General features: G+C 36.3%; 2 protein-coding genes and 2 long non-coding RNA genes across 5 annotated transcripts; 2 read left to right on the top strand and 2 right to left on the bottom strand.

The window, feature by feature from the left end:
• Positions 1–31974: 31974 nt before the first annotated feature.
• On the top strand, positions 31975–40649 carry LOC121374541 (protein draper-like). Its single transcript, XM_041501645.1, has 12 exons — positions 31975–31993; positions 32638–32784; positions 33302–33442; positions 33939–34082; positions 34727–34870; positions 34974–35108; positions 36029–36119; positions 36753–36847; positions 37266–37528; positions 37797–37884; positions 38674–38750; positions 40323–40649. Exons 1-12 carry the CDS (start codon positions 31975–31977, stop codon positions 40383–40385), a joined length of 1407 nt encoding a protein of 468 aa, XP_041357579.1. The 3' UTR covers positions 40386–40649.
• A 1199-nt stretch (positions 40650–41848) lies between these two features.
• LOC121374540 (receptor-type tyrosine-protein phosphatase epsilon-like) lies at positions 41849–51688 on the top strand. The gene is made up of 10 exons (XM_041501644.1): positions 41849–42787; positions 43275–43410; positions 43886–44032; positions 44893–44926; positions 45474–45538; positions 45967–46083; positions 46692–46817; positions 49100–49257; positions 49613–49751; positions 50116–51688. Exons 1-10 carry the CDS (start codon positions 42729–42731, stop codon positions 50200–50202), a joined length of 1068 nt encoding a protein of 355 aa, XP_041357578.1. The 5' UTR covers positions 41849–42728; the 3' UTR covers positions 50203–51688.
• Positions 51689–64654: 12966 nt separating this feature from the next.
• LOC121374460 lies at positions 64655–79764 on the bottom strand. Of its 2 annotated transcripts, XR_005958234.1 has the most exons (5): positions 79633–79764; positions 75836–75988; positions 74912–75058; positions 73550–73693; positions 64655–65407 (listed from the first exon to the last, which is right to left on the bottom strand). It is a non-coding gene; the product is annotated as an uncharacterized LOC121374460 (long non-coding RNA). The 2 variants fall into 2 exon arrangements; XR_005958233.1 differs by lacking the exon at positions 64655–65407 and having other exon boundaries at positions 73146–73693.
• Positions 79765–91994: 12230 nt separating this feature from the next.
• On the bottom strand, positions 91995–98498 carry LOC121374463. The gene is made up of 3 exons (XR_005958238.1): positions 98345–98498; positions 92902–93054; positions 91995–92128 (listed from the first exon to the last, which is right to left on the bottom strand). It is a non-coding gene; the product is annotated as an uncharacterized LOC121374463 (long non-coding RNA).
• Positions 98499–106500: the final 8002 nt, after the last annotated feature.

The raw sequence follows: 106500 nt of genomic DNA, 5'->3' as shown, positions 1-106500 counted from the left end.
AAGAGGATTGGAAGAAGAAGAAGAAGGAAGAAGAAGCGTGCGTCAGGGGCGGCTCAGGGCGGGGGGGGGGGGGAACAAAGCTGGCGGCTACTCCGCAGAAGAGGACACGACAGCCAACGGCTCCAGAGTGCCCCAACGGGACGTACTCGCAGCTTGATCCAGGAATGTGCCAAGCACCGAGTAAGGTTCCACCGACTTCCACTCCCAAGGCGCCGACTCCGGTGAAGCGGTTAACTTTACCTACCGCTCCCGTCAAGTCGGCGCCTGTTGTTGTTGCGGCTGCCAAGCGAAAGGCAACTTGACCAGCAGCCGAGCTGCAAGAGGAAAAACAACCGCCACCCCCTGTCGGCAAGCATGAAACATGGCACTTAGCTATTGGCAAGATCAAGAGCCAGTACAGACAGCTGGTTCAGGGGGACGCCACCGACCCGGCGTGGTTGGCGGGGTGTGTGGGGGGTGGGGGCGTTCCAACCAGGACTGGAAGCCACTTCCAGATGGAAATGACTACGAGCTCCACTCACTCAGGATCAAGAACAACTGATAGTGACGCACCGGCGCCAAGGAGTCTTCCGTCAAGCAATCCTGCTCGTCGAAATGGATAGTCACACTATACACAGGATTCTGTGGCGCCGAGTACCACGTCGTCATCGCAGACTTGTTGATCAAGAAGAATCAAGTCCCGAACCTGAGTGCCAGCCCACCCCTGAACTCGCCGTAGAAAGTCAACCTTACCTAGGACAGGTATCCTCCTTTTTGGGCACGTTGGACTTTAAAAATTTATAATTTAAAAAGTGGTGGGTTTTTTGGTAAGCAGTCCAACACACTTTAATTTGATTTCCCGTCAAAATCGCCTTAAAACCTTTTCGGCCGAATACTCTAATTTAGTTTTGGGTTTAATGTTTTTGTTCCAGACATGAGCAGGTTATGTGAGCTACTTTTGGCTTAGGTCTCAGTACCTACTTCTAAAATTTTTTTTGCAAATTCCGCCCACCTCAAACTTACCCTCCCACCCCCACTCCCACCCCCACCCCCTCCTGGCCCGGACTTAGTCACTGGCGAAAGTCAGAGATTATGCCCGTGACAGGCGTGCGTGACGCCTTCGTGGCATATACGCATGTTAAAACTTAGCCAGCCAGTGTATAACAGTCAACCTCGACATACATACAATATATAGATATTCATACATCAATGCATATATACATGCATACATACATAGATATATTATATACATTGTTGCACGTAATCGGGATCGACCGTGTAGTGTGTAGGTCGTATGTATATGGGTGGCTTAACTAGCATTGTGTTGTTAAGTATGACTCGGTATGTAAGTTGCAGGTGATTCGATGCCACAAGTTTGAGTCCCAGCAATTGTATGAAACAATTTGTGAGGCCATAAAGGATTTAATTATCCTTTGCGCCAGTGCGTTAATATCTCTGTATGTAATAGTACAACCCAACATACATACAGTATATAGATATTCATCCATCCATCCATACATTAGATAACATTTAAACTGGGGGAAGAGGGCGAATACTTTGGTACATGGGTGAGAGTTGGGCGTGTCCACCAGACTCAGTTGGCAAAACAGTCATATAAACGCTTTTCAACTATTTACCCCTGCTGTTTAGTTAATGAACGCATAAGACGATGGTCAGAGTATGCTTGTTCTGTTATAACATTCCCGCTGTCGCTGTAAGGTTTGAGAAACCAGGAACACATTGGATATACTGGTTCACAGATGATAACAACTGGTATGCCCACAAGTGCATTGTCACCTCCGACAGGTTATTCCCACTCAGGTGTGGTTGGGAGGAGGTTGTCGGCATCGGCCTGTATCTTTAGAGGTGAGTTTGCAAATACCCGGGTATCATGAACTGGACCAGGCCAGCCTGTGTTAAATCTCTACTTGTTATCACAGACAGCCTGATTGATGATGGAAGGGGGGGGGGGGGGGGGGGGGGGGGGGGATATGGCTTATTTAACGACGCACAGTTTACTATTACATGGGATATTGTTGCACATATAGGTCCACACACGACATGTACGCAGACACAGACTATGGATCTGTCTATTCCAAACAGGTTACGAATGGTATTGTTGTAACCATGAAATAGACAGCCACTGCAACCCGGTGTTCTGTAGTCAAAGCTTATCTCTCATCTGATGAACTCTGTAGATGGTGATGTAATCGCTGGCAAATTGAAGCAGACACATTTTTGAACATCCTAAAGTTTTCCATTCAATGATGATAACATCAAATGTTTTCAGTGTAATATCTTTCCACTAAGCTCTTCTCCATTCCTTCATCCATAGTCTTCGTTCTCGTAGGAAAGAGTATCCTATGACTAATGTTAGTGTCTGTATGAAACATGCTTTTCGTCTTCTAACATTACGTCTATGCTGGTCTATTTTCAGCACTCAAATGACATAAGGTTACACACCGCCATTAATTATTCCATGCAGTTCAACAGAATTTCAGAATTTTATCTGTAAAAAAATACAAAACTGTCGAGACGGTCATGTGGCTACTAATTTTAGGGAGTGCTCTCAATTTACAAGTACCTTGCCAAAAATCAATACTGGTCAACTTTGAAATGTTTCAGTTAACGGTTATCGTGCGTGACTACAGCATTCTGTTGTTGTTATACAAGCGACACTATACCACATGAACAGTTGCTATCAGTCAATACTTCAAACCAGTGGGTTATTAAATACTACAGAGCTCCTTGTAATTATAAAAGAAAGATTTCAGAATTGTTTTTAGTATTTTTTTCATGAGGAACTATTTTAAGCTGCTACAACAACTAACGACACGACAAATGATGGTGTGTTGCCATATTTTTTGTAAGTTTACTCATGAAGTACCCTAATACCACTATGCATATAAATGATACAATATTTGTCCCTATACACTCGGTGGTATTTATACGCTGGTGGGCAGACATTCCACCGGGGCTAAGCGAATGTATATAAACATGGCTTATGTCGGTGAAAACTGTACCAAATGTGCTCATGACTAATACTTTGAATTATTTTCATCAGAATGTGAAGCTGGTCGCAAATACGGTTCTAACTGCAACAAGTCGTGTGCTGACCGCTACTGCGATTCAAGCATATCCTGCAATGCAACGACTGGGATCTGTACGGGAGGATGTAAACCAGGATGGATGGGAGATGACTGTACACAAAGTATGCAACGTTACAAATGGCTTTAGCCTACTAGACAGTGGTCAGGCTAATGCTATACTAATTCATCCATTCATTCGTTCGTTCGTTCGTTCGTTCGTTCGTTCGTTCGTTCGTTCATTCATTCATTTCAACCTATTTTTTGAGCTTGTATCCAAATATGTCCTGCACAGAAACTTCAGCTATCTGGGCTGTCAGTCCAGCACCCTCTGTTAGTTGTTAGATGGTTTGGTTTTGTTGTTTTGTTTATATATATATATATATATATATATATATATATATATATATATATATATTATACACACACACTGTATATACAGACTATTTACATGTACAAAATGTTCATGTTTAAAACATATACTGCATTCAAAAAACTCTCTCATCCACTCACCTACCCCCCCCCCCCCCACACACCCACACACACACACACATATCCATGTACATCAGTTTTCAAACGTCGGTAATTAGTTTTAATTATTTCTGGGAGCAAGAAAGAAGAGAAAGAAGAAAGGGGAAAAAACTAAATATCAGAAGTGAAAGAAAAGAATAACGGGTTGCAAATTTTATCTCTTAATGTTTGTCTCTAAGCCAGTATGTTAAACTACAGTTGAAAATGTTCATGTAAAATTGTCAATAAATAAATTATACCATTTCTTCCAATATGTTTAAAAATATTCGTATTCACAGTTTTTAAGCAGAATACACCTTTGAATTTCTAATTTGTTTTTAATTGTCCGTTGTAATGATCGTAAGTTCAGTTTTAGTTTTTGCATTTTTATAGAATAAATATAATATTTGATATTAATACTCATGCAATTTACTATTTCCTTTTCGGCATACATTTTGTAGAAAATAGGATTTTTATCTTTTAATATTTTACTGTTGTGCCAAATATTGACACCAACTATGTCGTCTATACTTTCAATGATTTTTTTCACATTGAATTTTTCTCCAGCTTTCAAGGACATCTTTCCAAAAACGATTACTTATATTTTGCATTTTCTTGCTAACAAATTGATCCCCATATATAATTAAATCATGTATCGATACCTTTGTAATAGATGAAACAAGATGTATCCATTTTGAATCATTTGTATGTAGTCTTCTTATCCATGTTGATTTTAAGGCTGTTATATCAATTGAAATATTAATCATTCTTAATCCTCCGTTTTAATAATCTTGAATTATATATAGTTTCACGTTTAATTTTTGTCTGGTTTATTTTCCCATATAAAACTATAAAATCTGTCTTTTAGCTTTTGGACTAATTGTTTAGATGGAGTTGGTAATGAGATTAGTAAATTTATTATTTTGTGTATTATTAATGTTTTTAAAAACGGTGAGTCTGCCTAATAGCGTCAATTTTCGTGCACTCCAGATTTTCATTGTACTTTCCATTTCTAATACTTTTGGTTCAAAGTTATCTTTAACTATATCTTTTAGATTTAAAGAGAAGCGAATTCCCAATTAAGTAAACTTAGTTGAACCCCATTCTAATTTCCATCTAGTATGATGAAAGACTTCATTTGAGAATTTGTTTCTGCCAATCCATATTGTCTTTGATTTAGAATAATTTAGGTTCAAACCTGACATTTTTGCAAAGCAGCCTAGAGTAGTAAGTGTGCCGTACAGTGACTCGGGAGATCCATCCAAAATAAAAGTAGTATCATCTGCATACTGCGAAATAAGATATTCTTCTCCATCAATATAAATTCCCTTAATATTCTTGTTATTGCGTATTAAAATGGCAAGTATTTCTGCACATATTATAAAAATGTAGGGCGATTAGTTGTTAGATGTTAGTAAGAGAGAAGTCAGTGTAGTGGCCTTACACATACCCAATGAGTCGTTAAAACTCGCTCTAGGTGGGAGCCGGTGTAACAGGAAACCAACCTGAAAATCTCCCACAGGGTATAATTATCCTAGGAAATATAACCCTCTCCCATGACTATCCCCATTGTGTCCATGACTGTACAGTGGGATATCTCCTAAGGGTTATATTTCCTAGGATAATTACCTCTAGGGGCGACATTTTCGTAGGGGGAATGTCCAGTTACGCCAGCTCCCATCCAGAGCGCGTTGTAATGACTCTTCGGTTAGGTGTAAGCCCACTATACCGAATTATAGTAAATATACCCCCCACCCCAATATTGTAACGCAACTTTTAAACAAGTAAAATATATTTTAACAATAGTGTGGGGATATATCCCAGTGAGAGGTATATTTCCTAGGATATTGGCCCCCATCCCATATAATATTACACACGTTAAACAATGTTAAGCAAATGCAATATGTTTAAAATATGTAATTTTCTCTGTTAAAGTATGGGGATATATTTCAAGAATATTGGCTCCAATATATATTTCAAGGATATATACTCTCCACATTGTAATGCAAATATGAAACAAGTGATATATTGTTTTTAAGTATATAATTATCACATGATTCTAGTGTTGGGATATATATGTGTGTGTGATATAGCCCCCTCCCCCTCACCTAAGCATGCAGATGTTATACAATGTCAAGCAAGTGGAATATGAATATGAATATGAATATATATATATATATATATATATATATATATATATATATATATATATATATATATATATATATATAGTCTGACTAGTATGTCATTAAGGATACACAATAAACCAGATGTGCTCTAGTGGTGCTGTTAAACAAAACAAACCTTTTTCAGTTTCTTCGTTTTCATTTTTTTTTCCATCAGAATGTGAAGCTGGTCGCAAATACGGTTCTAACTGCAACAAGTTGTGTAATGACCGCTACTGCGATTCGCCGAACAGTTCCTGCAATGTAAAGACTGGGATCTGTACAGCAGGGTGTAAACCAGGATGGATGGGAGATGACTGTACACAAAGTATTCATCGTTACAAATTGTTTACATAACAGTGACCAGGCTAATGTTATACCAATTCATTCATTCATCCATCCATTCGTTCATTCATACATTTATTCACTTATGCATTCATTCATTCACCCACTCACTCATTCATTCATTCTGTGGGGGTGGGGACCAGTATCCTAGCAATTATACCCCCCAATATTGTAACGCAAATTTGAAACAATTTAAATTGTTTTATATATGTAATTTTCTTATGATTGTAGTGTGGGGATATATCCCAGTGGGAGGTATATTTCTAGGATATTGGCCCCCACATCCACATAATCTTACAAATGTTAAAACAATGTCAAGCAAATGCAATATGTTTAAAATATGTAATTTTATTTATGATAAAGTATGGGGTATCCCCATGAGGATATTTTTCAAGAATATATACCCCTCACTTTGTAATGCTGATGCGAAACAAGTGAAATATTATTTTAAGTTTGTAATTATCACATGATTCTAGTGTGGCGATATATATGTGTGGGAATATTGACCCCCTCCCCCATCTAATCGTGCAAATGTTAAACAATGTCAAGCAAGTGGAATATATATATATACAATGTATACTGAACAGCATTGAAAACGCACAACCTAGAAATGTTTGGATTTCGAAAAGAATACCTGAACAATACATTTTTGTTGTTGTGAACAGCAATTGATGGATGATTGATAACGACAATAAACCAAACAGGATGCACAATCAATGGTTAGTTTTAATTCATGTACGTATGAAAGACACGTGGGGTCACAATGAAAAGTCAATAGCGCATATGACCACCATATGCAGCAACACGAGCCATGCAACGTCATCTCATCGACCCGATAAGTCTGCGAATAGTGTTCTGGGGGATAGCATTCCACTCCTGCTGTAGTGCGATTTCCAGTTCTCTAAGGTTATTCAGTTGTGGACGACGTAAGATGCGTTGACCAAGGTAATCCCAAAGTCTCTGTTGGCGATAAATCAGGGGACAATGCTGGCCATTCAAGCAAAGGAACATTATTGTTCTCTAGATACTGTGTTGTAACACGTGCTGTGTGCGGTCGAGCGTTATCTTGCTGAAATGTGTGTATATCCCGATGCTGATGAAAGAAGGGAATGACGTGATTTTACATGACGTTATCTCGGTAGTAAATGACATTCATTCTGCCACGGCGAACAATGAGTGCTGTTCGGTGATGTTAACCCCTCATCGACCTTGAACAGTTGGTGCAGTCCTGGCAGCTGGTAGCGTTCGATCACGAATATGGAGGCGAACAATATGGCGATCCTGTCGTTGGCCTGGACGTGGACGGTCCCTGGTGGTTCCTGTCTGCTGGTATCTCCTGTGGAGTCTAGTTATTGTTGAATGGTGGCATCCAAACCACTGTGCGATGACTCTACTCGAAATGCCGACTTGAAGCATACCTAAGACACGTTCACGTTCCTCAGCTGTCAACCTTGCCATCACTTGTTTAACGTTCCCTCAAAGACTACTCCATAAATGGAAGTGGCTTTTCAGAGACCATCTTTATAGCCCCAATCAGCATGTGTTTCATGGAGTGTTCATGTAATCGTTTTTGTAAGTTATTCGTCTTCATGCATGGTCTGTAAGGTAGTACGGTACTTATTCATTGGAAGTTTTAATGCTGATATACGCCCCATTCACATTCACATTTGTTATCATCAACTGGTGGTGCGTTTTCAATGCTGTTCAATGCTGTATATATATATATATATATATATATATATATATATATATATATATATATATATATATATATATATATATATATATATATATATATATATATATATATATATATATACAAAGAAACAAGTTAAGCACCCCCTGTATTTTTCACAATGACTTGTCTTACGAGGTTTGGCGTTGAAAGCCTGATAACATAACCTCGAAAAAACAAATGTGTTTTGCAAGAATACATCTTTGACAGTAAGAAAACATAACACGTGTATCCAATTTTGAAATTTTAATCATGATTCTGAGAAGAATTGCAATATGCTGTATTTGAACCAAAATCTGAGGCACAATAAGTATGGAGGTGCAGTCAGAAACACAAGTCAGCATCATGATTGATGATGAAAAATGTCATTTGAAGTTCACGGATGACATTTATGACACAACTCATCAATAGCGGGTAAACCCACCACGTGCCCGGATGACAGCTTCCACCCTTTGTCTCATCCCTCCAGTAAGTCGTCTGATCTGCTGCATGGGCAACTGCTGCCATTCTCAATGAAGAGCTGCATCTAATTGTGCCAGAGTCTGTACAGGTGGGGTCAGTGCCTGTACTCAACGCCCCAAGATGTCCCAAACATGCTCTAGTGGGTTTAGGTCAGGACTCATGGCCGGCCAGGGCAGGGTCGTCACAGCTTCAGTTTGGAGTAAAACTGTTACTACTCGGGAACGATGTGGCCTAGCTTTGTCATCCATGTACAGAGGTCTGGTGGGGAATGGGTGGTTGTCAAAATGCGGCACAACAATTGGTTGCAGGACATTACGAATGTACCGATCACCATTGAGGTTGCCTTGGATGGTGACAAGATCCAGCTTACAATCATGTGATAGACAACCCCAAACCAATACTGAACCTCCACCATACAACTGTGACATGGTGCAGGAACCGGCTTTCGTCGGACCAATGGTCTCTTCGCCAGGACCTCTGATTCCATCCTCTCTGGGCCAAACACCATGCTAAACGGCATCTCTCATGATGATCAGCAAGAGAGGGACGCTTGATGACCCTTCTGGCCTTCAATCCTCACTGTTCTGGCTGACATCCGTCTATTGGGTAACCATTGGCTCTTCAGAACAGGAGACGTAGCAAAGGGTTGACGACGTACGAGCCGAAGCACGGCCCTGTCCTCGCGCTGTGACGTCAGACGCGGTCTCCCTGAACGTGGGAGATCCTTTACAGCATTGGTACGACCGTGTTTTCGTATCGGTCTGCTGATTATGGTGTAATGATACCCTAGTTGACGTCCTATACTTTTGAAGGTCATGCCGTTGTCGCATGCATACCAATAATACGCCATCTTTGGGCCTCTAATAACCGTTGACGTGCCATATTCAACGATTAATCTTCAACAATGCAAGACAGTGATGTTAAATGGCAACAATTGCAGTGTATTGATACTGTATTTTGAGCAAAGCATGGGTGGCATGATGGACGTGCATGTCGTTCTGTTGTGGGATGTCGCAGTTGTCATTGTACTATCCTATTATTTCAATGGAACACCATTCTTGACATATTAGTCACGTAATTTGCAGTTTTTACGAATGGGGCGATTTCAGTACTAATTACATCTAGGGGTGCTTGACTTTTTTCTTTGTGTATATATACATATATATATATATGCGTGTGGGGGTGGGGGGAGGGTGGGGTGGGTGGGTGGGTGGTGTGTGTGTGTGTGTGTGTGTGTGTGTGTGTGTGTGCGTGTGTGTGTGTGTGTGTGTGTGTGTGATTGTCCCATGATCGTAGTGTGGAGATATCTGCTGGATATTGGCACATCCCCATAAATTCAAGCAAATGTTAAACAATGTTAAACAAATGAAATATGTATACACACACACACACACACACACACACACACACAAACACTATATATATATATATATATATATATATATATATATATTATATATATATATATATTATATATATATAAATATGTAATTATCTCATCCAAACCTATACGTAGCTCCCTACCTCTTATTTTGTATAACGACCATCAAAATGCGCATACGGGACATACCCTCACATATTGAAGATGTGAAATGTACCCTCCCATATTATAAATATAATTTAAATATTCAAGTAGTAACACGGCCTTAATACCCCCAATGACCTATTTTTTCTGCGACCTTTCCTAGAAGGCAGTGGCGACCTTGGTGTGAGCATGACCTTGACGTGCAGGTGCGAGACCGACTTTCACCTTAGCCTTGTGCAGGGACCAACGCCCGCCCGTGGCCCTGACATAGAGGGACAACGCCCGTGCTATCCTGTCTTTGGGATGGTGCATATAAAATATTCCATGCAACTAATGGAAAAATGTAGTGGGTTTCCTCTGTAAAACAATGTGTTAAAATTATGAAATATTTGGCATCCAATTACCGATGATTAATAAATCAATGTGTTCTAGTGGTGCCGTTAAACAAAACACACTTTTAACCTACCACTTCTAGTGACTCGGCCCGACTCGAGGTAGTGTGTTTAAATTTAACGTGCTGGATCTTAAATGGTTAACTCTTACAGTGTATAACGTTTTGATTTTAGCTGTTGGTGGCTAAATAAAATACTCTGTGGAACTTCTAAAAGTTATATTCTGTAGTCGCAAAGAGATCAAACGTGTGACATAAATATGAAATGATCTAAATATGTGCAAATAGGAATGATCGTCCTATGCTGTTAAATAATCGGCCAGCTTACTTAAGGTCCCTGGTAGCCCTCGAGTCGAGTATTAAAGCGGTAATATAGATGGAAAGAGAGCGCTTCCAGATAGTTTTGTTAAATAAATAATGAATGTTTTCGTGCACTGAACGTGATGTGTATTAGAGATTGTCCATAAATATTGTATAAAAACAAAGTAAAGATCTTTCAAACATTGATCTACTTCAATGTGCATTGTTTAATAAAATCACTCGCATACCAAAACCATATGTACAATGTATGTGTGAACAAGCCTAGCATGCACGGTGGAACCTGGAAATGGCCTCAATCTTGTTGGCACCAACTTCAGAAAATGGTGTTATATTTTCATGAACCCTACACGCCAAAGATTAATATCAACCATAGTCACAAATGTCAACGATCAAGCCATTAATAAATAGGTTAAAAAATTAGGATGATAACAAGCATCCTTCTTTAATAGCACAGTCAACATCGAAGCAGGGTGTACAGCACCAATTTAAACGTACCCAACTCTTTACAATTTTATATAATCGGACAATTGCATTAAACACTCAACCCTTAATGATGGACTCGAGTAACGTCTTCCATTTCGAGTAACACATTTCAGATGGATGTAGTATATGAATATACCACTCCTGACAGGGTGGCGGTACATCTGCATTATAATATTCTCACACGTTAGTATACAGATCGCATCGCTGAAACGTTATAGTGTACAACCAATTGTGTGGTCACAAAAGGACGGAACCCCACGAAACACATTTTATCTGTAGGTCTATGAGATAAAGCTATACATTAAGAAAAGCCCTGAATTTTTTTACTTTCTGTTGTTTTAATATAGTTCAAGGGTCATAACTCTATCAAACATTGGCAAACCCCATGATGTATGCTCCATACCAATTGTATAGCAAATAAAAGTGTATGTATTTATTGTCAATGAATAATAACATTTGCACAAATAATCAATGTCAAATATTACTACAAGCCACAGCTGTTTTTTTCTCCGTGACGGCAAACTTTAACACATAACTTTATTATTGACCCATATATGCAACTTGTAAGCACTTTTGTTTATGAAACTGACGATCAAAAGCAAGTATACTAATTATTTTTTCAAAGTATTAAAAACAGCACAAAACACAAGTTAATGCAAATGTTATATTTTGAAAGTATAATAATTTGGCGATAAATAAACACGAGTATACTCAATAAAACCCATAAAATGATAATATCACAGTTCACAACAGCACTAGGGGTGAAATATGCGATTTCATAAAGGACCACTCATAACGAAGGTGAATAAATTTGACCACAAAGAACATGTTTCAATAGCGTGTATGTCCACTAAGTGCAAGTCGGACAGATTTCCGTCAATGACAATAAGGTCTGTCCGCTGTTGGCCACAGATACCGCCCCAAAGCATCACAGATCCACCACCAAACGGTTCAGTCTCCTGAACACAGCACGGAGCTGTTCTCTCTCCTGCACGTCGGTATATCCGAGTCCTGCTATCAGCTCCGGATAACTGGAACCTCCTCTCATCAGAAAAGAGTACACGTTGCCAGTTCCGATGTTGCTAACGTTGAAACTGACGTCCCCAACGTAAAACGTCGAAGTCGAAGTTGCCTCGTCAATGTCATCCCTCTGAATGGTCGTAGTCGACGACGTACAGTGTGATGACTGATGACATGTCCAAGAACAGTCACTGCAGATGACGTCATAGTGAGGAATCAGTACGTAAGTGTAAGATGCGGAGATGGCGGTCATCGTTGGATGTTGTGACGCGGGGTCTTCCACTTCATGGTCTGTCTGCAGTCCTGCCAGTCACCCTGTAACGCTGTATCAACCTGGTGATATTCAGTTTTGTGCAATTCAGGATTCTTGCCACATGGGCATAACTCGCACCCAACTGCACCATCCCAATAGCTATCTCTCTTGCATCAGCAGTTAGCCTTGCCATGTTCTCTGGTGTTTTACTGTTAACTAAGGCATGTTCTAAGCAATGACACCCTTTTTACACCCTTATGTGCACGAGTATCATGTTTCTCGTGCAGTATACATTTGATGAATAAACTCATTTTGCACGTGCGGCATCGCACAAACGCAGGAATGTGCGACTATTCGTCTTTGCTTGCATTATAACGAACAATGCTGGAACCTATCTAACCTTCCATGAACGTGTATTGTGTTTATTTATAATAAAAATAATTGGTATACTTTCTTTTGATCACAATCATCATTCCTACTGTTCTGATTCATATTAGGGATCCAATATGGACAGCCATAGTTTGTTTAAAAACATTTATTTTTTTAACAAAACGAAATTGTAGAACATTTGAAAGACAAAGGAAGAAAAACAAACTTTAGACGACCTTGCAAACGATTTTCCGTTGAAATGGAAAAATATACTTAATATAACATAAGAATGATGATCACATAAAGAAAACTTAATTTTGGTACATATTAGTAACGCATGTGGATATCATTGTATAAAACAATAATATACTCCTGCCATAGATCTATACTATAGCTATAAGTAACGATAATAATAATTTATAACGTAGACATTCGTAATTATATCGATGCACAATGGGGCGGAACATGGCACAGTGGTAAAGCGCTCACCTGATGCGCGGATTGTCTAGGATCGACGTATTTCTTGTTCTAGCCAGTACACCACGACAGGTGAATCAAAAGGTATGTGCTATTATGTATGTGGGATGGTGCATATATTAAAATGCGTAGCGGATTTCCAAGATCTAAGACTCTATATCAAAATTACAAAATGTTTGACATCCTATATTCGATTATTAATACATCAGTGTGCTCTAGTGGTGCCGTTAAAAAAACTAAGCAAAAGACAAGCGTTGCACAAATCGAGGACCGGTGAGTTGATGTTATACAGTTTGTTAAGTTCAGTGCGTGATAATAAACAGATCATTATTATACAGATAACCTGAAACCCACATTAAGTATTAAAGATCGGTTAAATCTATATCCCATGTGAATTAGTATACATATAATCTACACTACCAATTCATTATTATATAAATAATCTAACCTCTACATTCATTAATCTAACTACACATAATCTAAACACCACATTCATTATTATACATATAACCTACCCTCATCATTCATTATTATACATATAATCTGCGCTCCCTGTTCATTATTATACATACAATCTGCACTCCCCATTCATTATTATTATTCATATAATATACATTCCCAGTAATTGATATACATATAATATGCACTCCCCCTTTATTACTACTAGTATATAAATATAACATACACTCCCCATTCATTAATATACAAATAATTTGTACTATCCACTCATTATTATACATATAAACAACACTATGACTTCATTATGACTCACACCACCTGCACTCACCATTCATTACTATGTGTATGTATTGTGTGTGTGTGTGTGTGTGCGCGCGCGCGAATAAAAACTATTTTTGTGTTGCTGGCACCTCTCCTATAAAGTAGCAAGGGGGCTTGAGATAATATATTTTAAAAAGAAAAAGTCAGAAGCCTCCTTTAAAAGTCATACATCCCTCTTTAATTCAAATTTGCGCTTGTTCACGATTTGTCCTGGAAATCTGTCGACAAAAAGTAAAAATACGCACATAAAAACACTAGCAAAAATAGAGTTAAAGCTGTAACTAAAATAATAAATAATATACGTAAGTTTATATAAGGAAAAGACCTACAAATAAAGTAACGTAAGATAAAACATCAAGCCATAGAGGAGTTAGTAAACTCAGCTAAAAACTGCAGAACAATCTACTGGTCAAAGATTAAAAGTATGGGTGTCTAAACCTACCATATGATTGAGGTAAAAAGAAATATGGGGAGGGGGAGGGGGGGGGGGGGTAAAATAATAATATGCATGTCATTAAGGATAAATAAATGAATGAATGAAACAAATAACAAAATAACAATAAACGAATGGACGAATGGATAAACCAATGGCAAAAACATAAAGGGAATTTAACCGGATAATTTGCAGGTAACAAAGACAAAAGTTACTTAAGTATATGTGTAAAAAGTATAAGAACAAAAAATATGCAATGAAAAAAAACCTTACTAATATTGGGCCTAAAAATAACGTAACTTTAGATAAAATAATTACTAAGCTAGCTCAGCTAATAATAATATATATTTATTTAAATTTAATAAAATAATCATGAAAATATGAATGGAATAAATGAAATGAACCTAATACGAGACAAACGACCACTCTAAAAACAAGCCATGAAGCTACGAATGTATGAGTGAGTAAAATTTAAGTAACACCTGTAAAAACAACAAAGGTCATATAATGGTGATGCAAATAGAGAGGTGCGTATAGTATAGTTTATTAGTTTTAAGCCTTCCAGCTCATAGGCATACATTTTATATACAAATCAATAACATTTCACAAGTGGTACATAAGTGGAGGATGGACAATTAAATATGTTGAAAACATAAACATAATGCATTTTAAAAATAATTACCAATATTACATAATTCTTTTCTGTTTTGAACAGACAATAATTGCACAAGTTTAAACATAGATGGTTTGCACTAGTAATATTTCTTAATATATACTGAACGTAATTGCATGCACAATGGACATTTCAAAATAAAGTGATATTCATGCTCTATATCATTCTGATTACATATCTGACATTTCCGTTGTGACCTTTCAATACCATAATATCTACCTTGTTCAACAAATTAGTGAGAAGAAACACGAAATTGTGTTATAAGAGTAGGGTAACAATCTGGCAATGATATTCTAAGAGAGTACAGCAAGCAAAACGTATCCATTAAATGCTTATATACAATGCATTTAGGAGAGTTTTCTAGCATAGTGTCTCTCTCTTGAATAAAGTTATCAGATGAACGTATTGGTACACGTTTTTAAAAATATACAGTACTATTGACATGCTGATTATACAAAACATCTCCAAAACCTAAAACAAAATATTTTGTTAACATGGTAAATCCAATTAGAATTATTCTGACAGTCTAGCATATCACCATATAGTGATTTCAAAATGAACTATTCTTATTTTTCGAACAATATACAAAGGAAGTCTTCCAATTTCTGTTGGTACTGCTCCATTTGTTGTGCTTCGTTTAACATTCACAATTCTTTTACAGAAATCCATATGAACTTCTTTTTTTTACTTTTATTAAGCGATAACCTATTATATAATCCTAAAATGTGTCACATACATTTTCCACCTTGAGATGCAATTACCCTCTGTGCTTTTGTAAATTTACCATTAAAATTTAATGTTAATCCAAGGTAGTTATGTGCCAAAGCAAAATGAATATATAATAACGTTTTTATTAACGTGGTCGATAGTTTTAACTACCAGTTACGAATGACTCTGATATCTATTTCAAGTCAACGTTATGTCATTGATCTAGAACGGTCCCAGTGTTGTTGATAAAAAAACAAATATACAAAATCTGTCATTGCAAAGGATTTTATTCCAAATGGAGGATGCCATAATAAAGATGTATGTTTCTATATAGCCTTAGTGGCTATAACATTTTTTATTAATGTCAGCAGGCCCGTGGATTTCTGTATGTACCTTTGCCTGCCTGGGAACACATACCCTGAAAAGGACAACTCCTGTTGTCCAGCTATTTCTCCCAGGATATTGGTTTAAACAAACCCACCCTCTAAACCTGGCCGTAGTACACCCATTTTACACAAAAAGCAATACTTTTGCATTGGCCGGAATTACTACAAACAAGTCTTCAATGTCAATAAGTTACACATGTTTACAAACTACATGCTCTCCCCTGTCAACTTCAGTCAAATAGTTGCCACTTCATAGCTGTCTGCCATGAAATAATCACAGTCAAACTACTTGCACGGACAAATTTCCGGACAACCAAATGGGAAGATAACTGTAATCTGAGGCCAAATCTGACACCCATTGCTCTGACTGGTCAGTATTCCACAGAGTACTGTGCATCAAGTTGGCTAAGATTACTATTACTATAGTTTGTACAAATATTGGTACATAAATAACACATGTACATTCATTAACCTGTAGCTGAAATAAAAAATATTTAAATACAGTTTTATTTGATTTATTTTATTTTATAAAAAAGAGAAAAATAATAGACGTTAATTTTGTTTTCTGAACGAAACCTAACCCTATTCTTACATACATATTATATATTTTCCTTCGTTTTTTTAAATTTTTATTTCGTCTACTTTTGAATTGTCTTTGTATAAATTTCATTTCTTTTTTAAAGAAAGTAGAAAGTTACACTCTTGCAATTTTCGGGACCTCACGTAAGCTTTGTAGGCTAACAGATATGAAATAATCGAGACAATTTTACATACTTAGTTAATTTCCATAATGAGTTCATTTGTGTATGCTACAGACACCACTATATAATTGAATTCCATATGAACAGTACAAATGAGTTAGCCTTATCAGACGTAGTGATCTATTACCTTACAAAAGTGGACTGTTTCTAATTGATAATAAATTAAATCGGCAAAGGAGTTCTGATCGGATTTGTACGTCTTCGAAGATGTCTATTAAACCAGTGTTTTCCGATTTGTATAGTAAATATAAGTACCAGTTATATATTAATAGCGTGCATGAACGCTGCTGTTTTCGTCACAATTTTTCTTCTGGTATTATTAAACGGGTCTTTCTATCAGCTACATACGGTAAATAGTGGCAATCAATATACATAATTAGTTTTACGTGCGCTGTTTGTTAAGTGTAACGTACGTTACTTTGTTACACTCGCCAGATTGCGTGCGCTGTGTGAGCGCGATCGCACCCACGCACCTTAAAAGACAAGGGCTGTTATTATACCTATTAATACATGTAATATACACTTCATATTCATTATTATACATATAATCTCCACTCCCCGTTCATTATTACATATATAATCTATACTCCACATTCATTATAATAGATATAACATACACTCTACATTCATTATCATGCATATAACCTACACTACTTATTTATAACTTCACACACCGCATACACTACTCATTAATTTGTATACATATAATACACAATCTCCGTTCATTATTATACACATAATCTTCTCTATGTTCATTATTATTCATATAATATACACTCCACATTAGTTATAACATGTTATATACACTCCACATTCATTATTATGCATATAATATGCAAAATCCATTTATTATTGCATGTGTAATCAACACTCCCCATTCATTATTGTACACATAATTTAGACAACACATCTGGTTGTATATGTAAAGTAATGAATGCACAGTGTAGATCATATATATATCTGTAATCATAATTGTGGAAAGACAGAAGTGTTTTATTTAACGACGCACTCAACACATTTTATTTACGGTTATATGGCGTCAGACATATGGTTAAGAACCACACAGATTTTGAGTGCAAACCCGCTGTTGCCACTACATGGGCTACTCTTCCGATTAGCAGCAAGGGATCTTTTATTTGCGCTTCCCACAGGCAGGATAGCACAAACCATGGCCTTTGTTGAACCAGTTATGGATCACTGGTCGGTGCAAGTGGTTTACACCTACCCACTGAGCCTTGCGGAACACTCACTCAGGGTTTGGAGTCGGTATCTGGATTAAAAATCCCATGCCTCGACTGGGATCCGAACCCAGTACCTACCAGCCTGTAGACCGATGGCCTGCCACGACGCCACCGAGGCCGGTCATAATTGTGGAATGCAGAATACAGTTATATTAACGAATGCAGAATGTAGGTTGTATGTATAATAGAGAAATGTGTGTAAATCATGTGTATAATAAAGCATGTGGAGTGTAGATTATATGTATTATAAATAATGTGAAGTGCATGCTAATGCACCTGTCGAGTAGATTATATTATCCAGTATCTTATGCCAAAATATATTTGAATAGTTCAAAATGTGTAAAAGCATGATAAGTTGCATACTGGTATAATTTTAAATTATCTTTCATTGTTATCTTCCACCGTGCTCCACGCTTGCTGTCATTTGTGCTATCTCTGTATCACCGGAGTCCGGAGTACACGGAACTTGCAGTGCATGCCGGGTAATCATCCCCCAGAAGAATAATCCGTAATCGCACCCGTGAAGTGGGTGAAACTCGGTGTTTGTGACCTTACACCTACCCATTGAGCCTAGCGGTGCACTCACTCTGGGTTGAAGCCGGTACTGGCATGAAAAATCCCCCATTGCCTCAGATGGGATACGAACCCAGTACCTACCAGCTTCAAGTTCGATGGCATAACCACTACACCACCGAGGCCGGTCAATTTAACATAAACGAAGCTTCGAAATACAACTCCCTGTCTAATAGCTTCTCGCATGTGTGACAACCGACTAGGTGGTATAGATTAACGTGTCTCTATCCCCCAAAAAGGTTCAGGCACGTAAAGTAGGGGTCACTGCACCATATTGTATTGTCAATGAGTAATTAGAAATCCTTAGTTCAAAGTTTCAATCACGTTCGAAGGACGCTTGTCTGATACTATTATCGTGACCTAATATATTAATATATAACAACACTCTTCCTGGTACGGACGCAATTAAATGGTCAAAACAATAGGAGTGCAAAGGAATACTTGTTTAGCGATACCTCACTACATTTTAAGGCTATGTCATGTTGAACATGTGGTAATGTAGACACTTGATCACAATCGTAACGTCATAATGTTACGTTGTTGACCGTAACGGTGTTGACAAAATTTAACCAAAACACACATATTCATCTCAGTATTGTTGATTAGCTATGTTACATTGCCAAGTTATCTTCGAACCATCCATAAACATACATAAAACATACACAGTGACCCATCCTTTGTTTTGCCTGATCATGTGTAGAAAACTGAAATTGACGGAACATTTCGTTAATATCATCTGGAAATATTGTGGTTTCTTCTACTTGGAAGTAATCATGTAAAATGTCTTGGTTTATCATTATACATCATAGTCTGTGCTTGCTGACCGGCGTTACAGTGTTGACGCGTTATTTGTAAAATGAATAACAGAGAAGGATAATCTTATAAAATAAACCGTAAATGTAATTTCAGCCTGAGAATAAATCTTTTCCATCTTCAAGTCTTTATTAATTGAGGGCGGCACGTATCCCAGTGGTAAAGCGTTCGCTTGATGCGCCGTCGGTTTGGGATCGATCCCCATCGCTGGGCCCATTGGGCTATTTCACGTTCCAGTCAGTGCTCCACGACTGGTATATCAAAGACCGTGGTATGTGCTATCCTATCTGTTGGATGGTGCATATAAAAAAATCCCCTGCTAGAAATGGGGAAAATGCAGCGAGTTTCCTCTCTAAGACTATATGTCAAAATTACCAAATGTTTGACATCCAATAGCCAATAATTAATAAATAATTGTGCTCAAGTGGTGTCGTTAAATAAAATACATTTCTTATTAATCAACCGGTTGTTATACAATACTGAGTGGAAATCAGTTTTGGGTTATTTTGATTTGTAACATTGCAATTTCAGGCTTTCACCCTATTAAATCAAAGATTTTTTGATAAATTAAGATGCCTTTGTGCTATAAAAATAACCCTGCGAGTTTGTAATTAATATCTAATATTCTAAGTTATTCTTAGTTTTGTCAATTGTAGGGGTGGGTAACACAATATCACTCATTACCATAATGCGTGTGGAGTGCATATTATAATAATTAATAGTACGGAATGTGGAGTGTAGATTATATGTTTAACAAGCATTCTGTGGGTACTACTAAAGCAATACTTGTTCCCTACCGTGCACAACAAATTTGTTTATCTCTTCAGTTCAAGGGCTATAACTGTGTTAAAATGGGAAAATCGCCATGGAGTAAACTTGATCTGTAACAGTGCATGACAAAGTTGTATCAATATCTTAAGGCATTGAAAAAAGTATGTCCTAAGTTCAAGGGTTATAACTATAACTGTAAAAAGGGGTAAATTGCCATGGAAGTCAAACTTGATCTGGAATAGAATATGGTAAAGCTATTCAGCTGAATATATTGAGGCATTGCAAAAACAAAGTCAGGGAAACATATGTTTGTGCCTCCTAAATTCATGGATCATATCTCTGCCAAAAACAAGTAAATCGTCAAGAAAGTGAAACGTGATCTGTAATGGTACACTATAAAGCTGTCACGCAAAATTTCTCCACGGCGGAGCGGGTGTGTATTTGTAGGTGTCAATAATTCTGAATAAAAGCAAAATATATATTATTTGTAGCTTTCCTCGGTTCAGCCAACGAACGTTCTTCCTAACGTTCGCGAACTATTTGACTGGTGTCCGTCGTGCCCATTTTGGTTTAACGTGAAGCGCACAAACCAGTGTAGCGAACGTTTGGTTTTCGCTCGACCTGGCTGAACTCAGCTCTTGGGATAGCCTACATGTCTCTCGGCCCTGAACTGGCATGTGCATTCAAATTGACACGCATTGTTGGTTTGATTTTATTACTTTGGTTCAAAGACTTTACAAAGTTAAAATAACAAGTTACGGATCTTCCAGACATTGAATTACCGTCACATTGCTGTCATACACGTCGAATGCATGCGGTTAAATTAATAACAGTGATTATTAAAATAAACAAAACATCATAACGCCTACGCTGTATTCTGGATTTTCTCGTTACCGGTCACGAGATCGCTATTACGCTAATTGAATATTTGTTATTATTATTATGTTTGAGCTGTCAGATAGATTATGTAACCGTTTGTTCACATCAGAAGATAGAACATGGTTTAGCCAAAATTTTAGCCAATTGCAGATTTTATTAGCCATTTTAGGATATAAATGATTGATTGCTAACAGAACAGAACTCGTAATTTTTAGTATGCCAAGAATACCCAATAATTTACGCGAACGGGCGATTGGCATGCTTGATGGTGGCATGTCGACAGAAGACGTTGCAAGGCATGTCTGGAGTTCTAGTCGAGCGATACGAAATCTTCGCGTAAGATTTCGAACGACAGGAAGCACCAACGACTTGTCACCTCGTGGACATCCGCGTGTTACAACACGTGGTCAAGACCGCTATATCATGAACACGCATTTGCGCAATCGATTCCAAACTGCCACTGCTACTGCTGCTAACACACCTGGGCTTCACAATAACCGAATCAGTGGGCAAACTGTTCGTAACCGTCTGCGGGAGAACGGTTTACATGCACGACGTCCTTACGTCGGATGCATTTTAACGCAACGTCATCGTCTAAATCGTCTTAAGTGGGCACGTGTACACACTCGTTGGATACGGCGACGATGGAATACCGTTCTTTTTTCGGATGAATCCCGATTTTCTTTACAACGTGGTGATGGCAGAGTGCGCGTCTACCGTTGGAGAAATGAACGCTATGGTGACTGTTGTGTTCTTGAACGAGATCGTTTCGGGGGTGGGGGTTCTGTCATGGTCTGGGCAGCCATTGCCCATGGTTATCGTTCACCACTAGTCGTCATTGATGGCAATTTAAATGCTCAACGTTACCGCGATGACATTCTCGCTCATCACGTCATTCCTCTGTTCCATAACAACGCCAACATCTCGATTTTTCAGCATGATAATACCACCTCTCATACAACTAGAGACACTGTACATTTTCTTAGGACAAATAACATTGATTTCATTGATGACTGGCCCACTAAAAGTCCTGATCTCAACCCCATCGAGCATGCCTGGGATAGTCTGGACAGACGATGGAGGCGTCGTCCCAACCCACCCGCTAACGTCAACGAACTTCGTCAAGCGTTCATTCAGGAATGGAACAATATTTCACAAACAGAAATCAACACTTTAGTCAATTCTATGCGCCTACGATGCACTGCAGTGGTCAATTCAAGAGGTGGTCATACCAGTTATTAAGTGGGTGATTTTATTTTTAACCCCTACCACACTTGGTCAAAATTTCTCCCAGTTTCTGTTAACCTATGGCCATGATTTTTGAACCAAACGATGCATCATGGAACACTCTTTAAACGCATATATAACAATATAACAAAAAATGCAAATATCACAGATAGATACAATTAAAATTTAGTATACAAGTCAGTATCACGTAGAAACTGTAAATGATTCCATCATATTTCGTTGCCGAGAGTTTTTTTTAGATTAGTACACTCCACCAAAATGTTGCGAACCGTCAGAGTACACTGACAGTGCTCACACTGAGATGGAGGATCATTCTTCAAGATAAATGAATGGGTCAAGTATGTATGACCGATCCGAGCACGACACAAGACTACCGCATCCTTCCTTTACTGCCTATAGGAGGACTGCCAGTCTTCCAAGACTACCTTGTTAGCATGACGCTTGTCCGCAACCGCACCGTACCAATCATGTTGCCAAGTCGAAAACAATAAATCGGTTGATGTTATGTTTAAAATCGGTATAAGGTATACCAACCCTGGCATGAGGTACATCCAAAGCAGACGTGGCTGGGCACCCAACAAAATACAATATCTTTATTGGCAAGGGATAAAAAGATGCACTTTCGTATCACCATCACAATTAAGGGATGGCCCATCTTCATATTACGTAAAGCTTCAAGACATGAACGTGAGTCGGCAAAAATAATAAATTTGGGTGCAATCGAATCCTTAATTTCTTCTAAGGCTTTAATGAACTTCAGCACTAAAGATTGATGCCGAATCAGGCATGGACGTTATTGTATCTGAAGGAAAAAAAAAACGTAGAAAAAGCCACGGAATTCCCATCCTGTGATCCATCTGTATAAACAGGAATTTAATCAAGGTACCTGTCTTGAATTTCCATGAACAATTGTTTATACACAACAGCATATGTACGATCTTTCTTCAGATGCTCAAGACCAAACACAATTTTACGTGATTTAATACACCAAGGTGGTAAAACAAAATATGAAGGAGTTTCCAAAGTGACAGTTAATTCAATGTTGGAAAGTAATAAACAAAATGCTGAATGTGAAGACGAAATGTACGAATAGCATTTGGCCTTGCATCAAACAATTTCATATATTTGTTATCAAACACCGCATCACGTGTAAGATGATTTAATTTTAGCAGGGTATTGCAGCGAAAGCTTTGCACGTCTAGCACCCAAACAAGGTCCGTGTGCATCAAGGTACAAGCTCTCTACAGGAGATGTTCTAAATGCATCAAGACAAAGCCTAAGTCCTTGGTTGTGTATTGGATCTAGCATCTGCAAGTAAGACTTGCGTGCCGACCCATACACAATGCATTCATAATCAAGTTTTGACCTCACAAGAGATCTATACAGACGGAGCATAACCTTGTTGTCTGCTTTGTTAAAAAGAAATACCGTACTTTTCGGATTACAGTTGAATTTACTTAACAAACGTAATTATGATGACGATGATAATTATGGCGATGCTATTCCAATTTAAGTAAAAATTAAATTTATGTTGTCTAATAATTATTTTGTTTCATTTATGTTAGAATGTCATGATGGTTTCAATTACGGTCCTGGTTGTGTCAAGAACTGTACTCGTCGACACTGTCTTCCAGTCACTCCGTATACTTGTGATATAAAGACCGGATTGTGTATTGGGGGCTGTTTACCAGGGTGGACGACAACGGATTGTACAGAAGGTATACAATTCATAAATAACAATATTTTGTTTGTGATTATTGACTGTGAATACATGAATTAATTTAATAAGTGCCTAATTATTTTGTTCTAGTAATAGAACATATTGAGTTGTTGTAGTGAATATGTTGTAGCTTAATGTATTAACATTTGACAAAAAATAAGAACTATGTTTGGCGACCGCTATTGAGCCACTTTAAACGTATTGAGTCCCTTCTTCACATATGTACGCTACAACCGAATAGCAAAATATGGTATTACAATTGTTGTGGAGCATGACGGTTATTTGTGTATGCTTCGTTAAATATTTGTTTTCCATTTTAGCCTGTAGCTCAGGAACATATGGCTTCGGATGTGCTCAAAACTGTTCAGCTCGACATTGTAATGACAATTCAAGTTGTGAAATGATAGATGGGAAATGTGAACATGGTTGCCAGACTGGTTGGCAAGGTGTCGACTGCAAAAGTAAGGATACTTATATGCATGTACTTGAAACAAAATAAAAATAATAATACCTCATTCAAATGTACCTATTTACCACCACTGCACTTGCATATACGTACATGTGTCAGTTATAAATGTATGTGCAAATTGGTCACGACGAGAACGTAGTTACATATGTGTGCACGGAACACATTTGCAATATGTCGGGAAGTTATGCAAATGTATTTGTCACACATGTAAATAGTGTTATGCGAATTATTAGGACATAATACGCATACACCTTCAGAAGCCAGTTTGGAGTAATATTTTATAATTATTGTCTATTTTAATAATTTTAGTGTGTAAACATGTCCATTCACATTTCAGAAACCGTTTTTGTTTCCTGTAACCGTTGATGACTATATTTAATTCCTCCTCACGTAGTGATACAGGCATACATCAAGTTGATGGGTAGTGACATAACAAACGGTACGAATAGAATCATACCCTATTGTGAATCCAAGCAGCATACCATTCATCAAAACATCCTTGGATTTGCCACCACTAACGATAATATTATTTGCGGTGATTCTGCATTACTTAGTCGAAGTCAGCTAACACAATTAGACATTTTACCCCAGCAGACAGGAACAAACTATACCCAATCATTCACAGGTTCCAAATGGCCATGCAGCTTTTGATCCTATTTCCCTCCATCAGATACCTTATTATCCTACCAAATGGAATCTATATTATATTTTCCAACATAATATATAACGTTAAGACAGCAACATATCCAAAATTGTGTGTCGTAAAATCCGACGCCAGACAGGAAGGCAGTAAGTGCAACGAGTCACATTTGTAACAGTATCTGACTTATGGGCTTAAACCTTTCACTGAAGGTGGCAAATATTCATTGTTACATATAGTAATGGGTATGAAATATGAACTTTATTGTTCTCATATTTGTTATACAATTTCATAGTTAGCAGGGTTTGTTTTGTTTTTGTGTCTGCTTTTTTATTTGTTTTTATTATTATTATTTTATTTTATTAGCCACCCAATATATATCATCATTATTGTCATTGTTAAAAAAGTTAGCATACCTTGCTACACAAGTGACACCCAATATAAGCAGAACTTTCAGTTATCAAATCTTTTGGTTTTACCAGAATTATAACAAAAGATCTATATCACATGAAAATAAAGTATTGTAGCAGATATAATTTCAATCAGTTGTGTGTCATATCGGAAAATAACCTCGGACATAATATTATGCAATGTGTCGGAATATAATAGTTTATGTCTTACATATTCTCGTATCCAGGATTATGAAATATAAAAACATATTTTCTAAATAAAACTAGTATAAGGCGCTTGGATTTCTGCAGTTAATTTGAATGTCATAGATGACAATCTATAGTGTTAATTAATATTATACTTTTTTTTTATGTAAGCGGAGTTCTGCAGTAAATTTGTTTGTTGTAGATGACAATCGGTTGTATTAATTAATATTATACTTTTTATAAACGTCAAAAACATTTAACATAGAGACAAAAACATTTTTGTTTTTGCACATTTCAAACATGGATAATGATGAGATGAATGGTGAAGCCACAGTATTTCCATTTCGGTATGGGCCTACTTGAAAGGGCCGTGCTTCATGCTTTCTATCAGTTGAGCTATCTCAGTATCACCCGAGTCTGGGGTACATGGAACCTGCATAGTATACCGGGTAATCATTCCCCCATGTGGAGTCATACACTCAGGAGACACAACCATAATCGCGCACTTTGAGGGGGTGAAATACGGTGTATGTGGCCTTACACCTACCCATTGGGCCTGGCAGTGCACTCACTATGGTTTGAAGCCGGTTAGTGACATACAAAATCTCCCATTGCCTCAGATGGCATGCGAACCTAGTACCTACCAGCCTCAAATCCGATGGCATAACCACTACACCAACGAGACTGGTCTATATTAGACGTTTTGGATTTGGTGTTTAGGGATCATCATGAAACATGCCATCAGGTATCTTTAAATCAATCGCCATCATGTACGGTACATTGCTGTGTGATACCACAAGTACTACAGTGTTCTGCACAAATCATATAAGTTGCTAATCATATACTAATCATATTGTTGTAGATTGTTTGATATAAATGCAAGAAGCTAGTGCCACACCTTTGCTATTTGAGTGTAACCCTCATGTTATTGGGGTTTTTCATTTTTGTTTGGGTAGCATGCGAGAAGACCGTGACGTATGGTCCTAACTGTAGCAAGAAGTGTGACGAACGACACTGCGACAACATTTCTGCTTCTTGCAAGGTGCATAATGGGTCTTGCGATGGAGGATGTCAAGCAGGCTGGAATGGAACTGACTGTACTCAAGGTACAAACAGTAATAATACAATATAACATTAACACAACCTATTTCTAAACAGAGACAAATGCTAAGCAGTCGTGTTTAAAATATTAATGACGTTTGCTCAGTTATTGGATGGAACTATTCGCTCGATTGATATTGCATACATGCATTTTGATCTTGATACTCAGGACTGTGGGTGCTTTTAAACTATTTTATTACCCCATGTCTTGGTTTAAATAGCCATTTTATTGAGTAGTTCAGTTACTTACAATTTTTTATTTGTTGCTATTTCAACAATATTTAACATATGGGCCTAATCACTTCACTGAAGGTGGCAAATTGCAATATGATAATAGGTGTGAAATATCAAAGGTACAGTCACCACACAGTTAAAATAATTATGTATTCAGTATGGTTATAACATTCGAGATGGGGGTGGGGTGGGGTGGGGGGGGGGGGGGGTGGGGGGGGGGGGGGGGTCTGATATATGTATGTGTATTTATACCTGGAAATGTGTATGTAGTCATAAACAGAAAATAGATAACCTCCTAGAATCATAATACTGTGGTTTGTCATGTTTCTTCTGTGTTGTGCCACGCAAAACAAGACAAATGTCCTGTAAACTAAACAGTATTAAGTAATATAATGAACATAAAACTAGGAGCACTCTAGTAAGAGAGTGTTTATACTACAACTGATATGTGTTTTCTATTTTCCATATACACCTATTTCAATACAGTCGATATATTCAGTGCTGTTCTTTATTATCCAGCATGTTCACAGAGCAACACCTATGGACCTAATTGTAACAAGAACTGCCGAAACCGTCACTGTGCCTCTCCATCTGCACCCTGCAACACAACAGGAGACTGCGGTACTAGTGGTTGTAAAACAGGCTGGAAGGGTGACGATTGTGCACAAGGTATATAGTTAGTGATACATGTGTATCAATTAATGTTTCGATAAAGGTATTGCATTCCACACCCTTTGGTTGGGACAAATGCTCAATTGATTAAGATGAACACATTTCATTTGCGGTTTGTCAAACAGACATGACGTGCAACTGGTGAAGAAACAAATGTTGTTGTATACCTTTTTAAATATGGTTAACTGATAAAGCTGTACATATAAATATTTCCTGAAATTCATATAAATTATTTACTAATCTGGTACGACGCTCGTATAAAAAAAATATAATCGTATATGAATATGTCTATGTGGATGTGTACATTATATAACTCAACACTGTTCTTTCATCTATGTGTTATCGCATATGATTTATTTCGTTCATTGTTTCTTTTCTTCTTTTTTTTCCCGTTTCGCTAGCTTGTGTTAGGAACGCATGGTACGGCACCAACTGTAACAAAGAATGTAAGGATCGCCACTGTGTAAATCAATCTGCATCCTGTGATATACATACTGGATCTTGTGCTGAAGGATGTCAAGCTGGCTGGAATGGAACTGATTGTACACAGGGTATACACTTTGATAATATAATATGACTGGTGTAGTCAACAACATGTTGTCTAGAGGGAAATATTACGTGTGCAATAGTATTGCCTTAAATTGTCGAATGTTTCTGTTATACAAAGAGTACACGAATATCCATTATACACACGGACACATACATGTACAAAGAGTACAATAATATCCATTATACATACGGACACGTTCACTAGAATCATAAATTTGATCAGTATGTTCTGTTGTATTCCTTCATCTCCAGTGTGTACAAAGAACGACAACTATGGTCCAAACTGTATCAACACTTGCAGCACACGTCACTGCGATTCTTCATCTGCACTCTGCAACACACAAACAGGAGACTGTGGAACTGGTGGATGTAAACCAGGCTGGAAGGGAGTCGACTGTAAAGAAGGTATATACTTAGTGATCCATGTGTACTAAATTCATTAATTGATATAGTGATATAGTCAAAAATAGATTACCGAACCATTTTTTATGTGAAATCGCACATATTACCCTTGGTGCTATTTATGAACTTTGAAGTTCACAAATGTATAATTACTGTGTATATAAATTGTATAAAGTTCGCCGAATGATTATGCCTTCTATATATATATATATATATATATATATATATATATATATATATATATATATATTGTAAGCCACCCGGCTAACAACAGGAACAAGTCAGGAATGGTAGAAAACATCAGTTCATATTTATTTACTGCAGCAGATAAGCAGCCAAAATAACACAGTAACATCAATATCATTATCCAGTAGATCCTGGTGGGGTGGGTGGGGGGTGGGGTGTGTGTTTCAAGTGAAGCTGAGCTACGAACAAAAGTACGAGCAAAACTAGTGTAATAGGAATGCAGGCACAATCATAATTTCATTTCGTTTAAATACTTTAAACTGTTTGTAAACAGTGTCAATCTCCATTCCAAATGTCAGGCCTAAATAGTTAACTATTTGTCATAATGGTAATCTTCCATTTTCTTATTATTATTATTTGAGATATCATGACTTTAACAGCGAAATGCAAAGTGATAAACAGACGTTCCTTCGCGCCTGTTATACTTTTCATATGACGTCATCTAACCAATCGCATTGCGTAATTTGGCTGGACGATACACCAGATCTGAATTTTTACAAAGAAAATGCTAAATAACCTAATAAATAACGTGGGGCAGATTCTGCCCCACACGGATCGATAATCTACTAGTACAGAGCATTCATGTGCACTTTACTGCCCCAAAATCAAGCACGTTTTAGCCTCACAATTTATAAAATAAACATTGAGTCGGCCGTTCGACTTGCTTCGAACATTTACGTGTATTGCCACTTGTTTTCTTAGTTTCCATACAGTAAATACGAAGGGGCAAACTCTGCCCCACACGGAATTAGTGGGGCACAGCAATACTTAATATTATACAACAATTCATTTTACAATATAAGTCGACATAAAACCATGCCCCATTATTTTGTGGTAATGTATCCAAAAGCTGTGCTATAAAAATAGACTACCAAGTCCTATGAAAATCACCAGTAAACTCGTACAGCATATCAGAGTAATTCTGAACACATAAAGAAACAGCTTTGTCATTTTGCACCATTCTACAAGGTTTTAAAGTTAACGAAGCAACTTCATTTTAACACGTGTTGTATTTTCGACCATTGTGGCAACAACACCGGTGAAGTCAATATGGCGGGCATCGATGAATTCGTATGCGAATACGCACACACAAAGGAATATTTTAAACTCCAAAATAACTTTAACTAAGTGAAACAATATAATTCTAGGCTATTTAGAGTACAGTGAAATCAGTACCAACATGTATAGAGTAACAAGTTCATCGAAATATCGTCTTATTTCCTAATAATAAGCCTCTCGGCTAAAGTATAAAAATCAGCTGTTTGCCAGTAACGTGTTAATCACGTGATTTCGTACATTACTATAAATACTCATAATAATTAATGGACACACTAGTAGGGTCCATAATAATAATAATAATAATATATAATAATAATATATATATATATATATATATATATATATATATATATATATATATATATATACATATATGCACATACACATGTCATACACTTCATTCATTCATTCAACTAATGATCAAAGGAAATTGATTATATAGAGCATTTTGGTAGTAATACAAATATACCAAGTAAAAGCTGTTGGTCATCACTTCATATTTGGATTTACAATAGGTTGACACCCAGTAGCCAATGCATTTTGTGTTCTTGGGTCTCGTTAGACATCCATCAATTCATTCATTCATTCATTCATTCATTCATTCATTCACTCACTTACTTACTTAACTGTTGCATTTTTATATTGATATTCATCATCTCTTTAATTTTGCATATTTTGTCACCCAATAGCTGATGTATTATTTTATATATCAGCTTTTACTTGGTATCTTTTGTATTATTACCAAAATGCTCTATATAATTAATTTCCTTTCATCATTAGTATATATCATGAATGAATGAATGAATGAATGAATGAATGAATGAATGAATGAATGAATGTTTGAATTGATAGATGTTTAACGATACCCCAGAACACAAAAAATACATTGGCTACTGGGTGACAACCTATTGTAAATCCAAATATGAAGTGATGACCAACAGCAATATACAATTCAACAGTCAAATTAAAACACAGCGTAAAGAACTGTGCAAAGACTAAAAGTATCACATATAGACACAAATTCAAATTTCGAATAAAAGTCAGTATCAAAAAGACACTGCAACAAAAATTCAGGATGGAATAGAAAGGATTCCATCACATTTCGTCATCCAAATATATATTGTCTAATTTCTCTTAGATGCTTACACTCCACCAAATGTGTTATCCTCTTAATGAACACATTTTGTAAGCTAAATCTGATATACTAAATCTGAAGAGCTTAACCTGCTCTGCTAAAAAGCAATTTCAAATTACGATTTGAAATGTTATGCTATAAAGTGAAGTGTCTGCTTCAGAGTATGAATAATAAAAGAGTAATTATCATTATGATAAATTAAATTAAATGAAAGGTACAAAGGCATAAACGTAATCATACTTCAGGTGTAAAAATAGGAATTACTTAAACAATTTTAATCTCTTCTTTTATTTTATTTGTATCAGCATGCAGGCGAGGTATCACATATGGTCCTAACTGTGACATGTTATGCAGAGCGCGACACTGTGTTTCTTCAAAGATGCATTCATGCCATGCAGGTACTGGATCCTGTCTTGGAATATGTCAGCCAGGATGGAAGGGGGTCGATTGCATACAAGGTATCCATCGTATATATCATTAAGCAGCTGCATACAGTGTATGTCTTTGTGTGTGTATATATATATATATATATATATATATATATATATATATATATGTATGTGCATGTGCATGTGCATGTGCATGTGCATGTGCATGTTACACACACACACACACACACACACACACACACACATATATATATATATATATATATAAGTTTCCTTTTGACTTCTGTAAAATCATTTTTATTCGTGGTGGTCTAATCTAATGTTTGTGTAATTCCGTGGACTAGTGCAGTCAATAAAGTTAAAAACGCATCAAAAATGCATGCATACCTACAATGTAAGTGTATGATATTATCTTTTCAATCCACAATTTGAAGTACCTAACGAAATTTGTTTCTTAGCAAAACCACGAGAATGTATGCACATGTAACTAAATGATTTTACAGTACTAAAAAGAAAATATGGGTCATAACTATGCACATGTTAATTAGCTTTGGATATTTAGACCACTATATTACTCACATGTTGTTAACTAAATGGACGGTGAACGTCTACCCACATTAACGTATCGTGAATTACATTTATATCAGTTAATTATTAGTTAATAAGCACACACATAGAACCTACTTGTAATTTACTAGATACCAGCGAGCGTTTTAATGTTCCATAATGACGAGAATGTTAAAGGTATTAGTGGGAAAACACTTCGGGTCATCATATTTGAAATTACTTTAGTCAACCCTGTTTTATTAGTATTATAATACTTTATAATTAAAATGTACTACATCATTATACATGGCGATAAAAAGTTAATTTCAATTAACACACACGTTGATAACGTGGACTAACAATAACAGGAACGAAATACACCTAGTGTTCACAGTTTATTCAACAAGTGCTGATACCATTACCCAAATAGCCAAATATTGCATTCAATAATACCAGTATAATATACTGTATTATCCATTTTCCATATTTCAGCATGTCAGAGAGGAGTGACATATGGTTCTAACTGTAGACATCTATGTGCTGAACGTAACTGTTTGAATAGCCCAACATGTGATGTGACCACAGGGGTGTGCATCGGAGGCTGTCAACCGGGCTGGAGGCGCGCAGACTGTTCTGAAGGTAACTAATAGCTGATTGTCATTACAAATTATACAGTCTGAAATAAAAACAAAGAATTGAATTGTACTAGCTCGACATTTATAAGTTTCGATATACATGTACATCGTTTAACGTATGTGGTTTAAATGTTGCAGAATGATATACATGTATCAGTGTTTTCTCCTGTCAAATGTATCTTAACTATTTAATAAATTTAAAGAAACTGTCCTAAGTTTTCAGTCATTATAAGAAATATACAGTTGACCGATGTATTAAATTGCAAGATATATGCATAATAATACTACGAACCCATAGCACTTGTGAAACATAAAACATCATTTTCATAAATATATTTGGGATTACCTCTGATAGAATTATTTTCAAATAATATATGGTAGATTGAATAAAAATAGTTTCAAATGACATTATTGTAGACAAGGGTCAAACAGGCAGTGATGCATACATAACATAATTTAAGTGAATAAAACATTTCGTTTCAAAATACAAAACATTTTAAAGGAACACATTTTTCTTCCAGTTTGTGCCGAGGGTTGGTATGGTCCCAATTGTTCACTATCATGTTCGAAGCGACACTGCACTGCTCGACAAGATTGTAATCATATTGATGGAAAATGTGAAGATTTTTGTGAAACTGGATGGAAGGGCGTTGACTGTAGAGGTATTTAAATTAATATCCCCTTTGACAGGTGTCTGTAGTTACGAGGGTACAATCATGAATGAAATGTTGTGTCCCCTAATACAGAGTAAGTTTTGGGGTTTATTATTATGAAATATAATCCGGGAAAAAACACACCTTTTGACGTCAATCAAGTAAATACATAAGCACCTGAAGAAAATTTTATTTGTAATCAAAGGAATCCCATATTTGATATCTTGTGTTTTGAAAGTCACACCAACATAAAGACCTAAACCTAAAACCGTCATCTCAGAAAACAATAAAACATCAAAAAGAATAACACACAAACAAAAAGGAAAAAACCTATAGCTTTCTGCATTAGTTTTAGAGATTCATGTGGTCCGTACCTTGTCTATCCATGTCAAATGTTGACGCTTATTTTATTATGATTAAAAGTGTGCATTGCAAAATATATAAATAGTAATTTGTATATTTCAGAAAAAATACATACACCATCATGTTAATTTTGTTATTTCAGAATGTGACAGGACATATGGTGTGAACTGCAGTCTGGATTGTAACCAGCGAAACTGTAAGAACGACAACTCTCCGTGTGATTATCTGACTGGAGAGTGTGTTGGGGGATGTAAAGCTGGATGGAATAGCATAACATGCACTGAAAGTATGATGACGCTATCTTTATAACCTGAAATATGTTTACATCAAAATTTCCTAGGTGCAATTTGTATGGATGCATAATTGATTGACTGTTAGATAGATATCTTTCACACACAATTTATAAATAATGCTTATATATGTTACAGTTAATCTGTGAAACCAGTCATTACGCGTAATGTCTAAACAAATCAGTCATTTCGCGAAGTCCCTGTGACCGCCTTAATACCACACCACTCCTAATGTAACGCTTTAGTTAAACCCTTTCTTTTTCGATTGATAGGTGTATATGAAATATCTCATTTAAAAAAAATATTACAGAAGCCAACACTTTGGTATTTGTTTGATATTAATATTATTGGCATATAATAACATGTCTACATACGGTGAAACAACAATATGCGCTTCTACTCATTTGAGTGTCTTTTGTCTTTAGTTTCAAGTTGTTAGCAGTTTAGGTGTAAGGTGCTCCTATCTGCAGTAACTAGTGGGGATTTCATATTGCGCCAATGATCAGACCGCTATATCCTTACACATAGTCTGTGGTTTTGAGTGTAGGCTGACGTATCCACTGCTTCTGTCTTGTATTTCTTCAGAATTACCTGTGAATACAATTGTTGCTTCTAAAATTTATTATGTAATCCATTGTAGCATGTGGGACTGGTCAATATGGAGATGGATGCAAATATACATGTGACAGTCGACATTGTCATGGTAACACTGAGTGTGCCGTGGAAACAGGACAATGCATGGATGAATGTAAAGCTGGGTGGCATGGACTATCCTGTATCAGTCGTAAGTACATGCATCACTATAACGTTATATTTATTGCATTAATATGTGTCAAACATGTCATTATGTTGGACAATTTCACAGTACATAATTTCATCACTTTTAGCATGCGCCGCTGGACAATACGGCATGGATTGTGATTCTACTTGTGGGAACTGTGCAACAGGAACCTGTGACACGGTGTCTGGAAACTGCACAGGAGGCTGTGCGGATGGGTTTTATGGAAACCTCTGCAAAGAACGTGAGTAGTTTCGTAATATTTAATTTAATCAGTTTGTCCGTTGTTGCTTTGTGTAATAAGTTGATACTGTTGTATTAATAATTCGACTAAATTAAAATGACTACTATAACTGGTCGATTAATGAATTGTCAGGTCATATCATTTATGGCATGGTTTCATTAAAAAAGAAGATCTAAAATCTGTATCTATTGATTTATTTTCACTTGAAAATTAAGAACATTTGTTGTTTTTACGTTGATATTTTATAATTTAGTTTGAAAACATAACATGGTTATGCAATGGTTTAGCATTATTACTAACGGTGTCATGAAATTTACAATGTGCGATATACTTGTTTCTTTATCAGTGCCTAATTCATTTCCTTTGGATCTGACAAGCAGACCTATACTAATAATAGCTTATATACACACAATGCAATATGATGGCGACAACAAATTACATAATTATAATATAATATAAGTGGGCGTGAATATATGAATGGCAATTACGCACACTCTTATACCCATGATGAGGATGCATTGCACGGGCACAACATACAGAATTTCAGACATTGGTGCGCTCTCGCTCGGGCAATACAAAACTCCTGACACTCGTTTCGTAAAATCAGTACGACACACATGCTCGTATAATAATCTCTATGTATTATATACAATATGATTTCGAAAGGAACTAGAGATACATGGAAATAAGCTAAGAAGGACGTGTGCAGTCAAACCATTAGACTCTTTTTCTTTCAAATCAAAACTATGTGTTTATTTAATATATTTTTGGACACAAATGATTTTTTTCTGTTTATTATACAGGTCACTTGGGAGGTAGTTCATCTGTATACAATCAGTTATAAATGAGTTGGTTGTACAGGTAACGATGATTTTGTCTAGCAGACAGACAATTAAGTAGACTTTTATTTCTTTTGTCAGGTTCTGTTTCGTCTGGTCTGGTTACTGGAATAGTTTCAGCCGTCATCATTGTCGTCATTATCGTTATTATATTATTGTCGTTATTCAAGAGGTATTTGTATTGTTGTCAAATTTATGAATTACCTAGATAACCGATTTAAAGGGACTTTCCTGAGTTGCTATCATTGTAACATGTTTTCGACTAACAGAGCCTTTATATACAAAGTGTATATTGTTATACTATTGTTTGGAATAGTCCACGTACGTAAATAATCACGTACATACGAAACGATTTATAAGCGGACGTAAAGTGAAATCGGAGCTACTACAAGCAATAGCATGATCTGAAACATATTCGATATATAGGAATTGATATTCTAAACAATACATTGTATTCAAGATATAACTTTAGTTCTTAAAAAATTATTATTTGGAAATAAGTTGCAATGCTTGAAAACTCAGGATAGTCCCTTTAAAAGTTGTAGATTCAAGGATTTGTGATTATGAAATTTGGTCCATTTAGATCACACACATAAGGCTTTGCAAAATGTCATATTAAAATATGTCATAACATATAATAGTAATAATAACAATAACAATAATAATAATAATAATAATAATAATAATAATAATGTCTGCTTGCATTTGCATATCTTAGTTCCATGTAGTAACACATCAGGAGATCTAAATATCATTTAATTTTTAAAACAATCATTTTTAATAGTTAGGATCTGTCTTGTTTTAGACGAAGAAAGAACAACGACACACGTTCTGACTCTCACACACACAATTACTGGGAAGTTCTGAAGAGAGGTATTAAGATTCCAACTGGAATTAAAAGTGAGATAAATATATGCCTATTTTATTGTGATATGAAATAATGGGTATAACATTAAACCATGTACAGTTTTTCAAATAATATTAAAATAGTGGGAATAATATTGAACTATGTTCAGTTTATGAAATAAGGGGAGAAGTAGAATCTTAAATATAGTAATATAAAAAAAAACTCTACAGAAAGAGTGTTTTTTTTTCAGTCATCTCGCTTATTATCGAAATATGTCAGTAACTGGTCGTCCTTTTAAAGAAGTACAGAAGATTGTATTAGATTTGTATGCCCTTACATGAACCAACTAACGTCACAGTAACCTTAAAACAAATATCCTGTGGATAGACCACGCCTTTGAAATTGTTAGCTAAATCTCAAATGATAAACTTTAATGTATCGCATATCTGCAACTTCTTTGTTCTTTTGTAGAACAAGACAAGAGTTCTGAGAATGATGCTGCTGCCATGTCACAGGACGGTGGCTCGGAAGAAGTTGCCAACCTTGCTATGGAACCGATCGTCCACTCAGGACCAGATCAAGAGGAGATGGGTAAAGATGTAGAGGCAGCGGGATCAGTATATGTCAATATGCCTGACTACAATCGTCCACGTGTTGGTGTCGCAGCTACAGAACTGGCCCGTATTATTGAGACGTTAACAAATCAACCTGGGGGATTTGCAACAGAATTCAAGGTGGGTGTTTTTAATTAAGCTCACAGTACAATGTTAACTGAAGTGTCATCATTGTTTGCACACCTTGCCACTTAAACTGTCATTGTTTCCTTTCCTCATAGTTTGACAGTTTAATAAGTATTGCTTTATATAAATGTTATTGTTTAATATATAAAACTAAATTGCACAACTAATATCCCATATTTGCCCAAGCTATTTTTAATTTGCTATCCTTATAGTACATATAATTTGGCACTTGATTCGTTTGTTTGTTTTGGGTTTTTTTCAGAAACTGCCAAGTCATTTCTTGTTTGCATATGCTGCATCGCAGATTTCCGGGAACAAGGCAAAGAACAGATATGTAGGGTACTACCCGTGTATGTATATTGTATATGTTTTATTACTAAAATATGTAATATTTTATGATTCGTGCCTTTAAACATTGTATATTTATTTCAGAATAAATAGTTAAATTTCACAGAACATTACAGTTTACAGGTTGATCTAACTATACATAGTTATGTAACAAAAATATAATGACACAATGACATATACTATGTGGCAAACGTTAAGCTGCAGTAATGCCAGATAAAATGTAAAATACTTAATTTATGCTATGTATAAATACAGGATTCGTCACGAGTATTTTTAATAAATATCAACCGTGTCTCTATGTTAATAGGTATTTGTCAAGGCTCTGCCGAGACATATACCGATTAACTAGACTAGGTTGATAGTTTACATATTAAAAACACAAGTAGCGAATTCAGTTTATCCTATAATACTTCTAAAAATAACATTTTAATTCGATTTTTAGTAAATCACTTTACTAAAGTCGCCGCCATCGATAACATGACGTCATCGGGATTAGCACAAAGTAGTTTGACGTCACACGTGCTTGAACCTTAATAGGATATAAGCACCAAAATAAGTTGAAATGACGTCACGCATTTTAACTAAATGTTTAAAAAGTTATGCTCATGTACACAGATCTTGTTGGCTTGTGAGCAAATTACCAATCCACAGCAACACATTACCTAGAGACCTTGCAGAGTTGCATAACATTATTAACCAGGTTAATAAACTAAATTACCATATGGGTTTATGACATGGATATCATGGGTAAGTTATAGGATAATTAATACAATTATTTACTTATATTTAAGATGACCAGAACCGCGTGGTTTTGTCAATGCTGTCAGGTGTTCCAAACTCGGATTATATCAACGCCAGTTACATTGACGTACGTATCTTGGTTAGCTTGATTATTGTTGTAATAGTTACCAAGGTCCACGACAGTCACTTTTCGCATCATTGTTTTGGCTTCGTACACAATGAATAGACTATAGCATAGTTTACCGGAATTCCAGTTGAAACCCATATTTCGTAAAAGATTCAGGTGTATTAGTAATGTTCAAAGAAAAAAATGTCAATAGCAATTTTGCATTGGAATTTTTCCAGCATTCTCAAAACGGAAACGTCATGTACCACGCTTATGGTTATTGTAAGGAGATACAAAGTGACGTCATTGGAATACTGACATCTTTAAAATTATTCAAAATTAGCTATATCATTACAAAGCTTCGCCATATTCAAATAAAAACTGGTCTGCTAACCTTGACCCCTGTCAACTTTCTACAACAAGCAGACAAACGTGTTTACCGGTCGGTATTTATTCTTATTTTTTCTTAATTCTGGACAAAATATTAACATTTTAAAATATGAAAGAAAAAAAAAAGTACCTTTTGTCAAATATGTCATATAAAAACATTACCGTTGGATATGTTTTATTTATTGTGTACACAGCCAAAATACGGTTCCGAAAAGTGACTGTTGTCGACCCTAGTTACAGGTTGCACATAAGCGCAGAATAAATAGGGTGGGTGGATTAATTAGTAGTCAGCCTTTAGTAACATGATCAATTAAGTGGTCAACAGTTGCAACCCCTATCCACTTCTAAAGGCGACATCAGACGATCAGAGTAACTTGTGCTAGAATAGCCGATTTGACAACACAAACGTTAAGATTCCATTGGTTGCTAAGCAATCGGTTATCCTCGTGGCTATTCTCGTACGAGGTAGTGGTCGCCTTAAGGCTGGTAGGCTAACTGTAACATTAATACTGGAGTTTTGTTCTAAACATCAGTGGACATGTCGGACGTTATCTCATTGAATAGATGTCTATAATATTGATATGTTTTGTTGTAAAATGTAAACAATGGAGTGAACTTAAGTCATACTGAAGAAAATTAATAATAGTTTACTTTCATGCGGGAATTATGTTTCTGGATGAGAACTTGCCAGGCGCGAATTCGTAGGGATATTGGTGGCTCAACACCCCTACCTCTGCTTCAGAAACCTGTTTTATCCATTTTAAAGTGCCTATATCTCAGCGCCAAACGTTGTTGTTTGTTGGGGGTTTTTGTTGTCGTTTAATTTGTTTTCATGTATAAGTATTGTGCAAAAGAATTAGATCCGTGTCTGCTTGCATTTCCAGACGGAGTCACATTGTGAGTTTAGCAATATGGAGATTCGCTAATCTTTAGCAGCAACATTCCTTTCCCAACCAAATAGGAAAAGCTGTTATTGGTGTAGTTCACATAATATGCAAACTCGGAATCCTGGGTACTGCTTGTTTATCACTGGATTAACTAGAAATTATATTGTATGGCTAAATGTGTTGAAGATTGCAACCAAAAACCATAAATATATGTCACACAATCAAATACAACACAGTAAAGAGAATAGCGATATTATTGGAGCAACAGATATTAAAATACTAATAATTTAAAGTTCTTACAAATTCCTATTTTCAGGGTTGTACAAAGAAGAACCATTACATTGCAGCTCAAGGTATTGTATCGCAGGATATGAAATAAAAATTAAAAGGTTTAATTATCAATGAAGTTATCTCACTAAATTTACACACAATTTACGAACGCATATGTGAAGTCACACACACACACACACACACACACACACACACACACACAACATAGCACATAGCAGTTCACACATGTTTGCGCACGCACTCTGGCACCTCAGACATACACGCTCATATACACATCGTTGTCGTTTTTTTATATCCACTAATGCTGACTGCGTTGCAGATGGAGAGACTGGCGGATGAATAAATCAACGTGAATGACACACACACACACACACACACCAGTATTATAGATGTGTTATTAATTTGTAAAATAACTAAAAATAAATTCTACCAGTTGAACATGTTATTTTGTAGTATATATATATATATATATATATATATATATATATATATATATATATATATATATATAATAAATTGACTATAATACTTTTGTTCACGTACCAGCACCAAACACAGCGACATTGCAGGATTTCTGGAGAATGATGTGGGAGCAGGAGTGTGGACATATTGTTATGTTAACCAATCTTGTCGAATCCAAAAAGGTATTTTTAATGTGAGGTGTTTATTCACATGTTACTATAAATCTGTGTCATTTTTTAAAACATTAGTTTCGCTTATTTTTAAAGATCAGTATATGTTATTTAAGTAACTATCGATATGCACAATTATCTCAAACTAAAGTCGTCCTCATTCGGTATTCCTAGTGTTTTCACTAGCCAGAGAGATAGGGCGTATATACTTCAAGACCTACTGCCAGCGGTTTAATATATCGATATTCTAGGATATGCTCAACCGAAACCATCAATGTGTCATTGAGTTATTTGAATGAAACATATATTTGTTACTAATTGGGAAGCGATATGAATGTCGACGAAATTGTAATGTTTCTCTTATTTAAAAAATTGAGTATACTGTATATATTGTATTGGGAATTAGGGACGAAGAAATAGTTAACCTCTATGTGAGACAAGATACAAATCCAGCAGTGCCGACAAACCCATATTTGTTTATATATCTACATGGAAATAATTATGCTAATGCATCATTATGTTTATATAATTTAACCAAACCAGTAATACCATAAAACATTTTGGCATTGCAGCGATGTCGGTAATAAGGTGCTCATAGTAATATTATTTTTCATTTGTCTAATATTTTCAGCAAAAATGTGAACCATATTGGTCAGACACAGAGCCGATGTCTATCGGATTGTTCACAGTTGTTGTTGCTTCAAAGGAAGAACGACCTGATTTTGTTGTTAGAAAGTTCTGTGTCACAATGAAGGAGGTACGATTTGCCATAATCATATAAGAATAAAATGTAATAAAGGAAGGTATCTATAATTGTATCTTTTTTTTTTTTTTACAAAATGTGATTACTGGAATACAGCTTATTATTGTTGAATGCTACTTAAAAATAGTAAAGATACTACAGGACATTTAAAGAACATCCTTACAAAAATAAGAATATGTTTACACCCATATGGCGACCGTATTGTAATGCTTCCTTCTTAAGTGTAAGAATACATAATGAAAACGAGTCAACATTTTCAAATCAATGTTAATTGTCAAACCAAGTTGTATAGACACTTTCAGACACACACAAACACACCTACACACGCACAAACACACACGCACACACACACACACACACAACACACGCACACATAAACGCGCGCACACACACACACACACACACACACACACACACTCGCACGTCACGCGCGTATACACATCCAATTTCCCGGACTACAATGGATTACAAACAATGCAACCAACAAATAGGCTTATATTGTTTGCCGACAATGAACCTGTCGTAAGCATTTCACAGCAGACGTAATAGTGGCATGGTAACACAAAATGACTTGATGGAAAACTGAAATAGGTCAGCCCAGGTACTTGATCACAGAACTTTATTTTATTGTGGGCCTTTTTGTTGTTCTGTTCAATATTAACTCAGTAGTAGCTGAGTACAAAATTGCAATACACACTTTTTTGGAAGATGAATGGTAGTTAATACAACTAATAGCTTGATACAGAAAGGACAATTATCCCTTGTGTGCCAGGTCGTGAAAAAAATGGATATTTGTTGTGCTACAAGTGCTGATCTCCGCACAGCTGAACATGCCATCTCGTTTCACACATTTAAGACACACATAGACGCATATACATACTCGTATACATCCATGGACGCTCGCTCACATACTCTTATATGCATACATAACTGTTTTGGTTGTTTTCAAGTCTGGTGAAAGGAAGACGTTTCAGCAGTTTCACTTCATTTCGTGGCCCGACCATGGTGTTCCCAAAATACACGATTCATCGAGTCCATGTACAGAGTTCGTCATACGAATCCAATACTTCCCGGTCCAGTGCTGGTACACTGCAGGTAGGATTCGATAATTTACATCGCTATCAAAATAATACAAATTCCAGACAATACCACTATCACATGCTAATTACCTAATTTTTTCATAGTTTGATGACTAACTCGTTAGATTAAAATTAAAATAATACCTCGAGTCTGTGTAGATGTGTGAAATTATCTAAGGCGCAGCAAGTATCTTGGTCATCTGAAATATAACACAAATAATTAAATAATTGACATCACCAATCAGCTGTTTTGATAACCACACTCAAATGTTCTCCAAACAAGTCAACTGTTTGGTGGGGGAGAACTTATATATTAGACTAACATTTCTAACAATATTAAAAACACGTTGGTTTTGTTGTTTTTTGTTTTGTTTGTTGTTGTTTTACTGTTGTTTTTTTTTGTTTTGTTTTTTTTGTGGTTTTTACAAACTTTCAAGTAACTTGCTTTGATATCAGACCCAACTGAAAACAGGTATTAACCCAATGTATTTGTATTTTGATAGTGCTGGTATTGGTCGAACTGGAACATACATTGCCTTAGACATCCTGCTGGATCGGGTGGAAAAAGCTGATCTCATTGATGTTAGCAAGGTTATAATTGACATGCGAAATCAACGGAAAGGAATCGTCCAGACCACGGTTAGATTTCCTCATCGACATTAGTATATAGATTCCAGTTTGAGCTGCAATCTTTATTGTAAAATATGCTTAACTGTTTTAAATATATCATTGTTGTTAATCTGAATTAATTTTTGTACTTTAACTTTACCATCAGAGACCATTAGGTTTGAAAGCTGGTTGATGTATTATCGCCAAGTATCAAACCTCTGTTATAATAATTATGACAGCAGCAGTTGCTCAATGGTGGATTATAAATTGATTCGTTAATCTTTACCTCATGTTTGTTGAAGATGCATTAGTGCCATTGGACAGTGACAGATGGTGGACAGGACATGCAATATGTACATACTTATAGGGACGAATAGTGGGTTAAGGCACACAGTTTAGTGTTGCGGTATGCTTAAATTCTGCTCTTGTTTTATGTGATTTAGTGTAATTTTAAAATGTATTTGTGTGATGATTGTTTTCTGGGTTTTATATTCGTTCACTACAGGAACAATACGAATGCATTTTCCTCACCCTGTTAGAGTTATGTAATCATGGTAAAACCAGTCTCGCCAATGGCGAGTATCTCCAGCAATATGCAGAAAAGAAAGGTTCCACGGTCATGGGAACAAAAACAATTGACGAACTAGCAGAGGTAAATATCTGACACCACAGCATGTTTTGTCTCTCAAACTAATTATATAATAAAATAGCTAGATTTTGTTTTCAAATAAAAGTGTAGTTTAATATTTCATTTTTAAAATTATGACATTACATATAATCAACAAAATTAGGGGCAGGTCCGTAGGAACTTTTGCATGGAAATGTATGTTGTTTGTACTGTATAAATAAATATAAAATGTGGCTTATGCCCCCCTCCTCCACACTAGACAAAGTGGTCCCCACACGAGGTTGTGCCCACCTCACTGCATTTGTTTTTATATGTGTTATATTAGGTTAACGGGTTTGATTAGGTGATATATAAAAGATAATTGTGTATTTTGTGACCAATTATTAAAGCTTTGTAAAACCAGAAACCGAATGTAACACACACAAAGAAACACTAACCCTTAACTAATTTTGTTTTTGACTATATGAAGTTTAAGTAATAAGCACAGTAACACATTTATATGAATACCTGTTCTCCGTGTAAACACACTGTCACTATCAGTGGCGGATCTAAGTGGGATCCCAAGGGCAGGCCCCGACACTAAATGTTTTGACAGTCATATTTCAATTTAACCTTTTTTGATTTTGTACGTTGGTGAATCCGAAGAATCACTAATAAAAAGGTCTGGCATTACGTATTAAATATCATTGCCCTATCCCCAAAAATTGATTTTCTGGATCCGCCATCGATTACAGTAATGATTCTATTCAGGGTTGATCCTTCAAATGGTTGCATCTTACTATATGTTTGTTATGTTGTTTTTGTTATTTATATCGATTTACATTTTATTTTAAATTGCTTTAATGTCATTGTTGCTTAGAGTCGTTGTTGTGTGTTTGTTCCAGGAAGTCGAATCACTGAATAACACTCCTTTCACAGGTTTGTAGATTCTAGTCAATATTTCTAGCAGACAGATTATACTGTGTTGATAATTTGCTTTAAGTTCCAACCCATTGTCCATATATGTGTGATTTATTAAAAAGAAGTCGACCTTTTTTTTGAGAAGCAGACCTTATTTCAGACTGGGGAGGAATGTAGCTTGATAGGGAAATGCTTGTGTGGGACGTGTTGGGTTTCATGTTTTAGTTCCGTGGTGTGCCTGTGAGGATAACATATAAAATATATTTTGCTGTTTGTTCCTGGTTGGAGTAGCGAGTATAAGTCACTATATCTCTGTCTTTGTATGTATGATCTCTCTCTCTCTCTCTCTCTCTCTCTCTCTCTCTCTCTCTCTCTCTCTCTCTCTCTCTCTCTCTCTCTCTCTCTCTCTCTCTCTCTCTCTCTCTCTCTCTCCGTCAGTCATCGATCACGTCTCAAAATAACTATGTGAGAAACCAAATAGCCATTAATAAAAACGTGCAGCTTATTAAAAAGTATTCATATGTTTTTCCTTTAGATCCAGGTATTTTGTTTCTCTAAATTACAGATTCTCCCGACAAGTACAAGGTGTTACCTGGCGGCCAGGATAAAGAGTGTGCAATGCTTCTGCCAGTAAAGATTTATATTAATATATTAAATGCAATTTGATATCCCCAAATGTGTCCAAGTTCTAAATATTGTCTTACCTAGCACAACATATACATATGTTAATGAATCGTTATAGTTATATTTTATATACATACATTCATTTACTCTATTTCTCTAATATTTTCATTTATCTATTGAACAGTGTGTTGAGGTAAATTAATACTGATTAGTGTCCAGAAATGTTAATATATGAAAAAAAAACCACAACCAGAATAGTGATAATATGAGTAATGACATTAGCGGAACAGTTGGACAATTTGTTCCTAATGATTTTTTTAACTATATGCAATCAAACATGTTTCAGTCATTCAAACATGAATAATATATTTAGTTAAATTTGCACGAAAGTGTTCTATAAATAATTAAAACGCATTACTAAATTTATTTTATAGTCTAAACTGGCGAACGGTGGATATCTTCTGATAAAGGATATAAAAGGAGCAGAAAAACGTTTCTGGAAACTCATGACAGAAAATGATTCCTATACGATCATTACTTTGAGTTCTGAGGTGAGTAAATGTGATAAAATTGTATATACATGATTATATCTAAACACACATACATACATCAATACATACATACATACATACCAATTACATACATACATACGTACATACCAATTACATACATACATACATACATACATCAAACGTCAAACCCAACATACATACAATATATAGATATTCATACATCAATACATACTATCCAATGCCAGGTTTGCCCACTGTTTCATGCATGTAAGGGGGTCGACCACGTAGCCCCATGCATATGGTTACGTTAAAGAGCTTCTTGTTTTTTATTGATGCGTTGATAGCTCAGAACATATTGTGGCAAGTCTGCCAGTTGCGGGCAATTCGGTGCCACAGGCATGAGACAATTTGTGAGGCCAAAAAAAATTAATTATCCCCTGCACCAGTGCGTTAATATCTATGTATGTAAACATGAAACCCGACATACATACAATATATAGATATGGCTGTGTATTGTCGTTCAGATCTATATTAATTTATTTTATTCATCTGTCCATATATGCCTGTGTAGTTACTAATGCATTTTTGAAATAATCTTATTAAAAGTACAGAATACATATTATGCATGTCTTATCATTTTAATACAGACTGGTATTAAGTTCATTCCAAAGCTGTCTGGCTCCATGACCCACGGTGGTATAACCATCAGTGCACGTCGACAAACAACACTCTGCCAAGAGTTAACAGAGACGATACTGCAGGTTAAGACAAAGGTAGAAGTATTAACCATTTACCTTACCAGTACAATAATAATGGTGAAATGGTGACTAATGGATACCTTTTTTTAGTAAACACTTTGTAATGGTGATTGATACCTAATGAATACTAGTATGTACTTACAATTACACAGAATAAATATATTAATGACATAAATATTAACAATTTAAAATATAACATATCTGAGTATGCTGACAATATTAATTTCACTTTAGATGGATGTGAAAAGCATTTAGCATAATTATTAATATTTTTTAAAATGTTGTCATCTACTCAGATTTTATTATTAACTTGAATACATGTGTAGCCACATGGATTGGTTCATAAATATATTCAAGTGGTGGACTACGTCCGCATATACCACTGTATTGGTGTAAAGACCCGTTTAAAATACTTGGCATAATATTCGTAAAACTCATAACTTCAAAACTCCCCTTTAAGATCCTTGGCATAATATTCGTAAAACTCATAACTTCAAAAATCCCGTTTAAAATCCTTGGCATAATATTCGTAAAACTCATAACTTCAAAAATCAACTGTGTAAAGCACGGAGAATATTACTTTCATGGTCAAACAGATCCTTGACTATTACTGAAAACATGGGTATAATTAAATCGCTAATTCTTCCACTTTTTACATACCAGATTTGTCTGGAACGGTAGACGATATAAAATCAAAATAAATATGGTAATACGTAACTATAAATAGGGAGGTCTTAAGATGATCGATTCATTAGCCTTCTGTAGATACTTGAAAGTAACTTGGATTAAATGATTGTTAACATCGATGGTTTATGTAAAAAACAACATTCTACTAGATGACTGTCGAAACGTTGTTATATTTAATTTTGAAAAAAAAAGTTATTTAGATTAACAAAACTTTATTTCAAATTTATTTCGGAAACATGTGGTCATTAATTGTGCAATTATTATAAATAACGTCTTTGAATCTGAAAAACATTTTATTAACACACCACTTCTTAATTTTGTTCCTCCGAAAGACAAAACTATTTCCAAATTGGCACAATAAAGGTATTTGCATTGTAAGATACCTACGTCTTTCAAATGATGAAATTAAAACTTTTAAATCATTACAGCTATAATGCTGCGCATGTACTATATTTTAATCAACTAATCAACTATATTCCTATGTTATGACTTCATAAGATAAAGAATCAAAGGCATAATGTGTACACATTACAGATACTATTATTAGAAAAAAATAACATAAGCTGTAAATGTATATATAATATTTATTTAGAATTCAGTCAGTCAAATTTGTCACGAATTAGTTTTAAATGGTCACAGATACGTAATTCCGAAATTATAGAACACTTCTAAATATTTTCAATTAATCTTAGAAATAACAATTGATACTGAAACAAGGCATTTTCAAAAACACTTATGCACCGAATTTTAATAACTTAATACTTATTTCCAAATATCTGGAGACAAATTGTCAATATAATTAAAATTAGCTCCACTATTTCATGTGGATCTAACAACAGCCTGTTGGAGTCCATGTCCAGTTGACCTTTTGACCAATCAAAACCTTACTTGCAAAATCATGCCAGTGATTTGAAAAGTATTTGAAAACGTTCGGGATTATGCCGAGGGTATAAGAAATGATTCGGGTGAATTACGAAGTATGCCGGAAATTAATTTCAATATAACATTTTATATAAACTTCGTTTCAAGACGAAAAAAACCCGTGATGGTATAGCCATAAAATCTGTTCATACTAGTATATAATCCAGAATTTATTACATCACCTTTTCCCCCTGTTTTTTAATGTTGAAAAAGACCAAAAAGTTCGCCTATTGCCAGATATTTTTTATAATTTGTATGCTCCTGAATAACGCTATTAAAGGCGAAGTGTAATTGGTCGATATTTAAATTGTTATTTATAAATGAAATGTCACCTGGACATAGGAGTCCACGCAATGCTGTCAGAGCTACTGGGTAGAGCTAATTTTAATCAGATTGACAATAATATATGTGTACCTTCTGTTTGAAGATCCTTAATAATTAAAACATTTATTTTGTCGATGCCGGTATAATAGTGTATAGTGGCTAACGTTTACGCAATGGTTTGAAACGAAAACTATCAAAACAATTAATATAAACAACTGTACTGTTTTATACGATAACCAAATGAAAGTGTGGTACTAAATCAAATCAATTACTTGTGATAATGCATATACATATACATATATGTATATGTATATGTATATGCATTATCACAAGTATATACATATATACACGGTGATAAATTATAGGGAGAAACAAAATCGAGGGAAATACAACACTACAGGATTAATGGATGGTCTTCTACACTTGACTCCTCAAAACTGATATCCATCCTAACATTACTGACTGAAAAGATACACAAGAAACAGAAGGATGTTGGACAACACCCTGTGGCAATTGTGTACAGGTTGGTAAAGCTTGTCACATCAAAATTTGGTAATTTTATATTGCATACATATTAGCACACTCTGAAAGGTTTTTTTTATCTTGTTTGTATAAATAACATAAACGTGTACAGTATCTGCATCGTGCCCAATATATGTTCATCCTGGTAAAGCGGTTCAGCTGGATAAAATGTGTACACCTAAAACATGGCATTGTACTTATTTGTGTTTAGTTTTGCAAAAAATAATATATTTTGCATAACATTATATTGCTATTATATTGTACTAAAACTCAATTAGTACACGAGATGTCAGAATATATTTTGATTCCAAAGTAATATAATATATTAATACGTCAAGATTAATTTCTGCTTCCAGAGAGTCTGAAGCTAAAAACGCTATCATTCTGTGTATTGCAAACAACATCATGGCAGGCATATGGGTGGACAATGAAGTGGAAATATTCACCAACATTAGAATGTTTCAAGCCATGCTACCGAATGTAACAGTTACACAGGTAAAAATATACTTTCAATGTAACAAGTAGCAGGATTAAGGGTATGTTCATTTGCAGGTAGCTTCAGGCTTAAATATAATATTTCAAATGATCAGTCGCATGCCAAATCAACACTCACTAACTGAACAATGTTTATTATTTTATTAATGGATATTTTCAGAATGTAGACCTATAATAACCTTATAAACTGGGGGGGGGGGGGGGGGGGGGGGGGTCTTCGTTTTAATTGTTAATGCATAGTCATAAAATGAAGTTATATATAAATCATGCACTTTATATTATGGCATGTTCTGAAACATAATTATCTATATAGACTAGAACATGCTAGTAATGTACACTATAGTTCCTTGTTTCATTATTTCAGGAGGATTTTACATTGTTCTGCAAGCTGGCATTTGAAGCATCTTCAACTGCATTTGGCATAGGGAATATGAACATAATACAGAAATAGTTCAATAATGGCGTGCAGAAAGGTGGACACCATTCATCACATAGAACTGACAAAATATGTGCTTGTTATTGTGTTCTTTTATATACATAATTATTTTCACTCTTCCATTTTCTGGGCCTTTATGTCAAGTCTAAATGATTGTATATATTTAGTTGAATCTGCAAAACTGCGTTGTAATGTTTTTACAAAGGACGATAACTGTGTTTCATGCTTGGGCTAGCATTGGTTTAACATGTCTCTGCGTGAAATCAGACAATCCGACCTGTAAACATGTTTTGTTTTCAGTGTTGGTGATTTTTAAAATATTCTATTTCAGCATTTATACTTTGTTATATACGGTTGAGCACTGTTTTTTTATATTGTGGGGACCACTTACAAATATCGACTTAACCAAATATCAACTACATTTTCAGACAAATATGTTAAAAAAAAAACCAAAACAATACAAACAAGAACTGTTTAAATATGATATATACAGATTATTATATGAGCTCGAGTATCGTACAGATTTTACGAAACCAGCGTCAGGATTATTGTATTGTCCGAGCGAGAGTGAGGGTAATACATTCATCCTGACCTTCGTTTCGTATAATCAGTACGAATGTAATAATGTCTTTATTATCCATAGTATTATTGGTATGTTGTTATGCTACTATTTACATGAATAACAAACTAGGTCCATGTCAAATCGTTTCAAACGTAATTAGAAGGAAATGACGAATTTCGATTACAAAGAGCTAACACTGGGGAAACACGTGTCGTACTGGTTATATTTTCCTCTATATCATGAACTATGTGGATATTAACTAAATATATATATATATATATATATATATGGTTTTTGTCGAATCATACATTTAATTTGTTTTATTATTTTAGCCAATGTCATATTGTTATGCAATGAAAATTAAAACAATCAATCAACCAATCATACCGTTGTGCACGAAAAGTAAAACTACAGTGGATGTTACCACAATTTTGTTTTGTTTTACAAACTTGAATTTAGATGAAAATTGTAATACGAATATACAATTACACTAATTGTTTTGTGGAACAACAGATAGAAAACCCAACATTTAATTCGTAAAGGTTAGTAATAATGTCTGTCGCGCATTGGGTCGTATCATAAAAGCTGCAGTGCTAAAAAAAACGTTTACTTCTGGCATCGTCAGCTCTGGTCATTGAACGTGAAGATCGAACGCCTCTTCATTCTCCGTAAACAACCTTAGAATCCGTTCCATATACAACAGAGACACGGGCAGGTAACATCTCTTGACGTCGGCAGATGCGTATTCCACTGAACTCGCACCGTTGGTTAATAGATGTGACATTGTAACAGTTGTTGGGGTCACTTCCATACTCCGAATCTTTTGATTCAAAAAAAGAAATGTTTTATTTAACGACGCACTCAACACATTTTATTTACGGTTATATGGCGTCAGACATATGGTTAAGGACCACACAGATTTTGAGAGGAAACCCGCTGTCGCCACTACATGGGCTACTCTTCCGATTAGCAGCAAGGGATCTTTTATTTGCGCTTCCCACAGGCAGGATATCACAATCCATGGCCTTTATTGAACCAGTTATAGATCACTGGTCGGTGCAAGTGGTTTACACCTACCCAGTGAGCCTTGCGGAGCACTCACTCAGGGTTTGGAGTCGGTATCTGGATTAAAAATACCATGCCTCGCTGGGATCCGAACCCAGTACCTACCAGCCTGTAGACCGATGGCCTGCCACGACGCCACCGAGGCTGGTCTTTTGATTCAGTTACTCGAATAAAGCCAGAATAGTGAAAACACTAAAGAAACGGCGAACTTGCAGCCTTCTGTTTCTATCTGGGGCGTGACGTAGCTGAGTGGTAAAGCGTTCCCTTGATGCTCGGTCGGTTTGGTGTTGATTCCAGTCGGTGGGCCCCTTGGGCTATTTCTTGTTCCAACCTATGTGGTATGTGCTATCATGTCTGTGTGATTCCTTGCTACTAATGGAAAAATGTAACGGATTTTCTCTTTTAGACTATGTCAAAATTAATAAATGTTTTACATCCAATAGCCAATGATTAATAATCACGTGCACTAGTGGTGCCGTTAAACAAAGCAAACTATTTGTTAATTCAGAACTAATTACACCACCATGACAAACTAGTCTACAATTTCTCAAAGCCACATGACTTGTGCATTCTGTAGCAATGGTCGTCTGGTAGCGTTTGATAACATTCGTTGATCTGTCAAATCACAACTGTTTACAGTCAAAAGTCGGCAACTTTTTATGGCTGGATACATGCTCACAATGCCAGTACATCATTGATTTCATATCACGCAATTCATATCTTCCTTTTAAACAATTTTATATATTTTAATACGTAATATTAATACACATATACAGACATTTGTCCATATAAAAAGGCTGAGTTGGAACCCAAAACTATTTCAACACAAACGTAATATGTACTGAATCGTATTGACAAAAACATGATAGTTAATTCACGTGTTGGCAGATCAAGCAAGATCGACACAACTGTGCTCGACTGCACACACACACACACACACACACACACACACACACACACACACAAATACACATAAACACACACACACACTGTCACGGGGATTCTATAATTCCCGTAACCGAATAAAACACGATTATCAAAATGTCTCTCCTACTTTTATATCTATTAGATCTCTCTGTAACAGGCTGTTAAACCCTAATATGGCTCGTCTTTAGGTATGATCAGAGATACGATCTTATATAAAGTATATATTATTATAGCACGTCAGTTCTCTAGAAACACAACAAAAACACAATACACTTTGGAATCTGTATTATCCTACGCTGACAAATGTACAGCCGTAGTAGTAAATTAATAACAGCAATAATAACAACCCAGAATTGATCACTTAATTAGTTAATCTCTAGGTGTCTAGTTACACAATATGCGAATCACTTCACCGTTACACCACACCCACACGTGTGATAATTGAGAAACGCTTACAGGAGAAGTTAATTAATAAAGGAATTACAACACCATTCCTAACTGGTTAATTTTTAATTAACCCTTACTACTCGTTCATTAACGTGTGATAATTGAGAAACGCTTACAGGAGAAGTTAATTAATAAAGGAATTACAACACCATTCCTAACTGGTTAATTTTTAATTAACCCTTACTACTCGTTCAGTAACGTGTGATAATTGAGAAACGCTTCCAGGAGAAGTTAATTAATAAAGGAATTACAACACCATTCCTAACTGGTTAATTTTTAATTAACCCTAACTACTCATTCAGTAACCTTGTAACACAGAATTAATACTTATCACAATAAAGACAATAACCTACAGTTTACCCAGGTCGTCTAGGATGACTGGCTAAGCTTTATATTACCAAATACTCGTATAATGTTAGAACAAAAAGTCTACGATTTACTTCGTCAGATGACCGAAGACACTGTCTAAAGAATATTGGTATAATACAGTACTAAAATATTTAAAGTCACATCAATCACATCAAGGTTATACACAGAGCAGAAATGATATTTACCAAGTCCTAACGGACTACGTTCGTGATCCCCTGGAGCCGTCCTAATTCGTTCTCCTCGATATCTCTAAATCCTAGCTATTTATTCCAAAATCAGAAAACGCCTGGGGTTACAAGGCGGTACCTCCCCCTATCATCTGATATTCACCTCTACTAGAGTCGGTATATTTCTCTCTGATCGTCAGACTTACTGACGCCTTGGTCGCCCAAAATCACGGTTGTAAAACCGCACTCGCAGAGGTATTACGTAACTACTCGCCACATGGCCTCCACAGCGGGACTAAGTGCATATTGGAATGTCCGATCGCGCGAAGTATTACGTAACAAGTTGCCCATCTGGGCTACGGGCAATAACTGTACACGGCCCTCTAACACAATTAAAATCGCCACAGGCGAAACAAATTTAAGAGCATGTTCCGTGACACACACACACACACACACACACACACACACACACACACAAACACAGACACACACACACAAACACAGACAACAAACACACACACGCGCACACACGCACGTACGTACGCACACCCACACACACACCCACATGCACAAACACAAACTCACATATATTGTTTATATCCTAAACACTTCCAAAGTGGAACGTCGGTGAGAAATCTTCGTTTGTATAAACCGGTGTAATTTTTGGACGAAGCCTTTGAGTGGGTAGACATTGCATTGTGTGATATTTTGTAAGAAACGCAGACATCACATATGTTTGCAATGCACTGGTTGGTTTGCAAACCAAGTGGACTGTCGTAGTGCCATTGTCTGTGAAATATATGATCCATCGTATTGAGCTCTCTGAGATATTAAAATCGTCTTTTAAATCATTTATATTACTTCTGAATTGGTGCATATATAGCCGTAAGTAAAATGTGTTGAGTGCGTCGTTAAATAAAACATTGCCTTCCTTCTTACTTCATTTGTGCATATACTATTCTCAGAATTAGCATACTATATTTTAAATATATGTCTTATTTGTCTCATTAATTGTATGTATTAGTATTAATGTTTAAACCATGAGACTCAAATAATATTAACGTTAATCAGTGAGTTGTACAAAATATAATATGTTTGCCTTCTAATGTTTATATTTATATGACACTGAATATGCATGCCATGATGTATTTATTACTATAGTTTAATGCACACTTCTATTATGAACATCCCCATTGTTACGATATGCATGTTATGCATCCCATGTTTATTCTAATGATATTTAGAACGCTTATTTATATTTATCGTAATTATAGCTTTTAAAAATTAGTATAACCTGTTATAATTTCGCAATAAACTGACTAATGTGAAACTAATGTTTTTGTGGGTTTTTGTGTTTTTGTTTGCTGATATTATATAAATACGCAGGCACACACACACACGCACACGCACACACGCCAGTGGCGGATCCAGAAAATACATTTAGGGGGGCCTCAGTGACATGAGGTGGAATGCCAAGGGAACTTCGGGGGAGGTTTGGAGAGGGATCGTAAAAAAAAAAAAAAATTAATTTATAATAAAATTATAACTATCGCAAAATTTAGGGAGGGCGTGCCCCTGCCCCCCCCCTCCCCCCGCTCAGCCTCTGCCAGTGGCGGATCCAGAAAATCCATTTAGTGTGGACATAAGGTGGAATGCCAAGGGAACTTTGGGGGAGGTTTGGAGGGGGATCGTAAAAAAAATTAAAATTAATATGGCCTATATAATAAAATTACAACTATCGCAAAATTTAAGGGGGCCGGCCCCCTCCCCCCCCCCCCCCTTAGATCCGCCTCTGCACACACACACACGCACACACACACACACAACAAACACCACACAGACACGTACACACGCCCACACACTCACAAAGCGATTCCCGTTACAACTGATACATTTAATGTCATTGCTGCAGGTCTTGCTGTAATGGTCAAACTGACCACAACAAGCATATGTAGTTTTATTTCGGCATGTATTCTGACCATGCCCTAATTTTTTTACATTGAAAATGACGTAGAGTTTGGGATGTAAGGCCCAACAGGTACACCGAGATGTCCAGCCTCAATCGAGCTTGGAAGCACTGGTGTACTGAATGTTAAAAATTAAGGTATTCGTCGAAATCAGCTCATTGTTTCGACGACCATAATTCTTTGAACAAATGTCACGCCTTGTATTGAACAAATTTCGGGAATTTCTCCTTCACCAACTTCTGTCAAATCTCGACATCTCACGACACCTTTTGAAGAATTTAAGTACTGTGAGCCGTTACTGTAATCGGCACATTGCAGATGAATGTTGACTAACAATGAACCATTCCTGGGGTGGGGGGGTCGTTGTTTTTGGGGGTTTTTTCTGGGGGTGCATAATTTTATATTCATGTAGATGTAAGTTTAATCAACAGGTTAATTGTGATTGAATTCTTGCAGATGTTATTTAATGTAAGACAATTGTGGTTTCATCAAAATACTGTTGGTATGGCTATAATGAAATACTAGAGTGTAGAGTAATATAGCAAGACAAGGAAATAAAATGCTAGCATAATATTTACAAAAGAAATATAATTCATTCATATCATTGATTCATTGTATCAAGATAGAAATGGCATTATAGGATTTTTTAAATGTTTAACATTGCTTTATTTATATACATAAATGTATTTGTTGTACAAATTCAGGAAATAAATACGATGTGACATTAACGTTTTAATAAATAAACATATACAAACGTTATATATAATTAAGCTAATATCATTAACCAGTTATCTCAAATTAGACGTGTTTTATTGTCAGCTGGCTAAACCTTTAATTTTTGCTTTAGTTATATTGTATCGGGACCAACTCGCTGAACAAGAGAAATGAACTTATATCCCAATGCCGACACCCACCCACATTGATTAACACAGCCACCTAAGCTAAGCCGAAAAGGAATAGCCCGTACCCACTGCACCTGTTGTGACGTCTCTGCTTCATAACGTAACGACAGGGCAGTTACACGTTACCTGGTGATCGCTCATAGCGTGAAACAATATATGTATACTGGCTCCCAAGAGGTAGAGCACTATACCAGCCACACCAGGAAGAATACTGTATTGTAGTATTATTATAGCTCCTAGTTCTAGTCGAGCACTTTATCTCCAGTACTGGCTACAAACCGTACCATGGGCACCGTGGTACTGGGCTATTCTACTAAAAACATTCCTATTCCAACACGGAATGAATACCTAAAGAGGCTAATAGAACAGGTGGAAAGTTTCATCAAAAGAATGCGGTGGAAAGTCTTCTTCTTCGACAAAAACAACGATAGCAAAGACCAAAATGAGGACATAAGTAATGAACATACTTCTAGCAAGTACGGCCTGAAGTCTAGAAAGAGGCCACCCAAGGTACCAGGGCTATCTAGGTTCGAGGCAGATATGTTTAGTATGATCGAATGCATACAATTCAGACCGGTCAACAACAGCTTCCAAGCAACCTTGAGCAATAATATCCGAACAATCAACGCTTCAGAGCAGTTATATGTAGCTGCAGACAAAACCAGACACCTATATAAGATGGACAGACGCAACTACAAGAAGTTGCTCACAGAAAATATTACAAAGAAGTACAAACATGCAGACTAAGCTATCATTTCAAAAATAGACCAATAATTTGATAGCGTCATGCAAGCTCTAGACATAAGCGACCGCATAGATAAAATGGCGGCCGAAGGCAGCTTTCTTAAAACTGAAGGACCACAAAGATGATTTCGAAGACAAACCATCCTGCAGACTAATCAATCCATCGAACAGTGAAGTGGGAAAGGTAAGCAAAGCGATGCTCGGCCGTATCAACAGCGATTTGAGAAAACTGCTCCCAGTTAACCAGTGGAGAAGCACCCAACACTTTCCTAGTTTTTGACATAGTGGACTACTACCCATCGATATCAGAAAACCTCCTCAAGAAAGCCCTAAATTGGGCAAATCAACACACTATTGTCACAGCTGTTGAATACAGAACCATCATGCGCTCTAGAAAATCGTTCCTGTTCGACCATAGTTGCAAACCATGGGCGAAGAGAGACTCTCCAAACGCATATGGTGTAACCATGGGCTGTTATGACGGCGCCGAGATATGTGAGCTTGTTGGGCTCCTTATCTTGCAAACTATACGGAATGAGTCAAACATTATATATACATACATACATACATACACATATACATACACATATGCATACATACAGACATATATACATACACGCATACATACATATATACATACATACATACATACATATATACATGCATACACATATGCATATACATATATACCAGAGATGGGGTAATCGCATTCAGTAATCATAATCAATTGTAATCGATTACATGTTTTCGTGTAATCGCAATAGTAATCGATTACATTGTTACACATATACATATACATATATACCAGAGATGGGGTAATCGTAATGAGTAATCGTAATCAATTGTAATCAATTACATGTATTCATGTAATCGCAATCGTAATTGATTACATTGTTTGAGAATATCATGTAATCGCAATCGTAATCGATTACAATGCCAATGTAATCGTAATCAGCAATTACGTTCATGATTACTCATAATTATTTACTAAACTTAGACGTGTTTAGCATCAACTCCAGTAACAATGCCTATATTGTGTGTGTGTGTGTGTGTGTGTGTGTGTGTGTGTGTGTGTGTGTGTGTATGTTTGTGTGCGTGTGTGTATATATATATTATATACACACACGCACACAAACACGCACACGCACACAAACGCACACACACACACACACACGCGCACACACACACACACATAGCAATGAAATATATAGATCTACAAATACCATAAAAGTGATATGCGGGTAAAAGTCATATTTTCACTGTAGTTTAGCTACAGTGAAAATATAGAAATCGTATTTACGTTTTTGTAAACATTATCTATCTTTGACTCGTTTCTTCGTATTTAAGTTCTGATCGCATTTGAATAAAAAATTATGTAAACATCTGATCGCATTTGAATAAAAAATTATGTAAACAACTGTACTTACAAAAAAGGATATGAAGTGCAATTACGATAAAATATATAAAACAAATTCAATACGAAGCTAAATAACGATGACACAATGTGCTGTCATGGAGTATAAGTGTAAGAATTTAACGGCGTTCGATTCGTTTTGTTTTTATGGGGTTTTTTGAGGATCGCTTTGTCAGGTATGTTTGTACAGCAGCATTATTAAATAGAGATAATTTTTATTCACATTTCTTTTCAAAGGTCTATGGTCAAGCAAATGTTCTGAAAAAGTTCCATTGGAACAAATGTATCATGGCGTTACGTGTTTTCGATAGGATAAGCGAAAGATGTTAACAAAAAACGAAATATATTGTCAAAAATTAGGAAAGATGTATATAATAAACAGACCATTTCATGGTGGTTTTTCGAATACAATTTTTATGTCAAGTCGTGATGTGCGAAAATACATCACTCGTATACGAAAAACCCATGAAATAGCCCTCTCTCTCTGTGTGTGTGTGTGTGTGTTTGTGTCTCTCTCTCTCTCTCTCTCTCTCTCTCTCTCTCTCTCTCTCTCTCTCTCTCTCTCTCTCTCTCTCTCTCTCTCTCTCTCTCTCTCTCTCTCTCTCTCTCTCTCTCTCTCTCTCTCTCTCTCTATATATATATATATATATATATATATACTGACGGACAAAAGAAAGTATACCGACGAAATATAAAACGAAAATAAAATAACTAAAACATATTTATTATAACGTTCACATGTATTGAAAAGTTAATACACAATGTGCTGAAATAAACACGGTCAACTTTTCCAATCAATGTGTAGGCAATGAATGTCTAATAACGGGTATGGCCAGCCTGAGCGCATGGGCGTACCTGGGGGGGGGGGGGGGGGGGGGGGGGGGGGGGGGATGGGTTCGACCGAACCCACCTTGAAATCGCTTTTTGTAGAATTTAATATATCTGACATTGATATCTGACATTATTATATTTACTCAACATAGAAATATATGCCCAATATCTCTGCAATCTATTTTGGAACCTCCCTTTTCAAAATCCTATGTACGCCCATGGAGCATCAATACACGCCACGACACGACGTCTCATGGAACGGGTCAGTCGCCTGATGACGTCATTGGGTATACTTCTCCATTCTTCTGCCAGAGCCTGTGCCTGGGGGTTTGGACGTCGTCGGATTCGTGTATCAAGTTGGTCCCAAAGGTGTACACTTGGGGACATGTCTGGAGATCGAGCTGGCCAAGGTAAAACATCGATGTTGTTAGCTTGTATGAAGTTCTGTACTAACCGAGCAGTATGGGGCCTGGCGTTGTCGTGTTGAAATATGGTTCCACGTTGCTGTTGTTGAAGAAATGGAAGAACCACGGGACGCAGGATTTCATCACGATATCTAACGAAGGTTAGATTACCATCGATGAAGACAAGTTCCGTCTTCTGGTCACCATAAATACCGCCCCACACCATCACACTGCCTCCGCCAAAAGGTTCAAGTTCTTGAACACAGGCTCGTGCCGTTCTTTCTCCTCTACGCCTGTGCACTCAAACTCTGCCGTCGGACCTGTAGAGAGAGAACCTGCTTTCATCTGACAACAGCACCCTCTGCCACTGTTGAAGTCGCCATCGAAATACTCCTGTTCTGGCCCTTCGTAACCCCCGGACGCGATGATCACGTGTCAGAACTGTTCCTCTATATGGTCTGTAGGCACGAATTCCATGTGCTCTTAGTCGCCGTGCCACAGTGTGTCGACTTACAATACGACCCAAAGCATTAGATGAAGATGACGTCACGGTCAAGAACCTATTGCGTAGATGTAACGTTCGCAGATAGCGGTCTTCCCGCGGTGTTGTAACACGTGGTCTTCCGCTACGTGGTAGGTCAGTTGTTCTTCCTGTCTGCCTAAATCGTCTCATTAATCTCACTATCGTTGTTTTGGTGCAAGCAAATCGTCGTGCAATATCGGTGTACGATGTTCCCACCTGCACCATACCAATGGCGCGTTCCTGTTTGCTCTTCCGTTAGACGTGGCATATATTGGGTGATTTTATGAACAAGTGGACTCTGCACATTCATACTTCTGCGTTTTTATACACATTTTGCACGTGCGACTTAAGGAGTTAATTGATTTTTCACCAATTGATTGCCACAACAATGGCCAATGCCAGAACAGGGATTGATGTTAATATTATTGATTTTTTTTTTTTTTATGCACTTTGACTATCGCTCTGATATAAGAAAATATTTCAGAAATCATTGGTATACATTCTTTTGCCCGTCAGTATATATATAGATATATATATATATATATATATATATATATATATATATATATATATATATATATATATATATATATATATATATATATATATATATATATATATGAATGGAAATTACGTCAAACTTGTATGACGTCATTTTGGATATCCTTACATTAACATAAATTAGTGTTTAACGTTTTTTTGCTTTCTGAGCGCTAGACAGCTTTAACAATAAAGTTGCTATTGAAATGTTTTTGATTGATGACTATGAATGCATACGTCAATTATGGAGTGTCACCCTAGTACGTTTGCTTAAATCTAGTGCCGTGTTCTCGATTACTCGATCTAATTTGGAAATTTATCAAATACTTAAAGTATGTGATTTGAAAAATACCACATACAGTGATTCCACTGAAAATACCAGATATATATATATATATATATATATATATATATATATATATATATATATATATATATCTATATCTATACGTATATAAGTATATACGTATATATTATATATATATATATATATATATAGATACATACACACACATACAAACACAATGAAAATGAAAATAAAGTTAATGTTCACAGGTAAGTTTCGAACAGATAGATAGATCTCTTCCTTTCAGCTCTAGTTATATTAAACCAGTGAGGATTGTATCTCCAATAAATGTAAACTTAACTGCAGCTTGCAGTTGTTTATAAATAGTAGTTCAATAGAACAAGTTAATTAAATAGAGATGGCTAGTTGGTAAAATTTACTTTAAAAGTACAAGTTAAAATTATTCCAGTTTGAATTTAAATGTAATGTAATAAAGTTGGAAAGTTGGACAAGGGGACACGCTTTAAATATTTGCTTGTCAGACCGCGAACGAGCGAGAGAACAACGCTGACCTCCACTGACGTCAGACTTTTATACTTTTTCATAAGTACCACGTGGGGTCATAATAGGCAATCTAAAATTACGTCACGCTAGGAAGAGATCTACCATTACACAATACATTTCATTTCATTTAATAATTAGGCTATGCAGACAATTGCGCAAAAAATAAAGCAATTGGTTTGTGGTCCAGCTTCCGTTTGCAATTTACAGTTTGTAAATGGACACTCTAAATCCTGAGAAACTTCTACTTTCATAAATACGTCAGTTTAGCCCATAGAAAAAGAATTACCAACTTGAAATAATTAATACTAGAATTGCTAAAGTGCATAAACATCAAACTAGCATTTTCAATTGCTTTTTCAATCTAAAGTTAGCGTAAGACAATTTCACAGAAAAAGCCTTTAGAATATTCTTAAAAACTACATTATTTACCAGGCATAAAGACAAGCTATGATGCGTTGCAAATGCATTGGGAATTCAAGCTAATAATACAAACACATTCTAATGTGCATAAACATGAGACTACATGTATCATTAACAATTGTGTTTTTGGTTTAATTTCAATATAAAATAGTTGTAATGAAAAAAGTCTTTGGGGTTATTATAAAAACGATATTATTTACCTGGCACAAAACATGCTATGGTGCATTGCAAATACATAGGGAATTAATAATACATATAAATACAAATATACAAACTAATAATACATACGCTAATGTGCATCAGACTATCATTATACGATTGCGTTTTTGGTCTAATTTCAATATAAAACAGCTTTTAATGAAAAAGCCTTTGAGGTAATTATAAAAAACAAAAACATTTTAATACTGTTGTTTACAAACATTGTGTACCGATATATCTGACCTTAGCAACCAATATGTGTAAACAGGTTCTCAGCGTACAAGGATATAGTTCCTAAAATCACTAATATTACAGTAATCACTTAATAAAATGATTTGCCATAATGTACAAACCATATTTGATTACGTTTAACTAAGAGAATAGCTAATCGACCGTACAAGTTTCGGAAAAAAATAAACTTTACTGAAGGACAACGTCAATCCCGGCAGCCATGTTAAAACAGTCGATCAAATGGAAATTTATCCCAGGTTTATTTATGAGCCCATGGGATGTTTTCAGTGTGTAAGTACACACTTTGCTATTGAGGACATATTTACAACACTAATATTAATGTCAACGTTTTGTCATAGTTTTTATATGCACAGGAATCTAGGAATTAAATAAAGTCGATGCCCGAAAGCCCAAAACACGGTCTTCATACATTAAATTGTACCGGCCTCGGTGGCGTCGTGGTTAGGCCATCGGTTTACAGGCTGGTAGGTACTGGGTTCGGATCCCAGTCGAGGCATGGAATTTTTAATCCAGATACCGACTCCAAACCCTGAGTGATTGTTCCGCAAGGCTCAATAGGTAGGTGTAAACCACTTGCACCGACCAGTGATCCATAACTGGTTGAACAAAGACCATGGTTTGTGCTATCCTGCCTGTGGGAAGCGCAAATAAAAGATCCATTGCTGCCTGTCGCAAAGAGTAGCCGATGTGGCGACAGCGGGTTTCCTCTAAAAAAAAAACCAGTGTCAGAATGACCATATGTTTGACGTCCAATAGCCGATGATAAGATAAAAACAAACTTTACTTTTTTCATACATTAAATTAACATATTTAGCGATCGTAATATACTAATATGCCATAAATAAATTACGGCAACTATTTACAAACATAGTTTTATACGCTATGAACATATTATTATGAATACAACTAAATGTATCCAAACGATCAGTAATAACAATAATTACGCAATTTCGTTTTTGTGTATAGTGCGCGACACGAAAAACTGCAGTACCACGAATTTCATTAAACAATAACTCTACCCATGGCATAGTTCCAGACATTACAGAATACAAGCAAATATGCAAGTAATTACTACTAAATGTAAAAATATTCTGTTTAGTACAATGTTAACCTTATTCGAGAAAAGTCCAGGTCACAGCATGCTTGCGTGCGTGCGTGCGTGCGTGCGTGTGATGTGTGTGATATTGTGTGTGTGTGTGTGTGTGTGTGTGTGTGTGTGTGTGTGTGTGTGTATACACAATATAGAAAATTAGAAAAAATCATGAATGTGATATTCGGTGAAAAGTCATACTTTTACTGTATTATAGAAACCATATACTTTTGTGAACACAGACATAATTCAATTATCTCCCTTGTAAGTTATTACGTACTGGGGACAGTGTCGCTTCTTTGTGCTTACGTTTGATGATTATCAATGCATCAGTTTGTATAAGAAAAATAAAAGCAGTGTAATTTAAAAGAAAAAATCGTATGTATGGATATGAAGTGCAATTACAATAAAATATCTTAAACTGATTGAATACGAAGCTAAATCATGTTGACACAATGCCCTGTGGTTGATTATAAGTTAAAGTTAAACTTAAACTTGGCGTTTGATCACGTTTTTTTTTTTTTTTTTTTGAGGATTGATTTGTCAGGTATGTTTACAAAGGAGTATTATTAAATTCTATTAAATATTTACTTATTAATTATTTTCGTTAAAAGTTATAAAGTGAAGTAAATGTCTGTATCATGGTGTTGCATGTTTTCAATAAGATAAGCCAAATATATTAACAAAAAGCAATACAAATATTGTCAAAAATTAGGAAATATCTATATAACAAGTTCATGCTGGTGTTGAGAGTTATTTTTGTCGAATACAAATTTTATGTCAACTTGTAACAGACCAAAACAAAACATGCAAACAAGTAATTTAACTAGGCGTACCTGTAATATAAAGGTATGTGCATATTTTGGCACTAACATCCACAATGTTTGACGCTGTCAATTTCACGTTAACGTTATTTTTTACCAACACAACCGCTGTTGGCTCCTTACCTGCAGATGCCATTTTTGAAAAGTTACTTAATGTAATAGATTTACTTTCAAGGAAGTCAACTTTAGGAGGAAAACAGTGGCATCTAAAATGTTAGCAATATGATTTAAATAGTCATTTGTGGGTGTCATTGCAGACGTTTTCTAGAATTCTTTAAGAAAACGGACAAAAATACAATCAAACGTTTTTATCTCGTCAAAGTTTCGTCAAATTATTTAGATAGACTGTTGTACCTCCGGCACATCCGGAAGTCGTCCAATTAAAGCATATTTATTTAAACAAGTATCTTTTCGTATGTAGATAGCTTGTCAGTGGCGTCCACATACAGCACCTCGTACGTGTTCGTCTCTGGTTTGTTGTCTTCTGCCATCCGTGGTGTGTTCTGGTAATCAGGTTCTGCTGGAGATGCTGGTTCGGTTTGCTTACGGAAGCCCTTAGGTTGTTCATCTTGAGAAATGCCAACGCCTTTATCGGCGCAAACATCATAAACTGCATCTGAAGCAGGCACTGGCACTGTAGTGGTTTGCTTTTCGTTATCACAATTTTACAGTGAAGGAGGTTATAGTCGATTTTGCGACTTTTGATCGAGTTCTCAGAATAATTCTGAAAAAAAGAGAAAACGTTTTGCAATAATAAATAACAATACTTTAGAAAACAAAAGCGACCATTTGGTGAAAATATTTGGAAATATGTAACACTTGGTCTAGAAATTTAGAAGATAATTCGGTAACCTCATAAAGGCTACTCTGTCAGAATAACAGCAACTGGAGATATCTCCCCACATATTGTTTTATAAACTAGAAAAAAACATATACCAGATACGCAACACCTGAGAAGTAATTCACTTCAGTTTAGATTAGAACACAAACCACACGCACACACACACACACACACACACACACACACACACACACACACACATATATATATATATACTGACACACAATGAAAACGCAAAAACAACTTTTCATTGCAAATAACGACAAACTATTAATGAATTGATGGATAATGTAATATGACATTAATGACTGGTATTCATGAGATACATTCACATGGAACCCTGGCCAGTTATCGTCAGTAATCGAGTTGCATTCGTAATTGAAAAGTTCAACCCCCCCCCCCCCCCTCCTCCCCTCCCCCTATATCAAGGTAGTAGCTGGTGTGTCCACCATTGGCCCGTGAACATGCGTGAAGATGACGGGGCACAAACATCTCAAATAAGCCACATGAATGTTCCTCCACTCCTCCTGCAACGCCTGTGCAAGCTCAGCGACGTTACGCGGTGGTGACTGGCTGTGACGTACACGACGTCCTAACTCATCCCACATGAGTTCAATTGGGTTCAAATCCGGTGAAACGGCGGGCCAGTTCATAACGGTGATACCGGCGTGTTGCAGGAATGCCTGGGTAATTCTTGCAGTATGTGGACGGGCATTGTCTTGTTGAAACAGAAGGGGACCTCCAGGTCTTCGGTGACGGCGTAAAAGTGGCTGGAGAACTGGTCTTTCAATAACGTCAACATAATGCTGGGCTGTAAGGGCATCGTGGACAATGATGAGATCACTCCTAAAATCACAGTTGATTGCCCCTCATACCATCAGTCAACCGCCGCCAAACCGATCACGTTCCCTCACACATACGTCAGCGTACCGTTCATGGAGTCTCTGTACACACGTGCTCTTCCATTGGCAAAGGGGACAGAGAAACGGAGAAATCAATGCTCCGATAAAAGGCTGGTGGATGATTACCATTCTGGAGAGCAAACTGTAGTCTCGCAGCACGATGTCATGATGTTACCGTTGTACGGGCGTCTGCATCTGAGTCCAGTCGTTCTGAGTCGACGGATGACCGTCATCGGATGGACATGCCTCCCATGATGTCCTATCGTGATGCTTGCTGTCATCGTCGCAGTTCTGAACCGGTCACGGAGGTGGTGTCGTCGAATCTGCCGATCCTGGCGTGGGGTCGTATCGGGACGTTGACTAGGTCGAGGTCGATCGCGGACACTTCCAGTCTGTTGATGACTTTCAACAAGTCACCCAATGGTTGATGGATGGACTCTGAAGGTCCTAGCAACTTGGCTTTGCGAAGTTACCCCCTTGAACCATGCCCAACGCTCGCTCCCTTTGTTCTTCTCCAAGTCGTGGCATTCATAATGTGACGAGGAATATGACACCGTTACGTGACTTTTACGTGTCCACATACTGGCATTTCACACCATTGTGTGTGTTTCTGCTATTGTATGTGTAACGAGAACAAAACCAGGATTAAAACCCAGACAAAAGTACCAATCAATGGCTTCCTCTGATTAACTGTTATTTTAAGTCCAATAAATATATTTATCATTAATCACAACAAAATATTGAAAAATATCTGTTTTGCGTTTTCATTGTGTGTCAGTATATATATATATATACTCTTCAAAAAAAGAAACGCAAAAGGGTACAAATGGGTTATAACTGCGATTTTATGTTTCCTACCGGTTCATGCTTTGTGAATATAAGGTCATTGCATGTCCCAAACACATTCCCACCGTTACATTCGATAAAACGCAGCTACTGTACAATAAAGTTCCAAAATGTGAATATTCGCAAAAACGCAGCCACGTGCAAACCATGTCACGACTGCACGTGCGTTGTCTGCACGTGCAACATGAACACCGACAGTATAAAAGTGCAGGGTGTTCGCTTGCCTGGCCTCTGTATCTGGCCGACAGTTGACAATCCAGGGCATGCCACGTCTCAGTGAACCGCAGAGAAACAATGCCATCGGCCGACTAGACGCAGGCGAATCCAGAACGGCCGTTGCCAGGGCATTCCATGTGTCCCCAAGCACCATCTCCAGACTGTGGGACCGTTACCAGCAACATGGATCAACACGTGACCTCCCTAGATCCGGTCGACCACGGGTCACTACCCCCGGGCAGGACCGCTACATCCGGGTACGCCACCTTCGGGAACGATTGACTACTGCCACCTCCACAGCCGCAGCAATACCAGGTTTGCGCAGGATATCCGACCAACCCGTACGGAACTGCCTACGTGAGGTAGGAATTCGTGCCAGACGTCCAGTTCGAGGTGTCATCTTAACATCACAACACCGTCGACTCCGACTGCAGTGGTGCCAGATTCATCGACAATGGCCTCAACTGCGATGGAGACAGGTGTGGTTCAGTGACGAGTCCCCGATTTCTGCTCCGACGTCATGATGGAAGATGTCGCGTGTATAGGCGTCGTGGTGAACGTTATGCGGCAAACTGCGTGCAGGAAGTGGACAGATTCGGCGAGGGTAGTGTCATGGTGTGGGCAGCCATCTCACACACTGGCAGAACTGACCTGGTCCACGTGCAGGGCAACCTGAATGCACAGGGCTACATTGACCAGATCCTCCGGCCACACATCGTTCCAGTTATGGCCAACGCCAACGCAGTGTTCCAACATGACAACGCCAGGCCTCACACAGCACGTCTCACAACGGCTTTCCTACAGAACAACAACATTAATGTCCTTCCTTGGCCATCGACATCACCGGATTTGAACCCAATTGAGCATCTATGGGACGAGTTGGACCGACGCCTCCGACAGCGACAACCACAGCCCCAGACCCTGCCCGAGCTGGCAGCAGCCTTGCAGGCCGAGTGAGCCACCATCCCCCGGGACGTCATCCGTAATCTGGTTGCTTCAATGGGCAGGCGGTGCCAGGCAGTTGTCAACACACGCGGAGGCCACACCCGGTATTGACTCCAGATGACCTTGACCTTGGTGGTGTGTCCTATCACTTACTCACAATGGACTAGAGTGAATTGTGAACAATCCTGCAACATTTGGTAATTATCGGACTCACCATTCAATAATTAAATCAATTCTCCAAATGTTACGACAATGTGGTTTTGCGTTTCTTCATTTGAAGAGTATATATATATATATATATATATATATATATATATATATATATATATATATATATACATACATGCATACATGGATACATGCATACATAAATACATGCATACATACATACATACATACACATACATGCATGCATGCAAAATGTAACTTAAAATATCGGCAAGTTGCACTTATTTTCGTAGATTTGATTCTTAGTATCTTCGCCGAAGTTTCGTGTTTATGTTGTTTTACAAAAATCAGTACAAACTGTTAACCACATTCAGCTGGCTACAGATAAGTCGGCTATTATATCCAAAAACATGTTTCAGGCTTACAGATGTTTAGTAATAAAACAGAAGGATGTTATATTAATTAATATGTAATACACGTTTACACATGTGTGTTTTGTGTTTCCTGAAAATATCTCTAAATCTGGTTAAAACGATCTGAGGTTTATAATTATACAATATAACAAACGTTCTAAAGTAATATATGGTGCGAATACAGAATGTTACATTCGTTTTCTCTTTCATTATTGAACAACGAAGAAAAACTATTACAATATAGTTACTTAGCTACTTACTTAATGTTAACTAAAACTGAAATCACAAACAGAAGAATAAATATTGCCGTAGTTGCTGCCAACGCATTCGTGAGTGTATAGCTGGTTATTAGTGGAATAGCTGAAATATATCAATAAAAACATCCACACATGCATAATCTAAACGATAAGTATTTTGAAATATATTGAAATATATTTTGGATTCAACGTTCCCGAGTGTCACATTGTCAACATATATATGCATGTATATGCATATACACATGTATAGATATAGATATATATATATAAATATAGATATAGATAATAGATATAGATATAGATATAGATATAGATATAGATATGTGTATGTGTATGTGTATGTGTATGTGTATATATATATGTATATATATGTGTGTGTGTATATATATATATATATATATATATATATATATATATATATATATATATATATATATATATATATATATATGTAATGGTAACGGGGCGGCTCACGTCCACAACTGCTCGCGCTTTAAATTTGGTAGCGGGCGCCACGAACAATTGTGTTTCCAAGCCCCGCCAGTGATAATTTTAAATAATGTAACTGAGCAGGAAGCGTTCTCTTCAGGGTCTTAGAAGAGTTATGGTCCAGCTAAAATCCAGATATAACAAGATACTAGATAACACTAGAAATTCAAATTAAAACACAACACAGAAGTTGGAGAATAAACATTTATGTCACAAAACACAAATAAAGCAAATTGTTGACATTGAATTGATCGATCGCGTTATTTTCGCGACGCGTGTTATTGTCCAATTATTGTGTTTGATAGTATACACTGCTCATTTACAGTGTATTGGAACTGCACTGGCCATGTGCAAATCCACTCAGATTTCGTCTGGGGTGGGGTGTCGGACTGGTACACTGGAAACGTTATCGAACCACAGGAGGTTCAAGGTCTAATATCCTAGTGAAGCTAACAAGGAGAGAAGGCAACACCTTGTTGGTGCCCGTAGTCAAGCCGTTGTCCCTGTGGGTCCACTACGAGAATATATGAGGTCTTGAGTCTCTGGTGGGACTTAAACATCAACAGAGGTACCGGTCTGGGTCAAACATCCAACAACAGAGTAGTGACGGTCTTCAACAACTGGAGTACACCACCACAGTCACCGCTGAGGAGTGACAGCGATACTGCGAGTCCCTGGATGCCTTATGGATGCGTCGCCGCGTCTTACACCTGCATCTACCTCCAGTTCCTGTCCCGCTCCTCCGTCACAGCTCACCACGAGCTGTCGTGAGAATTCAGGGAAACCTCAACCTGTAAACTCTCATCCAAAACACTAGAATACACTTAATTTCACAATCCTAGAATGCACTAATTCCACAATTCTGGAATGCCCTAGCACTATGTTCACAATCCTAGAATACCAATGGCGATGAGGTTGCTACTGATGACTGACACTGAGACATTACAAAGTACAAGAAAGTAAGGGGTTTCCAGATGCTAACATATTTCAAAACAATATCACATATACGTTCTGAACATCTACTATGCTAAGCTGCGTTATTCTGCGTCCCATGCGTTAACAAAGCGTTCAACGCTGCGTCCCATGCGTTAACACTGCGTTGTTGCTGCGTTCCTTGCGTTAACATTGCGTTCCGTGCGTTGTGCTGCGTTCCTTGCGTTAACACTGCGTTCCTTGCGTTAACACTGCGTCCCTTGCGTTACGCTGCGTCCCTTGCATTAACACTGCGTCCTTTGCGTTAACACTGCGTTAAGCCGCGTTCCTTGCGTTACGCCGCGTCCCTTGCGTTGTGCTGCTGCATTCCTTGCGTTAGCACTGCGTTGTGCTGCGTTCCTTGCGTTACGCTGCGTCCCTTGCGTTGTGCTGCTGCGTTCCTTGCGTTAACACTGCGTTGTGCTGCGTTCCTTGCGTTAACACTGCGTTCCGTGCGTTGTGCTACGTTCTTTGCGTTAACACTGCGTTGTGCTGCGTTTCTTGCGTTAATACTGCGTTACTTGCGTTTACATTGCGTCCCTTGCGTTAACACTGCGTCCCTTGCGTTAAAACTGCGTCCCTTGCGTTAACACTGCGTCGCTTGCATTAACATTGCGTCCCTTGCGTTAACACTGCGTCCCTTGCGTTAACACTGCGTTACTTGCGTTAACATTGCGTCCCTTGCGTTAACACTGCGTCCCTTGCGTTACGCTGCGTTGTTCTGCGTCCCCTGCGTTATTCTGCATTCCTTGTGTTAGCACTGCGTCCCTTGCATTCTGGTCTCCACTCTGCTGTTGCTGGTTCCAGTCTTCGGAGCTGGGTAAAAACCTCAAGCCCCCGTTACAGCGTTACGTTTCGTCTTTATACCCCCAACCCGGGTAAATGACGTCATGATAAATGACGTAGGCTAACATTACGTCATTATTTTCGGTAGGCGACGTCAGAATGCAAAACCCAGAAATAGTTAAAATTCACAATTAAAACCCATCTTTAATTTTAATTATAGAATTGTTTCATATTTCTTAATTTATAGTCTACATATTTAATGTGGAGATGCTGTTCTCTTTAAAGACAAGAATAGTTTATTCTTTATATTGCCAATGTCAAATAACATAAACAAAACCAAAAATGTATAGTTAACAACACTTTAAATCGGCTTACATTTTACATGCCTTTACAAGTGTAAAGAACGCCAAAGATAATTTAGTAATAATACGAAAAGATTCTGGGTAGATAAAGAAATAAGATATTTAAGTATAAATCGTTGTGAACACTATAACTTCTATTATTTTATTATATAGAGAACAGTACTCACGTTTTAATACTTTTATACGTTCCGTCGTTCCTTATATTCCAACGAAACATCCTTAATAGTTCATAATTAGAATAAAAGTGTTTAATCGTGATAAATCAACACGTTAAACTACATCGAATACACAGCAAGAGCTAAAGCTGACCAGGGACCGCTTCAATATATATATATATATATATATATATATATATATATATATATATATATATATATCTTAAAAAAAAGTAGGGAAACTCTAATAAGAATTTACAATTGTCAAAATTGTAAGGTATATTAGCTGTGGGGAATGGTTATATAATAATAATGAATTAACTGGGGAAACATTGCAACCGGTAGTTCAGTATTACAGTAGGTTTTATGACCACCAAAGATCTTGAAGGACGATTGGGGTCAGAAGTGAAATTTGAAAGTTGACGTGTTTTTTTATCAGTAAATCGCAAATTCAAACAATAACAAATGACTGAAAACAAAGCAATAACAACTGTATGGTCAACATAATGAAAAGGATTGACAGAAATAATGTTCCACAGTGATTAATCGACCTTGCTGGAAATTGTCAAAATCGAGAATGACACCCCACGCACGTGTACGGGGCAACTGCGTGATGCACGTGCAAACTATGGAATGTGTTTCGGTGTGTTGATAAACAGACCTGAACGTTCTTTACTAGGATGTCTGTGGTCAAAACGTATGTTCGGTCTAATAGTTGATATTAACATTAATATTTCAGGTTGTGCAACGCGGGGAGTACTTTTAGGAGCAGGTGTAATGAAGGACATCCTCAAATACTGCCCACAGTACGTGTTCGATTAAGATGTGACACTATGTATTAACATAGGTTTCTGGTTTGCCAAATAGAACGAGGGTTCTCGGTATCTGGTGGTGTGTTCTGGCCTTCAAAAAAACAACTCTCTGTGGCTAGTGTTTTCGCCATTGAAAACTGTTGTTTGTGTTATGATATAAAAAAAAGTATAAACATGAACGTGTTACTGTTGTGTTGAAGGTGTGGGGTTGTATGTAGAGAGTATTATGATTAATATGGTGTTGGTTGTCAAGTGAAAACTCATCAAGAGATACAGATTTTAGTTGATTGTTTTTTAATGAAACCAAATTATATTGGTATGACCTGACAATTCGTTAATCGATCTGTTATAGTAGTCATTTTATTTAATTATTAATACTAATTATTATCTTTGGTTAACAAATATTAACGCAATACTAACTTATTACACAAGACAAAAACGGACAAATAGGAACACCTTACACCAACACTACTAAACACTTGAAAATGAATATACGCAAACACTATTAATATCAAACAAATACCACTTAGTCGCAAGTATCTGTGCCAAAGTGTTGCCTTCTGGAATGGTTTGAAAAATTATATTTAACTTTTGTGGCAAATGTATTAACCTATCTAATAGTCAGTTATGCATCCATACAAATTGCACCTAGGAACTTTTAATGTAAACATATTCCCGGTTATAAACGTAGTGTCCTCATACTTTCAGTGCATGTTATGCTTTTCCATCCAGCTTTACATCCACCAACACACGCTCCAGTCAGATGATCACACGGAGAGTTGTCTTTCTTACAGTTTCTCTGGCTATAACCTAGACTACAGTTCACACCATATGTCCTGTCACATTCTGAAATAACAAAATTAATATGATGGTGTATGTATTATATTTTGTTCTGAAATATACAAATGATAATTATATATATTTTGCAATGCATACTTATAATCACAATAATGTAAGAGCTAAAATTTGACATGGATGGACAATATATTTACCACACGAATCGCTTAAAGTAATGTAGAAAACTGCAGGTGTTTGTTTGTTTGTTTTTTGGGGGTTTTTTTTGGTTTGAGTGTTTTTGTTTTTAATGTTTACTGAGGTCAGGTTTGTAGCTATTTATGTTGGTGCAGCTTTAAGAAACATAACACATCAAGTATTAATTAAAAACAAATTCAGGTGCTTATGTGTTTAGTTTTTTACAGTTAAAAGGTATGTTTTGTCCTAGATTACATTTCATAACAATAAACCCCAAAACTGACAGTGTATTAAGGGATACAATGTTTCATTCAACTGTTGATTTTACCATCCTAGTTTCCATAGACAGGGCCTAGAGTTACAGACAACTATCATAGGAGATAGTAATGTATGCACCACTACAGTCAACACCCGTCCATCCAGTTTCACAAACATCTTCACATTTGACATCAATATGAATACAATTTTGTCGAGCTGTGCAGTGTCGCTTCGAGCATGATAGTGAACAATTGGGACCATACCAACCCTTGGCACAAACTGGAAGAAACATGTGTTCCTTTAAAATGTTTTGTGTTTTGAAACGAAATGTTCTATTCACTTAAATTATGTTACAACATTACATCATTGCCTGTTTGGCCCTTCACATGTTGTAGTAGTTCAATGTGGACGTTTGTCTACAACAATTTCGTTTCAAACTATTTATTTTTATTCAATCTACCATATATTATTTGAAAATAATTCTATCAGAGGTAATCATAAATATATTTATCAAAATGATGTTTTATGTTTCATAAGTGCTATGGGTTCTTAATTTTATTATACATATATCTTGCAATTTAATACATCGGTCAACTGTATATTTCTTATAATGACTGAAAACTCATGACAGTTTCTTTAAATTTATTAAATAGTTAAGATACATTTGACAGCAGAAAACACTTGCAATGATTCATGTATATCATTCTGCAACATTTAAATCCACATATGTTAAACGATCTATGTCGAAACTTATTAATGTCGAATTAGTACAATTCAATTCTTTGTTTGTATTTCTGACTGTATAATTTGTAATGACAATCAGCTATTAGATACCTTCAGAACAGTCTGCGTGTCTCCAGCCCGGCTGACAACCCCCGATGCACATCCCCGTGGTCACCTCACATGTTGAGCTTTTCAAACAGCTACGTTCAGCACATAGATGTCTACAGTTAGAACCATATGTCACTCCTCTCTGACATGCTGAAATATGGAAAACGGATAATACAGTATATTATACTGGTATTATTGAATGCAATATTCTGGCTATTTGGGTAATGGTATCAGCACTTGTTGAATACACTGTGGCCGCTAGGTTGTATTTCGTCCCTGTCGCGGGACATGTGACTGTAGCATTATTTAACAACATGTGAGTCATATGCTGGTCTAAATATGCGAAGCTGATTAACGTGTATAGTTATAACCCGTATTTTCTTTTTTAATACTGTGAAATCCTTTATTTTCTTCTGCATACATTTTCATGGTTTTGCTAAGAAACACATTTCGTTCGGTACTTCAATTTGTAGAGTGAAAAGATAATGTCATACACTTATATTGTAGATATATATGTATTTTCGATGTGTTGTTAACTTTATTGACTACTATGCCCACAGCTAAACGCTAATGGGGAATGGCAGGTGTGTGGCACAAGCACCTGTCGCGGTTGGAGAGGCAAGGACTGGGATGTGGAGGTGGACAGCGAAAGAAGTTGAAAGATAGGAGGAGTTGCCATATTGGGAAGAAATGAGATGGAATTCAAAGGAGAGAAAGGAAAGGGGACAGTGGGATAAAAAAAAAAAACACACACAAAAAAACACAAACAAACCCAACCTTTATTGACTACACTAGTGCACGGAATTACACAAGCATTAGACTAGACCACCACGAATAAAAGTGATTTCACAGAAGCCAAAAGGAAACTACTCTATACACAAAGACATACACTGTATGCAGCTGCTTAATGACAGATACGATGGATACCTTGTGTTCAGTCGAACCCCTTCCATCCTGGCTCACATCTTCCAAGACAGGATCCAGTACCTGCATGACATGAATGCATCTTTGAAGAAACACAGTGTCGCGCTCTGCATAACATGTCACAGTTAGGACCATACGTGAAACCTCGCCTGCATGCTGATACAAATAAAATGAAAGAATAAATTAATTGTTTTAAAGTTATTCCCATTTGTATAACAGAAGTATGATTACGTTTAGGCTTTTGTACCTTTCATTTTACTTAATTTATGATAATCAGAACATTTTAAGATTATGCATACTATGAAGCAGACAGTTCGTTTTGTAGTATAGAATATCAAATCGTAGTTTCAATTTGCTTTTTAACAGAGTAGGTTATGCTCCTCAGAAGTAGTATAGCATGTGTTTCAATTACTGCCTCCGGCACTTAGTGTCTCACGATCGAAATTGTGAGGGTTTTAATTTTCTGTTTTAAGTTGCTGTTTTTTTCTCTCTTTTTTTGTGTTTTGTGTTTGTTTTATTTGTTTTATTTGTTTTATGTTATTTGTGTTGCTTTTTTAGAACCCTAAGGCAGTATCTTCTGTTGCACACATTGTTAAACTTATTAAAACGTATTCATCGTTAATCCATTAAGAACCTCTCAAGACCAATGCTTACAAAATGGTTTCATCAACAGTATAACACATATTGGTGGATTGTAAGCATCTGAGAGAAACTAGATAATATATATTTGGACGGAGAAATGCGATGGAATCATTTCTATTTCATCCTGAATTTTTGTTGCAATGTCTTAGTGATACTGACTTTTATTCTAAATTTTAAATTTATCTATCTGTGATACTTTATTGTTGGCACAGTTCTCTACACTGTGTTTTAATTTGACTGCTGAATGTGGGTTTTTTTATTTTTATTAATGTTGTTCATTATTTCGTGTTTTGATTTACCATAGGCTGAGACATAGTAGCCGATGTATTTGTTTTGTGAGCTGGGGTGTCGTTAAACATCCATTCATTTATTTCATTGTTGCACTTTTATATTGATGTTGATCATCACTTTAATTTTGCATTTACTATATTTTAACACCCAACGTCGTTATCCGGCCACGATTAATAAAAAATCGCTAATGAATGGGTCCGAAAAGTTAGTAATGGGTGTGGCCACCGTTGTTGTTGATCACTGCAGCACATCGTCGTACCATAGAGAGAAACAGGTTCCGTATGAAGGCTCTTGGGATGTTGTCATACGCATAAATGGCAGCATCACGAAGTTCCTGCAAGGTTGCTGGCAGCACATAACGGTGATGTATCCTACGTTCAATTTCGTCCCAGAGGTGCTCAGTTGGGTTTAAAGTAGGACTCAACGAAGACCAATCGATGTTATGGGTCTTATTCTGTGCTTAGATATCTTGTGTGAGTCGCGCAGTGTGACTGATGGACCACCCAAGCAGTCAAGTTCCATAACGCAAGCATATCTGAATCGTTCATGTCGACGTCTCCATATACGGACTCTACACAAAACCTGCTTTCTTCCGAGAAGACGATGTTCCGCCAATTCCTGAGCCTGAGCCCAATTACGTCAATGAAGTCGATGACGTCTCGTTAATACTGGAACGACGTAAGGACGTCGGTTATGAAGAAGTGCATTTCCCAAGTGACGTCGCACTGTATGTTCGCTTATTGGTCTATTGTGAATCCCTGTGGTTTGCTGTGCCGTTGACGATGCTGGCAAGAAGCGATTTCGCAGATGTGACGTCACGATGTACCTGTCCTGTCTGTTGTTACCCTCGGTCTTCCATTGCGTGGTCCAACTGCGACAACGTTTGTTTGCTGATGGCACCTGAGAAGCCTGTTGATGGTAGAATAGTGCACGTCATGGTGCTGTGCAACTCTTGGCACGCTCCATCCTGCTTCAACACACCCCAAATGCTCTATCCCTATCATATGTACTTAGGCGGGCATTTAAATAAAGTGAGTATTTACAAAAATAAATCCAACTCTTCTAGCTTCTATTAATACCAGGTTACAAGAAAAACAGGGTTTTTTATTGCATGAAAAGCATGCAATGCACGAGTCACGAGCAAAATGTGTTTAATCGAACAATTTGAAATAGGCAAAAGAATATGAAAATGTTGGGTCTTTGTTTTTTTACTTAACTCAACAAATACTTAGAAGAAGGGAGTTTAAGTCTTATTTTATAGCTATGATTATAATTTCCGCTAAGGACAACGTGTACATGATATTGAATTTCTTCGCGTTTCTTTTGTCACTCAGTATATTACTTAATAAATATTGTTTATTTACAGGTAATTTGTCTTGTTTTGCGTGGCACAACACCGACGAAACTTGACAAACCACAATGCTACGATTCTAGAAGGTTATCAATTTGAGCAGTTTTCTGTTTGTGACTACATACACATGTCTAGGTATACGTACACACAAATATATCAAATGTCCACCCTCCCATCGAACATTATAACCGTACTGAATATAGAATTAAAACTGTGTGGTGACTGTACCTTTGATATTTCACACCCATTACCATATTGCTATTTGCCACCTCCAGGCCAAATATTTTTAAAATATTAACAAATTCATAATTGTAAGTAATTGATTTACCTAATAAAATAACCAGTTCAACCAAGGTGTGGAATTATGATTTGTATTACCCCAGCGGTCACTCATAACAGGAAAATATTTTCGATATTTTCTCAGTGGGAAATATTCTGCATTGGTGTAACGTACAATACTATATTGATGATTTGACGCTTTGGCAAATTTGGCAAAAACACAAAATAAGGTCATGTAGTTTAAATAGTTTGAATTTACGGTTGTCTGTTTTCAGTGTTAAATGTATAACAAAATGTCATTTTAATGCAATTAATTATAGATTATTTAGCAGAATAAAGATAACTTTTAGTTTTCAAAATTATCTGTGAATGTAATTAAATTACAAAGTTAAAGCAATACTCAGTGTGTACAGTGGTTTACATTGTTTCTATACATGTACGTGCATGTGTGTCGAAAATAAAGGCTTTTAGAGAAAACAATAGAAAGGGTAATAAATAGACAAACAAACTCGGTACCAGTTATTATCAAACTTATATCCCTCATGAAATAATTTTCATTTGTCACTCGCAATTACTGGTTTATTATCTATTTATTTCCCAGCTAATGAGCTCACACTGGGGTAATAAAATAATATCAAGATCAAAATGCATAATATATGTAATAACAATCGAGCGAATAGTTTCATCCAATAGCTGATCCAGTGGTAAAGCGCTCGCTTGATGCGCGGTCGGTCTATGATCGATCCCCGTCGGTGGGCCCATTGAGCTATTTCTCGTTCCTGCCAGTGCACCACGACTGGTATTTCAAAGGCCGTGGTATGTGCTATCGTGTCTGTGAGATGATGCATATAAAATATCCCTTGCTGCTAATCGAAAAGAGTAGCCCATACAGTGGCGACAGCAGGTTTCCTCTCTCAGTATCTGTGTGGTCCTTAACCATGTGTCCGACGCCAATTAACCGTAAATAAACCATTTGTTGGGTGCATCGTTAAATAAACCATTTCCTTCCTTCCTTCCTATAGATGATCAAACGTCATTAACTTTTTAAACACAAATGCCACACTGTGAGAGAAAACAATACTACATATGTCTGATATTGCGGTGCGACATTTGTGTTTGTGTATATGTATTATCGCATGATTCATTCCAAGATTGAAGCACTTGGTCATGCTTAGTATTTAGCTCTGTTTTGAAAATAGGTTGTGTTATTGTTATATTGTATCATTACAGTTTGTACCCTGAGTACAGTCAGTTCCACTCCAGCCTGCTTGACATCCTCCATCGCAAGACCCATTCTGTATATCACAAGATGCAGAAACATTGCCGCAGTGTCGTTCTTCACACGTCTTGCTACAGTTAGGTCCCATACTTCACAGTTTTCTCGCATGCTAACGAAACAAAAACAAAAGATTAAAACAAAAGAAACAACACGAGGGTTAGACTCAAATAACAAAGGTTTCGCACTAGCTGCTTGCAATTGCATCAAACTATCTAGAACATCATGGAAGCATCCATTATACTTTTCTTAGCTAAAGTCATCCGTAATCCGAAATATATTATGGTTAACTCATATTAATGATGATGATGATGATGATGATGATTATAGTAACAATACTACTGCTGCTACTACTACTACTACTACTACTACTACTACTACTACTACAAATATTATATAATTCCCAAGTAATAATAACTGTACATTACTCAAACATATGTATATGTAAATTAATTATAGCAATAATTACACCCACCAAACCCCACCCAGCCCACATATACGCACACACTGCCACCTATTACTCAGACATAGTTATGTGCTATTTAATTACAGGAATAATTGCCCCCACCCACATACACACTGCCACCTATTACTCAGACATATTTATATGTTATTTAATTATAGCAGTAATTACCCCTCTCCCTAACCCGCATACACGCACATTCTATCACGTAACCAATTAACAACAATAGTATTTTGCAACATTAACAAATAGCATTACATTTGTTTTATATTTTACACATATTTTATAAAGCAATACATTATTAATCCTATCATATACATTTTATTTCTATCACCTTATTAGATTTAAGGATACAAACTGTGCAATTTTCATTTGCAAAATCTATCTGAAAAATTAAAAACAAATAAAATAAAACAAGGTAAATCCACAGTTTATTACTCTCTAAATAGTAGTTTATAACAGTGAAAATATTGTTGGTATATCTTGACAACTTCTCGACTTACATGAATTTCGCGTTTAGGAATGGAATTAATATAACAGAAGCGAATTATTTTAATAAGTTGCCACTTTTATGTAGATAGGCAGCAGACATTAAATATAGAATTTCAAGAGGTTTTACTTGTAAGTTTTATAGAAACGGAAATACAATCCGAAATTCGCGATAGAGGCTAATACACACAACCTATACACATAATGTTTCAATACAACCAATGCACTAGGTCTATGTTTCTGAAGCCATCGTTACACGAAACAGCATTGTGAACATGTCGTTGACCGAATTTCCATGTTCTCGAAGATGTCTTAATGAATGAGGTTAGCCTACGATATCGCTATATTAACAACGATGTTGTTAACATTGTGTTGAATCCCAAAATGTCCGAATTGCCCAATATGTACCAACTGGGACATCTTGGGTTGTGCTCGGCCCAAGATATTCTTCGGACATCTTGGGCTAAGAAATGTCATATATGCCATATAAAATAAAGATATTAAACGCTGCTCTGGGCGATAAATTAATGTTGACTTTCACTTATATTTATATGTCGCACGTATCTTATATTCAGCGTATTTCCCTATACTCAACCCACATGATGATATCCTGGTTCTTTTATATAATATATTTTGATCAGTGGTATATTTGTGTGATATCTACCTTCCTCATTTGTCTCTTCTCTCTCTCTCTCTCTCTCTCTCTCTCTCTCTCTCTCTCTCTCTCTCTCTCTCTCTCTCTCTCTCTCTCTCTCTCTCTCTTTGGCGAGCATAATACATTAATATTTTTTTATTCCTAATATAATATATGACATTGACGATACCAAAACACAGAAGGGTAATAATCTAGTATATAATCTCAAGGTTAATACAAGGTTTCTCTGTAAACTGCATAAGCAACTTTAATTCCAGTCAGCCATTACTCGATATTCAAATGACATATGAATATATAGCGCCGTGTCGTTTTAAATGGAATATATTTACATTAAAATAAAACGAGTACATGACATGCTTTTTTTTTTTTTTCGCTTTTTTTTTTTTTTGTTGTTGTTGTTGTTTGTTTTGTTTTGTTGTTTTTTTTTTTTTTTTGTTGTTTTTTGTTGGGGGGGGGGTAGGGGGAGGGTCAGAACGCTGGACAGCTGTCAATGTAAAGTTGCTCTATTAAGCAGTGTTTTTTTTTTTTTTTTTTTTTTTTTTTTTTTTTTTTATGATTATAAATGCATACGTCAATTATGTAGTGTTGCCGGAGACGTTTAGTTATATGTCAATAAGCATAGTGCTTCTGTGTCCTGATTAATTTGCATCTAGTTTGCAATACTATATATAGGTGATATGTCTGTGGGATGTTACAAATAAAATATCACTTTCTATTAATGGACAAATTAACAAATGGTTGACATCCAATAGCCGATGCTTAATAAATCAATGTATTCAGGCAGTGTCGTTAGAAAACCTTTAAATTTAACATACATACATACATACATACATGCATACACACATACATATATAGGTATATGCAGCAGTTGGGACAGTGTGGGGTGACTTCGTAAACTATTGTTAGAATTGAGCAGTTGCAACATTTTGGTTTTGAATAGCAGTTCCAATTATTGCATGTCTACCATAATGAAGCATGGCACACTCGGCGCATGTTGCATCAGCTAGGAGATTAAGCAGACGACACGCTATCCAAAGGGTGATTCGAGATTGAAGTAAAACTCTTGATTTTATGTAAGATGTTGAGTTGTAAAACAAGTATATACTTGACAGGGGTGACATATTATATCTGTGTAATGAACTGCAACTGGCCTACACATAGAAGCGCGGTGTTGTCAGTTCCATTGCAAGTGATAACTGCACTACGGTACTTTCATGGTTTAAGTCGATTTCGTGTGTCATTACGTGTACAAACAGTCATTTTATTGTGCATAAGCTAATGAAGACCCTTATAACATTTCCTAGCGAACAAGTTTACATTTGACCCACTAAAGAGGACTTTTTTTTAACTTGGCTGACAGTTCATGCGCCTGAGAGAGGTAGATTGATACCATCTTGGTGGACGAATCATCATAGTGATTTTTGTCAAGGCCTACATCCCTAGGGATGGAACATTTATGATAGCATTGCCGGACTCACAGCTTACTACCCATTTTTTGACCCTATCCTCATTTCCATGGCAGTTATATGTATACATAATTGGCAAAGGGAAACTATATTAAACGCATTAAAAACAAAAAATGTTCTGGGCACTTCGGATAACAGAACTTGGTGGATTGGGAGATCATAGATTGGAGAATTCAAATATGTTAACACTATTGACATCACTTGATGATTACCGTCTTATATAACACCTTTTTACAAAATCATCACAAAATACAATTCACACAGTTTTATTTTTCAGTAGAAATTTTACATAAAGTTTAGGCTCAGCACCTCAAATATTCCCTTTAAAGGTTTACAACAGAACCTCGTTTGAACATCCAGGTATTATTTGTATCCTATAAATAAAGTTTTCTTGCAGAATTTTCTGTGTAATTTGACAATTTATAACCCTGCCCCTATTTCCTGAACAGCAATATGTCAATGCGATTGTTAAACTGTGACTAAATAAAACACATTATAAAATGTTTATTAAGATAGACAAGGCACAAATAAGGGAAAAACAAGTTAGTGGAATATACATTTTCTGAAACAAGCATACGTGTCATCCCCAGAGGGTTAAGGTCTTAAGTGAATTGATTTGGCGGTTGTAGTTTGATGATGTGGACAGCAATTTCACACTGGGCGGACGAACCAGGTTTGATCCAAGGCAACTTAACGGCACAAATATATTGCATTGTAATTTTGTAGGCACACATCATTCCAGTTATAAATAATGCCAAAGTTGTATTCCATACATACACAACAACAACATTCAGTTTCTGCCCTGGTCTGGTTGATCTCCGCATTTGAACCCCATAGATCTGTTATGGGATGTGTGGGATAGACGACTGAGACAGCATTCGCCACAGCCACATAATAGATCACAGTTGGCAACGACACTACGGACAAGAAGGAAGGAAATGGTTTATTTAACGTCGCACTCAACACATTTCATTTACGGTTATATGACGTCGGACATATGGTTAAGGACTACACATATATTGAGGGAGGAAACTCGCTGTCGCCACTTCGTGGGTTACTCTTTTCCATTAGCAGCAGAGTATCTTTTATATGCACTATCCCATAGACAGGATAGCGCTTACCACTACGGACAGAGTGGTCCAGCATTCCACAAGGTGTACTTCGTAATTTATTGTGTAAGACATGTCAGGCAGTTCTGGATTCCCATGGTGGGCAAACACGATAGTGACTGCATACCGTTACGACCTTGAACTTTAATGTTTTAATGTGTGCAACATGTTTTCCGTGCATCCATTAAATACACCTTTCCAATGTAAAGACATTCGCAACGTTGAATGCTTTGTGTTCAGCCATCTCCCATTCATCCTGGTTTACACCCTGTAGCAGCCCAAGCTGTCCCAGATAAGCCATCTTCGGCTGAGCACCAGCCTAATTTTGACATAGGTGATCCGAAAACAATACTTGGTTTTGATATGGATACTTCTGACTTACTGGAGATATTTGTTGATAGCTTTGATGACGATTTAATAATGGCATCTTCTAATAGTGAAGACGGAATAAAACAAATGAAGAAAAACCTGGAATGCAACCCCAAACTAAACACGTCGCAGAAGTCACAACACAGATTCAAGAAGTTATAACCGAGGAACAGCTGATGGAACTACAGGAATGAAAACAATCAAAGTCAACAAAAAGAAATACTAAATGGGCCATAAAAAGATTTCAGGGTAAGTTAACCTTACTTTCAAAAATATTACAAATCACTCAAATAACACCTTGGTAACTTTATCCAAAATGCTAGAGTACTTTTAAGAGAAAAAATAAAAGTGATGGGGATGAACGATTATTAATCAAGAATCTAATGTGTGAAAAAACAAAACGAAAAAAGTACTGCGCCAGCACCACTCTAAATAAGAGTAAAAGCAGCGTTACGTAATTCATAAAAAAATCATTGAAAATGACGTCATTACGAATGTTCATGTGATACTTGTTCGCGCAATTGTTGATCATAAACGGGACGATATATTTTTACACATTATAAAACCAAATATAATCCTATAAATAAAAAAATTTCTGTATGACAACAATTACCAAATTGTGTTAGCACCCCTAATTGAGATTTTTAGTATTATTAAAATTACATTTTTCAGATTGGTGTACTGAAACTGAAGGCAGTATGGTTGATTTTAATGCTGTTACCAGCGAAGATCTGAATATTAAATTACGAAAATTCTACGCTGAAGCACAACCAAATGATAAAGTTAAACGCGAAAATGTTATGTCTGCGGGCCAAGCTGTGGAATATTACAAAAATACCCTGAAGAAATGTACGAGCCACACTAAACCGCCATCTGCATGACATAGGTCAAGATGTTGACACAGTGAAAAAACCCAATTCAAGACATGCAACGATATGTTGGACAGCAAACTGAACGTCAATGAAAAGGAAGGGATTTCGCGAAACGCAAAACACAAACAGATAATAGTACCAGCTGACCTAGAGAAAATAAGTACTTTTCTCCATCAAATCTCAAACACCTTGATCTTGCGATTTAGAAATTGGTTCAATTTATCAGTCCACTTCATCAGTTGTGGATTAGAATTCCACCAACAACTCAATTTAATATCTTTCAACCTTTCAAAAGATGAAAGTAACTGTGAATATGTTACTATTGTCCACGAAACTAAAACAAAAGCCAACCAAGGTGGTGTTGATAGCGTGGATGTATGTAACTAATGATACTTACTGTCCAGTTGAAGCACTTCGTTAATCGAAATCACTCACTCAATATTTAATCATTGCTCAAAGTGCATATTAACACACAACTAACTTTACCCGTAATTTGTGTTATCCCTACAAATATCCCAAACGAAGAGTAGAAAACATAACACCACCACTCCACCCCCAAAGCAACAACACGCACATATACATATTCTTGCGCACACTTTAAATTGCCTTATAACATGTCATTGGATTTGGTTTTTGGGGTTTTTTTTAATTTCAAATATGAACTCTCATTTAATAAGTGTCCCCCAACCACCAGTTTCTGCCATCTTCCGACGCCTATGCATACAGAAAAACAAAACAAATTAGCACAACATTTTCCACCATAGCAAACCAGAAACCTGTCCCGTCTACCATTTAGGCGCCTCGAATGATTATTCCATTTGAAAATCCAGCAATCAATCAAGTTAAGCACAATTTCACATCAACCAGGTTCATTTCTAATTTTTCTTTTCAAAATTGCACTTTCCAGTTTGGCGGCAATTTTTATCGAAGCACAAGAACCCGGAAGTGAACGTCGAATGCAACCAAAAGAACATTTAAAACATCCTATGCTCGTTTTTCTTGTCAGGACTGATAAATTAAACTGTCTTGTTGGTTTCTTTTTTCTTCATCTTTTTCACCTTAATTTTTGTTGTTGTTCGACTTTTATATTAATGGAATCCCAATATGCCGAGGAACAAGAGAATAAAATGCCCGGCGACGACCCGTTTAAAACCGTGGCGTCTTTATTTTTGGTCGGGTTGCGTTAAATGTTTTGTTTAAAAAAACAAAAGGGAAGGACGTGAGCAGTAACATTAAAATACAAGGCGTGTAGGAATGCTATCAGTGTACCATAATTTTATGCACGAAAGGTTACAAAACTGTGCCAAAATTATGCAGGCAGTGGTTTAGATTTGGGATTGCGATGTTTATGGGAGGTGTATTCTTACATAGCTGCACTGCTTGAATCAACCGATATACTTGCCCTATTTATGAAATCAAAGCCATACACGAAATTTAAAAAAAAAAAATTATATAAAAAATGCCAATCACAACTGGCGTAGCCAGAGCAGGGCCGTAGCTAGGATTTTTTGTTTGGGGGGTGGGGGGTGGGGCAACTGAGTAGTTAATAGTCTAAAACTCCTTAAACAGTTAAGAAGATAATTTTCTTTAAGTTTCTATGCTTTCCGAATTTTTTCGGGGGGGACTGCCCCCCCCCCCCCCATCCTCACCCCGCTAGCTACGGCCCTGCAGAGGGTGGGTTGGTGGGGACCACATCTTTGGCCCTCCAGTTATGTATACTGACATATTGGCCCGTCTCCGTTCTGACACGTAGAAAAGGATTACAATTTTTCAATGCATATTTCGTTTCTTCTATTGTGTTTTGTTTTGCTTCATGTTCTTCTTTTTAGAGGGTTGGAAAGTAGTATCCGCTGTTTCATTTTTAATTTCCGAAACTTATTTCATGCATTAGAAAAAAATGTAGCGGGTTTCCTCTGATGACTACGGGTCAGAATTATCAAATGTTTGACATCCAATAGCCGATGATTAATTAATCAATGTGCTCCAGTGATGTCGTTAAACAAAACAAACGTTTTTTTCAGTCATTGGAAATAATCCTCTAAGGATACTAAACAACATTTTATAACAACCACACATATATGGACAATATTGTACAATACAATACAGTTCAGTACAGTTAACAGTGCAATGCAGCACAATTCTAGTCGATGAATGCAGTACAGTACAATGCAATACAATACCACACGATATGTATTGCAAAGAAGAATTTCATACCACTGTGTACAAAGACAGTTCCTGGCTAAAACCACGTCTGCAAAATAACAGCAGTCATGGCTGGAAAAACAAACGTCATGAAAACAACACTGATGAGCAAGAGACAACGCATAGAGATCATCCGACATACGGTAATAAAAAAAAGACCGGCTGATATGTGACATATATTGGACGAAAAACACAAAATGGCCGTATCCTTCAAAATAACAACAATACGGAGCATCATCACAGAGTCAAATGCAGAGAAACAATACCATAAGAAATGCAGACCAAAGATCAACTTCGTGGAGAGAATCAGCATCGATGTCACAAGCAGCGCAGAGAACAGACCATAAAGAACAACAAGGGCCGAACCATTTTTTAGCCCACAGCAGGAGCTCAGAACAGACAGGTTGGCAGAAAATCACCCACAGGAGGCGGAAATAAAAATAATCAACTTGTCTCATCGGAAACTCACTGCTACAGAGACACGGGTCTTGGAAAAGGGTTTGAAATTTACCCCTACACCACAGAATAACAGTATAGAAGAATTAAAAGAAGATATTAACGAGTTCTGTCGCCAATTAAGAAACAATGAATACTTTTTGAAAACGATATTCTAATGATGGTTCTATACACTGTAGTTAGGAATATAAGTTATTGGAGTGCAATAAAAGGTAGGAATAGATATCTAGATGATTACATTGAATTAGTTTCAAAATGTCCTCTCAATATCGATTTTAAATCAAATTCAAATATAAAAGATTATGAAAGAAAATGTTTATTAAATTTAGCAAATGATAAGTCTATTGTTATTAAACAAGCGGATAAGGGTGGTGCTGTTGTTACCACGAATACTGCTGAATACAAACAAATGGCTCTTTCCATAATTGAAGATCAGAATACTTACATAGAAATTACATAGGTAAAATCAAACAACCTTAAACAGCTAATCTTAGATAGTATCGAAAAGGCGGTAGTATTAGATATAAACTATTTTTAAAAACCAAAACAAATCGTTACAGCGAAAAGGCCGCTGGCATTTGTATCCACCTATAGCCCGCAGAACCCCGATATATATAAAACGATTTTGTCAGAATTGCACATTTTAAAACAAAATGAAAAAAATGCCATCCATACTAGACTATATTTCAATTATAAATAGTAAGAGACAAAGCAAACACTTGAAACAGATACTGACAAAAGCACGATTTGAATCTACAACAGTAGAACATAATGCAGTGTTAAAAAGTGTAACCGAAGTAACTGGTACATGCCAACATATTTTAGAAGGCACACATATAGAATTCAACCACAAAGGTTTATTTAGGGTACACAGGGATATGGATTGTTCGGATTACACGCCAAGGTTGCAAAGAACCTTGCAATGTACATTGGTCATACCACCCAGCTGAGAGCCAGAGTACGTGTACACACATAACAAATAACACAACCAGAAACAAGATGCATACCCTTGAGTTCACATTTAAATACATGTGCGGCACAAACAGATATTACATTTACCATGTTCCCATTTTATCGCAATGATGAAATGAAAAGAAAGACAAAGGAAATGTATTTTATTGGAAAGTTTTGTCCACTTCTTAATGCTCTTCGTTAGATAAAAGCAACAATGACGTAATTAAATCAATTCCCTTCTACTGCAGTGACGTCATAATATGTATGACGTCATATTTAGTTGTGTATATATATATATATATATATATATATATATATATATATATATATATATATATATACCTCCACACTACAATCATGTGAGAATTACATACTTAAACAAATATTTCACTTCTTTCACATTTGCGTTACAATATGGGGGTATATATCTTTGAAATATATACAGGGGCCAGTATTATTGAAATACGAGTTTATCCCCTAGGGGATTACCCATACTTTAACAAAGAGAAAATTACATATTAAAACATACTGCATTTGCTTGACATTGTTTAACATTTACAAGATTATATAGGGGTTGTGGCCATTATTTTATGACATGTACCTCCCACTAGGACATGTCCCAACACTACAATCCCCACATGACATATGTAAAACAAATATGTCACTTGTTTCAAGTTTGCTTTACAATAGTGGGGGCATATAACCTGGGAAATATAAACCCTAAGATATATCCCACTCTACGATCATGATCAAGATTGAGGAGTGGGAAATGGTCAGGGGAGAGGGGTACATTTCCTAGGATAACTACCCCTGGGGAAGATTTTCAGGGGGATAAATTTTCTGTTAAGCCGGCTCCCACCTAGTTCGAGTTTTAACAACTCATTGGGTAGGTGTAAGACCACTACACCGACTTCTCTCACATTAACCACTAACAGCTAACCACTAAGCCTGTCCTGGGCGGACAGACCAGATAGCTGAAATTTGTGCCCAGGACAGCGTGCTTGAACGTTAATTGTATATAAGCATGACAAATAATTGAAATGATCGAATGATTGAATAAATGAATGAATTATGTCTAGTAAAATAATTTGTAAAGTTGAATACTTTGTGTACAGTCATCTCCCATCCATCCTGAGTTACATCCTCCTATACAGATCCCAGTCGTTGCACTGCAGGAAATGCTCGAATCGCAGTAGCGGTCAGCACAAAACGTGTTGCAGTTAGAACCGTATTTGCGACGAGCTTCACATGCTGATGAAAATTAGTCAAAGTATTAGTCATGAGCATATTTGGTAGTTTTCACTGACATAAGCCATGTTTATATGCAATATATTTGAATAGATTAACCTTATTCCATAAACTACATATATCAGGATATTCAAAAATACGTTCTGAACTTTTTTACCTTTTCGGTTAAATAAATACCATATTATGTCTTGGACTAAATTGGGTTAACTTGTGACATAATTCTACATTTTAAAAGTTGAAAATATGTATTTAATTTTTGCCATTTCTTATTTTCAAAAGATGCTGCCAAACACAATAACATAAAAGGCAAAAGCAGAACTGCATCTTAGAAATTGGTTTAGATATGCATCCCTCCCCACATTTAGAAACATCTTCAGGCTTACCCCCACCAATTTTAAATAGAAATAGGCCTTATATATTTTTTAACATATTTAATATATAACACTGACTTAGATAAAAAAAAAAAAAAATTAAGAACTAAGACACGACAAGCGATGTCCATCAACATCGATCAAAATAAGAGAAAGCCTAGTTGTATATTGCATCTATATGTGGCATGATATGTACTAGCTAGGTTATTTAGTTTTAGAATTATGACTAAGTACTTTCATGGGTCGAGACGTAGCCCAGTGGTAAACCACTGGCTGGATACGCGGTCGGTTTGGGATCGATTCTCGTCGGTGGGCCCACTGATCCATTTGTCTTTCCAGCCATTGCATCACGGCTGGTGTATCAAAGGCCGTGGTATGTGCTATTCGGTCTCTGGGATGGTGAATATAAAATATCTCTTGCTACTAATGAAAATAATATAGCGGATTTCCTCTCCAATAGCCGAGGATTAATAAATCAATGTGCTCTAGTGGTGTCGTTAAACAAAACAAACTTTAAGTACGTTCAATTAACTCGAGGGAAATGCTATATATTATTATTATTATTATTATTATTGTTGTTGTTGTTGTTGTTGCTGTTGTTTTGTTTTGTTTTGTTTTGTTTTGTTTGTTTGTTTTGTTTTGTTTTGTTTGTTTGGGGGGGTGGGTTGTTTTTTTGTTTGTTTTTTTTTTTTTTGTTGTTGTTTGTTTGTTGTTGGGGGTTTTTTTTTGGTTTTTTGTTGTTGTTGGTTTGTTTTTGTGTTGTTTGTTTGTTTGTTGGGGGGGGTTGGGGGGGGGGGGGATTTGGTAACAGTAATAGTCTGAACAAGGTGCCATTTGCGTATACTGATTACATAGAACAACATTTTGTTTTAAGTGGTATATTATACTTTAATTTAAAATAATTTCAGGTGTATATTTATGACTAAAGTGTTGAAATCGTTTTTGCATGACATCTTTATCTTTTGCATTTGTCATTGCAGCACTTGAGGAGAAGAGGCAACGTGCGAGGCCAGCAGCCATGGAGACGTCGTCGGAATCCAAAAAGGATGATGTAACACGAGTGTTGAAAAATCGGGCGTGCCATTTCATACGTAACGCTATATATGATGAATAACCACAAAATTCTATTCATCAATTTATTTTGTAACTGGTGTGAAGGGGAGATGGTACAAAAGCGCCAGTAACCTAAAAATAATTGTATTATGCCTTATTTTCACCCAGCAATCATAGGAAATCATATCACGCGAAAGAGTTTCAGTCAAGACCATTTTTTAGCAACACAATTTGTATTTATTTTGTAATGCATTCGATGAATCATATAGTTTTGTTACACAATTTACATCAAAAGAAGAAATCAAAAATATATTCAAAAACTGGAACTGATAAATATTATTGTTTTTAAAGCCAAACATTAGGAATGAGGCATTTGTGTTTTATATGTTCACCTATGCTGCTTAAATACCTCCCCCACACCCCACCCCCCCACCCCACACCCCACCCCACCCCACCCCCCCCCAATCACAATGAAGCCACCATAAACATATACAGTTGTTGATAAAAACGATGGGAACTTTTCTCTATTGTTATCACCCCGGATATTCTTATTTGTGTCTTGCCTATGACGTGTGCTTTAAACAAAATACTAAATACCTTGAGCGCAATCAACTCCCTGCCAGCCAGCTTGACACCCATCAGTACCGCAATCGCCTGTGAGAAGGTTGCATGATGCATTTGAAGACGAACAGTGACGTTCCCTGCAGTACTTTATACAGCCATGTCCATAGGTGTCGTTCTGGATACATGCTACAGATGAAGGACGAATTTCAAAACAAATTTTTAATTTCAGATTTAAGGTTATTAAAAATTGTTTAAGTATTCCAGCAACAATCAAATGCGAGAACAGTCCAATAATAAGGTAACTTGGAAAGTATTTATAGACTGTGGCGCCGTAACTAGTCTAAAAAAATACGAGGCATTAACACATGACTCTTAGCAACATATTTGATTTTGTCCAACTTGAGAAGAGATAACTACATGCATTAAAATAAAAATGGTACCTTATCCGTGTGATAACTGCTCCCTTACTGCGGTAGGTATGGTCGTGGGTTACTGATACCCTCGACATATTATAGGAATTAATTTTGATAATCTGAACTGAACATAACGATCTCGATAGAACAGTAGTCTTGACGTCTGCTTCCAGCATGCAGTTATAGGATATTAAACGATATTAAATGAAGCCATACGAATTCCATAAATTTAAGCCAAGCGAAGTGGTCATAAACATCTATAACAGTCCAAAGAGCCATAAGGTATTTGGTAACAGTTGGGTCATTTTCATTAACCCAGTTTTATTGTTCGAAAGGAATGCGTAGAGGAACACGAAATGTGCCCATCTTCGCTGGTAATACAAATCACCCCTTTACCCGTCCGTCCGTGCATATTTATATTCATCCATCATTCATTCAGTCCACTCTTCCTTTCTTCCATCAATCCATCCACCCATCCACCAATTCCTCCGTCTTCTGTCCAACCATCCATTCGTCCATGCATCATCCATTCAGTGATCCTTTTACCCCACTTGCAGTCTGTTCCAGTCCAGCCCGCTTGACATCCGCCAACACACGCCCCCGTCTTGACATCACAGGACGAGGACGAATCGGAACAGTGGCGATCTGCACATAACTGCTTACAGGTATAACGACCGTACGACACGTTCTGCTCACATTCTAACAAACGAAGACAGAAACAATAACGTGTACGGTTTATGCAACATAATTATCTGCAAAATAATCTGAATTTCCATCTCCCATCTATATCCCTAAACCACGAAAAAAAGCCAATCAAACAAATAAAAACGAAATTTACAACAAATGTTCTAAATGATGGACCAATACTTCATAAAAGTATTTGTTTCCATCTTAAATTATTTATATTGTTCAGAATACCACAAAATGGACTGTCTGCTTATCAGTCGTACGCTGGGGTATTGTATTTGAAAGTGTGGATTATTGTATAGCTACAGACTTCCTAATTTAGTGTCCATGTTGCTATTACTTTACATTATATTTGAAAATATGTCTAAAAGCTCGTATGTGGTGATCAATATTAGAAAAAAAGAAAGTAGAGCGCAATGATTTATTAATCAACCGCTTTTGTACGTCAAATATTTGGTAATTTATGTTACTCTTAGACGAAACCCGCTACGTGTTTCCATTAGTAGAAAATCATGGTCTATATGATTGTTAGGGAACTTTGTTACAGCGACAGGCGTGTCTTAACGGTAAATAGAACAGTTTTGTATCACTTTAAGACAGCTGCTTTACTACATACCTTACGCAGACTGGCGTAAGAATCAGTAATCTCTCCTAATATCGTGTAAAAGTTATATGTTTTTGGAAAAGAAGGAATATTGTTACTAACAAAACATTTACTAAAGTATGTCATGCATTTTCTCATTATTTTAATGTTAGTAATGAGCTAAATTAGCAATAATTGATTTGGATTGTTTGGATCTTACTTTTCAGTCTCGTTATGTTTTGAACTATTAATTGCAATGACAATATATTTTAAGTCAAACTATTGCAATAACAATGCAATTTAAAGCAAGGTAACAGTTTCTTTACACATCGAAATGCCATGTAACGGTTTTCTGTCAGCAGGGTTATAGTTTTAACGCTGTACAATGGACATATTTTGTGCCGAGTGATAAACAATGTCTCTAAAAAAAAACACTAATGTGTCACTAAATATTTTGATCAGTTACAGAGAAGGATTATAGAGGACGATTCATCGAAAACGTGCTCGTAGGCGTATGGCGTATGGCGTGTGTGTGTGTGTGTGTGTGTGTGTGTGTGTGTGTGTGTGTGTGTGCATGTGTGTGTGTGTGTGTGGGGGGGGGGGGTATGTGTCCAAATCTAGAGGATTTAAACGAAAATGCCCGAACCGCATTTACTCTAGGGGTGTCACGATACACATAACTCACGATACGACCGACACGTATCACAATACCTGATTCATGGTGTTTTTCCCGTACGACAAGAAAGTGAAGCTTAGGTGAAACGAAATAAACATTGATTAAACACCATGTTAACGTAAAATTAAAACTGTCAATAGGTGCCTCTCAGTACAAACTGCAAAATTGGAATTGTGTATTGTGTCGTTTCTGTATTATCGTGATATGTCGATGAATTTGTGCATCATGACGCCATTTCTTCATTCATTACTACCAAACAGCTATACAGGTTTTAAAGGACATTTCTACGCGTTTTATATGTGTATTAAAATAAAATTTGCTTGCCTGTGTACTTTATCACAGTCCACGCCCATGTCTGTCTATGTCGGGAGGCATGTTCTCACATATCGCATTCATATACGTGTGCGTGTACACACACACACACATACACACATACATACATACACACACACACATACATACACTACACACGCACACTATACACACACACACTACACACACAGTACACACACTACATACACACACACATACACACACACACACTACACAAACACACACACACACTACACACTACACACACACACCCTACACACACACTACACACACACACTACACACTACACACTACACACACACACACACACACACACACACACACACACACACACACACACACTAAACAGTAACAATTTACTCATATGGGCTTGTGTCCTATTCCCATATCCTTATTTAATGAAGTGAATAATATTTATTAGGGGTACTGACTGACCGAGATAGTGTCCGCAAAGCTCCTGACATATTAATGTTATTTTCAAATTATTCTGTAACACTGTAAGACAATGAAAACAGGTTAGACCTTTTGGCAACGCACTTTAGGCCAGATTATTTTACCCGAATGGTTCAACTGTTATTCCCTAATAATGAGTAAATTTTCTCTAGCACTTGAGGCCCTGTCTCCACCCCCGTCGCATACGTTTATGACAGCATTTTGTCAACATTTACCATGGAACAACGTTTGTTTACATTTTATCCCCCCGAAGAAATGAAGTTTCATTTGTCATTTTTGGTCGGAAATATTATTATTCTATATAGGTTTTTTAAATAATTATTTTAATAAAATCCTTTTGTTCTCGTAACCACGGCATGTACATGTAATAGTGAAGACATCAGAAATGTCACTTTTTATTTCCTCCAAACCAGTTTCTAGGATTTTCAGTAATACACTTATGAATGACTAGCAAACGAACTTCGTCATACGGTACAGACATCGAACTGTCTAGTGCTCAAATGTCGTAGATTCATTACTCGACTGTCACTATCAAAAGCGCATTCGTTATAAATATGTTTCTTGTCGTCACCAATCTTAAAATTATTGTTGACAATTTACATGGAATATAATGTATCAATCATAATAATTCATGGTAACAACGTTCTAAAGACAATATATGTTTATGTTATATTCAACCAATAGATTTACAATTACTGTTATATGGTAGAAGCACATTAAGCGAGGCCAATAATAAAGAAATATTTACTTATGTTCAAATATATATAGAAAAAACAGCTCATCGTTTTGATTAATAAAGTATTATTTAAATTACCATAAGGATTATTTGTAAATGTGATAGCGATTTTACTGCACGTGATGTACTATTTGTGTAATCTTTTGTATTGCAATGTTTTTTTCTTTCCTTCACATATTTTTTGTTATAATACATTTCCGTACACTGGTTATCCTTGAATGTATACATGTAGTTTGTATTACAGCTATGTAATATAGGTCGCCAAGTATATTGTATGAATATAGAAGAGGGTCTCGTAAGTTGTCAAACTTGTGCCCAATTCTTTTGTTCTTTGTACAATAAAATATGTTTGCAATCAGTCAGTATTAAAAAGGCGTTTGTGAGATAATATATACAAATTATTGAAGTCAAACTGTTTAAGGTACGTGCACATATATACACTGTATTCTAAATAGTTAGTGTACATTCTGAAATGTTTTGACAGCTGCGTTTGGTCTAGGATCGTTCCCCGTCGATGGGCCTATCGGGCTATTTCTCGTTCCAGCCAGTCCAAGACTGGTATATCAAAGGCCGTGGTATGTGCTATCCTAGCTGAGAGATGGTGTGTATAAAGATCCCTTGCTACTAATAGAAAAAATGTAGCGGGTTTCCACCCTAAGATTATTATTTCAAAATCACTAGATACTTGACATTGAATAGCCGATGATTAATGAATCAATGTGCTCTAGTGATGTCATTAAACAAAACAAGCTTCAGTTTACATGTAGGATTTAAATATAGCTATAATAATGATAATAACAAGATATTACACATAAGCAAAAAAAACAAAAACTGTGACATATATATTCAGACATCGAATAAGCCGTAACGGTCGTTCAGGTTACTAAAATAAAAGTAGTGTCGGACATAGAATAAAACTGATTTTCGTCAGTTATTTCTTTCATATTAAACTGATAAGTAAATATTTTGTAAATATCTATTTAATGATACTCTACCTAATTTAGAATATACATGTTTGGGCTCTCATTGATGTACAAGGTGGTGTTTACTCTTAAAATTAAAAGAAAGATGTCGGTAAACAGTCGATGTGTGTACTTTATTGGAACACACTATAACAAATGTTGATCGACTTGTGTCAGTTTCACTTACCATTAAACAAACTTGTAATTTAAAACTACAAGTTAACTGAGTATTTTGAATTGCAACATAAATTATTAATTATGATCAGCATGTTTAGTGCCTTCAATATAAGTATATTAGAAATTTACACAATCTTGCAACCACTTAAAGAGATTCTCCAATAAAAAATGTATTTTCTACTAGTAAATAAAATTATTTTGTTAGAATCATTTATGGGCATGTAGCTGAAACAAAATTTAATTTAAACAAATATTTGCAATAGCTGTCATTATGCAACTTGGAGATAGGTGTAGGGTAAACCGTCAGCAGAGACGGTCCCTCACATATTGCAACAGCAATCAAATTGACAAGTCGATCAAAATTGATTATAGTCTGTTCCAATAAAGTGCACAAACCAACTGTTTACTGAAATCGTTCTTTTAATTTCAAGAGTAAACACCACGTTGTACATCAATGAGAGCCCAAACAAGTAAATATTGAATTAGGTAGAGCATCATTAAATAGGTATTTACAAAATATTTACTTGTCTGGTTAATATGAAAGACATAATCGAAGAAAATCGCGTTTATTCTATTTCCGACATTAATTTTAGTGTTATTACTTACCAAGGACGTCGCAAACGACACTTCTTTCTGCACAAAATCGTACTAAACAAAACCACTACCGTCTAACGTTTGGCAGTTGTGTTGCATCCAGATATAATACTCAAATACAAGTATCGGTGCAACGAGAATGGTAATATGATTGTATGTACACAAAAGTGCCAGTTTGTCGCTGGACGAATTTTACCATTATAAAACAAATACAAACGTGCCATGACCAGTGAGTTATCATCCCCGCATTTTGTAGTAACCTGTACGTGGGTTACCGCACATCATGCTTATTTAAATCCCTGATTTCGATTGGTCAAACAAAAACAAACAAAAACAAATAGTTAAACATTTTGTTAAAGGGATATTACTGAGTTTGCTGCACTGTAAAATGTTTCCGACTAATATAATATTTCTACGATTAAACTTACATATTAAATATATTTTCTTGTTTAGGATATCAGTGTCTGTATATTGCATGTGTTTCTGGTCGTTTTAATATTTGTAAGAAGCCCAAACAGGATTTTGTGTTCAAATAATTTAATACGTACGAACAAAAATATTTTAGGAAATAAAATGAAATTTACGCTAATACAAATATTAGAACGATCAGGATCCAGTTTAATATACAGCCACTAATATGTTATGCAGGAAAATATATTTGATATGTAATTACAATCGTTAAAAAATCTCTGTTAGTCGATAACATCTTAAAATTACAGCAAACTCAGTAATGTCCCTTTAACAAAGCAGCAGATTCAACATTATACGTCACAATATGCAATATGTACTTTTGTGTATTGAAAAGGTGGTCAGTGTATCCACCCGTCACCGTCATGTTCGTAGACTGCTCTCAGAGGAATTGTCCATGAGGAAATCGATTTTCTTAGTTCTTACAGCGCGACATCTTCCCATTTCTCTGTCAGTTTGTACTTAAGTTCATTATCCGTGAATGATGTCGTGCCGTAAACAATAGTAGATAAAATTCTGATTAGCTTTTGGCGTTGTTTTGAATATGTTGCTATTTTTTAAAAAACATTTCACATATGTGCCTATAATGTTCACATATTGTGGCAAATATCCATATAGTAATGAGTGTGGACACGATTACAGTTCCCATACCTTTAGCCAATTCAATATTCAGTAGGGTTGTTTGTTCTGTTTGTTTTTGTGGGTTTTGTTTAGGTTTGTGTGTTGTTGGGAGGGTTTTTTTGTTTGTTTGTTTGTTTGTTTTAGTTGGTTTTTTGTTTTGTTTTGTTGGGTTTTTGTTTGTTTTTTTGTTGTTTTTTTGTTTGGGGGGGGGGGGGGGGGGGGGGGGGATTTGTTGTTGTTTGTGTGTTGTGGGTTTTTTGGGGAGCACCCAATACCCATATCATGACATGTATTGCATTATATACATTAATGTTTAAAATAGGGCATTATATCTCAGAACATGGTTACCCAAAGGATATATTTAACGCTATATAAATTCGAGCATATACCGCTGTGTCAACATATAACATTCGACAACATGTACAAGAAAGAATTATCAATACTTATGTTTAATAATATGAACGAAAATCAGTATTGGTTACATCCACAAGCGATGCCTTCCCAGCCACGTTGACAACCGTTGTCACACGCACCACTAACATAATTACAACCTGAGTTCCCCTTACAATGTCGGGCTGAACAGCGATACAAACAGCTGGAACCATACCTGGCTGATCTACAAACTAGAGAAGAAACATGGTTTAATCAAACGTATTTTGTTTGGACCACCCACTGTACTAGGGGTATATCGATACTATAGGTTGACGGTATAATTTGTATCGCGATACGAACACATTTAATGCTTCTTTAACGACCCCACTATCGCTATATATGATATAATAATGTTAAAACAATGCTGCATTGTAGGCCTAGAAAATTATCCTCATTATTTTATTGAACAAATTAAATTTTTAATAGTGAGTGCTTGACTTCAAAAATAAAAATAAAATAAAGCAATAAACACCCACACACTTCCTTACACCTTTTTCTCAATACTAATAGACAAGAAACCAAAAACAACGCCACACGACACACAGCCGATTGTAATGTAGTAGGCGAATTACCCCGGGAGGATGGGATATTATTATAGTTATATAATATATATTTTATTATGTATACATATGTATAACCCCGTGGCTATTGTATGGAAGTACCTGTATTTTGGAGCGTGACACACTAATATGCTTTAGTCTTATCGACGTGTTGTATCAATGTTTCGCACTAGTACACACGAACGTTTGAACCAGTTTAACTGTCATAATTATGTAGAATTTAAATTTTTCACTGTCCTGCTACAGTCCGATTTATGATGATATCAGAGTAAATATTTTTAAAAGGCAGTAGCTACTGTAATATGCTTTAATAATCTTTTAGATCAAGACAAAATGTCATGTCTAGACATATTTAAATTGCATAAATGTATCACTGTCGTGTATGTATTAGGAGAAGACCTAGTAAGTTGTAAAGCATATGCCTAATCAATTTATGTTTCAAAAGCAAACAAAGTAATGTTTCAATCAATCGAACACCGTTCTTTCCGCGTGGCTTGAGAAATATAACTCACTTCTTTCGTCATATATAGTTTGCGGTTGACATACTTGTTGATCGTATACTGATTAACGATAACTTTCATTTTTGTTAAAGGGATTGTGCTAGATATAGAATACTACATCAGTGTCCGTTAGATACCATTTATCTTACAACGAGTTGTAAGATGAATGGCATCTAACGGACATGAATGTTGTATTCTACACATCCTGAAAAAAAACTCAGTTTAAAATAAATTTAAATGCCTTTTCCAACGGAAACCTATTTACCGCGCTTGTGCTTAAAGTTAACTTGCTCGTCACAGACAAATCAATGTTATCGCAAGTAGATGTGCTAACAAGTATGTGTTATCAAAAACAACGAATGACGTTCTCACCAACGGGTGTATAAGAAAAAAAAGAGGACAAAACAGTTTCCTGTATTAGTCAGGGCGAGTAGTAACATTCGCATTCTCGTTTGCATTATGTACATTTAGCACTCGATGCATATACTAAAATGCATCTATAGCACACGATAACTTGCGGTACAGTCTTCACCCCTCCAGCCTGGTTTACATCCACCTGTACCACATTCTCCTGTCTCTATATCGCAGGTTGCCAAGTGATTAGAACACTGACGTTGATCACATAGCTTTCGACAGTTAGACCTGTATGTGACGTTGCGTAGACACGCTGATTTCAAAATAAAGAAATTGATAATATTTTCAATAATTCTGTTTGATTATTGAATTTCAGTTCATAAAGGTGATGCAATTTGAGAAGTGAAATTGTATTATTTCGGACCGATGATTAATAGAAAGTTAAAAAGACTTCTCACTCAAAATCTCTTCTTGCTACTAGCCACTTGTACAATTTATATTGGTGAATTATAATTTTTATTTTTGTTTAAATTCAATTAGAAGTGCGTTCTTTTTTGCACGCAACCTTTTGGGTATTTAACAAATCAGTATTACAAGTACATGTTTAACATGTTTTCTTTATGTAAATACATATACCTTTACGTTAGGGCCTCTAAATGGGATAACTTGCGCCCAATCCACTTGTACCTTATATGCAATAAAATATGTTTCAATCAATCAATACACAAATGACAATTACCAAAATCAGTGAATGGTATGTTATTATTTTATTATTAAACCAAAACGAGTTGTATTGTAATCTTTAGGCAGTTGGCAGTTAATTGAAATTTATCAACATAAAATACATTAAAGGACTCGCCCATATGTGCCATTTATGACATCACATTTAGAAAAAATATTTACACAGATATTTCCCCAAATTACATAATTCTTTAGTATTATTGCTGATAGTAATTTTACCATATTTGGGTGAACCATATACTATTTTTTTTATATACAAAGGTCTTAAATCATTAGATAAGGGGCAGCATAAAATAAAACGAAACTTATCTTCTACTTCACCCATTTGATACAACATACATATTCTTTTAGACCTACCAGTGTTGTAATAGCGTCCAACGTCAATTGCTAAACTATGTGAAGATAGCCTATGCTTTGTTGTATATTTTTATATAAAACTGGGAATGGCTTCATCAGATATTTCTGAAAATATATCTCTTCTACTAGGTATTTATAGAGATATGAACATTTAGTAGCTGTCTATAGTATACCTGCAATATCTTGATTACCTTGATACAAACGTATCTGCTTTATCATCGATAAATAAAAATCCATATTTCTTATTGAATCCTGGTATAACAACCCTAAAGACGATAGGAATTGTTTAACATGAGTGTTGAAAAATGAGGAGTTCCATTTTATATGTAACGCTATATATCATGAATGACCAAAACATTCAATGCATTAATTTATTTTGTAACTGGGGTGAAAAGAAAATGGTACTTAAACGCCAGTACCCTAAACATAATTGTATTATGCTTCATTTCCACCCAGCAATCATTGGAAATTATACTTTCAGCTGCTATATAACGGAAACGTGTTTCAATCAAGACCATTTTTAGCAACGTAATTTGTATTTATTTTGTAATGCATTCGTTGAATCATAGAATTTTGTTACACAATTTATATGAAAAGATGAAATATCAAACACACATTAAAAAAGCAAACTGGAACCGATAAATATTATTGGTTTTAAAGCGAAGCAATTGGAATGAGGCATTTCTGTTGCTTGAATACCCCCCCCCCCCCCCTCCCTCCTCCAATCACAATTAAAATAACATAAACATATATTCAGCTGTTGATAAAAGAGATTGGTATTTTTCTCAACTGTTATCACCGGGTATTGGTATCTGTGCCTTGCCTGTGACGTGTGCTTTAAATAAAACAGTAACAATGCATTGATAATATTACATACTTTGAGAACAATCAATTCCCTGCCAGCCAGCTCGACACCCGCCTGTCCCGCAGTCACTTGTGACAATGTTGCATGATCCTGATGAATAGGAACAGCCATGCCCATAGGTGTCGTTCTGGGTGCATGCTGTAGAGAAAGGAAGAACCATTAAACGTACTGGCGACAATAATATTGAAATACGGAATTATACAGACCCGCATTTCAAAACAAATTACTAATTTCAGATTGAAGGTTATTAAAAATTGTTTAAATATTCCAGCAAAAATCAAATGCAAGAATAGTCCAATATTAAGGTCACTTGGAAAATATTTATAGATTGTGGCGCCGTAACTAGTCTCAAAAACTACGAGTCGTTAACACATGACTCTTGGCAACATATTTCATTTTGTCCAACTTGAGAAGAGATAACTACATGCATTAAAATAAAAATGGCACCTTATCTGTGTGATAACTGCTCCCTTACTGCGGTAGGTATGGTTGTGGGTTACTGATACCCTCGACATATTATAGGAATTAATGTTTGATAATCTGAACTGAACATAACGATCTCGATAGAACAGTAGTCTTGACGTCTGCTTCCAGGAAATGAAGCCATACGACTTCCATAAATTTAAGCTAAGCGAAGCGGCCATAAACATATATAACAGTCCAAAGAGCCATAAGGTATTTGATAATTGTTGGGTCATTTTCATTACCCCAGTTTTATTGTTCGAGAGGAATGGGTAGAGAAACACGAAATGTGCCCGTCTTGGTTGGTAATACAAACCACCCCTTTACCCGTCCGTCCGTGCATATGTAAATCCGTCCATCCTTCATTCAGTCCACTATTCCTTCCTTTAATCAATTCATCCACCCGTTCCTCCGTCTATTGTCCGAACGTCCATTCGTCCATGCATCATCCGTTCAGTGATCCTTTTACCTCGCTTGCAGTCGGTTCCACTCCAGCCTGCTTGACATCCACCGTCACACGCCCCCGTCTTGATGTCACAGGACGAGGACGAATCGGAACAGTGGCGATTTGCACATAACTTCTTACAGTTATAACGACCGTACGACACGTTCTGCTCACATGCTAACAAACAAAGACATAGACAATAAAGTGTGCGGTTTATGGAACATAATTATTTGCAAAATAATCGAAATCACCATCTACAACCGATGTCCCTAAACCAGGAAAAAACGAAGAAGCCCAATCAAAGAAATAAAAACAAAATTTACAACTGAGTGTTCTAAATGATGGAGAAAGACATCTTAAATTATTTATATTGTTCAGAATACCACAATATGGACTGGATGCTAGTCTACTTATCAGTCGTACGCTGGTGTACTGTATTTGAAAGTGTGGATTCTTGTATAGGCACAGATACACTACCTATCGCCATGTGTGTGTTTCTTTCCTAATTGAGTTTAAATGTTTCTATTACTTTACATTATATTTGAAAATATGTCTAAAGGCTCGTATGTGGGGACGAATATTAGAAAATAAGAAAATAAAGCACAATGAGTTATCAATCAATTGTTATTGTATGTCAAACATTTGGTAATTTATGTTACTCTTAAAAGAAACCAGCTACATGTTTCCATTAGCAGGAAATCATGGTCTACATCATTGTTACAGCGACAGGCGTGTCTTAATGGTAAATAGAACAGTTTTGTATCGCTTTAAGACAGTTGCTTTACGACATACCGTACGCAGACTAGCGTACGATTCAGTAATCAGTAAAAGTAAAGTTTGTTTTATTTAACGACGCCACTAGAGCACATTGATTATTTATCTTATCATCGGCTATTGGACGTCAAACATATGGTCATTCTGACACTGGTTGTTTTTAGAGAAACCTCCTTTCGCCACATAGGCTACCCTTTTACGACAGGCAGTAAGGGATCTTTTATTTTCGCTTCCCACGGGCAGGATAGCACAAACCATGACCTTTGGTGAACCAGTTATGGATCACTGGTCGGTGTAAGTGGTTTACACCTACCCATTGAGCTTTACAGAGCACCCGCTCAGAGTTTGGAGTCGGTATCTGGATTAAAAATCCCATGGCTTGACTAGGATCCGAAGCCAGTACCTACCAGCCTGTAGACCGATGGCCTAACCACGACGCCACCGAGACCGGTTCAGTAATATTTCGTACTATCGAGTAAATGTTAGATATTTTGGAAAAGAAGGAATATTGTTACGAACAAAACACTTAATAAAGTACGCGTTTTTACAAGAACTACAACTAGGCCTGCTGTGTATTAAAGTACAAAACAAAAATGATTTGTATGCCAGTGTATTTATCAGGGTCCACGCCCACGCCTGTCTATGGATAAATAACACCATTATTTTCTGCTTCGGGAGGCATGTTCACACATACGTATTTACATACGCATGCGTGCAAACACACACACACACACACACAGTGTCCTATTCCCATATCCGTATATAAGCACGGCGGAAGCAAGTGAATATTAGGGGAACTGACTGACCGAGATCGAGTCCGCAAAGCGCCTTACATATTAATATGGTTCAGTGCCATGTTATTGTGAAAAACTAAAAAAATAAAACTAGATGCTTCTTCTTCTTCTTTTTTTTTTTTTTTAATTTTGTAATGTTATTTTCAAATTATTCTGTGACATTATTAAAGAAACCAGAACCGGTTAGGCCTTTCGGTAACGCACTTTAGGCCAGATTATTTTACCCGACTGGTTCAACTGTTATTCCCTAATAATGAGTAAATGTTCTGTGGCACTTGGAGCCCTGTCTCCACTCCTGTCACATATGTTTATAACAGTACAACAGCAACAGTTTATCAACATTTACTATAGAACAACGCTTATTTACATTTTATCCCCAGAAGAAATGAAGAGTTTCATTTATCATTTTATGGCCAGAACAATTATGCCTATGGTTTTTTTAATAATTGTAATAGTGAAGACATCTGAAATTTCATGTTTCCTTCCTCCAAACCAATTTCTAGGATTTTCAGTAATACACTTATTTGCTTGGAGCAAATTAACTTCACCATACGGTAGAAACATCGAATTGTCTGGTGCTCAAATGTCGTAGATTCGTTACTCAACTGTCACTATCAAAAGTGCATTCGTTATAAATCTGTTTCTCTTCGTCACCACTCTTAAACTTATTCTTGACAATTTACATGGAATATAATGTATCAATCATAACAATTCATGGTAACAGCGTTCTAAAGACAATAAATGTTTATGTTAAAAATGCGTTTGCTAAATAATAAATACAAATTATTGAAGCCAAACTGTTTAAGGTACGTGCCCATATATACACTGTATTCTAAATAATTAGTGTACATGCTGAAATGTTTTGAGAGCTGCGGTCGGTCTAGGATCGGTTCCCATCGGTAGGCCTATCGGGCTATTTCTCGTTCCAGCCAGTGCACTACGACTGGTATATCAAAGGTCGTGGTATATGCTATCCTATATGCGAGATGGTGTATATAAAGATCCCTTTCTACTCATAGAAAAAGTTAGCGGGTTTCCACCCTAAGATTATCATTTCAAAATTACTAGATACTTGACATCAAATAACCAATGATTAATGAGTCAATGTTCTCTAGTAGTGTCATTAAACAAAATAAGCTTCAGTGTACATGTATATTAATATACTTATAATAATGATAATAATAAGATATTACACATAAGCAAAAACAAATTGTGACATATATATTCAGGTATCGAACAAGCCGTAACGGTCGTTCAGGTTACTAAAACAAAAGTAGTGTCGGAAATAGATTATTTCTTTCATATTAAAGTGAAGTAAATAGTTTGTAAATATCTGAGACAATGGACTTTGGTGGCATATTCAGTTAGAGGAAGACGTTCAGGCGTAACGAATGATTTAGCAGAGGCGACTTTCTTCGTGAATATGCCATAATGCAAGGCTGCCAGAGAACATGTGCTCTCCCCACCAAATGTAACAGACATCGCTTGGCTGCCAAGGTGCTCTATGTCAGAGTGGTTCTTACCGCGTAAAATGAATGCATTTGCAGACTGGAGGACTGGATCACCTTTCA

This window comes from Gigantopelta aegis, chromosome 6, assembly GCF_016097555.1.
Source record: "Gigantopelta aegis isolate Gae_Host chromosome 6, Gae_host_genome, whole genome shotgun sequence".
NCBI lineage: Eukaryota > Metazoa > Mollusca > Gastropoda > Neomphalida > Peltospiridae > Gigantopelta > Gigantopelta aegis.
The sequence above is the reverse complement of the archived record's forward strand: the minus strand, read 5'-3'. Positions and strand labels throughout refer to the sequence as shown.

What these genes read in the sequence shown, in the direction of transcription:
- LOC121374541 (XM_041501645.1), top strand. An exon ending in GAAGGGCGTTGACTGTAGAG is followed by an intron (nt 33,443 to 33,938) that starts GTATTTAAATTA and finishes TTGTTATTTCAG; the next exon opens with AATGTGACAGGACATATGGT. An exon ending in TGGACTATCCTGTATCAGTC is followed by an intron (nt 34,871 to 34,973) that starts GTAAGTACATGC and finishes CATCACTTTTAG; the next exon opens with CATGCGCCGCTGGACAATAC.
- LOC121374540 (XM_041501644.1), top strand. Translation starts at nt 42,729, where the DNA reads ATGTACAGAGTTCGTCATACGAATCCAATACTTCCCGGTCCAGTGCTG. An exon ending in AAGGAATCGTCCAGACCACG is followed by an intron (nt 43,411 to 43,885) that starts GTTAGATTTCCT and finishes CGTTCACTACAG; the next exon opens with GAACAATACGAATGCATTTT. An exon ending in TCATTACTTTGAGTTCTGAG is followed by an intron (nt 46,084 to 46,691) that starts GTGAGTAAATGT and finishes ATTTTAATACAG; the next exon opens with ACTGGTATTAAGTTCATTCC.